We start from the raw sequence: 101,414 nt of genomic DNA on the forward strand, positions 1-101,414 counted from the left end.
GCCTCCACCTCTGCCCCTCACCTGGCGCGCAGGTGAGAGGGAACACCGGCAGCGGGGCGGGCTGCCCGCCCCTCCCCGCGCCCAGGCCTCGCCCTGGGAAGGTTGACACGTCCGCAGCCCCCTCCCGTTCGGAGCCTTAAATCCCGGTGGGTACGTGGGTGTCAGGCCCGGGCGCACCCGGGACGGGCCCCCTCCCCGCCTCCTCCCCGCCTGTCCTGACAGCGGCGGACACGAAACCGACGGGGAAAATAAACCTCGGGCCGAGGACACACGGATCCCGGGGGGGAGGGGAGGCTGGGCCGATGCCCCGGTGCCCCCGGGTCCCGCCACCCCCGGTCCCGCCACCCCCGGGAGGCCCCGCCCCCTCGTCCCGGTCGCCCCGCCCCCCCAGGAGGCCCCGCCCCCCCTGCCCGCGCGGTGACTCGCCCGAGCTGCCACGTCTGCCCGCTGACGTCACCGCGAGCCGGCGCCGCCCCGGCCAATCGGCAGCGCCGAGCGCCGCGCCGAGCCCACGGGGCCCGGGGAAGAAAGGCCGGCCCGGGCGCATGCGCCGGCGCCGCCGCGAGGGCCGCCGGGAAAGCGAGTCCCCAAGCGGCGGGCGCGGCCGCCCAGCCGCGCGTGCCGGCGGCGGCGGCGCGGACTCGCTTTCCCGGCATGCCCCGCCGCCGCCCCCCGGCCATGTAAGCGCTGCTCGGCGAGAGGCCGCCCTGTTTCCTGGTTGGGCTCCGGCAGCCATTTTGGGCTGAGGAGCGAGCGCGGAGGCCGCGGAGCGGGCAGGGCGCCGGCGGAGGGGCAGACCGAGCCGAGCGCCGGGCGGAGGCGGGAGCCGTTGGACGCCTGCACCCGCGGAGTGCCTGCCTCGGCGGCGGAAGGTGCCAGGCCGCCACCGCCCCCCCCCCCCCCAGAGCGCGCTCGCCGTCCCTCGGGCCGCGGGCCCCACGGACATGTCCAGCATGAATCCCGAATAGTGAGTGCGGGCCGGGGGAGGGCCCCGCCGCCTCTCCGGGTCCCGCTGCCCCGCGCCGGCGGGCCCGCGGTCGGCGGGGAGCCGGGGCGGAGGGAGGGCGGATGAGGAGGCCTCATCCCGGGCCTGGCGCGGGGGGGTGGGAGGGGAGGGAGGGCCGGGCCTTCGGGCCTCCGCGGCTCCGGCAGCCGGCCGCCCGCTCCCGGGCACCGAGAGAGCCGTGCCCCGGGGCCGTGCGGCGGCGGCGGGGGGCGGGCGTTGGGCCTGCTGGTGCCGTCCCGGGGGTTGGGTTACGGGGTTACGGGCGCCGACCCGGCGGGGCGGAGGAAGCGGCTGCCGCACGGCGGGCCACGAGAAGTTAATGATGCCCCGGCTATAAACCGGCGCCACGGGCCCGCTGATCCGGGCGGCTTCGACATCCCGCTGCCCTCCCCGGGAGCGCTGTCGGCGACGAAGTCTGGGCGCAGCGGGCGGCGGTATTTCCGGACCTCGAAAATGCGCATCGGAGCCCAGGCTCCAACAAGTGAGGGGGGGAACCAGCTCTTTGTGAAAGCCGATCTTCCCGGCCGGTGGCTGCTGCCAGCTTAGTAGTCAGAGGTCCACCCTTCACTTTAGCTGCAAGTCATGTGTGTGTCACATGGCTCTTGCAAAACACTTCTTGCCTATGTAGATTTTGCAACGCCTGTGACTTGATAATGAAGTGCTCTTGGGGCTATCTTGAGCTGAAATAGCACTTGCCTACAAAATCTGGTGATGGCACAGTTGTTGGTTTGTTTTGGATTTTTGTTATTTCCTGTTTGTTTTGTCTTTCTTCCCCTCTCCTAGAGCGTTGTTGTACCTTGTCTGGTGAATATGGCATTTTTGTCTAACGGGCCTGCTCGGGAGTAAGAATGTCTGAGCTCTCTTGTCAATGGTTGACTGTATCTTGGCAACTGTAAGAGCAGTGGCTTGACCACCAGGATGTCGAGGACAATAAACCTCGTTTTGCTCATGGCTTTCTTGAGTGAAAAAGAGGAGAGACTTGGGATTAATTAAAAAGCATTTTAAAAACCATCTGCTGCACTCCCAATACTTCAGTGTGGGTTTAGGATTCTTTTCACTGAAGCTGGCTTTGTTGACACTCCGGTTTGGGATGATGAAGCCACTGTGTCTTCTAATGTAACTGAAGTGGTTATGGTCTTGAAATGCACTTGTGGTATGATGCTCTAGATATCCACTGTCTGTTTGGGGATGACACTTCTAAGAACTTTATTCCTCAAAGCATGCTTTTACACACAGCTGGGGCTACTGACTTGCATGGTCATGGCTTTTGTGTTCTCTGCATATGGCAACATGGTTGCAAGCACGCTGAGCCCTTTAAAATCACCTGAAGAACAAATAGGAATGGAAGGCAAAGTAGTCACCAGCTAGTGTGAGGGAGTTGGTGAAAACTAAGAGATACAGGCAGGAACTCAAGTTACATCTTGGCTTCGTTTCATAACGAGCTCGCTCCTGTGGCTTGAGAAAACACCAAAACAGTAGCTGGAGTTAGTCTGTGGGTGAAAGACCAACAGATTGTGCTTCTGTGGTTGTAATGACTCTCAAGAGTTAAACTAAAATTTACCTCGAAGACTCGTGGGGTTTGTAGTGAAAAAGTGCCTGCAAAGTGTTAGGCCACTAACAGTGTGTGTGAAGAAACAGGTTAACAGGTTGAAGGGGGCTTTTTCTGTAGATTTTTTTGCTTTTCCTGAAGCTTCTCAGCCTCTGGACTCTGATGCAGAGAGCAGTTCCCAGCAGTGAGATACTGAATGCTGCTCTGAAGACAGGAAGAACATTTTGAGGGAGTGCTCATTCGTGGTGGAGAGGACAGCTGAGTTCTTGAAAGCGAAACAAAGAGGAAAACTGTAGCTAAAGATTAACTTGTAGTATTCAATTGCCACTGCCCGATGAAGTTGTGTCTGCAGGGAGAGGATGGGTGATAGGAAGGGTGTGGTGAGATGGACAGCAAATATCTGTTGCTGTAATATGCATAGTTGGATCAGTGTTAAAGCAGGGATAAGACGTACGGGATTATGACATTATTCTTTCTAGTTACCTGTAACAGATTCAGGTACAGATGTCCTTTTAGAAGTGCCTTGCCTATAATGTAACACATTCTCACTTCTTTATCACAGCTTCAGATCAGGCTGTAGCCTCCCTGTAGGTGGGAGGGGGGGCAGTGTGTGTGCTGTCAGCTTCCATGAAATGTCTGGGCTGTGGAACAGCCTAGTGGGCTACTTGATATGCTTTTTCATTTCAGCAAAAGAGCTGAAGAGGGATGATTGAGATATTAGTGCTGGCATTTGGAAGCTAAGTTCTCAAAACACCTGCCTGCCTAGCACTGGGATGTGTTCCTTCAGTGTTCCTCTCCCCCTTATGGTGTTTAAATGAGCAAAATGTCAATATTGACTCTGTTATGACTAGATCACATCAGGTACAGTGTTTTCTGCCCCTTTTGCAGCTTGCATGTAGTAGGCTGACTAGCATAAACACACTGGTGGGTGAACTATCTTAGCAGCCAAATGATACTGGGAATTGATCAGTGCACTGTAGTGTCAGTATCTTGTTCTAGATACCTTCTTCAAGGGGAGATAAGGAAACAAAGTTTTTTGGAGTAATTCTGGGTTTGTTTTTTTTTTTTTAGTGCTTCAGAGAATAGCTATGTAGGGGTTTACAGTCTTGTGTGAGGGTGTTCAGTAGATAACAATTGAGTGACAGCTTCTGAGTTGCTGGAATCACCTGAAATTGTTGTGTTCTACCCTTTCTAAACAGGGACCTGCAATGCGAAGTGACGTTATGTCTTCTGGATTCTTTTTACTTGCACAAGCAATGTGCAGTCAGAGTGACAGTCATGCTCTTCTTCACAATTTCTTGGGTGGTAGAACAAAAACTAGGGATTTGAGGCTGCTGTGAGTACCTGTTACAATAAACTTGCAGCTGACATCATTGATGAAAGCTGACTCCAGCAGTTCTTTGTTGGAGAGGGATGACTACCCAGTCTTCTCTGTTTTGGTATAAAACCTTCTTGACATTTAAAAAAATGCCCACATGTCTACCTGTATAAACAGCAGTACTTGAGAGGCCTGCAGGTCCCCTGTCCCACATAGGTTTTCCCAGGTCTGTCCTGAATTGACTTCCTGGTCTTCTGCTGAATTTGCTGCCTATTGCATGGAAAACACATGTAATAGGAAGATGCTGCTCTCTGTTCAGAAATGTCAGGGTTGTTTTGGAGGTGCCTTTTTTGCAAGATGCCATTAAACTTAGCATATCTGTTCTTGATCTCTTTGTCAAGAGGAAGTTACCACATCCTCTTCCTGATGGGGGGGGATTTGAAAGCCTCACTCTTAGTGGCAGTACCTACTTACCTTGCTGCACACATTCTTCCAGCATGCTCTCTCCTAGGGGTGCTGAGTATGAGTAGCTTATAGAAATGGTGAGAAATAGATGAATGATAAATTTGAATTCACACCACCTCCAAGCAGCATGGAGAAGGCTATACTGCATAGCTCAGCCTGCTTTATGAAGGCTGCCTAAGCTGGAAGAGCTGATAAGTATTTGTGTTTAAAGAGCAAAACCCCATGCCTTCAGAAATGGTTGTGTGGCTCTTCAGGAGCAAATATTAACCTGCATGGCTTTTTGGACACATTGCTACATTTTAACTCAACACAAATTACTGCATGTTTTTTTAAGCTTGATTTATTTTTTTTATTTGAACTGTTGGTGTACCCTGAGAGCTGTCTCTAGCATCACACCATGTGTAACAGACAACTCATTTGGTTCTCAAGGCCCAGATGTAGGCACCTAATGTATTTTAAAATGTCCTAAAGCAGTTATATATAGAAAGGAAGGTAGTATATCATTGGAATATGGAATTGTTTTAATATTTTAAAACCTAAATAGCAAGGTTCTACCTAAATAACCTCCAAATTGATTCAGGGTCTAAGGTCAGTCTTGCTTAGTTGGCAGGACTAGGTTTTTGTGATGCAGTACTCATTTCTAGGGTCAGAGACAGAGCTAACCCAGTCAAGGCCATTTCCAGCCATGCTGCAGCCTGACTGGCACTGGCCCAGGTGTTGGTGGGGGTGAGGCAGGTGGCTTAAGTCACTTTATGAGCCTGTGGTTGCCACTTGCTTCTGGAAATACTGAAGCCCAAAGTGAGGGAAAGTCTTAATAGCAAAGGTGTCAGACCCTCTGCTTAAGGCTTCTGGGTTAATTTTGCATTAACGGTAGTGCTGTATATAAACCCTTATCATTCTTCTTTGCTTCTGAAAGGTGAAAAATTTAGTAGCAGAGTAGATCTGGTTGGAAGCTGTTCTTAGCAGGGGGACCTGAATTTCCCTTGGAAGTAAGGGGAGGCTCCTAAGTGAATCTTTCAGACTCATAACTGAAGCTTTACCTGCACCAGAGTGGAATTAATTTTTTTCCCCCCACTAATTTTAGTGAGGACAAATAGTGGTAATATTCATGTGTTACCATTCTTAAGGGGATTATAACGCGCTGCAAGCTCTAATTCTTTCAAGTGTATTAGTGCCTACTGTAAGTAATTTAACTTCAGGATTGCTGAAAATTCCAGTTTTGCAGAGAGCTGAACAACTGGGACTTCCTACTGAAGTAGGAAGGAGCTGTTTGAAGGCTGAGGCAATTGTGGCTTCAGTTTATGTGTAATCCTGGGGAAGAAGGCATAGGTTTAACAGCAGACCTGATCTCAGAGCTGGTGTACCTTCCCTTGGTCTCCATGTTAGATAGAGTTTCTCTGCCGCTCTTGGGCAACTAAATTATTAGTGGGGCAAGAAGTTTAAATGTCTCTTGGTACAGTTATTGGGTAACCCCTTGCCTGGTGTTCTGGATGATGGTGGTGGAGAGGCAGCAAGAGCTGGGTAGCTGAGGGTAACAGTAGCACTGGTCAATGCAGTCCCACTTCAGTGAGCCTTAGTTTTTAAACATGTTTTTTGTGATGAAGTACCTCTGTTTATCCTCAACCGCTGCTGGCTCATGGGGGTGGCTATGGTGGTGCATCTGCAAGTGGAGCCACAGGAAACAAACCTGTTCTTGTGAAGCACGGGAGCTGGGGGGGGCAGTGCTCGGGACTCCAGGTTGGGAGGTGGGATTTTGGTATCACCTTGTGGGCAGGCCCAGGCTTCAGGAAATGGGTATTTTGTCCATGATCACCAGTGTAAGAGTATGAACAGTAATAATGCTTCAGCTATCTTGAAGCTGTTAAGATCTGTGGGTTATGTTGTAATGTAACTCATCTTCCCTAAACATTTTGGGTTAATAACTGTCATTCTATGAAAACCGTCTTGCCCTGGGTTAGTTCATGACTTGATAGGTGGAGTAGTCAGTTCTGTGACCATAAGATGCTAGATATCCCTTTGACTTTGGTGTTGTTTTTTGGGGGGGTTATTTGTTTGGTTTTTTTTAAATACCTTGAGTGCTTTTAGCTTTACACTGATGGGGAAGGCTGCATTTCTAAGGGTCAGTTCTGACTTCTCTCTAGCCTTGACATGTGCTGCAGAACCTGATGAAGGGGTCAGTTGAGCGTGTTATTGCAGCCAAGGACCAGCCAAGAGGATGGTCATTTGGGCACTGGGGCAGAGGATTAGTGAAAAGCTGAGCAGTTGACCATCTGCTTGGCAGTTAGTGGCTGGGGAGGGATGCAGTTTCCTGGCTGGATTCCTGCCAGCTGCAGTCATTGCAAATGTTGGGGAAGAATAGGTGGGGACAGTTGACTTCGGGCATTTACATACACTTTATCTTCTCACTTGGGCTACGTGGGCATAGAAGTATGTCTGTTGTAAACTCTTGTGGTTAAATGAGAACAGAACTTAATCCTTAACACTAGTGTTGTAAGCCTAGAATGGGTTAGTCTAGCACTTGAAAAGCAAAATAACTTGTGCAAGTGGTAGTTTGTTGCTTTTTCTCTGCTGCTTGATGTCTATTCATCTTACAACTAACACAAAATCTAATGTTTTGCCAAGACTAAAATCTTAACTACTCCTTGAAGTATGATGATATTGTGCTTGTTCCCTCAGTGTTGGGAGGACTTGACATTAAATAAAAATATAGTTGTCACTTCTTCATGTGACTTGAAAATTACTAATATCACCTGACATCCTCTAGAGAATGAATGTATCCTCATCTGGCAATGGCTTTAACTTTATTATAATTCATGAAAGGCAAGTAGAGTATGTGATTGCTGTCAGCTGTAATAGTTTATCATGGAAGGTTCATTTTGCTTTAGCAGGCCACTGAAGTTAGTGTTCATAGTTTGTATATTTAAATTGCATATTGTGCAATTTGATTCTGCTGGAACTTAAATTTGGGTAACTTTAACTAAGGAATTGGTTGCCTTTGGCCAGCTATGTGGTATTTGTGAAGCTGGGCAGTGGAATCAAGCTTTTGACTTCAAAGAAATTGCAAAGATAATGGGTCTAGTGGACAGCAGGCTATTGGGGTCTGGTGGACAGCAGGCTATTGCTACCATTTGCATCTTGAGTCATTCAACCAAACAGTGAGTCTCCCACTTAATTGCAAAGCATTATTTTAATCTTAGCAAGATCACAAAGGGCTGAAGTAGGACTGTGTTAGTCTTGGTGATACTAATATCCCCATAGTAACTGTCTAGAAAAGCACAGTTCTACACAGAAATGCTCTGTTCAAAGCGTCTGCACTTCCCTTACTAAGTAAATTAAGTAAATTGTGTGTCTAAACTGGATAGCGAAGCTTGGAGTTGTAGGTGACTTCCCTAGTAGTGAATTAACTTATTCTTCTCAAACATCATAATATACCAGATACTGTGTTCTCCATTTAGTGACTTTTTTTTTTTCCTTCTGCAGTGACTATTTATTCAAGCTACTTCTGATTGGAGACTCCGGAGTTGGGAAATCTTGCCTTCTTCTTAGGTTTGCAGTAAGTGATCATGCTTGAAAACTTCATGTAAAAAAGCTACCAGGTACTTGGCGAAGAAATTCTTTGCTACAGGAAGTACTTGACAGGACAGGTGACTGTCAGGTCTGGTATACTGAGAAATAATTGAAGCATTGCAAAACCCTCCTCTCTTTTGCATTTATATGTAGCTGGTGCATATGAGTAATACAGAAAGAAACAATATTAAGAATATGTTCAGTTAAGTTTAATTCTTGTTTTCCTGTTACTTGAAAACAATTGAATTTCCATCATTACACTAGTGACAGAGCACTGAAGACTGAAGAACATACTTGAATTCTAGGGTGTGTGCCTTCAGGTGTGAAGAGTACAAATGTGTCAGGGCAAGACCTTAGTTACTCCTGAATCTGAATATTTTCAGCGAGATTTAAGTTTGAAGTCTTCATTGAAAAGGCCTACCAATTGATTAGCCAGAGGGAGAAGTAATTAAAAATTCTAGGAATAATAAGGCCCTATGCTTCCTTTAGTGAATGAGTGTTGAAGTGTTGAAATTGCTTGTGGGCTGGCTGCTATGGCAGCAATTTGATGCAAGAAGCTCTAGTTTTCCTGTCAACAGGAAAAGTTTAAATGGGTTTGATAGCTGTGAGTAGAAAAAGCTGGAGTCCCGTGTACTCCTTATCTGTGCCTATGTCAAAGTGCAGCTTTATGTTGCCATTGGAAGAGAGGAAGGAAGGGAGAATACAGGGCATTAGTTTAGAAATTAGGGTTTGATACTACTGCAAGGAGAGGGCAGTGGTTTCACAGCCTAAACAGTTGCTCTAGGTACCTCTGGAAAGAGCCTGTTTAGTAAGAAGTGGTGGCTTGGTGTGTACGAACAGCAGCAGTGAAGTTAAAGCCATTGCAACTGCTGCTTGCACAGTATTAGGGCATTATTAGACATTAAAACCAGTATGAGCATTAGGAAAATGTAACCTGCTGTGCTGATCTGGAGGCAGTGGGTTGGAGGTGACACCAAAGCTAGAGGACTACTCCCAGATCAGTCTAGACTCCTTCTCTTGAAGACACTTCTGAATTAATTTTGGCCTTATGTGAGTAATCCAACTGTTTTTTTGATAGCCAGCCTAAGTTCATGCTCAGTTATCTGATGTTTCTTCATCTCAGTAGCTTTTTCCTTTAGGAGGCTGACTTTCTAACTTAGCTATTTTATTTCAACAATGCTGCAATTACTGCAGCATTCACTTGCCTGCGTTCTTCCCACTGTGGGTTAAACAGCATCAGGCTTTTCAAACATACCCTTTTGAGTATTGAAATGTTAAGGAAATTAATGTCATGTCTTTCTAAAAGGCTCAGTGCTTTATTCTTACTAGCAGATGTATTACCTAAGGTGTCTTCATAACCCAAAGAAAACCCTTGCTTTTGTGATAGCTGTTGTGGTTATATAAAAACATATATATAAAAATAAAACTTTTTGTTGCGTATTTTACATGAAGTTCTCTCTTATTGATACTTTGGGAATAGAAACTTCCTTCATGCTGGAAAGCTAATGATTACTAGGAGGCAGCAGACTGATCTATGGTTCCATGTGTGCCTTAAGGCCTGCTGGAGACTCCACAGTCAGGTCCCTGCAAGCTGCGAAACCGGTGCAGTGTTTTCCTTCCTGTGTTTACACAGACTGCAGAGCAGAGGACATAACACAAGTACCTGTAACTCTAAACTGCCTTAGCAACCAAATGTGGCAGCAAAGGATCTGAAACTCAGATGTGGAGTGCCACTGAGGCACAACCTCTGACTTGTAGGTAGCTGCTGTGTAATACGGATGAAAAATCATCGAAGGAAAATAAAAATCTGGAGCATTTTAATAACTGTCATGGTTATTCTAAGTAGCTCCTCAGTCTGCCAACATGAGCAAAGTCTTGTTTTTTAAACTACAGTTTAGAAGGACTTAGTGCTACAGGATTTCCAGAAAAGAGGCTTTCTGACTAGCTTTTGAATCATAAATCTAGTTGTGTGAGGTAGTTTTAAAAAACTGCAGAATTTTTGAAGAGTAAATACTCAGTGAAAATACCTAGTGACGTACTGGACTTTGCCATGAATGATCAGACACTTTTTGCTAGGGAATTAAAAACCTTGTCTGGTGCCTGCCTGTGGCATAACGAGGTAGGTGACTGCAGGAGAGGTGCAGTTGTTTTGACTTCTGTTTGCTCTTTTTTCTAGGATGATACCTACACAGAAAGTTACATCAGCACGATTGGTGTGGACTTCAAAATCAGAACTATAGAACTAGATGGGAAAACAATCAAGCTTCAGATAGTAAGTAGTATTTCTCAACTATAATCTGTTGGAGTACACAGTTGCATTCATAACTACGGGTAGTTACTGTTGTACTTTAATCATTAAAATATAAACAATATCTTCCCTGACACAAGAGGCTAGGCAGTTATTACAAGACTTCCCATGATGTATTCGTAAAGAGGGGTGGTTATCAAGGCTGGCTGCCTGACAGGAAACGGCCTGTTACAAATTTATTTTCTTCAGAAGAAAAGAGAGCCTAAGTAAAAAGCACTATGGGCTGTGAGCTGATGAAGTGTAGAATCCTGTGCTGGACTGCTCTCACCTCAGAACTGTTGTAGTTCTGCAGTATTTGGCAAGGAATTGTGTAAGTGGGAGAATTTCACAGTTTTCTAAGATGCCTTAGTTTTGCAGCAGCTGTTAATATCAGGCTGCACTGGCTGTTGCTGGAAACTGCTTTTGTTGACCAGAATGGAAAAACTGACACACGCTTGTAACTGGCCTGCCTTAGCACTGGGTGGTGTTTTCTCATTATGCTTTTGGCCTTTTGCTTGGAATAAGCAGGGGAAGAGACTTGGCAGTTCTTGCCTCTAATCTTGAAGCACTCTAAAAGGGTGACTGGTGTAATGAAATCTAATATCTATGCAAGGTCACACAATCCTTGTCAGCCACTGCTTCCAGCTGGAGCAGAGGCTCCCAGGACTTGAAGGCAATGACTCAGGGATTCCAGGCTGTGTTGTGGAGCTGGAATCCAGTTTATGGCCAGAAGCCTAAGCCTTAGTCTCTAGACTCCAATGTAGTTGTTCTGAGTCCAGAGCAGCCCACTAGGAATGCTGCTACTACTGAAGTTTGTCTACGGCTCCTAACTGTTCTTAATGTGCAGCTAGCTCTGTTCTTGACATGGTTTCAGGGAGAGAAATGTTTGGGTGAGTGCTGGTACTGGCCTGATGGGTGAAGGGGTCAGGCACCTCAGGTCCCTGCTTAATACTTTCAGCAGGAGAAGAAACCCAGGTTTGGTTTGAGTTGTTGCGCTTCATCCCTTTATATATGTTTGCTGCAGCTCCTGTACCAAGGAAGCTGAAGGGAGCAGTCATGTTAGACCAACATCTCTTTGACCTTGTTCTTAACAGGTTTTCAAGCCCTGGTTCACATTTGTTCTTCTGACCATTGAACCACAGCTTCTTCACGGGTCAAACTGCTTATTGTTTTGCCCAGTGAGATCTCTTGACTACACTTGTCTGAAACCAAATAAATGAGCACTTCTAGAATAGTACCTACTGAAGTGTAATTCTCAGTTACCACGTTTGATCCTCTCAGATCCTATTTGATGCACACAGTTTCAGAGCCACGTCTGTAGCTGTGACTTGGGTATGCTGATAGTTGGATGGCTGATCAGCTGAGCTGTATGTCTGCAGGCTGGTGTGTAACCTGGTACAGCTACATGGCAGTAACTGATGGTGTTGTTTGCCTTGTAGTGGGACACAGCGGGACAGGAGAGGTTTCGAACTATCACTTCCAGTTACTATAGAGGCGCTCATGGCATCATAGTTGTGTATGATGTTACAGATCAGGTAAGTGTTAAACCTGTGCCTGGAGAGTTTCACCAAGTGGAATGCACTAGGCTGATAAGTAAATAAAGCTAGGAATTTAACAACTTGGCAGTTGTTACGGAAACAGTGGTGATGTTCTTCAGGCTGCGTTAAGGTTTATCAAGCCAAATGTGTGTGTTGGTCTCCAGTGCTAAACACAGAAATAAAAGGAGCAGTGGGATCTGTGGCTCTGAAGCAGTTCTATGTTAGGCTTAACCTAAAACTGGGTGGGTTGGTAACTGTTCTGTGGGAATACTTCTCACCTTGCATTTGGTAGAAGGAAGTCTGTGTTACTGATGGAAGTTGTTACTGATGGAAGTTGTTGAAAGATTTCTGAATGTACCTGAACTTTGGTCTAAATGAAAACTGGCATTTGAGACTGAAAATTATCAGCCTGTGTGCAGGACACAATGGAGCCAGTGCTTTCTCTGAAAGAATCTTGGAAGATTACTGGTGCAGTTGTCCAGTTTGCAGGGCTCTTAGGAAGTGTAGAGTTTGCTGAATTAATAGAAAACGAACTGTTGGGTTCAATGCTAACTTGAGTATCGGCTCAGCATGGCAGCTTTACATTTCTGGAGTCAAAGTTTGTTCCAGTATCTCTACAACAATGTGATTTGTACCCAATACCTGGTGCTTTGTAAATGCCTGGTATTCTTCTGGTTTCATCTGTGTGCCATGTCTTTTATCTCTGCTACAGGAGGAGGAAGAGTTCCAGATGGTAGAAGTTATTGACTATTCAAGATACAGAGCAGAGAAAAATAATGGGGGGGAGCACAGCAAGGGAGAAGGAAGGGCAGATTGTGTAGGGCTTGGAGCATGGTCTGAGGAGCTGTACAGACCCTGTGTTCACTCTCCTGTCCTGAGGCAGTCAGAGGAGTACTGTAGCATTAGAGTTCCCGCTTGTGTAGTTCTGAATCACACTGATAAGCTAAGTACACTGCTTCATATTCTTTCTCAGCCATTACTGAACAGTGCTGAGCTTTCCTTTTGGTTAAGGGTCTTGCTTACAGTTCTCTTATCTCCTAGGAGTCTTTCAATAATGTAAAACAGTGGCTGCAGGAGATAGACCGTTATGCCAGTGAAAACGTCAACAAGTTGTTGGTGGGGAACAAATGTGATCTGACCACAAAGAAAGTAGTAGACTATACAACAGCAAAGGTATGTTGGTATTGCTGTGTGTTTCCTTTGGTTGAGCACCTAGTCTGGGTTCTAATGCACTTGAGGAAGTTCTGGTGCAGGGCAGTGTCTTGGTACAGGGGTGTTGAGCTGCCATAAATGCTTTTTATGGCACCTTTATGGTTTAATGACCTGCTGCAGCATAAGTCATCATCAGACTGGAGGCTGGGAGTGGGGTGGTGGTCTAGGAGCTAGTGGCTTACCCAGTGGTACACCAGTAAATGAAGTGAGGTATGAACTGGTGTATGAGCTTACTATTAATTGCTTCTCCATTTGCAGGAATTTGCAGATTCTCTTGGAATTCCATTTTTGGAAACCAGTGCAAAGAATGCCACAAATGTAGAACAGTCTTTCATGACCATGGCTGCCGAGATTAAAAAACGAATGGGTCCGGGAGCGACAGCTGGTGGTGTGGAGAAGTCCAATGTTAAAATTCAGAGCACTCCAGTCAAGCAGTCTAGTGGAGGTTGCTGCTAAAACTTGCCTCCCCCCTTTTGTCTCACAACAATGAATTTGCAATCTGAACCCAAGTGAAAAAAAAAAATAAAAAATAAAAATTGCCTGAATTGTACTGTATGTAGCTGCACTACAACAGATTCTTACCGTCTCCACAAAGGTCAGAGATTGTAAATGGTCAATACTGACTTTTTTTATTCCCTTGACTCAAGACAGCTAACTTCATTTTCAGAACTGTTTTAAACCTTTGTGTGCTGGTTTATAAACGTGTAATCCTTGTTGCTTTTCCTGATACCAGACTGTTTCCTGTGGTTGGTTAGGATGTATTTTTGTTTTGATGTTTCTATTGGCATGTGTAGATGTCAGGTTTAGTCTTCTGAAGATGAAGTTTAGCCATTTTGTATCAAACAGCACAACAGTGTCTGTCACTTTCCATGCATAAAATTTAGTAAGATATATGTAAGATCTGATTTGCTAGTTCCTTCTTGTAGAATTATAAATGGAAAGATCACACTATCTGATTAATAGTTTCTTCATACTCTGCATATAATTTGTGGCTGCAGAATATTGTAATTTGTTGCACAATATGTAACAAAACTGAAGAAATGTTTAATAAATATTGTACTTATTGGAAGTAATATCAAACTGTATGGTGATAAATATTGTCTTAATTTGTATGGCTAAGGGGGAAATCAGGCTTGCATTGTGCACAAGACATCTGTGTGCAGCCATGGCTCTCAGACCTTCTGGTAGACCAGAGACCTTCCCTGCAACTAAAACTAGTGACTATGGCCCAAAAACCTGAGTTGTCATGGTGCTTAAGGCACGTACGCTGTACCAGAAATGCCCAGCCACTACTGACGGAGGCAAAATGTGCTCTGAATGTACAACAGTTCCCTAACTTAGTCTTGCAACTTAATTTATTTCTCAAGGACTTGATGTAGGGAATTCCTGTCTGCTTGGTGTAGTAGGGGAGAGAACAGTATTTCCCTAACATCAGTGGCTTCAGTGTAACTTCAAGGTGGTATAACTTTCTACCAGTATATTATGTCTTTTTCTATATACTGTTTATTCCATCCTCTTTTAATCAGTACTCTTCTGACTTAGTGCAACAGCTTAGCTTCTATTCTGTTATGCACAGAGGCATCAGAAGGATGAAATGGGGACAAGGAGGCCCCACCACAGACTGTTTCTCAAAGTAGGCGCTATCTCAAACAATTTGGAACTAACCAGCAGCCAAGAGGTTTTGGACAGTGTGTGATTCTTTGTACAGAGCTAATCAAATCATTAGTGCCTGATGTCTAGCTAAAAGCCACAGGAAAGCTAGCCTATAACACTTCCTATACATGTAAAATTGTTCAGCTTTATCTAAACTCAAATGTTCAGCCTATTCTGTAAATAGTCTCATGTTTGAAAGACCATGTAACATTCCCCTAGTAGTAAATACACCCTGTGGTAGTAAAAAATATAGCCTAGGTATGTTGTGAGGTATAAACTAAAACTGGTGCAAATATCCTCTGATTATTTTTTTTTGGGGGTGGGGGGATGACTTTGGCTAACAGCTTTCTTCAACATAGTTGCATCAATCAACAGGCAATTGTAATACATAAAGTATTGTCATGGTTAAGTTGAACTCTTTCACTTGAGACCTTCACAATAAAGTGATGTGCTTTCTATTAGAGATGTGCTTGTTGGTATAATTCATTATATAATGTGACTTGCTCCTCCTGGGGAGCAGGAGCAGTAGGAGTAGTGAGCGCTGCTAAGATCAGCAAGTGAACCCAAAGGACATGTATTGAGGGTAAAACATCTTCCCTTCAGAGAAGTGCACAAATGAACTTAAATGTTGAGATGCCTGCTACATACTATCCAAAACAATGTTAATATATACAGTAATAAAAGCATTGCAAAACCAACTTGGGCTACACCAGTTGTTTGGTGGTTTGTTGTTTTTTTTGTTTTTTTTTTTTTTTTCCCCCCCAAGTCTTAACTGTGTTCCTGCACTCCTGCTGTCAAATGCTAGAGCCTGGGGAAGAGGGCAGAGCAGGCCTAAAAATCCTGGACAAGGGCACTGTAGTGTCTCAAGTGTGAGCTGAAACATTAAATACCTTTGACATAATGGCTCAGGCTTAGGACTTACAAGTGGTAGCAGACAGGCAGCTATAGCCTTGCTGTGAATGTAACTCATCCTGCCTGCTATAGGCTTTGATTAAGCATTGCCCTAAAGGCCCACAGGTGCAAGACCTGGTGTCAGTAAACCTGGTGAGACCAGTCTGGCTGTAACGATTTGCTTGAGCTTTTTTTTGTTGAAATATCACCTGCAGCTTGGCAAGAAAAAAAACAAACACACCAACAAAAAAAGCCCTTTAAGGTGAGGAGGTAGAAGATGGGAGACTATCCAAAGCCCCCACAAAACCCAGTGAATTATTTGTATTTGTCACTGGTAACTGCTGCAGTTTAACTGTGCTTTCACCTTCTACTTGTGCAGTACAGAAACACCACTTCGTTCTGCTCACAAGAATGGGAGGAAATGATGCATTCTGCGCAGGACACCACGATCGCCATCTAGTTTAAAGGTCAATTACAGCCACGTACCAACGTTGTGTTGCTGGTTGTAACTCCATGGTACTTACCTTGTGACACTGCTTTAGTGACACCCTTTTATGTTGCAGAAAGGGTTTGGAAACCCTTTGCGGATGTTTTGTGAGCAGTGACGAACTGCACCAGCTGTAGGAGGGGAGAGGCACAGCTTCTCACCCAGGGAAACCAGCACAGCACTAAGACAACCACTGCAAATAACAGGTAGCAGCAGTTCATACAAAACTTGTTTCTTCCCCTGAGTATTCTCACCTGTTTATTATTTTCTTTAGCGTCATATAGCATATTGGCTCTTTGTGCTTATGCATAAGAAAACCACAAGTTAAACAGGCTCTGCTTTAGCTGGGAATGGAGATCATGAACAAAGAGTTCAGTTTGCTCACAAGAACCAGGAGGAGTTGCTATTTCTTGGCTTCTAGCACCTATTTTTGAAGAACATAAACAAAATGAGAACATGATTTAAAATCACACAGCTTTACTTAGAAGTGAGTTGCACGGCATACTAAAGATTACTTAGTTAAAAAAAACCCACTGTGTTCCTGACATTTTGCTAACACATGGAATGGGCCACTTCTAGGGGTCAGGAAAAAAGGAACGCTACATTAAAAACAACCCCCCCCAAAAAAGCCAGCTGTACATTCCTTACTCAAAACTCCCCAATGTAGCCAGCACTATTAACCAGCCATCTCAGGAGGCAGGTGACTGCTGTACAGCTTGCCTTTCTGAAGCCAGGGTAAAACCAAACCAAACGAAACCAAAATAAACTTAAATCGGCCCAGGCTGGCTAACTGTGCAGACAGTGGTCATACATATTTGGCATCTCTGCAACAAGTCAAAGAGGTGGTTTCTTGCTCGCTGCATTTCTTTTCAGCCATCCCGAGACTGGCTAACAAAGCCCAGGTCTCATAGAGGCAGCATCTGAAATAAAATAGACTGCGTTAGCTACTGTGCTTCGGCTGCAGGCCAACAAACCAACCAAGCCTATTCTATAACCATGCTGTACTTAAATCACCTCAAAATATGCTTGGTAGTATATAGGATATTTATGTATATTTAGTGATTAAAAAAAAGAACACACAAACCAAAAAAAAAAACCCTACTTAACTGTTACTTGCCTCTAAAGTGCTGGAAAAATTCTTTCCCTTTTGCAACTCCAAATGTTAAGGCGTACCATGGAATGGGCTGTGGGGACATCAACAATCTGAGCTAATGGGAGTGGGAGGGTGCTGAGGGAGTGCCCTGAGGTTATCCTGCAGTTCCTAAATTCCTATGTCTTGGTGCTCAGAAGCCCTTAAAAGCCTTCTCATACCTCTGGACCCAGTGCCTTGCAAACATCCATTATTGTTTCGTACAGACACAGTTTTGTAGTGACTCCCATCACAGAGTGAGGGGCTGAGGGCCATGGCAGAACACAGCTGACCCCATTTAGGCTGCTGTGCCCCTGCCCTCAAACACTGCACACCCCACCACCCCTTACACCAGCATTCCTGCCATGCCCACCTGAAACACATTTGTCTTTACAGCTTCATTTGCAGGAAGGTGGTCAAGAAATGGGCAAACAAGTTTTCTAGTCCGTTTTACACCTGAACTCGCTTTCCTTCCCCACCATTACATGGCAAGCAGGATGTTTCTGAGATAATAAAAAGCCAAAAAAAATACCCCTTTCTTGTCTCCCCTCTGCTGCCTGAGTGATTTTGGCAGCAGGTGTCTGTGCCAGGCTGCTGACATTCCGTCCACCCTGACTGACAGTGACCTGCCTGCTGGCTCCCCGGTCCCTCCAAGGAGCTGCCACCGCCCTCATCTGCTCTTGGGTTTCATCAGCTGGCTCACCGAGGCACTGCTCTTCCCTGACACATGCTTAAGGATGATCCATTTTGAGACCACCCTTGCTTTCTTCTTTTCAGCTTTTCAAACAGCACATTGAAAGACATAATAATAAAACCTGATGTATGCCGTTTACTAATTTAAGTGTTCATCTTCCTACGCTTTCCTTCCTCTCCCCACTCCACAGAAAGGCTGGTTTGCCCCCTGCTTACCCATCGAGCAGCTGGCTGCTACAGCCCCTCGTCCTCCATCCTGTCCTCACCCTGCACAGGACCCACAGAAGCTAGAACAGATTCGTACAAGTGCTCTGCATGGGTTTCCAGCTCTTCTGACTGTTTTGCAATCAAACCCAGAGTATCTTTCAGAGCTGGAAAAGAAAACATAAGATGGAGGTGTAGTAACGTGACAATCGTCTTCACGAGCAGAAAGAGAGAGGTCCGCACACCCGGACAGGCTTTTTAAGGAAATCAAGTGCTAGAAATCAATAAGCTGATCTTTATTCCATCCAAGTTGTGATGCAGAGTTTGGAGAGGGTGGGAAGCGACCTTGGAGGCTCCATGCTGAGAGTGAAGACACACAAGTAGGGGTTCCCAAGGGAAACCTTTGGGACTGTGTAGAAGAGCCCATGCATAATGCAGTACTCCACCACTAAAGCCCCTCTGGTGACAGCCCTTTAGAAATCCCTTGTGCAGGGCACAACCAAATCACTGGAGTGGCTGCCCCAGCCGTTCCACACCACCAGCCAGGCTGGGCTGTCTCTCCAAAGTGGCTGCTGACACCCGCTCCGGGATGCACCGAATGCAAGCAAAATTGCCTCCTCCTGCACTAGAGAAAAGCATCTCCTCCCAGCTGCATTCTGACAGCATCCCAGTGGGAGCTGGCCATGCTGCCATTAAGATAAAAACCTAAGGAAGGACCCAGAAGAGGCAGAAACACATCCATCACCCACCAGGGATGGCACAGAACAAGGGAAGAGCCAAGGCACAGTGCAGCTTGAAGTGCTTGGGTGTAATCGTTTCAAACCACCTCACCGTCAAGTCTCCTGGCAGCAAGGGAGATGTAAAACCCTTTAGGCTCCCATATGGCTGCCAAATGGCAAACTGTTCACTGCTTCCACAGGTGGGGCCAGAGATTTTGGGGGGCAGACACTACAGCGAGCATCACCAGCTGTGTCCAGGACCAGCCCTGCTCAGATGCTCCTCACCTGGAGAATTTGATGCCATGCAGTCAAGGAGAGCTTCTCCCCTCTCCAGCACACTCTCTGTCAGGCTCCGGTGGTCAGCCACATCTTTCCTGAACTCCTGGGAAGGCAAGGAGAGGCAGAGAGCTGCTTAGACGGGTTTTTTTTTTTGGACAAGATACGCCTGCAACAGTTTGCCTGGGGACCAGTTTACCTAAGCAGGTTCCTGATGCTCCCAAACTGGGCTTTGCACACCTGATGCACCCTGCACCACCCACCTGGTCTGTGCCAGCAGTGTCCTCCTTTGTGCTGCTGAGAACCAGCAGAGGGGTGTGAAAAGCCGGTGGTGATACCTACCAAGCAGCGGTGCAGTGATGCCTTCACGCCCTCAGCATCCAGCAAGACTGGGACCCAGCTGTCAGTGATCTCTGCCACATTGTACAGCCAACGAATTAGCTCTTCCAGCTGGCAGCAAAACATCTACTTAACGAAGCATAACAAAAGGGGTTACTGATCTATTCCTGCAACAAAGACACGGCAGGGACAAGAAGAGGTGAGCCAGCGATGTTTCTGAAAGTATCTGATCCCTGCTCCTCTCCTGCCCCACTGCCACACACAAATATCCCTAAGTTCGGGAAACCAAGAGTCAACTGAAAAAAAGGCAAAAAACAACTTAAACCCCTAAACACACCCCAAAACCACTATGCGGCTCCAATTGAGGGTCACCATGAAATGGCTGCCACGGAGAGGTGTCGGAAGCCAGCAGCACCCAGGCTGAAGGGAGGCATTTGCCTCCACCACCTCCCAGCCAAAGGGACACCCTCCTCCTCACCACAGCCAGGCAGTTAATTTGCAGTTGCTTTTCCCCAAGGGTTTGTCTCGTTCAATTAAGTGTTTCATTACTTTTTAAAGTGTCTTGGTAAGGGATTATTTTCGTAAGACACTGCACAAAACCCAGTGGCCTCTGCTCTCACAGAAACCAGACTCCAGTCCTGCTCCTCAGGAGCTGGGACGTTACTATAAAGCTGAGCTGTTTCTTCCTGGCACTGTGATTTGGGGCAACCAGATACACCCACATGCTGACCCTTTTAAATTAGCAGAGTTATTCCCATGCAAGAAGGAGAATGAGTTCCACTGTTTTCAGCTTTGTGCATGATACTTCAGTTTGCAAACAGCCCAGCATTGCTTCCAAATTCAGCCCAGGGCTGAGGTGGGGGGGGGAGGAAGATGAAGGGGAAGGCAGGGAGCAATCTGTGCTGGCTGGGGAGCACAGCTCTGGTGGCAGGATGGCCACAAAGCATCACTTGCCTGAAAAATAAAAAGTTGCAAAATGATCAGGAAACCCCTCAGAGAAAGCTCACGAGTTCTGCCTTGCCTTATTATATCCTGAAGTAGGATCCAGTGTGGGGAAGATGAGCAAGCCCAGGCTGAAAGACAAGGCCAGCCACGCCACATTACACAGCCAGAGGGATGGGGCAGGCAGCAAATGCTGGATTTCATGCTGGTCCAGCCCCAACCATAGCTCTTCTCTGGTGCCGTGGTGCTGCAGGACAGGCTGGTGGAGGAAGCCAAGTGCCACATCTCCACCCAGCCTAGCACCATAATGCTGAGTCCCAGGAAAAGAGAGCTGGGCTCTTGCTCCATGAGAAGAAATTATCTGCTCCGGTGAACCCCCCTGCACTAATTGCTACCAGCTGCCAGGCACCAAACATCATGCAGAAGGGGAAGCCTTAATTGTGTCATAAATACAGGCACATTTTATGTGAAATCCTCCCATAATAAACTTTATTTCTGGTCTCAGCCTACCTTAACACACTGGGCAAGGGACTCGCCATGCTGGCGCTTCTTTGGCTGCCCCCTGACCCGTGGTTCATCGAGGTAAGTCCCATCCAGCATGTCCCTGAGCCCAGTTGGCAGATGAAGTCCCTGCAGAGGATCCCTGTGGATCTGCCCATATGATTCAGTGTTTTCCCTGCTGAGCTCTCGAGAGTTGCTGGGGTGCCACAGCCCAGCATAATCCTCAATATTCCCTCTTTTGTCCCCATCACCCACTTCTCCAAAAGGAGCCAACTCGAATGAAAGGGGCTGCCTGCTGTCGCTGTGACGTGGAAGGTTACAGTGGTCATGCTTGGGTGTCCTTATAGTTAATGAAAGATTGGACAAAAACTGAGCCAGCCTCTCCAGCTCCTGCAGTCTAGGAGGCAGGGACAGAAACTCCTCATCCCCCTCCCACTCTCTCCTCAGGGGGAGCACTCGTGTTGTAGGTAAAAACCTATTTGTGCTTTTCACCTGCCCTTTGTAGTTTGGGAAGGGGCTCCCTCTGGTGCACCAGCTTCCCCCATCTGCAGCAGGGCAGCCAGATGAACCCAGCCCCACTGACTCTGTTGTTACATCTTTAGCTGAACCTCCAGAAGGATGAGAGGAAGGACTCTTTGCAAAGGATGCTGTTGCAATAGGCAAAGGTTCATAGTACAAGCCAGCTCCTGAGCTGCCTCTTTTTCCAGGCCCTGATGTGGAGACCCTCTCTGCAGAGGCCACGAACTTCCGATGTCTGTTTCCTCCACTTTCCCAAGCCTGTCCACCTCGGCCATAGATGCTGGTGGACCTCAAAGTGCCCTCAGGGGAAACAGAAAAGCTGTCCAAACCTATTCCTGAGTCGTGGAAGAAAGGTTCTGGTACCTTTCCCAGCTTGTATCTTGGCTTCAGCGGATAAGCATAATCCAGCAAGTCCTCATACTCTTTATGGGGGTTCCAGTGGGGCGACTGACGGTCTGGAGAGGGGGGTAAGGAATCTGGTATGGCACACGCCCAGTAATCAGCTTGGTAGGACGACATCTTTCTGGTGTGCTCCACGGTGGGCCGGTCATCACGCAGAGGACTGAAGTTCTTGTGTGGCCGCAGCATCCTGCCCTCTGCTGCACCCCACCAGGCCTTGCTGGCCACAGGGGAAGGCATGTCTGTGCTGGCCAGCAAGCATCGGGACAGCTTTTTGGAGAGGCCATTTTCTTCTGAAGACAGGGTGGAGAAGCTTGATACAGAGCGGCTCTGCAGGGCGTTCTCAGGGCTGAAGGGGGTTTGGGGCCGCAGGAGCTCCGAGGTGGAAGAAAATGAGGATTGAGCTCCCAGACTTCGGCTCTGCCGGCCAGCACGGGCATGGTGGCAGCTGCCAGCAAGGAGGGTCTCCTCTGCAGAGCTGAGCTGGCTGGGAGGGCTGGATGTCAGCTCCCAATGGCCTGATGCCTTTACCTGCTCAAGAACAGGGGGAAAAATGAAAGAGAGAGAGAGAGGGAGAAAGATAAAATGGAGCTCCAACAGCCAAACAAAAGGCTCCTTTATGCCAGGACACTGAGATAAAAGCCTAGCCCTGGACATACTGTGAGGAGAGCCTGGAAGGGGAGCTCTGTTTTGTCCATGGGATGGCATGCAGCTGCCCAGAGGCTGCAGTGGGGCTTCTTTTTAAGGAAAGACATCCCGAGGGCTTAGGAAGTTGCAGGAGTCATTTGGGAGCAAGAGGCACTTATTTAAGGAGCCTCATCCCAAGTGACTTCCAAGCTCCCTGGTGGCAATGGCTCAAGTATTGGAATGCAAACCCGTCCCCACTACACACTTTACCCGAGGGCTGTGGTGGGCATGCTCTAGCTGGCTTAAGGAGATGAAAAGCCAGCCCCCTAAGACAACCCAGACAAACAAGTCCCCACCTCCTGGTGATGCAACGACACCCGTACATACAACCCTCTCACCTGCTGCTCTTCTGAGGAGAGGAACTGGTGGCTAACATGATGAGGCACGTCACCACTGTCGTTGGTGCTGTAAATTAACGCCTCTGTCTCTGAGAGGCTGGCTCTTGCTCTGGGAAATCTGGATGCAGATGCTGAAGACACTTCTTGGTGGTAGCTTGAGCCTCCCTGGGTAACATCAGTGGCCAAGTGACTGTGTCCACTCATTGCCACGCTCTCTGTCCCCTGCGGGCAAGGCTTTGCTTCCTCTGCCCCTAGAAGCCGGTGCAGGCTGTCTGCTAGCTCTGGGTAGTCTCCTTCCACCTCTGTGCAGTCCCACCTGCCATTGCCCTCGGACTTCCCACTCAGTGAGGCTTCAGAAAGTGATTTTCCCACATCCACAGCCATTGGGACAGAACTTCTTCCACCAGATGATGTCAAGCCTCAGGCTCTCTGAAATACACAACACAAGGTAGCAACAACTCACCATCCCACCTCGTCTCCACCCCAAGTAAAGAAACTGGGTATGTCTAATAACAAAGAGCTTAAGCATGTTCTGAGTCAGACCCCCAAAATCACAGAATCATGGAATGGTTTGGACCATAAAGATCACCTAGTTCCAACCTCCTGCATGGGCAGGGACACCTCCCAACAGACGAGCTTGCTCCAAGCCCTATCCAATGTGGCCTTGAACACTTCCAGGCATGGGACATCCACAACTTCCCTGAACAACCTGAGCCAGTGTCTCAACACACTCACAGTAAATAATTTATTCCTAATGCCTAACATAAATCTGCTCTCTTTCAGTTTTAAACTGTCCCCCCTTGTCCTATCCGTACATGCCCTTGTAAAAAGTCCTTCTCCAGCTTTCCTGTAGGACCCCTTCAGGTACTGGAAAAAAATAAATAAATCACAAAGTTGCATCTTGGCACATCAAGCAGGACAGAGGAAAGAACAAACCATCACGTCTCAGCAGCTTTTTCTGATTTTGAGGACATGACATACAGGGAAAATCTAATTAAAGCTCTAGCTGCACTGAGAACAAACCTCTGCTTTATACCTTGCTGGCACAGTGCAACTATCTCCTGAATTAATGGCCAATCTCACAAACAGTTTGTGCACCATGAGGTTACTGGGCCCAAAGGAGACATGATTAACTAGGATGTAAAGTACCTATTAGTGTGGCTGAGCCTTGAGGGCCACTGGGGTGGAAAGCTGAGGATTTTTAAGAGAAAAACTCAAAACCTTTAAATGGAAGCCACCCAAAAGTGAGAAATATATATATAAAATAAAAGGGGGAGGTAGGAGTCTGTAAAACTCAAGCTTGGTGCTTAGCTCTGCAGCTTCTACCTCAGTTAATAGAATTAAGTCTCTGTGAAATTAATTAATGGAAGTACTTGCTCAATTGATGACACATTTTCAAGCATGCTGTACTGCCAAGCCAAATGCATCCTGCTCAAATCCTTCTAACATGAGATACTCTTCTCAAGGCCTGAGCCCCAGGTGCCCACACATGGAGATGCTCCACCACCACCCTCTTGCTGCATGTGCTGGACACTGCAGCAGGACAATCGATGGGCCAGGTCAAAGAGACCCAATGCAGCACACAGGAAATCTTGTTTTGCAAACACCAGCCAGGATTGAGCACCTCTGCCTGTGTCTGCCAATCTAGCAGGACTCAAAAAGTACTCTCCACTCAAATGACACCTCCTCGCACAGCATGGCAACCGGCACTGCTGAAATCCCCGCACACAGGCTGTGTGCTGCTCGGGCACTGGTGGGCATCTCTGGAGCCCCAGCAATACCAAACGAAGCCTCCTCCAGCAATTCCAGCCTGAACCAAGGTGCCAGCCTTAGGAAAATGCCAGCAGAGTGAGTTTGCCACTGGGCACCCAGCGAGCGCCGGGCTAGCGATGGAGAGGCCAGCCCGGGGAGCAGGGACAGCAAGCTCAACTTAAAAAGAAATACAAAAATAAAGGAGGAGAGAAAGTAGTCCCAAATGATATCTGGAAGTGGGAAACAAGTTGATACTCACACCCTCCATCAGCTCCTTTGTCACCGTCTCGTTTTATGGTTTTCCCACGGGCAGAGCCCATGCAGGGAACAAAGAGCGGCCGCGGCACAAGGCGCTGGGTCTCCAGGGGAGACGGAATCCCCAGCACAAGCCGTGGCAGGCACTGCAGCTGCCTTCCCCTCCCCAAGAGCTGGCAGCCCCTGCAACTGCCAGGCAGCTAAATTCAGCACGGCAGCAGCTGCCCAGAGGGCAAGGAAAGGCTGGGCTCTCCCAGCCTTCCACGCAGGCTGTCCCCCCTGCCCGACACCTGCACTCACCCACTCAATATAACCCTGTTATCCTAAAATAGATGGTATCACTCTCTTTCTCCATCCTCCTCCCCCCCAAATAAAACCCAAAAAGGCTGCATTTCCAAAAAGGCACCGTAATTGCAAAAAACTTAATTTATAAACCTACCCCTGCTAAATTCTCTACATAGAATGGTTTGGGTCAGAAGGGACCTTAAAGATCACGTAGTTCCAACCCCTCTGCCATGTGCACCTCCCAGTAGACCAGGTTGCTCAAAGCCCTTGAACACTTCCAGGGAGGGGACATCCACAGTTTCCCTGGGCAACCTGTCTCACCATTCTCACAGTAAATAATCATCTTGTTTAACAGAAGGTAGATGTCTGATACCAACAGAGTGTCCCAAACCACTCAGAAACCCGTGTGTGCTTCACACACATCATTTGTGTGATATCTTTACATCTCCATCACACAGACTTTGGAGACCAGTGGTATTTGACCCCAGAAGGCAGGTCCCCAGTACCTGCCAGCCTGCACCGACTCCCATTCGGTCCCTCTCAATTAGTTTTTAGACAGTCACGCAAGCATTATTAAACCAAATGCCAAAAGGTCAAATCCAACTTAGAGGTGATTAAAAAAACCCAGAAAAATCCCCTGAGATACATCTGTTCACCAGCTTTGAAAGGGAGGGCCTTGGCCACAAGGACAAACGATGCTCACCAGCTGGATTCCTCCTCTTCCAAGCAAAACCTAATGAGTAAAAAGCTGCTGGGGTGACAAACTGTAAAGTACCATGTATTAAATCCCAGGATCTGTTTCTGAGCCACACAAGCTGCTACAAGCTCACCATGTTGTGTGAAGGTGATTCAGCAGAGAACATCATTAGCTATCACGACACGAATGCGTTGTCTCACCAGCTCTAACACCTCCTTGCACGTCCCAGCAGTGCTGCACATCCCAAAATGATTCAATAAATACAAACCTTAAGAGAGAGGAGGGTGCTGGACACCCACAGCCTAGGACAAAAATGCCTTGACAGTCAGTTCTGTTGTCAGGTAGAGATTTAAAAAATATATAAAAGAAAGGAAAACTCAACAAGGCATCAAAATAGACTTTAAAGTGCTAAATTGAATGTGCAGCGATTAGTGATCAGCCTTGATGCCTCTTCATTATTAAGATGCCACGTTAAATTCAAACATTAAAAAAAAATTACAGATCACAACTATTGCTTCACGTGTGCAGGAGCACAAAGGTCAACTATTCTGTGAACTAGTGAACTGTACTGAACTTTCAAGACTATCTGTTGGCTTTACGGATGCAGCATGCAGTGATACACATTTCTATGACGCCATCAATCTTTAAAAAAGATCCACAAGTTCATTAAATCTCCAGAAGCTAACTGGAAGCTAAAGAGAAACCAGGAAACCTGCCAATACACGTGAGTGAGAGTCAATCCGCTTATCTCAGAATGTGTCAGGTCATTTAAAGGGACACCAGAGGTTTTGCTGCACTTTCAGAAGTCCCTAATTCAGGCATCTAATTTCAATTAATTCTGAGGGCAGCTGGACATCCAGCACAACTGAATGCCAGCTAGATGGGGAAGTTGCACACATCCCATACGCAGAATGATCAGGCAAAAAGTCGTATTTCAAAACAGACTGAAAATGCTAAGCCACTAAGAGCAAGTCCCAACTACAAGAGAACCTAGAAAATAAAAGTTTCTCACTATTTTCCAACAAAAAATGCAAAAAACCGTAAGTCAGGTTGCTTGTGGTGGGGATGCAGCAAGACGAGACCTCCGAACAGGAGGAAACCATCCCAAATCCTCGGGCAGGTCTGGCACGGCTCTGGAAGGGGGGACGTACAACCACAGCTTTAGGCACAGCGGAGACTTTCCACCGGCCTTGAAAAGGCAGGAAAGCAGCCAGAAAAGCCGGCTACACCCCGGCCCTCCTCTGTCTCCCCGGCGATAGGGCGGCACAGGACCGGGAGGCGGGTACCGGCTGCTGGGAGAGCAGAGAGGCAGAGAGTGGCCGCGCCGTTCATTCCAACAGGGGCAGGCCCACCGGGACCTCTTGGGGAAGCGAGCTCCCCGAGCTGCTCCGCATGGTCGGAAGGCCACGGAGCTGCACAGACCCCAGGGACACGCGTCCCACCGCCCCAGGCATCCCTCGGCTGCTGCTCCCACCGCCCCAGCTGACGCTGATGGAGTTTTTCCACTTCCTACCAGCTCTGGTTTTGCTGGGAAGTGGTGTTTCTTGTTGTTTTGGGGGAAAAAAAACCAAACAAGCAAACACACAGCTCCTGCCTCTTGGGCCTGCGGGACCAGAGTTTCGGTATCTTTTTCCGCCCCCCCCCCCCTTATCTTTCGTCTTCGCTGCCCGGAAAGTCTTTCCACAGCTGAAAACCCGGCAGATTAACAACACCAAAAAAGAAACCAGAGGCAAGAGAGCCGAGGAGGCCCCGCGCCCCGGGGATGCCCCGCACGGCTGCAGACACGGCTGCAACGCGCCACGGGTAGCGGGGACGGGCTTCCCGCGACAAAGCCGCCTGCGTTCCCCCCACACCAGCCCCCGGGGCCCCCTGGACGGCTCCGGCAGCGGCCCTGGCAGCATTCCCGCCTGCTCCCGCCTCCCTCCCCCGGCCCGGCCCGGCCCGCACCGGCCCGGCCCGCACCTACCGAGCGGCGGCCGCCACGGCCCCGCCGTCCCGCCCCGCCCCGCCCCGCCGAGCAGCCAATGGCAGCGCGGTTGCTACGTCGACACGGGCGCCCGAGCGGCCCGACAGCCAATGGGAGCGGAGCGTGGCCCTGGGCCCCGCGGCGTGGCCGTCACCGACCCGGCGCCGGGCGGGGGAGTGGCCGCCTCGCCCCGGCCCCGCTCCCGGCCCCGCTCCCGGCCCCGCTCCCGGCCCCGCTCCCGGCCCCGCTCCCGCCGCCTTCTGATCCCGCTCGTGACCCCGTTCCCGGCCCCTCCCTCGGCCCCCGTCCTGGCTCCACGGAGCGGGGCGGCTTAGGCACCTGCCCGCCCCCTGGGGGGTGGCTGGAGAAGCCGCCCGGGTGCGGCGGGCGCTGCCGGCGCCGGAGCGCGGTCACCTCCGGTGCCCCTGGGGGATGGGGGGGGTGGCTGGAACTTGAGGGTATCTTCTTCTGTCCCGTGCGTTGAGCTCCCGGAGCTCAGCGGGTGCGCCCGCAGCCTCCTCTCCTCTCCAGGCGCTGTGTCTGGGGTGGAAAACCAGCTAAAACACGGTGCTGTGTAATGGCAGGTGGGTTGTAGCAGCCCGGCAGGGCAACACGGTTCCATGTCCAAATGGAGCCCAGTGACGAGGGGTGTTCCTCAGGGATCAGTACTGCGACCAGTGCTGTTTGACGTCTTGGTGGGTGGCGCGGGCAGGGGCACTGGGAGCAGCCCCAGCGTGTCTGCCAGTGACACCGAGGTGTGCGGTGCGGTCAGCACGGCCGAGAGCAGGGATCTGCCCTCCAGAGGCACCTTGGCAGGCTGGAGAGCTGGCCCCGTGCCAGCCTCATCGAGTTCAACAAGGCCAAGTTGTTGGGGCAACCCCAGGCACAAAGACAGGGTGGGCAGAGAATGGACTGAGAGCTGCCCTGAGCAGAAAGACCTGGGGGTGTTGGTTGATAAGAAGCCCAATAGGAGCTGACGGCGTGTACTTGCAGCCCAGCAAGCCAACGATATCCTGGGCTACATCAAAAGCAGCATGACCAGCAGTTGGAGGAAGGTGATTCTAACCCTCTACTCCGCTCTGGTGAGACCCCACCTGGAGTGCTGTGTCCAGCTCTGGAGTCGCCAGCCTAAGAAGGACATGGAGATACTGGAGTGAGTCCCGAGGAGAGCCACAAAGAGGATCAGAGAGCTGGAGCACCTCTCCTGTGAAGACAGGCTGAGAGAGTTGGGGCTGTTCAGCCTGATGAAGAGGTCTCTGGGGAGACCTTATAGTGGCCTTCCAGTACCTGAAGGGGCCTTCAGGAAAGCTGGGGAGGGGCTTTTTGCAACAGTTTGTAGTGAGAGGACAAGGGTTAATGGATTAAAACTACAGGAGGGGAGATTCAGGTTAGACATTAAGAAGAAATTACTTAGTGAGAGGGTGGTGAGACATAAACAGGTTGCCCGAAGAAGTTGTGGAAGCCCCCTCCCTGGCAGCGTTCAAGGCCAGGTTGGATGGGGCTCAGAGCAACCTGGTGTAGTGGGAGGTGTTCCAGCCCATGCAGGAGGTTGGAACTAGATGATCTTAAGTTCCCTTCCAACCCAAACCATTCTGTGATATCCCAGCACACGTCCATATCCTGTAGAAAACACCAGCTTTTCCCCTTTTTTCTGTCCATAGGCTGATTCTGGTTAGTGTCTGCATCATCTGCTCCTGGAGCTTGTTTATTAGGTAATGCTGAGATTTCCTAGAGGTGAGTTATCTGATAAAGCACTTAATGAATGGCATTGCTGCCAGCTTTAGGCCATGAAGGACCAAAGAGACATCTCTGGTTTGCTCAGAAGGTTGGTAACAGGGTGAGGGGCACAACCCAGGTGTCCAGAGTTCCCAGCTAGTGCTTTGATCTGCTGGCCCCACTCCTCAGCCTTGCAGCACACTCCAGCCCTGCCACCCTGTGTATTATGGTCCAGATTCCCAGCTGATGTGAGCCAGGTTTATTCTACTCAATGGAATGGGAGCCATTAGCTGTCCCAGAGAATCTTGCTTTTTCTCTCCAGAGAAACGGAGTGGGAGTATCTTTTTCAGGCCTGCTTCAAAAAGCAGAGCTGTAATGCTGCAGTTTAAGATGGTACAGAGCTCTCAGAAGAACTCACAGCCAAGAAAAGGCCCACATCATCTCTGCTCCTGCGTAGTATTTCTATATTTAGGTTTTCTTTGATGAATGTTAAAGCAGTTCTTCCGGAGGGGTGCACATTCCCCTGCCTCGGATGCATGCTTTTGAGAGTCAGCTTTTTGTTGGAATTCACACAGGCAAAGCCCTTGTGAAAGAAAAAAATCTTTTAAAAATGTTTATTGCTGATTCTCCAGGGAGCCAGTTGCCTGCCAGTAGAGGCCGTGCTGATTTCAGGCGAGTCAGAAGGCTGAAGCAAACATGGATGGGTCATGATTCATACCCAGGTTTGGCTGTTTTTAGATGGTTTAAATTACTTGCAAGCTGCCAGACATTGTTCTCAGAGCTGAATAGCACTCAGCTGCCGTCTCAGTCCCAGCAGGAAAAGTTCGTGTCCTGTTCTGCCTCCCATCAAACGAGTGCCAGGATGTCTACAAGAACAGCCAGAGCACCACAAAATCTTTCCCCTCTCATGCTTAGCTCATGCTGAGAGGGTGTCAGTAAACAAGGAGGGGATAAACTGGTGATCTAAAGGAGAGATTAATTCAGAATTGCAGGAAAATTATACCGGTTTTCATCCACTGACATCTGGCCCTCTTTGTTAGGAACCTGCTGAAGAGCAAGTAGTTTATTTTGATCAATCATATAGGATCAAGCCCAGCCAAATTCCCACCCAGGGTCACTCAAGGCTGGCAAAGAATAAGGTGGATGTTTTCTTGCTGATTTGAGATCTCAGGATTCTTTCAGAATTGTGTTTTTCAGCAAGAAGGTTCTCCAGCAAACACAAATTATTGCACCCCATCTGGGGATGAAAACACTTCTGCAGTAATCCCTGTATCTAGGATGTAAAGTAGAGCTTAATTATGATTATTGGATTTGAAAGTGGTGCGTTTCTAGTACATGAGAAGCTGGGATAGGAAGACTTCCTTTTCTTCAAAAATTTCCACCTTTCTACAAATATTCCCACCTTCTTGGTGAAAATATCTGTATTTTTGTATAGAACTGGATCCGTCAGGAGCACCATCTGTATGGAACCTGAGTTTTAGTATGCCCATAACCAATGATGTGCAGTTATCCGAAGTTTTTGGCACATCAGTTTGTGATTTCTTTCTGCCTTGAACAGTCTCACACTACAAGCCAGACAGATAACACTCTGCGATGAAACCTGGAGCCTGGATGTGCACCATATGCTCTTGCATAGCATCTGCACCCTCTTCGGCATCAAATTTCAGTCTCACAATGCAAATGTTTGGGATGGAGATGTCAGCAAATGCAGGGCTTGGGCCTGGTCTATTTGTTCCCAGGGCGTTGCTAGAAATATTAATATAGTGCTGCATGGAAAAGAAAAACTGGTTGTAATCACTTTGCTGTCTTTTGGCAGCAGTAGGGCATTATCTGTGGGGAGGATTTGCTGGCGTTTGGAAAATTATTCCATTTCTTACACTGTGCCCCAGACAGCCAGAGAGTTAATATTACACGTAACCCACTAGTACACCTGCCTATCTTCCAGTGTTGTCACCGAGGTGGGAAGGGGCTGCCACAAGCTGCCTTTGCTTCTGTTGGTTACATCAAAGTGATTGATTGACATTATTCCTCTCCTGTGTTGAAATTGCTCAGGCACTGATTTATAAAAATCCCTCTGTTGCCACCTGACAGCATCGCATCCCTCGCTCCTGTAGGACATCCTGGCTGGCAAACTCTCACCTGTGATTCCAGGCAGGAGCTGTCTTTGTACAAACTGCTCAGGACTCTGCTCGCTGTGCACTCGCTCTGCCTAACCCCTCTCTGAAAGGTGTTTGCGGGGAGAGGTCTGTCTCTTCTTGAGGCTAACAACCTTGGTCTTCTTGCCAGAGGTCAGGATTTTCACATCTTAGACCATTCCTTATGTTTTCTTCTTGATTCTCACTCTTTGGGCCATGTTTCTTTGAAGGTCAACACCTAAACCTGGTCCAAAAGTCCAGAGTGGGCTTGGCTCTGATTAGGGAAAACTGGTATGGTTGTCCAGGCTGCCTTATTCACAGCACAGGGCATTTGATCCATGCTTTGCCTGTAACATCCTGATCCTGCTCCTTAATCTACCATTTCCCACCAGTATTAGTGCAGTTAATTACTCTCACGTAGATTAATTCTTTGCAGCCTGTGTTGCCCAGACCTCTCTCAGTTTTTCTGATGTTACTATCAATTTTAGCCCTGCACTTTTCTGTGTTCCCAGACTTTCTCCTCCAGGTGGGACCTGCAGATTTTTTTTCTGTTCCAACATCTGTGTCACTAATCAACTAGTCATGCTCCTGGACCTATGGCAGACCCCTGAGGAATCCAGTCATTCAGCTGGACATTTGCTCTAGTGATGTCTAAATAAGCAGGTTCAAACTCATTTTATAAAATCATTAAAAGAGTCATAGAAAGCTTACAAATTTTCCCTCATTCTTCTAGATCATCACAGCTATTTCTGCACTAAGTAGTTTCTATAAATGTAGATGCTTCTTTTTCCTTCTGATTTTGGAGAAGTACCTGAAAAATGCGTTAAGCACACTCCAGGCAGCTGACAAATGAAGCATGTAAGGCAGGATTAATGAAGAACACAGGAAAAACTAGTGTGACATCTATTTAGTGTCAATATTGCAGTGCAGAGCAATGAGCCCCAGTGCTAGCAGCTGGGGAATTTCAGTTCTTTACCACTTGGCTGCTCAGCGGGACAGAGTGGCAGGATTTAGCCCAAGGAGAAGGTCAAATAGAAACTGCACTTCTCCTTCCTGGCCACATGATGTACCCATCACACCACAAACAGCCTGGCCAGACGGCCAGCAAGAGGAGGCGCAGCTGAAAAGGGAGGTGTTTCAAGTTTCCGCATTCCCTCAGAGGATCTCCTTACCTCTCTCCAGGCCTTCCAAAATACCCACAAAGCTGCAGATCAGGGCTGGGTCCCGTGGTGCTGATCGGAATAAATGGGGTGGTGTTGATCTGGTCCAGACACCTTGCCTTTCCCCTTGCTGGATGAAGGTGGCATGTTGCTGTGAAATAAAAATAGGAGCCAGCTGGTCAAGAGGTGGTGGCAGCTTTTGATCAATGTGAATTAAAATGGACAGTGAATAATTTGGATTAATTTTACTTTTTAAATGTGAGATTTTACTTCTGCTTTCAGTGGAGAATGTGAGGAATTTCTTTTTCACTCCAATTGCTGGGATGTCTTAGCCCTTTGCCACTCCTGTATTGTCCTGAACAGAACCTTGAGGCTCTTCAAAACCAGAGCTGGGATCTGCAGGAACCAGTTTTCAGCTCAGAGATTTGTAAAAGAAGTATTTGGACTGTTGTGAATGAAAATCTGTTTATGTAAGCATCAGAAGAAATAGCAGAGTAGGGGGTTTGAGAACACTCTTAATCATAAAGAATTACACCATTCCCAGCAAAAAGTTTCAGACCATGGTGTTTTGGTCAAGCCCAGAAGGTCTGCATGCTGATCTGACCATAGCACACATAAGTTATTCATGAAAGACCCTCCTCTCAGATAATAGAATGATGGCAATATATCTCCCATTCCTTCTCCTTGCAGCCTAGCAGAGAGAGAGAGACTGTGGCAATGAACCACCACAAAAAGCCTGTCAGTTCCTAAAGATTATGAAATAACTGTCCTAAAACTGGAAGGCTGAGTGGTAATTTGACAGCTGACATTCCTTGTTGCATAGGTTGCACACAAGTGATCAGGGCCAGATCACTTGACCAACCATGTCTCATTACTTGTGAGCATGAGTGCAATAAATCTATAAGAGAACAAGTGTGGCCATATAAAATCAACTTAAAATGTGAAGAAACACCATAGTCCCCTTCTGTAAGACCTATACTGATTTTGGCCACGCTGGTTTCCCACATCAGCAAGAATGGTACTGCTATAAGGACAACGCTCGGCGCCTTAGTGAGACAAATTACTCGAGCCAATTAGTGACGCAGTACCAGGGAAGTTTAGTCTTAACAGTTTGGTGGCTGTTGGTTGAAACCTATTTGGTTTGTGAGGTTTGAGTTGCAAATGTTTGTAGGCCTCCCTCAAACTGCAGTAGCTGTGGGCATTGCCATCCCGTTACACTCTAGCGTGCTACGATGAAGAGAATCAAGGTCTACCTGACTATGTACATGGTTTGGTGACACAGTAATTACCGTAATTTACATCACATTGCTGATCACTGTCCTGCAGAGAGGGTGAAGTGGTGTTAATCAAGCCTGTGGAGTGGCTTTGTGTTGCATCTCTGGTCCTAGATTTCAGAGCCCATTTGTAATTTGCCTGATCCCTGGCATATATTTTGACAAATCCAACCCTCACGGCCATGAGGATAACATTAAAAATGTGGAAATAAATTCCTGCTGCTACCTCCCTGGTCTAAAACCACAGGTATCTTCTGTAGCACAATGGCTCAACTCTGACATCCAAGATGCAAGAACTTCGAAGAACAGCAACTTAGCTGTAAGCTGGCCAAGCTATTTTCATGCACATCACAGCTCATGAGACTCTCAAGAGGTACAACAGACTTGTACGTCCACTTGAATGCTCGTAATGAGAAGATTGCAGCAGAGAGGTGATTTTCAACAAGCTAACATCAATCTACATATTTGGAAGATGACCTGTTAGCACAGCTGTGTGACACAACCTGCTCAACCCAAACCATTCATTTCACAGCAGAACAAAGTGGTGTTGTGCAATCATCCGTTTAACTAACTCACAAAGCACTTCTCTATAATTGTATCTATCAGACAAACTGCAGATTGAAGGGAAAAAAAAAAAAAAAAAGGACTAATCTTGTCCTTGGCAATAATTTGACTTCCTCTGAAAATACCAACTTACAATAATAGCAGATGCTTTTGTTAGAAATTTATTTTTTAATGCTCTTTTTCATGTGAGCTAGGCAAATGTGTTACCTGCTTAGAGCTTTTTAGAAGGAATAAGTGGGGAGCCTTTTCCCAAAAGCTGGCTTCCTCTTAAAAAATGATGAAACTATTAAGAAACTGGAAAGCACGTGGCCAGATTGTTAGGTGGTGGTAGAAAACCAGAAGAAAGTAATTGAACTTTAATCAGAACTTCTTCCAACTTTTTTATCTCTGTTGAAATATAATAAGAAACCTTATATATTTATTTATCATTATGTCTAACAAATTCTAATAATGCCTGGCTTGAGTCAGCTGGGCCTCAGTCTAAGGCTTGACTCAGTTTTCACTAAAGACAATAATTCCATTTTTTTCTATGGGTCTCACAAAGCTTCATGTGTTTCAAATGGTGAGGCACTACAGCTCTGACAACCACCACTCACCTTGGAAGATTTCAGAAAATCTGCTTCTCTTAGGAAGCATCTGTCCCTGTGTCCAAAGCTGACATTTGAATGGTTAGGTGCTGAAGTGCCAAGAGGACTCCTCTATTAGCCTGCTGGTCTAGCATTCCTCCAAGTATGTCCTTGGGGTTTCAGCTAAGGAAGCAAAAAGACAAAAGACACAACCACGGGGTCGGAGAGGTGGTTTTTTTTTTTTTTGAAACCACCACATGGATGGATTTGTAAAATTTGCATACCAAGACACACCACCAGTGACAATCTGTAGGTCATACATAGGCAGGTCCTTCTAATTATATTTCTGTCTTCCGGTGCTTCCAATTCTTGCAAATTTTACACCTTTGACCAGAATTTAATGCTTGAAACTAACCAAACTACACTTACGTAGCAGACCTTTTTCAGGATTTGTGATATTCTCCATTGTGCATCTCAGGATAAAAACTACCCTGTGGAGATGTATGAGCTTTCAATGGAAATGCTGTATCAACACCCAGGCCCTCAGTCTGGAATCCACACACTCACACTGTGTGTGTCAAATGCAAAATTATCCTGAACTTCTCCGTTTAGCTGCCCACTGCAAAGGATTCACTGGATGATTTCTCTCACTCCTCAATCCTGCTCCAGGGAACAAAGTCTGCTTGCTTGGCAGAATAGGCAGCAGGTTTTGCTTGTCTGTTTGTCTACACTCCACCTTGGCACACAACAACAAAAAAACCCTACTGACCTGGGCTCTCCCAAAGCCCCTTTAGAGCTGAGTACCTGTGCTGAGGGCTTGGAGAAGTGCTGCCCTGCCTGAGGCTTTCCCTGGGCTCCAGGGGAAGGGGCTAAATGGAGTGATATACTGACCATCAGTGACACCAGCATGCTATGCCGGCAAAGGGTCTGGGAAAGTGGACCTGAATATCAAGTCACACAGTTCTCATTCAGGGGCATTTCCAAAGCAGCCACAGAGAGCTTGCCAGCTGCTTAGGCAAGGTTGAGCCAGCTAAAAGGCTAGGTCTTCTCCAAACAATGATAGAAATGTGAATTCTATTTGGGGTGATTTTTATTTCAGATTGAGAAGTTACACAAAGAGAGAACAAATATACATTGCCATGACAGAAGGGAAAGAGAGAGAGCATCCTGTTGTGTCACCCTCCTAGCAAAACAAACCATCTCAACCTGAACCACAGGACTCTTTTCTCCCTGGGCAGGCAGGGAGAGTTTTTAAGCCAAAGGGTGCACTTTACACAGTAAACATCCGTAGTATCTACCCCAGGGTCACACACCCTCAAGCACAGCAATATGGTCTTTTTCTTTGCACATGTGCACATACATCTGTTCTTGGTAGATAATAAAAAGGCTGATACAGAGTCACACAGATCAAACCCAAAGCTTTAAAACAGGAACAGTTACAGACATTCACAAGGATCAACACACCCATATGGCACACGTACTCACTCAGTGGAGTGGTTACTCTGCCTTAGAGTAACCACTGGACTCTAAGGTTATCTGAAGGCAGATACCTTTGTATCAGTGATACTGGATTGTACTGGAGCAGATGGCAGTGAATTTCAGAGTTCATCTGTCATTTTATTAAAGTAATTAATCAAATGCCTAGGCATATAAAAATACAAGAATCCTCCCTCCTAATTAGAGCAATTTGTGTCCATGTAGAAATAAAAGCACACGCACGCACGCATCTGAGGCTGGATTGCTGGCAGAGAGCTTACAGGATAAAGAGAAGAAACTCACTGTCCCTGTCCCACACCAGGACATCCTGTTCTCCCTCTGGTCTCCAGGGAAAATGGAGTCTCTCACCTTTGGTGCATAGTTATATTTGAAAGCCAAACAGCAACTTGGAATTTGTCCTGAAGGGAACCAGGACAAGGCACCTGTAAGGACAATAAGGCAGATTGTGTGCCTCTGCTGCAGAGACTCCTCGTGCCTTAGGAGTGTTCTCACTGTCCCCGAATCTAGAGGGATTAATCAAAATCTAACAAAAATCTTCACCCTCACAAAGCAGTGAGTGAGTCAGTCTCAGTTTGCCATAAACAAGTCAGAAAGAGAGGCTCATCTCCTGTTAGCAGAGGTATGCTCAGCTATTTAGTGCTACATATGGTCTCCATCCTATACAGCACGTGCTTCGTGGATGGCCTTACAGAAGTGTAGCCAGGGTAGTGACACAGAGTCTAAATAAGACAAAATTCCTAAAAGACTGCAATATTCATGGATGGCAAACACATTACTGCCACACTGGTCCCCAGGGAAGTTATGTCAACAGAGAATCTATTGTGGGGCAAAGTAGGGAGGCAGCCAGGGCTGGGGTAGCTTGGTCACAATTATTTGACTTAGTAAGAGCAAAATGTCACTGAGGTACTGCTTTAATGAAGCAGGGTTTTCTTCAGCTCAGCCCCTCCTGCAAAGTTGAAGCTATGTCTTCATCCCTCAAAACAGGATGCAAGACAGCCCATGTCCTCAGATGGGACTAGAGCATCTTTAAGTCAAACCTATTTACTATAGGAGCCTGGTCCTGCTGGGGCCTTGGCAGACTCCAAGGGCCGCAGCAGACTCTGCAAGAGGGATACAGAGAAAGAAAACTGATCAAAAAAAATGAGGAAGCTTTGCTGCTGCATCAACACTGGCCATTTAGAAAACATGTTTTTCTTGAGGCAGACACCATGTCATAAGGATGCTGTGAGCACGTAAAATGCCTCTAGTTATAGCTAATAAGTTTAAAAAATGTTCCTTAATTGCTGTCTTACTAAACACAATCATCTTGGGAGGACCAGACCAAAAGCCTATGCTGCTAAGAAGGTATCATCTCCATCAGAAATCCACAGGCCACTGAAAGCTCAGGAAATTACATTGACACACACCAGCGAAGGCCCTGACTCATCCACTCCTTCTAGCTATCAAGAAAACTACAACCCAAACCAGTTAATATTTGGAGTATTTTTTATGGTTAAGCACAATTCTTTCAGCGGGAATGTAATCCAAGGGGATTCAGGCATGTGTAAACAGTTTCCTTGAGAGATGATTGCCCTCAGTACTTTCTTTCTGCAACGTGTAACTGCAATTAACTTAAGTTGCACTGACATGCCATACGCAGAGCAGCTTAGCTTCAGTTACTAACTACATGCTTGCAAAAGAAGCATATTATTTTCTCAGCGCTGCTATCAGAAGGACCAAGCAAAAGCTCTCCTAAGGAACATCCAACACCAAATTCCTTGGTCTCTGTGGTTTAAAACCACATTGTTAACTTTGCATTACAACAGGGCTGGCTCAAAGTTAACTTCCTCATGCTGGTTCCTGCTGGTGGGCCTGCTTGCCTTTTAAACAGCATCTGTGGCCTCAGGAAGTATAAATGTTTCTTGATCAAAACTTCAAGAGCAGCGGGCCTGCTGAAATGTCCACAGTCTTCACCTCCTGCTGGCACTGATATCAGTGGTCAAATACAAATGAGATTTCATAGCTGCTGATGCCGAGACAGAATTTGATTAGTAACCATACTGTGAACTCTTCCATGAAGAAGAATGTTTTTCTTTGTGGTGGTTTTGTTTTGTATTTTTGTTTGTTTGGGTTTTGGTTTTGTGTGGTGTTTTGGTTTTTTTTTGTTGTTTGTTTGTTTGAAATCCATCCCATAGGGAAGTTAACTCTCCTACTTCTACACTTCTCCCCTTCCATTCCTCCAAAAAGAGAAGTGATCATCCTGCACTGACATGCTATTAATACTCTGGTATTAATACTCAAGCATATTTATAAACCCCTCAGGTGCTATTTTTTTAGGTAGGTGATATTTATTAGCTCACAATGAATTTGGCTTCAGGATTCAAGGTCTGCTCCTAGCCTGTTTGATGGTTCTTCATATGACTCAAGAAAGCCTTCTTTCACCTTTTTCTGCATGCATTCATAGCTGTGAAATGGTGCCAGCTGGTCACAAATGTATGTAAAGACCCCGTGTGGAGAATGAATACCCTGTTAACATTAACTTCCCAAGCCGGTGTTCAGATGTGAAGACAGAGCTACAGAAGCCAAATAAGACTCTTGAACACTTGTCATCAGACTTAATATTTTAAATGGCAACTGTCTCAACATGTTGCCCAATGTCTGGAGAAAGTTTCAGATCATTTGATGTACCCTTTTTCCTCCTCCCTGAAATTGAAGCAGCAAGTGAACATAGCTTTCATCAACATGTTTGCATAGATAACAAGGTCTTCTTTGTCCTGGGAGTATAATGGCCACCGTGCATTTATCTGAGGAGCGTTTGTCCTAGCTCTCCTGCGAGGAGGAATGTGGGTCAATCCCTGATCCAGAACTGTACCGTTATTTCTCTGTGGCCATGGCTAGCAGCCAGGAGCAGCTTATCAGAGCTCCAGGCTGGCACACTGCATGCTTCGTGGTTGCTCAGTGACAGCGTGCTTCGGAAACACCAGCACTCAGCGTCTGCCTCTCCCTGCAAATCCTGGCCAGTCAGTGGGCAGGGATTGCTACATGTCGGACAAGTGCCTGTGGTCTTTTGGATGCCACCTGTATCAAAAAGCCCAGGAAAAGATAAAGATGTTTCCTTCTTTACCCACCTGCTTACCCCGTCCTCTGCAATGCTAACCCTGCAGCCCTCCCTTCTTCCACCTTTTTGCTCATACTGCCAAGACAGCTTGGCTTTTTAGGTGAAAAGCTCTTTCTTCCATTGAAACTAGACAGAAACGAAGCTGTCAAAGCTAATTTAGATGCTGAATCCATAGTGAGGTCTGTTATTTTACCCAAACCTAAGCTTTCATGCCATCCCAGGTGGAGGTGGAAAGAGGCAGATACAACAGGGCACTGTGCCCCCCTTGACTAAATCAAGACTTCAATCTTTTTGAAATGCAGCTCACACTGACACCAGCTCCCCCCCCTTCCCGTGAGTTATCCCAGCAAATGCATACACTGGATCTCCTTTCTGTCACGCAGTCATTCTTACTCTAGCACAGTACAACTCTGACTTCATGATGCACACTTGGATTATTTAATTCCTTTCAGATTTCTGAAAAGTTCATTATTATCTAAGATTTAGTGGCCTGTGCCTTTGGAGTGCTTTCCAAACACTGAGACTCACTATCCTCCACACTATTGCCTGTGAGAGACAGGTAAGTATCTGTGAACTTCATTTACAGAAAAGGAGGCACAGGGAGAGGATTTATGTGACCTAATTCTGTGCTGTTCATCAGTCACAGGATCAGACTTTACAGGCAGGTCTGCGAGTGATTATGAACTGCCAAAGCCCAGTTAAAAGCAATGAAGATGTAACATTTTTCCTTTGGTAAGAGTTTGTCTTTTGGTCCTTTGACTTCCTGCCTGAGGCCCACAGCTCACAGCTGTGGAAGAGTCAGGAAAAATTATGATTTCCAACAGGAGGATGCCTTCCAGTGGGTGCCAAAATGCACTGTGCTAGCAGATGAGCAGAGTGAAGATTCAGCCTGGACTGTTGACCAACACCACAAATGTTTGCAAAAAGAGGTGGTGGCTTTGTACCTTTTGCAAGCTCTTGAGGATATAACCTACAACATATAGCAGGGTGGTCAGTTACAAACATACCAGGACCTTTGATTTGACTGAAAGAGGAACTGCCCAAACACTGCAGTTTTCATTATTCTTGCTGTAAAATATGGAGGAACCAAAGGAGAATGAGTCTAAAAATGTTGACACTGGGTCTCGTCTGGCACGGGCCACAGCAACTATCCATGGAAGAGTATAGAAACAAAGCAAGCACATATGAAACCTTCCTTCTCCTCATCCTGTCCCCTCACCTCCAGCTCAGGGCATTGCCTCCTCAGGCAGTGACAGGGCAGCCAAGGAAAAACAAAGCAGAGCCATCACCAGAAAGGTGCAATTACCAACACACCAGCCTCAGCTAAATCTCAGCTCCTGGGAATAATGGGTCTTTACTGAAAATATCCTAATAGCAGCCAAGTGCTGGCACCCTCCATCCCTTTTCTGGTATCCATAGCCACATGTCACGGCACAGAGTTTTTTAGTGTTTTTTAGATGGAGTTTATTTCCTCCTGAAAGAAAAAGCAACAGACTAAAGGTTTCCAAGTTAGTCATGTTGGAAGAACATAAACACGTCTGGTCAAGAGACATTGGAGTGAAATATCACACCAGCAACAGATGGGTGGAGTGCCTGGATGAGAGCAGAGCAGGTACTGCCACCTGCATGGCTGCTGAGCACCTTCTCAGTCTTAGCCTCTTGGAGCAAGGCTGCCTGGGGACCTGAAACAGGGAGCTCCCAGTGTAACATGTTGCACTGCAGGTCAAGGACATCATCTAAAAGGCTCAGCCTTCAGCAGGCCTTTCATTTTACTCCCAGTGGCCCTACCTAGAGACTTGACAACTTGAAATAAATGGCAAGTCCTCTATCTCATCGGACTTTTGATCAAGATTCACGTTCTCACAAGGGCAGGCGTTGGAATGTGCCAAATGTTTTACAGTCTGAGAGAGTGTGATACTGGATCTTTTACATTTGTACCGTATGGAAAAAAAAACCAAAACCAAAAACAAAAAACCTGAAGCCAGATGGAGAGCCCTAGAAGATGTGACATGGCCGTTGTGAGGAATGGGAACATCACAGAAAAACGAGAAACTTCATTTCTGACACAGATGATACAGAAAAGACCAAGAAGGTGTTCGGAAAAGCAGTAGTTACTCAGCATTTCTGCTTCCATGGAAAAGTCTGGGATCCCTCTTGCTGTGCACAAACAACAAAAGAGCTGGCACCTTTGCAAGTCTAAAGTAGGCCTCTGTAAGATCACAGATTTCTGGGAAGGCTGAGACTTGAATACTCATGGTTCATATAAACATTATGGCACCTGTTCCCAGGAGAAGGAGTGTTAGATTTCCTTGGTTAAATCCCTGCTACAAGAATGATTTGACCTCCTTAAATCTGACTGCACTAACGAGTTTTACATGGGACTAGTCATTCACTTTGATGCAAATCATGGCAGTAAGCTGCTGGGGACTGGGAGAGGCATTTTTCAGCAAATATTTCAGCTTCTCCATTGCTATTGAAAAATACTAGGAAGGCTGAGGTATTGGCTTTAATTTACTGTTTCCTGGGATCTATTGTCAGAGAGAATGTGCCATAGCTTATGGCACACTGCTGCAAGGATGAGGAGCAATGGCAAGGTGCTGCCTGTGAAGAAGCCCAGTCTTGGACATGCCAAGGGGAGTACTTTTACCTGTGGGCAACAACAGCTTTGGGGTGAGGAAAAAAATGAGAACATGAGAAATGTTCTAGTCCAAAATAGTGCTGTGATGATGCTTGTTGTCATTTGAGTGCCACTTGCTCTCATGTCCTGATCCCAGCTGCATGTATCATGGTGAGGGAGAGGATCACAGGAGCTAAATGTCTAATGAAAGATAAAATGCAACTTACAGAACCCAGCCCATAGAGAACAGTCATGATTTTCAGCTTCCTTGAGACATCTATATACAGCTTTGAAATCAAAGTGTTTGGGGTTTTAGTGCACTCAGATTTTTCAAAAAAATACTTAGACTTGTTAATTAAAAAAGAAAAAAAAAAAAAGAAAAAAAGTTTTGTTGAGAACCATTTTTTTCAAGGCTCCAAATTTTTTCAAAACACCTTTTATTTGTTGACTTTCATTGTCAGTTACAAAGTGCGCTTTTGGTTTCCTGAGTTAAAAGGAGCTGGGATGATTCTAATGGGAGGAAATGCAAAGATTCAGTGGGTCTTGATCTGCTAAAAATGAAATAATAAATACTGGGGAAAGGATGTCCCTAGAGAATTTGGTTTGTCTCCTTCCATTTTGAAGATGAGCCAAGGAATGACCACATGTTGTGGACGCAGTTATAAATAAAATGGTTAAAAAGAAACTCCACCTGCAGTTTCTCAGTGGGCTGACTAATCCTTTCCTACTTGGATTGTTTGCATAGCCCTGCTGCACACAATTAAACAGGCAGTAATGACGCACTCACTGTGTTTTCCCTCAGAGGTCGCCACATCTCATTTTGAGTGCCTTTTTGCAAAATTCACTGTGTCCCTTTACCAGGAAGGATGCTTTGCAAATGAAGCTGCTGCTGCTGCTATGACACTGGAGCTGCCTCTTCCTAGTGCCGTGAACATAATCATCAGCAACTGGGTATCTTTCCAAGATAGCTTCCTCTGAAGCAAGAGAGGAGAAAGAAAAAGGGAGACTTGGCATTACTTTATATCAAAGCTAAGTGTAAATATATATTGCTGAATTAACAGTGTGGAGACTGACCATATGCAACCGTCTTGCTAAAGCAGCCAAGGGAAAGTGTCACAAGTCCAGACAAATCTTGGCCTGTGCACAGCTGTAATTTTGTAACTATTTGCTGTCTGAAAAGCCAAGATAAATCAATGGGATCTTTGCAATGAGTTTGCTGGACTTTGTTCAGGTTTGGGCTGAAAATTCAGGAAGTGCATTGTAAAGGAAAAAAAGGTGGAGTCAGAATCCAGAAGTATTTGGCTCAGCCCCAAGCAAAGTTACCATCTGCCACTAAGCATTACCCTGGCCCAGCACCACCTACAGTCACTAAATGTAAGCTGCTGCCACAAGGACATTTACAGCAGGACCAAACTCCTTGCAGGAACAGGTATGAAGAGATCACTGACCTACAGGAGGTTACAAACTCACCTCCCCTCTCCCCCTTGAAAGCCAACACGCCGACCTGCCTGTTTGTCAGTTCCCACATGATGTGTGTTCACATTTTTTCCTCCCCTGTTCAGTTTTGCTGGAAGAGGGATATGACAACTTGTTTGGACTGACCCATTAAATAAACAGGAGCAGGACATGCCATACTAGCAAAGGAGCATGCGTGTTTTCATGAAGGGAACTGACATCTTGATTTCTTCACGATGTCACAGGCAAGCCTCTTTCAGCATATTTATGCTGGAACTGACTCGACATTTTTTTCAGCTCTAGAGGGATTACTATAACAAAATTTGTTTCCTCTGGATTTTTTCCTTAATAGCTTGGTTAGTGGAAAGGAGAAAACCAGTCCTTGATCTGCACAAAGAACTCTTAGGTTTGGTCCCAAAGTTTGGGAGTTATTCACCAAAAGGCAGGAAAGCTGCTATGAGCTGCAATGCAGTGGGGGAACAGAACAAGTGTCAACCCCTAGAAGCCATTAATCCAGATCCAAAACAATGTTGTTTGTTTTTTTTTAAGAAAAAGCTAGTTTTCAGGATATGTTTGATGTTTTTAAGGGACTGGAGAACAGGAGAGGAAGAGGAGTGGAAGAAAAATGTTGCTTCATATCATGTCTGTAATGGTCAGTAAGTGTCTTCAGGGCAGAAGCTAAATTTAAGCAACATTTTCACCCACTCTGGAGTTTCTAGACTGCATCTCCATTTGAACAGCAGCACAATAAGCTTACTAATTTTTCCGTACAATAAGCACATACTGGGTTTATCTACTCCATCTTCAACCCATATGAGCCTTTACTAACAAAGTCTTGTTAATTGAGAAGTCTCAATGGCATTGTTTTCACATACATGTATACGTGTGTGTACGTGCAACACACATACATGTATACATACGAGTTATCAAAATACTATTATAAAGCGAATGTTCTTTTTCAACACCTCTTCTCCGCCCTCCCCACCTCCCTCCCTTTCCCCCGTGTATTATTTCAAAAGAGACTGGAATTTAAAACTTCCAAGAGCCATCCAGCTCTTGTTAGCACTGCAAATGTCTGGGTGCGTTAACAAGTCCCTGGTCCACTTCTAGGACACATGTTGACGAACGGCCTCTAGTTCACAATACTGATTCCTTGGATTCGGGGTCTGCTGTACTGGTAGTGTTGGAGACTGGGTTTTTGTGGGTTACCAAAGGTGAGGTTTCCCCTTCAGCCTTGCTGTTAGCAACTGCTTCCACGTTGACTTCCTTCAGCTCCTGCTCTTTTTCTTTCTTTTCTTTTTCATTCAGGTAATTAAGGATGCCTGCTCCTAGGGCATCCCCTTCCACATTCACAACTGTGGTGGTTCGGTCCCTGGTTAAAATCAGAAACAAAAAAACAAAATAGCAGGCTTTTAGCTTAAGAGAGTTACTACGCAGTAAGGGCAGCTGATCCACCCCTGCTGATCCACTAACATCAGTGGAGCTAGACAAGGGAGATGATGTTAACGTAGGTATTTTCCACGTGCACTGGAGCTGGTTTAAGGTCGGTCCAACCGGTTCTGGTTTCTCACTGGGTTGCACTAATGGTACTACTCTTTCTCAGGCATTCATTTTTACTCAGCCCACGTTCCTCTTCCCCTTCCCCAGGCCAGCATTTCTCAAATGCTAGTTCAGAGCAGGAACTTAATTTGGGCTTATCCAATGGGTGATTCAGAGCACCCAGCTCTTTTTTAACTATAGAGACTCGTACCTTAACTCAAGCACCTACTTACGAGGTCCTTCCAAAACCAAGCAGAATGTCTGTGTTCTCTGGATTTCTTGCTAGTAGCACTTGTCCTAATCTTTGGTCGTGCAACACAAAACTACTGTCCCAGGGTCTAACAGAGGACATTTATGGGCAATAAAGAAAAGCAATTTCTTCATGTGCCTTTTGAGATTTCTGTTAGTCATTCTGCAGCCTAACTTCAGCATGTGCTCAACTTGCAACTGTGGTCCTCTCTGGTAATTAAATGGCTGGCATTAAAACAAGAGACAGGACTCTTCCCTCCCTCCTTCTCCTTTTTGTTACCACAAAGCTGAGTTCCTTCACCAGAACAGCAGTGTTGACCACAGAGGGATGCTACATATTCTGAAGCTAAGGTAGCCAGTGTGACACAGGCAGCCCAGAGTGAAAGGAAGGGCAAGCTTTTCCCTCTTGCCTCAAAGCACTTGCAAGTACAGCTTGTACAGCAAGTACAGCTACTACTGTCATCCCTTAGGAAGATGGGATACAAAGAGCTAGCCACTGCTTTGCCTGTCCTTTGGAGGTGGCTAATCCCCAAGAGGTGGCAGCAAAAAAGAGTTGAATGGCCCTAATGAAAACACAGGAATGTATGTTCCACAGACGTGTGGTGTGGGAAGGAGGCAATAGAGCTACCCCTTCCTCAGCCTCCAGAGTTCAAGACTGTCCTTGGGCATCCTAATTTCCACATCTGTTGTGGAAAACATCACCTACAGAGAGAGAATGGTGTGTTCAGAAAGCAATGCAGAAGGACTGTGTACAGCCTTACCCAGGAACTGTCCTGAACCTGTCAACTGGAAAAAACCTCAATGGGATTCAGATTGCTTGACCCATCCTGACCAATCATTTCACCCCTCTACCCAATTTCAACCAGATGGCTTGAAAGCAGATTATGTTTTCAAATGATCAAATCATGCTTACTTCACTAGCATTTAAACTCTAAGCATGCTTTAACTCAAGACTACTCAGATGTTTGTTTGAGGAGAAGCAGAAGCACCTTTTTCCATGGGGCCCATCTAAGCTATAAGAATTCATCTGCATGTGACACTTACACTTATCATGTGGTGGGGTCCCCAATACTGAGAGCAAAACAAATTTTCTAGGCTTTTCTTAATCTAATTTAGGTAGTACAGAAGTTAAATGTAAGCCTTAACAAGGACGTAACTATGCTAAGTGGAAAGATAAGCTCTTTCAAACAGAGCTGGGCAAGTAGATAATCTCTCATGGTTCAAGCAGGGGAATGGCTCTTGGAAAGAAGAGCAGAAGCTGAGTGAAGGTCTGCTCTTTTAGCTCCTTTTCCTGTTGGAAACATGGTAATACTGTGTACCACATTTGTGACTTCCAGCAGCATGTTCCAGCTGTGACACTGCCCCACAGCTGTGATGAGTGCCACGAGCCCTCTGTGTCCCTGCCCTGCCAATGGATGGCACCTCTCTGTGACACTTGTGTTGGTGCTTGGACCAGTCTTGAACTACAAAAATATTCCAAACAAGAGCTGACAACAGCTTCTGATGGAGACTGGTTCACACATGTGACCAAGAAAGCTTTCCACCCCTGTTCAGACTCCACTTTCTTCCCTGCCTGTGTCCAACTGATTTCCAGCAATATCAACACTTTCTTCAAGAAACTTTCAACAATCCTTCTAAAGGGAACCGAAACCGGGAAGATGTCTGTTCCAATAAAGGCTGAGTAAGAAAGCTGAAGAGGGATTTTATCACACTAACTGCTTTAATTGAGGAGGGACCACCTTTTTCATCATTTGTCAATAGTTACCTGTCCCGCAGGCAGCCATGTCTTGTAGGGTTTCATTTTATACTGTGCTACACTGACCACCCTGCCCCGTCTTCCCAGCTGAACATCCTACACGTCACACAGCAGCAGCTATGTGTGGCCTAAAGAACTTACACAATCCAGTCCACGGCTAATATCAAGGACAGATCGTTGGTGGGAAGTCCAATGGCCTCCAAGATGATGGCGATGGTGAGGACTCCTCCGGCGGGGATCCCGGCTGCGCCCACGCTGGATGCTGTGGCTGTCACACTGCAAGCACACGTGCACACCCGGTTAGCAGGGGCCCTGCAGCACTCCCCTCCTCTGCAGCACTCCTCTCCTGCACTTGGGTCATTGTGAACAAACTCTCCAGCATGGGACACAGAGATCATTTGCTTCCCAGGCAAACCCCTTTCCTGCCTGCTGATGTGAAGTCACGGGCACAAAGCACAATTGCTCAGCAGGCATCCACAGCAGCTTCCAAGGCAGTGGCTCTGGGTTTAATACCATAATTGCCTTTTCAGGAAAAAAAAAAACCCACAATGTAACCAACACAGCTAGATCCTGCTGCTTTACTAATATAACCATTTCCAAGTCATGTATCAGCTCCAATATGCTGAGTACATTACATCTCCTGGCCACAAATGTAAAAAGGTAAACCCTGCCAGGCAGGGTATCATCACTTTTCTGTGTCTTTTTTTGCATTTAAATACAGACCCTGAATCAGGAGCTGGAAACCTGCAGTGCATGTGCTATAGATGTGGACAACACACCTTTTCATGGACAGATGTCTACAACTGAGTTTTCCTCGGGCTATCACTGCATTATCCTCAGGCCTGTATTAATTCCTGATTCACTAAGAGTACCTGAAAGGTTAATCCAAAAAGAAAATAATGCCCCAGCCCTGCCTTAACTAGACAAACAATATTCTGGGAAAATGCAATAAGGAAGGAAGTAAAACCTGGTCAGGGAGGGTAAAAAAAATGCCAGGAACTGGCCTTAGGAGGCATCTGATGGTTATAGCTACAGCTTCTCAGCACAGTGGGAGCTAGAACTCCTTGTGGGATCCTCACCTAAAGGCTTTTGAGGAGGGAAATGAAGAGAATGACACTTCATGGAATATGGGATGTATGAGGATATTCCAGGCATGGAGGGGAGAGAGTCTTAGAGAAAGAGGCAGGACTGAGGTGGTGGAGGGGACAATAAAACAAAGCAGTCAGGAAGGGAATGATAATGGATCTGTCCCGGGAAGCCAGTGATGTTATGGTAGGAAGGGGAGAGGTAAGCAGAAACAGTCTTTAGTATGAAATTGATATATAAGGAACTGAGGAGCTTGCAGGAGGATCTTCTAAGACATCCAGAAGGGAATCAGGGGCAGCTTTTTGGGTATAGCAGCATGCCTCAACTACCCAGCTTAATGGTGAATGGAGGGTGGGGGGGTGAGATGCTTAAGGAAGCAGAGGAATTTCATGTGCAAAACAGTTTTAAACAGCTCAAAGTCTGTTTCAGAATTAAATTGTCGCTCCCAGGTTCCACCTTTTATTAAATCGAGATTCTGGCAAATCTTATAAAGCTTGAAAGACTCCATCCTTTAATCACCCTATAATTATGTTTCATAGCAGTTTGTGAGCTTTAGGTCAGAGATGTGGAATGCAAACTGCCAGCTATTAACAGAGAGACCACAGGCTTGAACGTGTCTGGGGGACAGAGGATGTGGTTGCAATAGCAAGCAACTTACAGAATTGTGAAGATTTGCCCAGGATTGAGGTCGACGTTGTTCAGCTGAGCAATAAACACAGCTGCCATGCACTGAAAAATAGCAGCTCCATCCATGTTTACAGTGGCCCCGATAGGAAGGATAAACCTGCTGATTCTCTTGTCGACTCCATTGTTCTCCTCAATACACTTGATCATCGATGGGAGAGTGGCTGAGCTAGAAACAGGAAAAATCAAACACAAAGCATTAGGGTGGATGGAGTGGAAAGTCACTGCCTCATGGCTTTCATGTTTCCAACATGCTGAAGACAGGATGAGACAACAATGCCATTTTGTAGTCCCACTCTGTCATGACAGCAAAGAGAGACCCTCCTTGTTGGTCTTGAGCAGCAGTATTTAATAATCTGCTTCCATCCAGAAATAGCTGATAAGGACTTTAATCTCCCAGAAGCAAGAACTCATGACTTAACACAGCCTAACAGGGCTGTGGAATGATCAAGTCTCAAACCACAAAAACACACCAATAGATGCCAATATAAATACAACAGATGCAACTACCTTCTCAAATTAAATAATAATAATAATAATAATAATAATAATAATAATAATAATAATAATAATAATAATAATAATAATAATAATAATAGCAACAAAAATAAAATCACTGTTGGATTTATTCCTTGCATTAGAAATTACATGACTTTATTCAGAAACCTTCTCCTACTTCATGTACTTCAGCTCCTGTGACAGACATGAGTCTGCTTGAGGGCATGACCTGAAACTATTTTATATAGTTATGATCTTTGATCAGGTGTTTGCCCCTTGAGAAAAGTGTAAATGACATGCTTGATAGTTTGGTTATGACAAATAAAAGCTGATCAGGTCAGATCTTTGAAATCAGTAACATTAAGTCCCTTTGCAGTAGATAATGTCTGCTATGTTCCTGCAAAATTAGTCTAAACTTGTCTGAGATGCTTCTGAACTTGAAGAACTAAACTTCTCAGGACAAAGTCCCTCATTACTGACCATCAATTTACTTAAAATTGAAGGAACAGCTGGCAGATCATTTTAAGGCAAATACTTTTTACCTTTTCCCCCAAAATTTCCAACTCCGCATCATGCTACAGTCTCAATACTCTGATGAATTGTTTTCAACATCAGTATGTGCTGTGTGGGAGGCTGCTGACAACAGTTAGACTCTCTATGCTCAGAATTTATTTATTTTTTGCAATCTCAGGAACAATACACCTCAAACTCAACACAGTTTGGTGTTGGGATATAACCAGTTTACGCTGACAAATATAAATAGGGTATAATCCCAAAGGAAGCACAGAAACCCACCTGGAGCAAGTGGCAAAAGCAGTGGCAAACGGTGTGATAAGTCCTAAGAGAAAACGATACGGATTTTGACGTGTGGATGCAAAATAAATAAGTGGCAGAATGATTCCTCCATGGATGAAGTGGCCCAAAATAGAGGCAAAGATGTATTTTCCCAGACTGGTCACCAGAAGCACAATATCTTCCATTTCCACAATCTTGCTCCCAACAAGGAACATAATGCCAATAGGTACATACCTGTGTAAAGAAATATTGCCTGTCATTAAGTACAAGCAAAAAGCCTTGAAAAACATGCCATTTTCCATCCTGGAGACAATATTCTTCTAAAGAAAATGCTGCTCCTATGGAAGGGTAGCACTTTATTCACCACACACCCAGGTTAAACAAATTTGGAAGGCCTCTCTAACACCCTTGCTTGGTGGAAGGCAAGCAGTCAAACTGCAAATCTGTCCACCTAGGCCCTCAGAGACAGAGTGAGGAGAGTGCTGAAGGGAAGCCAAGCAGGATGCGGAAATGCTGGCAGGAGCAATCAGGAAAAGATACTGGTGTGGAGTTTTAGTCCATCAGGGAGGAAGGCAGGCAAAGATCAAAAGCTAAAGTCTCTGCTGAAGGGATGGCAGACGGCAGGACAGAAAAAGGGGCAGTGCCATGTCCCTGGAGCAAGGAAAGGGGTGGAAAAGTCAGATCTTACACACGCAGTGACTACCAGCAAAAGTATGACGTTAGGTCATTAAAATGGTAGACATACTGGGTGCCAATATACTCCCCTGTAGGAAAGGAAAAGCTATGCCCATACCAGACAGCTCAGCTAAAGGCTGCTGACGCATGTGCCAAAGACAGCAATTAAATCTGCTATTTGCCTACAAAAGACTATGTTAAATAATCAGGTTTCTGGAGCTTTTCTCAAGCCAACAGCCACGTCTACATTCCCTTGCCTCCTATCTAGGAACATGCCACGTCTTAGTACGTCAGCATTTGTTTGAAGTTTCCTTCATCAGGAACACCTGGAGCTACTCCAGGGGAAGGGCCACCTGTGGGCCAGAGCCACACCTCTGGTCTCAGTAGTGCAGCTGGGAACAGCCCTGAAAAGACAGAACTGCCCTTGCATCTATAGCACAACAGCTTCTCAATGAATGGTAGGAATCCCTTCAGGCCCCAGGATCAGTTCCTCTGAAGCTCTACTTTGGATGTCTGTGTTTGAGTACCTCTGCTGATGCTGTCCCTGCTTCATTCATTTCTTCTTCTAAAATTAAGAAATACTGAAAGATCACCCTGACGCAGGCATGCATGTAACTATAAAAGATCTGCCTGCACATCTCAGGAGTAAAGAATGTTTTTTCTTCCACTCTTCCCTCCAATCCAATGCCCATGTTGAGAGAAGCTGATCTGTGGAGTCAGGACCAACTTCAGTTTTGGTTAAGCGTGCAAAGGTTTGGAAAAATGGGCAAGCCTTAAGGTTGCCCAGATCACTCACTTCTTCCTAGCCTGACTCTCCCCTCAGGGGTTCTGCAGCTCCCCTGTTCTGTGCAGAGAGCACCTCCTAATACCCCAGATCGATCAATGTGAGCATCCTCTCTCTGTCCTCCCTTGGCCAAATCTCCAGAGGGGTCTGTTGAACCTCCTCCAGTTAGCCTCTTGCCAATTCTGTGACATCTTGCCTTTGAACTACCTTTCTGAGCACCCTGACTAGCCAGATCTAGCTGAGCCCTGGTCCTGCACAAGCTCTGCAAGCAGGAACACTGGATTCAGAGCTGAGACTGGATCCCTGGCCTTGAAGAGGGAGGCTGCAGAGGAAGGAACTGAAAGTTGAGACCAAAGTGCTGCTAAACACGAGTGGATGTTGAATGGGACTAGGTATGAGCTCAACTGCCTTTTCTCTTGTTGGTACAGTTTCACGCATTCCAAAGTATCCTTTGGGAAGTACATGTGGCTTGACAGATCTTGAATAAATACCAGGACAACACGAGAGCTTTAAGGAAGGAAAGAGAACAAGTAAGGGCTATGGTGCCCTGCAGTGTTAAAGAGTCAGCTGTGGTTCTGATAATCCACAAAGGATTATATACCAACTGATTGGCTTGAAGTGTTAGCACTGTAATCAGCTGAATACAAGAACTGCCTCTTATCAGTATTCAGTGTCCAAGGAATTACACTCAAGAGTAAAAGAGTTAAGCTGCTTTGAGACTTTGAAATTTTCAATCCCTTATGACAGCAACTAACACAGAAATCTGCCTGTATAAAATCAGGTGTTTTGTTAAAACCCTTCTGCTTCTTAGAGGGAGGAAAATAGTAGGAATGAAAAAATGCAGAATGAAGGGAGAAAAAATACCTTTCTTAAGGTAAGCTTATAGCTTTTTCTGCAGCTTTGGAAAGGGAGTGAGAAATGTTCCACTGTTAATTTGTTAGCTAGCTGTCCTCATGAATATTTTTATTTTTGTGTGTGAGATACTGCTGGTTTCACAAGAGCAGCCTGGACCCATCCAGCTGCACAAGAACAGTCATGACACTGCTCCAAGGCCCAGATCCATCCTACCTGAGAGAAAGCAGTCAGGAGGCTGGTCCTACCCCAGTTTAGGTGGCTTAAACTGCTCTCTAGAGGTGCCTGCCTCCTTCAATGCTGGTTTCTTGTCTAGTGAGAAAATTCAGTGCACTTCGGCTCCTAGCATACAGATTTTTTTGGTGCCAAAAGCTTTGTGAGATCAGTCAGAGCAACTTTCACCCCACAAATATGTCTTGACTCTACAGAAGAAAGTGAAATAATGGATGTGCTCATTAATAGGTAGGAGACCAAATAATAGAAAGAAAAAAATCAACCTTAGGAAATTCCTACTCTTAGGGATATGAAATGGAAAAGAGATGCATCTCTGGAGAAGCAAGCACAAACAAGAAACAGCTGATCGCTCTGCTAGTAACAGTTCCTACTTCACCCTAGAAAATTAAAGAGGTCTTAGAAGAGGAACAGAGATTTAAAGATCCATGGCATAACTCGGGATCTGCTGATAACAATGACAAAATACTCCATAGCCAGCACTACTGTTTCAGTAAGATGGAAGGCATAGCTCTGGAGACTTTTCCCTTCTATACCAAGGGATGTTGGTTCTCCATCACCCTTTGATGCAAGTGAACTCTGTATTCATAGAGCTATATATTCATGTGCTCAACAGGTTTTCTCTCAAACCAATACCAGTGAGTGGGCTATTGTCTGATCTCCTGGGATATCTTTCAGGTCAGTACAAGTAACAGAAAAATCAAGAAAAATAATCTTAGTTACACACTGCATTTCCAAGTGCACTGCAAGCACAAGCATCCCTGGCTACACATGACCACATCCCTCACATCTCCTTTATTCATTCAAGTCCAGCACCTTTAGGCACAGGACAGCAGCTAGCCATGGGCTTATGCTGCCTTGAAATAGAAAGCCTTCTTTCTGCTAATTAATCAAAAAGGAGTCCTGGAGAGGATTTTTATGGATCCCTTTGAAGTGTTTCAGACTGATACCCTAAGCTACGTGTGATTGTCTAATTACAGGGCACAAGCAAGGAAAAAAGACTCCACGAGATTCACTTTTGCTGTGATGAGAGATCCGGTAGGAAAAAGCTGGAGAGATGGATAAATGGTGAGATTCCTGAACAGAGCATAAGATCGTACTGCAGATGTACCTGCAGACACACACTTACCACATAATCCAGGAAACCAAGACCATAGTTGCCTCATTGAATGAATTAAAGAAGCGAATCAGATCTTCCCCTTCCTGGCCAAGCTTTTTCAGTGCTACTCCTAAAACGAGAGCGAACAGCACTAGTCCCAGGATATTCATCCCTTCAATCTCAGTACCAACAGGGATCTGTAAAGGCAAAAAGGTAAGACCTGTTAGATGTGAGACCAGCACAAAACCCAACAAAAGGGTCACCTCAATTCGTTGCTGGGAGAAATCAACAAACAGATCCTATTTTACGAAGGACAAACAAAATTGTTGAAAAGAACCGAGAAAAATCTGGACACAGTCCAGATACAAACCTCCCTAATTATGAGCTGGCATGGATTCACTGGAGAAGTGAAAGGGCCTGCCACCACCTCTTCTCATGTCTTTCAATATGATATGTGTGCCTTCAGTGACCCAAACAAGAAACTTCCCCAGTTTACTCAGGACAAGCTCTGCTGCAGATGTGAAACAGCACAGGCACCAATCACACATGTGCTGTTAAAAGACTGACACTCCTCCCTGTTTCCCTGTAAGGGAAGATGAGTGTGAGAGAGATGGCAGGTGTAAATGGCAGAGACTGGTGATACTGACTTCCTAGCTCTGCTTACTCTACCAAGCATCATTCACTTGGCACTATGATAATCTACAGTCTAAACAAATCATACCTGCAAGAGGCTTGCAGCAGTCTGGCCCCAAACATGCTTTTATTTCCTCACACTTTTGATGGGAATATGCTCTCAGAAACTGCCAGTTCCATCACTTCAGGGCAATGTTTATACCAACAGGAAAACCATGACAAAAATACCAGTGCTATGAAGTAGAAAGGGGAGAGAGGGGCAGAGAAAGATACCAAAGTGTAGACACCTACTCATTCATCTGTCCAAGTTGGCTGCGGGAGACAGAAAGAACAGAAGAAATACCTGTTCCCCTTCTCAGAAATCGTGTGGCTGCGTGGTAACAGTAAGAGGATAAAAGCAGGATCCACCTATTGACAAAAACTAGTCTACTCACAAGTCTGCTCTGCTAGTCCTTCGTGTTTTTTTTTCTCAAAGAGAGCTGGAGCTCGTTTGGCAGTGTAGTATCATATGAACTGAATGAGTGTTCTTGTGGCTGCGTAAAAATATAATTGTTTTGACAAACTGCTTTTCCCTCCCTGAACTTGGCAGTACAGGCTCAATATGTCAAATTGCTGTTTTATTTGGAAGGGCTTCTAAAAACAGATTAGGTTTGTGTACAAGTTTTGGCCTTCTGGCTAGTTTAAGTAGACACTAGCTCAACACTAGGAAAGAAAAATATATCCTGAGCTAAAAGCTTGAAACGAGTATTGACGGAACAACTCTGGATACTGATCTGCTCAATCTGATAAAATCAGCCTGCTCAAGATTATATTTGTGCTGGAAGTTTACTGTAGAACTGGACTGTTCCTTAGTGGAAACAAAGTAACACAGTGGAGGGGATGAAATATAAATTACACACAAAAGCAAAAAGGCTAAACTGGTATTAACAAGTGTTTACAAACAATGAAAGTTCTGGCTTTTTTTATTTGCTAGGTACAAAATCAGATCTAGGAGCTGCCATTTTTTATGACAGTTGCTTGTTCAAGGCTAAGCTGCCAGTATTTATTTGATTTCCAGTTGAAAGAACTGAAAACATGGACAGGATTTTATGAATGGGGTGCAGTGTATCTCCAGAGATGTCTGAAAAAATGTGCTGTTTTCTCCACACACTAACACTTTCCTGTCTACACTGTTTTGTCTATATTCTGTTTTGTATGCCTGAAAGCTCTAAACTCTTCTGTGGTTCGAAAAGTTAAGATTAAAAAAAAATTACACCCTCCTATTAATTGAATAAAACATGGCATGCTCACATTTTCCTATTTTTCACTTCTGTTGGTAAAACAGAAGAGAAAACAGAGTAGAAGATAAGATTTATCATAAGGCTGAAGAGAATCTAACAACATGGAGTTTAGTCTTCTTCCACCTTCAGAGATGTCTCTCTCCACCTTGCTCCCAGCATTGTGATCAGTGCTGCTGTTCTCCGAGTTCTCACACTTCAAGTATCCTTCACTTCAAGTCCTTCCTCACTTCAAGTCCTCCAAGCCTAGATCTTGTGACCTAGATCTGCAGACCCCTGAATTATTTGTGACCATTGGGAGCACATTCACCAAAAACTTCTGAACTGTCTCCCTCTGTTCACTGTCATCCTGCCACCCTTCAGGTCTTACTCTCTTTCTCCCTCATGAGCCAATTTCTTTACAACATGAAACAATCACCATCATCTCCTGTCACCACAGATGTAGGCAGAAGGTGCATCATTCGCACAGGGTAGTAACTTACTGCAAGAAATTGCTCCCTGAAAGTCAAGGGGACAATCTGCAGCATTCAGGGAATTCCACCCCCTTGCAGCACAATATGGAAAGAGTCCAGCAGTAAATCCTCAGTGGAAGATCCTCTCAATCCCAGCCTCTAAAACTGGCAGATGCTGAACAGCTTTTTTTGTACTCTAACAGAAGAGTGCATCACCCCAAAGGAGCTGCCAAACAAGCAGCATTGTGGACACCAAACAAAAACAGTTTTAATGAGAGCTTTGTTCCTGGATAAGCCATGGGATGCATTATTGTTTGCTTGAAATTCTGTGTTCTGGTAGGAAGATTCATGGAGCTCTTCTGGTGCTTGAATCTCTCTGAAGATTCCTATTGTTTTGTAGCTCTTGAAAAAAATGCTTATCAAGGAAACAACTGCTGACATTGAGCTGTCCCACTAGTAAGTGGCTGAAAAGAAAATGCAGCCATGTGATGGGAGGAAGAAGAGCAATTACTGGTTTGTGTATTTTCACTGCTGTTACAAGAGGAACTCAGAGTCCCCCACAGCCTCCCTGTGATGCAGATGGGGAACTGAGATAGCCAGTGCCCCAGGAAGCCTTGCTGCTGAAGACAGAGAGGATGTAGCTATAAGAGCTAGGTAAACATGAGGGAGCGTGTGAAACAGCAGAAAGGACATGGCTGAGCAAATATCTACGTGCCCCACTATTCATATCATCATCAAGAGAAGATGGGGCCTATGAGCCAGTGGTGGGGAAAAAACACAATCAGTGGAAAATTCTGCTCTACACTACTCGTACGGAAAGTAGAAGGAAAACATTTCTCCTCTTCAATCAAATATTCTGCTGATAAAATAAAACATTAGACAGGAATATAATCTTGATTCCCTAGAACCCAACTTCTATCACTGTGATATTTATACTATATATTATCCAAAAATCATATGCTTCCTTTCCAAACTTAATCCCCATCTATCCATAAATAATATGGTCAGACCAATACTGAAACTGAGCTAACAAAACTGAGATGATGCTTTCTTTTCATTCTGTCTGCTCTTCCCTAGAGACAGTAGGGCGTCTTCCAGAATTAAAGAAGTTCAGCTCTGGTTTTGCTCCAACAACTGGAAAAAAGTTTTGGAAAAGTAATAGCAGAAATAACCTTTACATCATAACCACTGGCAAAAACAGGCACCGGTGATGAAGTCAGAATATATTTTCTGATATTGAATCAAACAGGAGTCTGATAAGTGGGAAAAGGAAAGAAGAAAACTGAAAAAGAATCTCCCATTGTAACTTGCCAAAAGATGTGTTCTTATCTGTTGAGGAAGAGTGATGGCCTTGAACAAACACTAAAAAAGTACTTGACAGCCAAGCCTATGTCCAATGGATATGGCTGGTCCTGATTTGTGCTTGTTTGCCAAGGAGCCCCTATTAAACTTGACACTGAAGATGAATAAGAAGACTTATTCACCTTTAATTTACCACCACTTAAATGAAGAATAACCCTACACTCTGTAAGCAAACATCCATGTCTAAGTGCACATTGTTACAGCCTTTCACATGGAACTTGGTTTTGGCAGAGTGAGGCTGTGCAGGCATGTACTGCCTGAGGATATAGTAGCACGAGAAGATAAATGTTCTTTTTGGGATCACATGGCCCTTCTGCAGGCCTTGCTGCACAACCCTGCCAGAAGAGGTGGGTGCAGACCTGGGCTAAAGCAACCTTACAGGCAGGGGCAGAGCCCAGGCAGACGGGGCCGCGTCTTTCCCAGTGAAACCGCGCACCCTGTGACATTGGGCTTCGGGGCAAGGGCTAGCTTTTCCCCTGCTCAGTTCTTGTGCCATCCAAGTGACACGTCACCCTGCCTCTGGGGCTGGTGAAAGTTCAGCCAAACTCAGCCAAAAGCAGAGTTCAGAAACACACTGTTCTGCATCGCCTGCTCACGCACCACGCACGGCAAGGAGAAGGTTAATGAGGCCGGTACTTCCTGTGCTCAGGGTTACACTTTGGAGTCCCTCTGGATGAGCATGAACTGCTTTTTCCTCAATGGTTTTACAGACTCATGGGCAAGCCCCAGCTGAGCCTTTCCATGACAAATACAAACCTCACAAGTCTCCTGCCCTAGAGGCATTCAAATCACATGATGCAACCCAGCTTTTTATATTGATCTCAGATAGTCAAAAGGAGCCTGATAAATCAAAAATAACCCTGAAAGTAATTTCCAGTCTCAGACCTGTCTCCCCAAAATCCCATCAAAGCACATGAGGTACTTAATTTGGAGTGAGGTGATACATCACAGCTAGGATACTGAGTCTGTTTCATAGCATGCTGCCCATAAGACAACAGTAATTATTACTGGACCTGCAATACATTGGCTTGGGCCAATAATAAAGATGTTTGATAGCTCTGTGCTACAGGAGAGATACCACTCAATGGGATACACAGCATTCTGGAAGTCCTATGAGCTACATATGGAAAATAACACTCTGGGGAAGACCTGTTCACAAGAGCATGTAGCAAAAGGACAAGGGGTAACAGATTTAAGTTGGACATTAGGAAAAAGTTCATTAATATGAGGATGGTGGATCACTGGAACAGGTGCCAAGAGAGGTGGTGAGGGCCTCATCACTGGAGACATTCAAGGTCAGGCTTGATGGGGCTCTGAGCAGTCTGTTCTAGGTGGAGATGTCCCTTTTATTGTAGGGAGTTTGGACTAGAGAAACTTTAGAGGTCCCTTCCAAATCAAAGACATTCAATGATTCTACTTCAGCTACACCCACAAATTAGTTTCCTTTTTGACACCATTGCATTAGCTGCCTATTTGTAATGTTTTATAACTTTCAGGCCTTCAGATCACTTATTACTGCTTCAAACAAAATTTCAGCAGCACAAGAAGAAGAAAAAATCCTCAACTAGCCTTTTTTTTTTTTTTTTTTTTTTTTAAGGAGCCTTGGGTAGTGGAAAAAAGCTCTTTCTCTCCAAATTGTTAATGAAGAGTAAGGTTTAAGGAATATATTCAGCCAGCCTGATTTAAACCAAAGTCTACAGAAAGTTACTTGGAAACATTAGGCAGAGTGACTTCTCAAAATTCAGATCAAGTGAGACCAGGTCTAAGAAAGCATGGCCTAAAAATAAGATACCAAGGGTCAGGCAGTTGAGCTCAACTCTCCCACTCCTTGTAGCTTTCCTGTATGGCTATGGGTTACTAACATGGCTTGTTTGTGTCTTGGTTCCAAGCAAAGAAAAGTACTTGTTTCTTTTCAATGACTGCTGGAAAGGATTAAAGACTGTGAAGCAGCCAAACATTACAGTTGACAAGGGCTTGTATGAAACCTAAGTGGTGACCTTACCTTTTCTTGCGTGACGTTTCCAGAGGTAGTGTTTCTGAGCACCAACTTATACTCTGTCGCATACTGCAGGTAAGAACAAACAAACAAACAAACATACAAAATTGCAATGTTTGCTGATCGGATCAAGTATAGGATCATATCATCTAGCATTTCACAAGGAGATTACTGTTAGGAAGACTTTTGCTGGAGACCTAACTGCAGAGGCTAACAAGCCTGTCCTGTGCAAGAAAAGGCAGTGACAGCAGACACAGCCCCTTCCCCATGTGGTAATAGAGGAGTGCTCTGTGACCCCCTGAGCTGCCAGGTTTAGGCAGCAGCTGGGGAATTACCTTTTCCTCCACCCTGCTGCTGCTCACAAACCACCCTGTCACACGGGCTCCTACAGAAGGCAAGTGGTGCTTGTGCTGTTTCACTGCTAGAGATGGTAAGGCACGCATTAAAATAGTCAGTAAAACATCTAAAATCTAGGGCAACAGTTTACTTTGATAAATAAGCTAGACACCTTGCAAAAGCAGGAATTCCTTGGGCTTGTTTTCTTTAGATATAAAACAGGGGAAATAAAAGCTTATGTATTTGTCAATTACCTGTGACAACAGCAGGACAGAGAAAAGGACTTCTTTATTTCATCCCTGAACATACAGAACCCTGACAACTCGAGGCATCACAGAATATCCTTTTCTTAGTGATATTTTTGTACTGTTCCTATTTTTATTTATGGCATATTGACTTCTACTGTATTATATATACGCTCAAAATGACACTTGATTTTAAGACCTTGTTTTTGATTCAAAAGCAAGCCAACAGAATACCATGAAGGCAAAAATCTATTATTGTGCACCTGTATCATAGAGATTGACTCTGCCCAATAGCAATATTCTCAGCTGTGTCTATCACAACATCTAAAATTAGCAATAAGAACTACATAAAAATCTTCTTGGAGCTCCACAGCTTCTGTCCATCAGTTTAAATTACACTGTGTTCTGGTGCCAGTTACTTCCCTACCACACTTATTCCTCTGTTGGAAGAGAAGCCAGGCTGACCAATTAATCCATCATGGGATACAATGGAAAACACTGAATAAAAGCATCAGGCAACAGGTAGTGCTTACACACATGGGAGCCTAAAAGTTCTTGTCTCTTCTGAGCCCAGCTCCAAACTCCATACCCAAAGGTTTCCTAGGTAGCTCCTGCAAAGTGATAAGCAGTCTGGCACAAAGCACAGCTGCCATTGCTGCCTGACACAGCACCCAAAGCATAAAATTTTAAAGAACATTTCTGGGGGAGGTACAAAGCATGGGCTACAAATATGCTTTAGTTTGAGGAGCAATTTTCAAAATCAAACCATTTGCCATGAAAGCTGTATGTCTGATTATGTCAAGTGCTTTCAAAATCTCACATACTATAAATAAATTAACCCTCGGTATTTTTTACACCATCTTTCTAGTCTGTTTTCAAAAAAAAAAGCATCACTTTGTCTGTCTGTAGCTCATGTCCCAAGTCCAAATAGTATCTTACCGTTCGGAAAGCTGCAGCAACAAGATTGGCAGGAAACAGGTTTCTGTAAAATACAAACAGAAAATGAAATATTTCTCACAGAACTTCTACAACAAACACACCAGGTTGTTTCACTCTCAGAAACTGAATTCATTTTGCAAAGGCAAGCATGCTGGCAGCAGTGAGGTATGTACTACAGAAGATACGTGGGCAGCATGGGACAGATACCTTGCATCTCCAGAGGTGTGAATGCCATCTTCTTCTGCTCACATAACAAGGCCCCTGCTTGTCTGCCACACCTTAGCATTTGAGCAGGGACACCAAAGGCAATCAAACACTGTGCTAGTTATACACACCCATTAGCCAGTGGCTACAGAAACTGGCTGGGCCACACCAGCTGCAGCAACAGCTTATGGCCTCCAGGGTCAGCCAGATTTTTAACATTATTCATGCAATTACACTTTGCTCACACCAATTACACTTTGTCACGAAGGACAATCCAATCAGCAAGATGAACTTAAGAGAATGGCTCAACCTTTCAACACAACAAGGTCAGCTTCCCTAAACACCAAGGTAGAGCATAAGAATGTGGTGGGCCAGAGTGGTATGCATGAGCTTAAGGGGTTAACCAGCACAGATGAAAGTAGGGGCAACTCAAGTGGAAAGCTGCAACATCTGAATTCAGTAGTTCCTTCATACAGAAATGCAAATCAGGTTTGTGCAGGGAGGACAGCATGCAAAGTGACCTACGCTTCTACTGAGCATCCAGTGAGTAGGTGCATCTATGAAGCAACAAGGACAGGAAAAATGGTTAACTGGACCACGTAAGGAAAAAGTTGCTTCTTGCTGGATTTTATTGTTGTTTTTAATGCTACACTTCCTTTCTACGCTTATGGTGAGAAAAGAGGACATGCTCCCCTAGACAAATGGCAGCTTATTTGCTGTGTCAGAAAGCAAGAGAGGAATAAAACTTGATCTCTGGGGTCACAACATGACCCTAGCTGACAACGGCAGGGAGGCCAAATGCATCGAGAAGACACGACAATTCTTACAGTAAGGAAACAAAAGACCGTACCCAGAGCCAGTCGAGTCTGGCACAAAAACACCTGGGGAGCTGCTTCCCATCTTTTGCTCCTTGCACTCCCTCGAGGAAGCTGCAGCTACCTCCAGGCTGTGCCCTCCTAACCTGCCCCCAGTTTTTGCCATAGTTACCCTGGCAAACACCATTTAAAACCAGGCTTTCAGTTATGATCAATTCCACGAATGATACGGAAAGCACAAATCGAAACCACTGCAAGAAACAGAGCAGCTGAGTCAAATCTTTGAAAGCAAGAGGCAGATTAAGATAGAGCAAAGATAAGGACTTTGGTCTTTTCCGAGCGAGGGTTTTCCCACAGCCTTGACAGCAATGTAAAGTACAGAGACCTTCATCAAACAAGTGGTTGCTGTGAACTACCTCAACCTCTCTCTGTTGTCTTGCTGGTGTATCAGGAGGCAGCTGCAAAAGCCAAATTGCTGTAAGAACAATTTGGCTTCTGGAGTCTACATTCCACCGAGCATGAAAGAAACAGCAACTTTTTCTCCTTAAAACTTGACAATAGGGCTGTCTGGCTGAAAGTAGGAGAGGCAAGCTCCAACTCTGTAAAGATCCTGAAGAATTGGTCAAATAAGGTCAATGGAGCAGCTAACATGCATCAATGCTTGCACAGCTGGAAGTCTCTGAGGGACAAAAACCTCATGTAAAGTAAAAGCAAACTTCATTTTATCAGGAGTAAAACATCACATATACAAACAGGCCCAGCTCAGTGCATAGTTTAAACAAAAAGAGAAAACATGCTGTTGGGAAAACAAGGGTATTTCATTTCAGCTCTTCATAGCAGGATGACTACTTTTTAAAAAAAAAAAAAATTGAGTGGATTTTGAAGAAGCAAAGAGATGAAAAAAAAGACTGAAAACCAACCAGAAATCAAATTACTTTTTTTTTTTTTTAATCAGCTTTTCCATCCTGACAAAACAAAACCAAAGGAAGCAATCCTAAAGCCTAAACAATATGTTTCTTCAACGTTTAAATGTGGCTGAGAAACCAAGCCCTCCATCATTTACACAGCATGTCAGGCATGGGCCTCAGTAATTAAACACGAACTTAACCCCAAGCATATACTTAAAGCACATACTTGAGTGATGCCAGCAACCCTGCTACAGCAAAGCAAGGGACTGGTTCTTGCTTCAAGTGTGAATAGCACTAACGCCATTCAAATGCAAGCATACAGCGGTCATTCTTCTTTCTCCCTGGAGCACCGGTCGCAGGACTCAACCCTGAGGAGAGGGAAGAGCCCTTCTGACAATCTAACAAGTAAAAAATTTGGACGTCAATTCAGCAGCTCAGAAGGAACTGTGTGTTTTATACAAGCCAACTTTGAAGTACACCTGGCTGTGAAGTCGTAACATGTAAAAAAACCCCAAAAGTTTTGCCCCTCTTTGTTTCAAATCCTGAAGTCTAAGAACATGTTGGGTCATAAAAAGCAATCAAGAAATAAATGGCTTATTTTAAAGGCACGAGTTCTGCACAGACTCATCGTTAACTAAGATCAGTCAGCAGGCAAATTAAATTAGGCTTTAATTATGGGTGGGTCAGACTGCAGGTTTATACCTTAAGATGGATTTGTGCAACAACACCATCCCAGTGTTGTAAAAAAAAAAAAAAAAAAAGCAGGGATGCTGTGTGCTCCATGGAGAGCCAAAAAGCAGCTGGTGACCTGCCTAGGCTCATCATGTGCTTCTGCCTGCAGGCTTTCCTCACCAAGTACAGCGAGGCAAAGTTCACCCACCACAAAAAATCCAGACCCACCTCTCTCCGTGCAAGCCAACATTTGCCATGTCCCCAAGCCCAAGTGTAGGAGTTGTACAGGGAAGCAGAAGCATCCCTCCTGTCCAGGTGAACCAGTGAACAGGAAAGCTGATGAGCTGGGTAACCGGGCATTCAACTTAAAGTGGGAGTCTGCCAGTCAGTTTTTCCATGTGGCCCGTATATTTAGAGGGTTTGTTTTACTTTCAAAGTCCATACGAGATGTAAACATGGAGTTTAAAGAAATCACCACAGTTTTATCACTGGATTGGTGATTATTCCTGCTGTTTCTAGTGGCCCCATCCCTGCCACTTCTATGACCCCTGCCAGACAACACGGTTGTCTTTTCAAAGCAGATGTGGGCTATTGCAAGAACATGCTGAGGAGAACCTGAGGCTGGGTGATAAGGAACCTGCCCCAGGGGTCTGGCATCAGGCAGTCTTGGCTCTCTGATGCAAAGAGATGGAACTGCTGTATGTGGGAAGAATGAGACAAGCCAGCAACGTGTGACGTTACAGCAGAGGGACAGACATGCTGCAGACACCCCTGGTTCTCCACTGCTGCTGGGACCTCGCTCCACAGAGAGGGCTGGAGCACCCATGCACAGCCACAACCACCTTTGGGGCGCAAAGGCAAACTAGGTGGGGTACAGGGAGACTTTACTGCCCTCACCAAGCATTGGGCAGAAAAGTCTCTCTCTGCCTGTTACAAGTTGTGCAGACAACCTCCCCCCTGCCCTGAAAAAAAATAATAAAAAAATCAGAAAACCACCAGACAGCTGTCAAGGGTGACAGTTGTGCCCTGGGGCTGGAGTGGCAGCTGGGCTGAGCCATGAAACCTCCACATATCTGCACACCACACAGTGTGAGAAAGCATCCATCTCAGGTCCTCTTAAAATAGGAACCAGAAACGGCAGCATCGAGGGTGGGAGTTTCAAGGTCTGAATACTTTTTGCTTGAATACTGTGCTCATCACACCATCTCCCCATGAACTGCTGGGTAAATGCAGCTTTTTCCTTTTCTCCGGTGAAAAGCTGCTCTGACCAGTAAAGAAGGGACCATTACTCCCCTAACCAAATTTAGCAGGAAGGTCTCACTGGAATCAGTTCAGCTCCAGCATCTGCTACTGGAAATCATAGATATCTAACTAAGGGAATCTGAAGCTGTAAAGGGAGGAAAAGGGGCTGTAGCTCCCATCCTTCTCAATTTTGATATTATGAGCCAATTCCTCTCTGCCTTACTCTGTATCTTTGCACCAGAGGGATAAGGAAGGTACAAGAACTCCTTCATTACATGTGTTAAGGGATTACTATTAATAACTGTTTCTAAATGATTATTTTGCTAGAGATCTGCAAATAACTTTGCTTTGCCAGTAAAAGCATGAAGGGAAATTCAGGCAAGCAGAACGAAACCCTAAAATACTACTTATTCCTCTTGCATTGCTTCTTACAAAAAGGTTCCACTACTGAGGCCAAAAACTTGGATGTTGGAAAACATATTTTTGTGAGGAAGCCTAGAAAAAATATTCTGTGTTACGTTATCTCCTGTTTGTTTTTTTTCAATGAAGTGTTTTCAATGGCAGGAGTCCCCTGACAGCAACTTTACTGCCATCTGTGGCAACCTGCCACAGCCCAGTTTGGATTGTTCCAGTACCTTTATTTTTCTTTCTGTCCCAAGATTTTCATTCAGGATCACACAACCATTTTTCTCATTTGCTTTCTGACATGTATGTAGATGCACTATGTGTGCCCTGGACAGATAAATATTTATGAGTTTGCTTTAACACAGGCAAATTCGAAAATGCATTTACTTATAGCAGATATTTGGTACTTTCCTGCCTTAATGGTCCAAACTGCTTTTTTGTTCTTTGGAAAATAAAACATAACTGGGGGAGTCTGTAGTAAAAGTTAATGAATATAAAGAACAGAAGAAAGGAGCAGAAATGTTCAGAGGCTTCCTAAAAAAAAAAAAATAAAAAGCCCACCAGACAGTGTAGGCACATGAATGAAAATGTTGAGTTCTTCCTACAAAAATCCATCTGCAATCCCTATAGTTCAAGAGAGGATCCAGGCTCAGAGAATGACACTTCTTGTTCCACTTATCACTAAGAAGGTGGCATCTCCCCCTCCTCTCCTAACGAGTACTCAAGTTTTGCTCTCTTTCCACATTGGGATTTCAGAGACAGCCCTCATGGTTGCTGCTGACTTACCAGGAAGACCAAAGCTGTAGGAAACAAGTGCCCAAGCAAAGGTCACTGCATGAGTGCCCTGGACCCCACGGTCCTCCCTGGCCATCTGCTCTGCAGCCCAGCCAGCAAAATGTGACCAATGCTTCTCCCTGCACTCAAGTTCATGCCTGCCTTCCCTCCAGAGGTGCTCAGAGCCAACACACGGGCTTGCTGACAGTGCTGTGGGTACTCCCTTTGGCAGCACAGCTGGTAACCTCTGGCAGAGAGACAGAAAGGGCAGTGAGGAGCAATAAAATTTAAATTGTTTTTGCAGACTTGCCTGGCAGAGTGAGAAACCCTGACCTTACAGCCCAGGGCAGACACCTGGACCTCTGAGAAACCTTCCTATAAAAAGTTGATGATGCTATTACCTCCTTCTCTTCCCAGACTGTTACAGCTAGAGCAGGATTAAAAACAGAATTCCTTTCCCAAAGCCAATTCCACAGTTTGAAAACATGTTTTCATCCCACAATCAGGCAAAGAAAGCCTGTTCCAGACCACTTTTTCCAATTAAAAAAATATTGTATAATATTTTGTTGAAATGTTCCTTTTTGATGAGTGAGATTTTCTACTTAAGTCTTTTGTGTAAAATTTCACCAAAACATTGACCTCACTGAAATGAAATGCCAGGATCACCCATTGTTGGAAATTGTGACAGGATCAATAGGTTCCTGTGAAACTGTTTTATTTTGTTGAATAAGCAAATATAAATCAGAGCTAAAACAAATCTCTGACCTTATTGAAACATGCAGTCCTGACAATTGCCCATCAAAAGTGTTAACAAATCAATAGCCTCTTGCAAAACACTACATCCTGCTGTTTCAACCTCTTTCCCACAAGCTCTAGGTGGGCTGTGTTAGCTGGTGGCTGGAGTCACCTCCTCTCTCCTCCTCACCTGTTTCTCCCTGGTGAGATGCCTGGTGCAACCAGAGCCAAGGTGGCTCTCTGCTGTGTCACCTACCCACAGGTGGGTGCTGAGCCCCAGAGCCCACTGTATCACAGCCAGCCTCTTGCTCCATCTACTACCCACTTCGTAGCCAAGCTGACAAGTGCCCTTTATTGTCCATTGCTTTGCCTCCTCCGCCAAACAAACAGATGAGTAAAGGACAAAACCAGAATTTCTAACATTTCCCTTTACTCTCCTCATCTTCTGCTGGCACTCACTGCTTGCCTATTTGGTACAGATGAGCTGCTCTACATGTCAGATACTCTGGAGATGTTCACAAGGTCCACCTTTAACCTAAAATCACCTGGATTAAGAGTGGTCCAGAACCCAGCTTAATGTAAGAGCCTGAACTGGGTGCTCTGCAAAAGCCTGTGTTTCTTCATTGACATGGGACAGAGTTAAGGAAATCCAAGGTCCCCCCTTGGGTTCAGAGCACAGACCACATTTTTCTTTTTTATAAAGCCATCAGACTTGTGGAAGCACCTCTCAACTCTTGCTTGATGCCTTCCACATTCACTGAGCTGCAACTTCTCCCTGCCTTTGGCCATGCTCATCTTTCAGGGTGCTCCAAAGTGCTACCTGCATGACAGACCTGAGATGAGATGAGCCATCAGCATCCCTGCTGCGGGGCTGTTGTCCCCAGCCCATATCCTGGGGCAGAGGACATCGTGCCAGGCACAGGTGAGGCTTACCTCTTGCATTTGCCAGAAGGGAAATTAGGAGGGTGCTCTGGCATCTCCAGCCAGAGGAAAGCAGGCCAGTTAGACCTGGAGTTTACGGTCAATGGACAAAACAAAACAGAGACAGCCTTTCAGCTCACCAGTGAGTCACTTGCTACCAAAGCCTAAGACAAATCTCTTTTGCAGTGGTCATGTCTGCATGCATAAGTGCATATTTGTGCGGAAGCTTAGGCTTCGACAATGGAAAGCAACATCTTTGGTCATTAACTAATACACTTCCCAAAAGCAGAAGGGATTTGCATCGTGGGAAAGGACACCCTGTGTCACCCCTGCAAAAGCCATGGCCAATACTGACAGCTGTTATGTCCTATTAGCTGCTTCTTCCATGGGCCATGTTTATACCTGCTTTCCATGCTGTAGGGTGACTCAGTTCACCCATTTGTGTCTAATTTTTAACTATTACCTGAAACTGAGCAATGCAGCTTTGAAGGACACTGCCAGTCTTGTGTCACAAATGGAAACAAAGTTTTCTTGCATCTAACAGAAAGTTTAAGGACCAAACCAAAGAAAAGGAAAAGCAAAGAGCAGGATGCTGCAAGACCCACCCACACTGAAGGCAACAGTTTCAGCCCTCCAGGCCCTGAAGGCCTCATTAACTGAAGACCTGCCTTCCACCACAGCCCAGACCAAGTTCAATACTCAAACCAGAACACCCACATTTTCAAGAACAATGTACAATAAATAAAAAATAAATAAAAGGCAGAGAGAGAGAGACTTTATTTCCAGAAAATCACATAACTTACTCCATCCCTGGGTCTGTGGGGGATTTGTGCTAAGACTGGGAGTTTTAGTGATGGCTGCATCCAAATACATCTTTTCTGGACTGGTTTCTCTGTCACAGCTGTGACAACTGGACTGCCCAACAATGTGGCTGTAACAGTTCTTCCAAGAAAAAGCTGAATTAATAGCCTTCTGTAGAGGTACTGGGGGAAAGCCCCTGCTTCCTCATTTCCCAGAAGGAAACACCTCTGCAGTCTGCATGCTTTACCCAAATCTCATCATTACAAGCATTACTTTTGAGTTAAGGTTTCAAGCCCACCACCATCATCACCCCTTCACAGATGAACTCTCCACCTGCATTTACAGACCAGAGCAAGAAGCAACTTCCTGCTCTCAACTTCACAGATGTCACTCACAGCCTGAAGCTCGCTAGAGCATCCCTGCCCTGTTTCTCAAGCTATGTCCTTGTCCATGCTGTGTGACAACACAGAGTCACAGATTTTTTGGGGGTTGGAATGGACATCTGAAGATCATCTAGTCCAGCCCCCCATCTAGTCCAACAGGAATGAAACACCAGCTACAGCGGCCATGCCAGGAGGCAACCAGGGGAGCCACTGCTACAGCTGTCTTCCCAGCTCTCCTGGTCATACTGACTCCTTTTCAAATAATTTTCCTTCACCTGCCTACATACCATTCAACTCCATGTCACCTTCACAGTCAGTCCATCTATTCCCAACTGTCTTTTATCACTTCCTAACATGCTCTGTCAGGAACTGTTGGTCCTTAAGAGAGGTGAACTAAGGACACAAACCACACGATCGCCAATGGGACAAACCAGACTTGCTTTCTGTCCACACTTCTCTCTGGGGGAGAAGAGGACATTAACATGGATTTGTAAATACAGTTTTGAGTTTGTTCTTTGTTTTACAAACTCTTTATCTTTGTTGACATATCTGTTTACCCAGTTGGAGTGAAAACCTCTCTCTGTTGAAAAACTGAACTAATAAAAGGAAAGAAAGTGATCTACATAAAACCCCCCCACTCAGATTTGTCATTACCAAGATACCTGCTTAGCACAACTCCCCAGCCACTCCACCGGTACACAGGTCACCTCCCTTACTCTTTTGTTTGCATCTCAGAAACAACATCTACCACCTCCAAAAGCCATTCATCTTCCAGTGTTTCAGCAAACCCCCATGCTCCCTATTGATGTGCTATCACTTCCCATCACTCCCTCACCTATGCTCACTGGGAGAGAACCAGATGCTGCTCCCCAGCTTTTCTTTATTCCACCACTTTTCTCAGATGCCTGTAATACAATTATCCATGACTGCCCAACACCATTGATGGGTGAAAAAGTGGCCGAGCCAAACCTGGGATGACAAAACACACCAGCTGTTCGCAGCAGGGGTTCTGCACCAAGATTCATCAAGGCAAGAGGGACTGCAGCTGGAAGTCTGATACTCAAAAAGCTGGCTGGATGTTTGCCTCATTTGTGTAAGTGTTCCTCTCATATTTATAGAGCTGGACAGATCTCCACTAGACATGGGCTCCAACAAAAAAAAAAAGTGCAGTCTGCAAATTGCAAGGAGGAACAAGGATAAAAGAAAAAAAAGACTGTGATCTGGTTAGAAGTAGAAGCCTTGCTTCCAGGTAGTTTTAGGGGAATGTGAACTTTTTGTTTGTTTGTTTGTTTGTTTTGTAAGGTGCAGAATGGGAGGCTCATGAGGATAACAGGGTGTCCTCGTGCCTGGCTATGTTTAGGGTATGTCCTCAATGGAAGTACAGGGAGCACTATACAGAGGCAAGTTGGTATTCGTGTGAGGAGACCGAGCAAAGAGTGGGAGAATAAAAGGAAAAGGTGTGTGTGAGGGATGGGGAGAGAGCTGCCCTTCCTGCAGGAGATGGGACACGACAGGCAGCAGGGCAGGGGAGGGTGCCTGACAAGGCTATGCCTGCCCCGCAGCCAGCACCCAGGAGCCACCCTCCCTCCCTCCCAGGCAGGACCAAAAGCGGGACCAGGCACCCAGAGCTCTGAGCAAGCCTCAACTCATCCTCGCAGCCACCCAGCCAAAATTAAAAGTGAAGGGGGGAGAGGTAGAGCACCACGCAACCATATGCCTGCCCGGGGCTGTGGGTACCCGGGCAGAAAGCAGTGGTGGCTCTGGAGAAACCAGAAGGACAATGATGATGAGGGTGATGAGGAAGATAAGAAGAAGGATGAGGATGATCATGAGGAAGAGAAGGAGGAGAACGAGAGCGAGGAGGGAGAAGGGGGGGGGGGGGGTGTTCCACGGCCGCAGCATGCAACACCGCCGGGTCTGTCATCATCCTCCGGCGGCGGCGGGAGGCAGGAGGGGGCGGGGGGGAGCGGGGCGGCCTCACCTGATGAGGTCGAGGAAAGAGTCCACCGTCTCCTTGCTGGTGGGCACGGCCCCCGGCAGCCCCAGCCCGGGGGCGTTCAGGCCGGAGGCGCCGGCGCCGGGGCGGACGATGAAGCCGAGAGCGACGGCGAGCCCGGAGGCCAGCAGCGTGGTGCCGAGGAAATAGGCGAGGGCGATGCCGCCCAGGCGGCCGAGCGAGCGGGTGTCCAGGCTGGCGGCTCCCGACACCAGGCTGCAGACCACCAGCGGCAGGATCACCATCCGCAGCATCCGCAGCAGCAGCTCCCCCGGGAAGGCCAGGTAGGCCACCCGCGCCGGGGCCAGCCCTGCCCCGCGCACCGCGGCGCCCAGCGCCACGCCGGCCACCACCCCCGACACGGTCAGCAGCACCAGCGCGTTGCGCCGCAGGAAGCCCCGGCAGCCCCGCAGCCGCGCCCCGCCGACCCGCCCCGCCGCCGCCGCCGGCACCTCGGCGTGCCCGTTCCGCCCGCCGCTCGCCTTCCCCGCCGCCGCCTCCATGCTGCCCGGCGCGGCGGCACCGCGCCCTGCCCGCTCCCTGCCGAACCGCGTGTCCCGCTGCCGCCCGCCCGCGCCGCTGACTGACGGGCCGGCCCCGCCGCCGGCACCGCCCCCTCCGCCGCGCACGGGGGGCGGCACCACCGGCCCGGCCCGCCCCGCCTGCCCGCCCGCGGGGAGGTGCCACCGGCCCGGCCCGCCCGCCCAGGGTCTGCCAAGCGCCGTGGGGGCCAGCGGGCCCCGCACGTCCCCGCGGACCCTGGGCGCCCCCACTGGCCCCGCACGGCCCCTCCGCGGCCTCGTGGCTCGCACGGTGTCCCCGGGCTCACGCGTGTCCCCGCAGAGGTGTTCCCCTCAGCGTCGCCGGGGTTCACGCGGTGTACCCCTCAGTGACATCCCCAGCCTTCTCATGGCTCGCACGCATCCTCTCCGCCTGCCGGTAGCTCATACATGTCCCGGCAGGATCCCACACAGTGTCCCCACGGCTTCCACGTGTCCTGCTGTATCCCATGGTTCCTGTGTGTCCTCTCCGTGTCACTCCCCCCTTCTCTCCAGGAACCTCTCAGGGAGGCAGGAGTCACCCTCTGCACCAGAACAGGTTGTGGCTGTGCCCCCCATCCCCGCCGTCCAGGCCGCCCCGTGGGTCTGCAGGCTCACCCCGGTGGTGTGAAGTGGGCTGCAAGGGTGCTTCCTGGAGGAACCAGGCTCAAACCCAGGACCGATCACACGAGCAGGTTGTATGAGGAGCAGGCAATGTCCCTGAGGGTACAAGGGGCTGATAAAGGACACCTGGGGCTTGCAAATCCGCAGGGACCTTGGAGATACAACAGTACTGTGGTGTTTTCTCACGGAGCCAGCTGCATGAGCTTTGGCTAATGTGTAAGTTATAGAAGGGGCTTCATTTCAGATTATTTCCTTGACATCAGCAAAGCACAGCCTAGCAGAAAACGTCCTGTGAAAACAACCAGCCACACGTTTGCATTTTGACTAGACCAGACTAACTAAAGAGATCGACAGGGCGTGATGGGGCAATAATCCCAAGGTAATAAGGCTCTTTTCTGCTTTACAGTCTCTTGGATAGACCCCAAGATCCCCTCACCATGGCTGGAGCTCTTGGGAACTGTCTCTGTCTAAACAGGTAACAACACCTCCCATGAGCAACTGCATCCACTACCACCCACCTCAGATCTTTATGCAAAGTCTTGGCTCCATCATTTTATGCAATATACCAGGCATATTCTTATCGATTTTAATAATATTCCCTTTGAAGAACAGTTGCTTTGTGGAACTCTGGGCCAGAATGTTTCTACCAAATTAGGACAAGCAGAGAGGGGGAACAGAGACTAAACAGGAAAGTGAGTATCTGCAAACACTTTCAAAGACATTGAATCCCACTGACCTCAAAAGGAACAAAAAAACCTATTTGGGTCTTTTAAAATCTTTGTTCAATGTTTTGTTTTTTTTTTTTGCAAAAGGGTTTGTGAATAATAAATAATTAGCCCCTCCTTTTCTTTCCCCATCTGGGACTTTTGGTTAGTATTTTGAGAGTATTTCTCATGAAAGCACCATGCTTCATTTTTCCCTTGCATTTTTCCCTGCCACTTTCTCTCACTCTCACCTTTTTTCTTTCCGTTTACTCACAGGAAGGGGAAGAGGAGAAAATAAAGGACGATCGAATTTTATAAAATAAATACAAAAATCTCTAAGTCTTTACTGTTTTTTTCAGTTGGGAAAAGACTCTAAAACCAAACAATAAGCATAAATGCTGTTCCCATATGTAAAGTGAAAAGCAAGTGGAGAAATTCAGGGAAGTGTGCACAAGAAGAACATACTACCTTCGAACATTCATCTGTAGAAACACATGAATGAGACCAGCACAAGAGTCAAAATAGAGCCTTTTCCACCATAGGAACCAACAGTAGGGTCCTTCTCTCCTGGAGGATCTCCCCATGCCCTTGCAGGGTTGACTTTGCTCAGAGCAGTGTCACGAGAGTAGCCAGGTGACATGCAGAAACAGACACACATCCAAAACCGTAGATAATACTGCATGTTTTTTAAGCCTTGCTAAGTCTGATTGATGGTAGCCAACCCTTTGTGGAGAACACCTTGACACAGGGATGTTGGCCTTGAGCCTCCTGGTCAATGACACCATGAGAATTTGGATTCCCGGTTTCCCCTCCCTTTTTTCCTCTCTAGATTTTCTGACTTAAATACTGATCCAAACATTTATCCTTCTCCTCTTAACATATCTTCAGATCAAGGCTTTTGCCAAGAAGAAGACAATAGAGTATATGGACCTCCCACTATATGATTGGACATCATCCCAAAGACGTTCTAGGCAAAGCTAAACTGTTTTTCCACACCCTGTGAGAGTTCATGGATGGCTGCAGTGATTAACTCTGAAACCTGCTGATTTATTCAGTAGTAATCATTGACTGATCCATTGTGTCATGTTTTTATTTCAGAGCTTGTAGATCTTGGGAGCTTTCCAGTGAGTAAGTCTGCATGTTTACAATGTTCACCCTGCTGGTGCTTCTAAATTAGAGGGGTTTTTGACTTTCCCTATTGCAACTTGAAGAATTTTTTTGTCTTACATGGCTTCCACCTGCACAGGGTTAGAGTGCTTCCTCCAGATATCAGCAGCGTGATCATAAACAGGCAACAACAAATAAATGAAGAAAAACCCAGGAAAAAAAATAAATCCAGTTAATTATAAACCAAATTCAAAATTCCTTTTGTTTGTCATGAGGAGACAGCCAACATAGTTTTCACCACTGGCCCAGGAAGGAAGAGTTCCTGCTGATTTCCAGTCAAGTTCTGCTTGATATAATTTTTTTTATGGTGCATATTTGAAATTCCATCCTCAGTGAAGTGAATGAATAAAAGTCAAAGGCTGTGAGGGAATCAGGTCCTTGCCCTCTATCTTTCAGCACCAAGCAAGCTGAGGAAAGGACTTATTTTGAGCTGTTTCCCTCAGAAAAGGTCCTGCTTTGTGAGGGAGGGAAGTTGATATCAACACCTCTCTGAGGAAAGGCTTTGTTATTCCTTTTTCCTACTGCTCAGCCATTCCCACTGTTAACCTTTAACACAATCTTGCTGCAAATCAGCAGGATGGACACTTAGGATGGGATCCATGTCATCTAGCTGTTTCCACCTAGAAATTTAATGTCAAATTTTTGCTTTTCCCATAGTCAATAGAGATATAGGGAAGGTCAGCCACTTTTAAAAGACGTGTCTGAGGCAGATGAGATGAAATTCCCATGGGGTATCTACCGTGCTCCACTGAGTATGAAGAAGACCTAGCCAATTGGTTCAGGATATCTCACTTTCAGGTAATTGCTGTTGTGTAACCCTCTCTGCTCCTGACTCACAATGCAGGTCTCACCAAAACCAGACTGTACAATATCATAGAATATAATTATTTTCCTCCCTCTGTGACTTTCTGCATGTATTATATTCACTCAACATTACAAACCCAAGATGATTTTTTTTTGTTCCTTAGAGGAGATTTTACCTGGCCTCTGACCTGCATCCTCCTTGTCTTCTTCCCTGACCTCCAAAATATGAATGTACCCTGGCCCCAAGGACATCCACATCTGGAACTACCTCTGAATTTCATGGTGAACTCCATAATAAAATCAAACCTCTGGACAGCAAGAACAGTGATTGCTGGGGAAAGCCAGAGCTGGCCATAGACTGCACAGCACTGCCCACCTCAGCCAGAAATGAAGGTAGTAAAGACAGCATCCTGCTCATGATTTTTGTTTTAGAGGAAGGAAAAAAGTGGAATGCACTCTGAATTACTACATAGTATCTCTCTGTCCTGCTGCAAGTGTCAGGTATGATTATGTACTCCCCGGAAGCACAGGCACAATATGTAACAAATATTCTGAAAGAGCAAAGGCCATGAAACAAAATAGCAATTTCTTCACCCTTAGCATTTGATAACCTATGAGGACAACTGGTGGGTGTTTTCTCCACTACTCATAGGGTCACATCAACACACACTAAGTTGCTGATGCAAAAGTGCCCCAATGGCATTGTTTTCAGAAGGTGAAAGAGCCCATAAGGAGCAGAGGAGAAGGTTTTCCACAGCAGAGGAAGGTCATCACAGAGTCTGGAAGAAATGAGACTTCAGTTTCTTTGCTAGGAGAGGAGAGGAAGACTTCCAAAGAGCTGCTTGCTGCTGCTCAAGTCTCACACCTGATGCAGTCCCCCTTGGCACAGGCCAGACTATCCCTCAGGCCACGTTTCCTACACCACCAGGTACCAGCTGTGTGCAGCAAGGAGCGTGCAGTGAGTACTCATCATGTCACCTCTGCTTTCCTTCTCTTCTGCTGCTATCTCACTCTTCCCAAGACCGGCAGGGTTGTCTGTGGCTTTCCATGGGTCTGGCAACTGCTTACTCTCTGTTCCAGGGTGACCTAACAAAAACCCCTGTAGGCTTAGAAAGGCATCATCAACCAGACCATCTCCTGTGGCATCTGTGATTTGAAGTAGTTTGAAGACTGATGCCTAAAAGTCATGGTGGGGAGAGGAGGAAGCAAGATGAAAGGCAAGAGGACAGGAAGGGGTTTGGGGTTATATTTGTGTTTTTCAAGAGCGGCTTGAAGAAAAGGTGCTTCTAAGCACCCCAATGGAGATGTTCTGGGCAGCCTGCAGTGTCCCAAGGGGCTGTACTACATAGTGGCCTTTCTCTGAGGAGAATATATGAAAGCATGTGAGGGAGAGCTTGCTTTCCACCAGGCAAAATGAAATCCTCAGAAGAGCCACAGCATGCTGACTGAGGCAGGAAGGCCTAGAGCACTTCCTTGGTATGCAGACTTTAGCTTGGCAAGGAGACTTTGTTGGGCCTGGGATGCCAAGCAAGTTGGACAGACTCCAGCCCATCCCACAAATGTGCTCTGCCTGCCTCTGGGAGAAACATAGAGTGTGCTCCTTGGCTGTTCCCTGTGCCACCAACCTGATCACCCCATTGCAAGCTGGATGCAGGATCAGCCACACACAAGCAGCCACCTGGACTTATCAGAATAGGCCTGATTTCCAGACATGCAAAACCATGGAAAGAAACCCTCCTGGTCCTCAATGAAGTCAGATTCCAAGAATATTCCTCAGGTCCTGCTGCACATAGGTTCCTGGCTAGCAACCAGGAATAACCCAGTCCCAAACACAATCTTTCCACAGTGTCATACGTGGATTCACTCTCTCTAGGCTAACTAGATTCTCATGCCTGATCAAAAATATTCTGAGAAGGAATAAATAAAAAGCTTTTGTGAGAGCATTTTCTAACAGCAGAGGTAGGCAAGGAATTTTTGCAAATACCACTTGCTTGCCCAAACTCCAACAAAATATAAACCCTGCAGACATGGATGGTTGACCTAGGGTAAATATTTAACTTTATCTTCTAAAGGCACATGCAGTTCTGTCGGCAAGAAAATCAAAAAATATATAAAAATACCCCCCCAAACACCTTGTTTTCTCTTAAGGGTCCTGTGAATGGCTCTGGAAACAAAGTTGAGTTGAGACAGGAGTAAATTCAAAACTTAGTGTGTTGTCCCCATTTTCAAAACCATAATAGTGTACAAACATGAAGAAAAACATGCTGGAAAAGCTGGTATGGGCAAAAAAGAAGGGCCCCGACCTGCCCCCCAAGAGTAATGGCGTTTTCTCCTTTGAAGGGTCTCCCTGAGATTCTTCTTTGAGAGTGAAGGGGGTAAAAGCAGGAAAAAAAGGACAAGAACAAGTACAGACGTTCAAGATCTTGGATGTGTGACATCCTGTCCTAGCAGGGGACATCGCCTCTAGCAGGCAGGGTAAATGCAGGGTCAAGCTTTTCAAAACAAGCCAGGCTGATCTGAAAACAAGCTGTGTGATCTCCTCTCACAGGGAAGCTTTGCTGCTGAAGAAGCAGGGGCAACGATGGGAGGGTTTCAGCTATGGGAAACATGCTTGAAGGAAGAACTTAAAAGTGCTCCCAGTAGAAGTGCCTACTGATTTCTGCCGTGGTTGTGAGTTGATAAAGTGCCTGGCTGGTGGCAGGGGGAGGGTAAGTTGGACAGCTGAGGATTTGCCTGGCATTCAAGGATTAGTACACAAACACAGTGTGCCTTGATTTATACTAGCTGTATGGAATATGCTATAAAAAACTATGTTAGGGAGAGAATGAGCAATTTCTGAATGTTGATTGTGACTCAGTGGCTAGAAGTAACAAGGGGAATCACTGTCCTTACGCATTTTATCCCTGATTATGGTATGACAATGAATACTGTATCGCTGATTAAGGGTGACAGTAAACTCGGATGACAGAGAACAGGAGTGGTAAAGCTTCTGCCAGGAACCATTGGGAACTCTGCAGCTGCCCTTTGCCCACTGGCCTGTGAGGATGTCTTCCCGTGCCCCCAGCTTGCTGCAGGAGGGTGGCAGTGGCCACACCAAGGGGCTATGGGAGCAAATGTGTGGACTGAACTGTTCTCTGAGAAGTAACTGCAGGTTTAGACATCCTTGAGGCCACACAAAAAGTGCAGAAAAATACCGTAGAAACAGTCATTCTGGACAGGAAGAGCATAGGAATAAGCAAAACAAGGACATGTGATATTTTCTGAGAATACTTCCCAACTACCCAACAACCTGCAACTCAGATGTTTCCAGGAGCAGTCCTTTGGATTTTAAAGCCTCCCACGTGTTTTCCTCTTTTGGGGCTTTTTGAAGCCCCTCATCTCTTTTCCAGAGCTATTCTGAATCCTATACAGAGCTCACTGTATGCTTTTGCTGCCCTCTGCACCTTTCCTGGATCTTCTGCACCCAGTGAGACCAGAGCACAAGAGTATGCCACAGGGTGATGACAGGTGTAAACTTCTCTCTCCTCTGCCAGCTGCAGCCAAGGCCCCAGAATCAGCAGGCAGGAGATAAGGCAGGCAGCCCAGTACAACCAGAGGAGTTGTTTCCCCACTTGACGTTGCGCTTCAGCAGTAGCACTGCTCCATGCACTGCTGCCAAGGTCTGTGGCTGTAGATTCCAGCAGAGCCAGTAGTGACAGGGCCCCTGAGGCTGTGCATGCATTAGGCAGAAAAGTAACCAGCCTGGAGCAAAGAGCAAATTGCTCCGTGTGTGTGTGTTTATGTGTGTTGCTGTAATGCTGGAACAGGAGTAAAAGTGCTGAGGAGAAAGCGGGTGCTTCCATTTTTCAGACTGCTACTTTAGCACCTCACCACTTTCCTGAGATTGTCAGATGTGGTGTTAACTGTGACAGCTATACCTCATCCTCGGGGGTATCCTAAATAATGCTTGTGTCAGTGGGCAGCATAGAGCCTTCCCCTCCTCCCTGGAACATTAAGTTTATATCTGACTGGTATAAGAAGTGGAGACTGTTGAAGAAACGAAGTGTTTAGTCATTCATGCCAAGACCCCAGGACTGTATAAATCTCATTTAGGGCAGTGAGAGGCAGGTAGCTACCAGGACTGCACCTGAACTTCTGAAGAAGATGCTATCTAGGTAGCAATGTGTTCTGACTTGGTTGGTTCACCAAGTGGGTGTATTAACCACCTGTGTAAAGCAGTAAACCATTATAAACTTGTGCTGTTTGCTACATGGGTTAAATATAGACAAAGGAAAGTCCTCCAATCATGTTTGCATCATGAAAAATGAGCTTTTTGCTACTGAAGTCCATAGCTTCAGACGCATTTCTTAGCCAGTCCTAGAAAAGTACATAGGTACCTAATGTTTTTCTGGGGGTTGTGGTTCTCATTGATGTCAATGGCTTTGAAAATCTGAGCTTCCAGTGTCTATTGTACAATTTTCAAGGCTGTCTAAGGTACCTGCTAATGTAGATATCTGAAATAACTGCTGGGAGCTTCAAAGGCATTTTTATTAGCCTGAACTAAAGCAATTTTGGCTCCCTAATTAAATAGCACCATTATCAAAACCAGGAGAAAAACCAAACCAAGCAGCAACATACCCTATCGCACTACTATGTCTGCATAAGAGACCTGTCACTACAGGTTTTGGAGTACCAGCCCTGCTGGGAATTAAGGGGAGGAAAAACAAATCAGGAGGAGCATGCACTTTCCACCTGCCTTAGATCAGAGCCAAGACCTCCTGCATCGGGCAGTGCAAGCCCAGTCTCTGGCACAGTGCAGCCCCAGGGCAGGGCAGCAGCCCTCGTTGAAGCTCCCTGACTCTGCATGGGGGATGCTGACCTGCAGGGCATGTCTGCTTCTTGCCAGGGTGTGGGGGTGTGTGTGTGTGTGTGAGGAGGTAACTCCCAGCTTGCAAAGGAGCTGTGAGAAAATAAATAGAGACAAAGCCATCCTTCATGCCTTGCCACCTCTCTGCAGTGGTGACAGAGCGGGTCTCTTAGTGGCAGAGGATATGCTGAGCAGAGCCACCCCATCTTTCTAGTGGATCAGGAGAGGCAGCAGAGGCGGCAGCTGGAGCAGGCTGAAAGCTTTTTCTGAGTGCCACAGGAAGAGAAACCATAATGAGAATGCTCTAAAAGCCTATTCATTGCTAAGGAAAGGACTACTGAAGAATGTGGGAATCATGCCGAATGCTGCCAGCCAGAGCAACAGGAAGATTATTAAAGCCCTGTGCAAAGACCCCTGTCTCCTTCCTTTGGCAGTGGTGATTCTGGACATGGAGTCATTTCAGACCTACCCATTGAAATCCTGTTAATAGCTGTCTGCAGGGAGGGAGAAGCTGGGTTACAGCTAAGGGGGTTTCTTCGTGTGGGAACTGTAGGTAAAGCACCCAAATCGTAGCCAAATGTGGTTGGGAAGGAAGGCAAATGCACACTCCGGAGAAGCTCTACTTGAATTATCAGACCTTATGGGGAGTGACTTGAACTCCTAAAGGAAGCAAATGTGGTTGTTCTCAGCTCTGCTCCTCAGCAGGGAGCAACCCCGACCTACTCTGTGCCAGCCACTCGTGCAAGGTCTATGCACACTGGAGGCTGGAGTTAGGGAAGATTTTCAGTCTTCAAATGGGAACATTTTGCCCTGAGTCAGCAACTACCTGTTCTGACAGACAAGAGAGCTGTCTCCTGCTTTCTGTCTCCCAATTTCTCTGTCTGCTCTTCCCTTCTCAGCTTTTCATCTCCTTAGAGCTGCTTGGAATGAGTGCCTGTGAGACCAGTCCTAGCCAAGGGGCACCCATCCAAGGAACAAAGCTCCTTGAGAAATGTCTCCTTGCACACCATGTTATCCCCCTTTGCTCCCTACCATGGTGCTGATCCCATGGCTCTTAAATGAGATTGCTGTGCCCATATTTTTACTTTTTAGAACCCATGCAGTTCCTCCCTGCAGGACACAACCTGGTGGTGGTAGGTGCTGTACAGACATGACAGAGGAAAGTCCCACCATCAAGTGTTTCTGCAGGGTGAGAAGAGACGTGGAGGCACAGGGAGGTACAGCAACTTGCCCAGAGTTACCCAGTACATCCAGCTCTTTGATCTGCTTGGTCCCATGCTGTTCCCTCCCTAGATCCGTACCACATATCGGAGGCAACAGCAAAGCTCCAGGCTGGGAGCACTGCTTTCCTCTCCCTGGGAATGGCTTGGCAGGGAACCAGCACAAAGGTGGAGGTGAGGTGGTACCCTCATGGGGTTGTGATGGTCTATTGACTACTCTTGGCTGTAAAGAGACTCCAACATCACTGTTTTCATACCCAGGGGTTTAAGTTGTGGATCCAGTCCTTTCAAAACCATGAGACCTTATCATTCAAAAACCTCAGAGTTTAAAAGTAAAATAAGGACATTTTCATCATTTGCCTTTGGATCTGGAGCCCACGGGTCATAGTTCTGAGCTTTTCCCCAAAAAATCACAGTATATATTCTGCCCCTTGGTTAGAGAACACCAAGCATCTTCCTTGCCTGCTCCCTCCCACATACCCAGGAGACTTTTCAGGACCTGAAGTTTTTGAGCCCCTTAACTCTCTCTCCGCTTTCATTAAGTTTGGCCAGTGGGTTCAAGTTATGAGGGAATCAACAGGTAGACATATATATACTCATGCATAGCACCATTAAATACACCTTGTGTACTTAGAAAATGGGTCAGAAATAGAGATGTAAAAGGTTACTGCTACTTTTTTAAAGGATAAAACTGAATCTTCTTGGAGTGGAGGGAAGAGCTGGAAACACTTCATGTTTAGGAAAAACAGCCCAGGGGCTGGACTAGGAGTCACTGTGGAAAGAAGAAAGTACATTCAATAACCAAGCTCAGCTTAAGAAAAACCATAGAAAACAAACTGTGGGTGCCAGGAATTTGGGGAAAGGGCCAATAGCAGGAAAAGGGGAGAAAACAGCACTGAGAAACATTAAATTCAAGTTAAAACAGAGCAGTACATCTGAAGAACATAACAGGGAGGTGCATGTTACAACTGGCCAGGATGAAAAGAATAAAAAAAGAAGCAGAAGCATTCACAGCGTTAGAAGTAATGACAGGGAAATCAGATTTTCAAGCAGAGCTCAGACATGTCGGCTAAGCGGAGCCTTGTGAGCACTGCATGATGCTTAATCCAAAAGGAATCCCAAAAGCCAGTAACAATACCCACTTCAAGTCAGCAGATGCACTGTCTCACCTACACCCTTGGGGCACAGAAAAATACTGGTGTTTGGAGTTTGCCCTTTCCTGCATCCATCTAGTTCCTAACAGCTCCTCATGAGGCAGGAAAGACATTCAGCTGGGCCCAGCTAACAAAGGGGCTGAAGATCTGCTCACAAAAGCCTTGTGGCCAAATGTGGCTGAGACAGGAGTGCAGGTCGTTTTGATGTCCCTGATTTCCCTCCCCAAAATTAAATGTTTGGGTTCTCATCAATTCTCCTCCTGTGTTGCAGCACAATTATGCAAGTGGTGGCTGGGTGCTACTCTGTCCCCTCATGATCTGGTGCAGAGCAGAAAGACAGGGGAGCAACCAGGGTAACACCAGGACCAGGGGTTACCAGTCCTTGTCCCCAAGGACAAGCTATGGCCATGAGCCCAGACACACTGTCCACTCTTTGCCCGCAGCTGGAAACAGCCAGAGAAAGGGTTCAGGGCAAATTGTGAGAACCAGCCTCAGCTGGAAACATGAAGCTGATGAGGACAGGAGGTCAGTACCCTGTGTCTTGCAAGGTAGGATATTCCTCCACAGTAAAACCTCACTGCCTCCTGCTTCTGCTCAGTCCACAGTGCTGGGCAAACAGCCGGGCACAGCCATGTCCCACCCTTGGTGGCATGTTCACCCATCTTGTTGGTTCAGTTCATTCCCAGTGGGGCAGGATGGGGCAAGATTTGGCCCTTTGTTTCTCAATGTCGTCACAATCTGTGAGCTTGAAAGCAGTGAACTGTAAAAAATGAAGAGTTGACAATTAAATGCTCAAAATCTGCTAGGACTTTGTCCGGAGTGGGCTAAGCAAACAAGTACAGATGGAGTGACCTATGATCTGCACAGTTAAGGGTGTACTCTACAGTGCTTCATTTGTTTTAATCATATTAATTTACTACCCAGGTTTCTTGCTTAATTAGTCAGATGAAGAAGGAAAAGTGAATGCATAAAAGTAAGTCTCAACTTGTTCAGCTGGCTTATAACCTCCATTACTGAGAGGGGGGAGGTGTGTGGGTTTGATGTCTGAAGGTTTAATGAGCCTGTTCACATGGGGCAGAAAATGGTGAAGAACCTAACAAAAGGGAAAGCAGTTTTTCAATAGCTCTTGACCTCAGGGCCTCTTAGCCGTGACCACGGGGTGCTCTTGGAAGGATTATTTTGGATAAAGAAGGATGCAAGCCTTTGAGATGCTGCTGTGCATAGCACAGCATTTGCCTGCAGACCAGGAGCAAGGTTTCATTTAATTCCCAAACTGTTCCTCCAGGAACACAAGGAGATCACCAGGACCTGGCGTCTTTCACAGGAGAGCATCACCAGCCAGCTCCAGCAGGTTCCAGATTAATTTTTCTTCACGGGACATTGATCACTGTTGATCCTGAACACCATCTCTCATCTGCCTCCAGGCAACTAAAGAGGACCACAGGGAAGACAGAAAAAAAATCTTCCCTGGGTCAGCATTTTCAGACAGAAAACTGTTTTCAAGGATTTAATTCTGATGATAAGGCAGAGTTATATTTTCCACTTTGAAACCAAGCTTTTTCTAGCTTCTTGTTGTTGATCCCTCCATACTGTCAAATAGGAAAAGTAATTAAAAAAATGTGCTGCAAATGCCTCGATTTTCCTTTTTCCCTCCCCTCTGTTTCTTTCTACTGCTTTTAATTTTTGGACCAGCTCTATTATTGGATAATTGCATTGGCTAATCACATTTAAACAGTATTAGCAAGACCGAGTAATTACATTCAGAGCAATCAAGCTGAAAATATACAGAATCTGGTAGAAGTATTTCACAAGAGGCTGAACTGGGTAAATAAGAAGAGCTCTGTTAGTTTGTGTGCGGGTACATGCACATACCTAGGGCACACAGCTCTGACACAAACAGGGAAATACTGTATCCAGGACTCTGAGCCCTTTCCTTGGACCTAGGTTCTATGGAAAGCAAGTCTGACTGGCAGCAGGAGTTCTCCTAAATATACGCCCAGAGTTTCACAGCTTGTATTTCTGTATATATTTGGTGAAATTCAAGGTTCTGATAATTGAACTGTTGCAGCCAGTATGCAGCTGTCCTCTTGGCTCTCTTGTAGCCAGCAGGATCACAGCAATTCCCCTTTAGCCTTGTGTATATTCAGAAATAACTTCCTGGGAGCGTATCATCCTCCATAGGTGAAGCAGGTATCCAGCATGAAGGGGACAAGGGACAGTTTTGCCCAACCTCATGCTGCTGGCTCCTTCCTTTGCCCTCCCTGCAGCTGGTTACTCTACACAGTTTCCTCAAGATCTCAGGAAGGCTGGTGGGAAAAGTTACAGATTTTGGTGAAGGGTTTCGGGACAAACCTGGAGGTCCCCCAGCTGCATAGAGAGCCATGATGGAGCCCCTTACACATAGCATAGTTGTGCTCCTTGTCAGATCCCTACAGCACACATGCAGGAAGGGTCAATTCACCTTCCTAGCACTGTACTTTGGTCCTGGCAAGGAAATTAAATCCCTTCCTTTTCTGCTTTCAGGGAAGGGTTAACTGAGGAGCAGGCAGGAATTGTGTTTCAAAAACCCACTAGCAACTCCTCTGATTTAGCTAAAGCAATTTGCAGAGCCTGGGATGAAACCTGCACCAGTCTGCCTATTTACCCACCTGTCCTCTATCTCTCTCTCTCATCTGAAAGCAAGACACAAGTTTGTGAGTCACAAGCAGCTTAACTTGAGAAAAGCCAAAGCCACTTCTGAGAGGCTCTGGGTCATTAGTGAGACACTAGTCCTGCTGAAGCAAACCTCCCACCTGTCCCACTGAGGCATCCAACCAAGATAAAACGTGGCAAAATGCTTCTCATTAAATGACCCTCACAGAAATTGTTTCATAAAGATCGTCTTGTTGACGGTAAGTCCTTCAGGCCAGGGCTGTGAATCCTCCACAGTAACCATAATGTCCACCCTCTGTATGAAGAGGAGTGATGGAGAGCAAAGCTGGGTGGACAGGTCTGAGCCAAGGGCTTTAGCCTTGGAGCTTTTTGAGGGTTGAAGCCTGCGTGGGCACAGGACAGGCACAAGTCTGGGCGAAGCTGGACGTTTCCCAGCTGTGTAGGCAGAATTTGATTTTGCCACACAAAGGATGGTCATATGCTTTATGGGAAGAGAATGGCAGGGACAGCCTTGGGCAACAACCCTACTGGCCCCATCGGGAAGATGGGAGACTGGTGGGCTTGAGCTTTCTCCCCCTCTACTCCACTTTACTCTCCACCTCTACTCTGCTCTCGTGAGACCCTGCCTGGAGTACTGTGTCAAGTTCTGGAACCCCCAACAAAAGAAGGACATGGAGCTGTTGGAGCAAGTCCAGAGGAGGGCCACGAAGATGATCAGAGGGCTGGAGCACCTCTCCTATGAAGACAGGCTGAGAGGCCTGAGATTGTTCAGCCTGGAGAAGACGAGGCTTTGGGACACCTTATAGCAGCTTTCCAGTACCTGAAGGGGGCTACAGGGAAGCTTGAGAGGGGCTTTTTACAAGGGCTTGTAGTGATAGGATGAGGAGTAATGGCTTTAAATTGGAAATGGGTTATTTTAGGTTAGACATGAGGAAGAAATTCTTTAGCATGAGGGTGGTGAGACACAGGAACAGGTTGCCCAGGGAAATTGTGGATGGTCCCTCCCTCAAAGTGTTCAAGGACAAGTTGGATGGATCTTTGAGCAACCTGGCATAGTGGGAGGTGTCCCTGCCCATGCAGGGGGTTGGAACTAGATGATCTTTAAGGTCCCTTCCAACCTAAACCATTCTGTGATTCTATGATCTAAGAGAAACCAGCCCCTGCAGGCTCTAGCATAAGTGGAGGACCATGGTCGTCTTGTCTGATTTTCCACAAAATCTCACAGATTTCACTGCAAGGGAAGAGTTTGGCTTTTCTGCCAGCGAACAGAAAGGCCACATCACACCAACAACTCCCACAGCTGCGGACGCTGTCACTGGGTTCTCCCCTGCTGCTGAGCACTGTCCATCTGAGCAGAGCAGATGCTGTGAAGGAGAGTCTGGCCCATGTGGTTGATACCCCTGAGATCCAGGGCCCCTGCAAAAGGGAGACTGATGTTGTGTTGAGGTCTTGGCCAGTTCAGATGCTGCGGTGCACAAAAGGAGGATGCCTTGGGGAAACTGGTGTTTTCTCACAGTCAGACATCTCTCCTGGGACAAGAGTCCCTTGGTTTTCCCATCCGGTCCCAATAAGATGAACCTTGCTGGAGCTACACTAAAACATATGGCATTGCCATCATTTCAGCTGACTGAGCCAGCCCCTATTGTATTGTAAAGCCACTGGTTGCTGAAGCTAGGCTGATGTGTGGACACTAGAGAACCTATGGGCATAAAGCCCACAGAGTAATTTTCTTTAAAATACTGAAGAGCAGGATGTGACCATGACACAGCTGTGAAAGGAGGCACACACAGACACACCCATTTAGCTCAAGGCGACTGGGATTGATTGTGGACTGGTGTAGTAGGAGCCATCATCTCTTGAGCTGGACGTAGCGGTGCCTGGACACACCAGTCACACACTCTGGCCTGCAAAAGCAGAGTGGGCTTTTTAACTGCCAAGGAAGTCTTCTCTGGAATCAGGAAAAGCAGTACTCCCCCTAGCACAGTCATGTCCTTTGCTGATGTAGCTTTTGGGGTCTGCAGTAAGAGGCCAGCATGTTGCACAAACCCTGTGTATACTTGCCCAGCCTCTCATTGCACTTCAGGGGGATGTGATGTCCATTGCTGCTCATGCTACATGGGAGACCAGGTTTCTGAGTGCTGTGAAAGTCTCCTTTTCTCTAGTCTGGGCCTGCAAAAGAATCACAGAATCTTAGGAGTTGGAAGGGAGCTCAAAAGACCATCTAGTCCAACCCCCCCTGCTGGGCAGGATCACCCAGAGCACATCACACAGGAACTTGCTCAGGCAGGTTTTGAATGTCTCCAGCAAAGGAGACTCCACAACCTCTCTGGGCAGCCTGTTCCAGTGCTCTGTCACTCTCACAGTAAAAAAATTTTTTCTGATGTTTACTTGGAACCTCCTATGATAACAGTTTGCACCCATTGGCCCTTGTCCTATCACTGGACATCACTGAAAAAAGCCTGGCTCCATCCTCCTGACACTCGCCCTTAACATATTTGTAAACATTGATGAGGTCACCCCTCAGTCTCCTCTTCTCCAAGCTAGAGACCCAGCTCCCTCAGCCTTTCCTCATCAGGGAGATGTTCCACTCCCTTCATCATCTTTGTGGCTCTGCACTGGACTCTTTCAAGCAGTTCCCTGCCCTTCCTGAACTGAGGGGCCCAGAACTGGACACAATATTCCAGATGCAGCCTCACCAAGGCAGAATAGAGGGGGAGGAGAACCTCCCTTGACCTACTAACCACACCCTTTCTAATGCACCCCAGGATGCCATTGGCCTTCTTGGCTACAAGGGCACATTGTTGGCTCATGGTCATCCTCCTGTCTACCAGGACCCCCAGATCCCTTTCTCCTACACTGCTCTCCAGCAGGTCAGCCCCCAGCCTGTACTGGTACATGGGGTTGTTCTTGCCCAGATGCAAGACTCTACACTTGCCCTTGCTGAATTTCATCAAGTTTCTCCCTGCCCAACTCTCCAGCCTGTCTAGGTTTTGCAAGAACTATGAGTGTAGAAGTATGATTATTCTCCCAAAAACTTCCTCCAAGCATCTAAGAGAATAAAGGATTAGCTCCTGCACAATTCCAAGGTAAATTATAGCTTTCTGAGATCCTGGGAATGCTCTCTTTGAGGAGGCAATCTTGGTCTCATGTCACCACTATAAACAGGGTCCCCCCAAGCCCAGTGTCAGTGCCAGCACAGACCCCATCGCACGACATTGAGCATTTCCAGTTTGCACACTTGCTTTTTTTGCATTTTATTTCTCAGGCGTGACTTATGTCCTTGCTGATGGATGGATGTGTCCATGCAGCATGCCAGGCTGGGCACAGCCTGTCTTCTAAACTGAGCCTGAGGTGTTGCGGGCACAACCAGTGGCTCCCAGGGTCACAAATTTTTGGCCCTCAAGAAGTTTGTGTTCCAGTTTCTTCACTTGGGTCTTCATCTGCCTCAGGGAGGTTGAACCAACTAAGATGTGACAGGGAGTGGAGAACCCTTGGATAAAGTACCCTGCAGGAAGATGATGTATTGTTGTTTTACAAACCCTTCATCTCAGCAGGGTACCACATTATTGGTGCTGCCTGGGCAAAGTGTGAGCCCAGTGTTTTGCTCCTAGCATCCCATTTAGGGGTTGTTTTCATTTAGGGTGAAACCAAGATTTGTACAAAAGTGGATATAAGCCTGTCCTGTTTGAAGAGCCGAACAGAAGTCATAATTCCCCTTCTGACTCTTTCAACACTAGACCACGCTGCTGTTGAAGGCCAGTCCCACTCCTCTGCTTAAAGCAGGGGCAAATTTCCATCGAATAGCTCCTAGCACCAGCACGAGTCCCAGCTGCAAACTCTGAGCAGCTCTACCTTAAACCCCTCCCAGGCACACAGAGCAGAGGCAGGAGACACTGACACCTCCTGGCATAATGTGTCACTTGTTCACCAGCTATCACCTGAGGAACTCTGGTTTGGGGTACACTCAACACAGCACACTGGATTTTGTTCTAATTCCTGGGCCACCTTGAACCTGGGTCTTTCTTTGAGGTGTCAGGAGATTCCGCCTTTTTATCATGAACATGTGGTTGTTTTCACATTCTTTCTTTAGCATCCCACTATTTCCCTGTCAAGCGTGTGGTTTAGGTTAAAAATACCATTCAGCTTTTAAATACAGTTTGCCATACAGCTCAATGTTTTCTAATATCACAGGAACTGTACCAATTTCTTTGAGAACATTGTTTTCATACAGGTTTGAGCTCTCAGTGCTCCTGCCAAGCCTAGCAATCTGGGCAAACGTTTCTCTGTCCTTAACCTCAGTGAGGATCCTGATTCCTCATGGAAACACACCATCTCTGTGTCATTCATTTACAATATCAGTTCAATTTAGCAGAAGTTTTGCAATGGGAGCTAACTGGAGAGACCCAGCAGATTAGAAAGTCCCCGGGTAGATGAAAAGCAGGCCTGAGCATCTCCTTTGCAACTCTAACAGAAGAGAAACGTGGAGCAAAATCATTGCAACAGATTAAAATCAAGTTCTCTTGTTATCAAGACCGAGACACACCACCAATTCCCAATATTTTAAAGTTATCTGTAGGAGAGAGAGTGTCACAAATTAACACCATCCTGAAAAAGTGTTTTACAAGAAAAAGGGGTGACAAAGTAGCAGCCATACTCAGGTTTTTTCTAATAAGCACTTCTTGTTCCTTAAATAAAAAATAAAACCTGAAAAGTTGATCAAGAGCACAACTCAAACCAGGCTCAGGAGTAACTTTGCCATTTCTGCTTTTCCTAGGGAAACATTCTCCAGGCAGCCCACAGTTTGTGGTACGAGCTGCCCTCTGATGAACTTCACCTTCGAGATGCTGTGAGCATCTGAAACTGCCGGGCTCAACACCTCCATCCCCCACCCCCCCTCCAGAAAAAAAAGAAAAAAAAAAAAGAAAAAAGAAAATTTAAAACGGGGATAGTGGAATAAAGGGGAAGCAAAGCTATTTTGATTGCATAGTGCCACCCACTGTCGGAGGGACAGACAGCACCGCGGCCGCTGCTCGGGCGTGGGCTGCGCTCACTACTCGGACAAATAGCTCAGATAAACCATTCAGACGTCTAAGACAGCTGGGATATCCATAAGGCAGCTCTATACATACACTGGGGTGTATGCACGCTGCTGCGGTCAGGCAGATGTGAATATTTACGCACACGACTATCCTGAGCCAGGGTGGGGCAGAGAAAGCCAGTGTGAAGTGAGATGTCCTGCACAGGGAGGGAGATTTAAGGGGGAAAGGAGGCCACGCTGGAAAAACTTGGGTCATCTGGAGGTCTCAAGCACCTGGGAAAATATGTCACTTGGGCACCTGGCCCTCTTGATGGCCTTCAGGTGTAGGAGAGAAGGGCAAGGAGATTGGGAGTGAATTGAGATAGCAAGGTATGGGGAAACCTGGGCCCATGTGCACATTTCTTTGGTGATGATACCTAATTTGTTGTTCGGATTTGAAGCATATTTTGATTATCAGCTACTTATGAGTGCCAGGATGGAGGGGAATTATGTAATGAATTTCCTCTGTCAGGATATCAGGTGGAAAAAATTTACCCCAATCATCATGCCACGCTCTGGTCTATGCCATTTTACATCTACAGCAGGGAAGATATGTTTATCATTCATAAGAGGAGCTCGAACCAGAGCATCTGAACACATCTCCAGGTGTATGAAACAGAGTACCTTGGGAAGAGACCACATTGTATTTCTCTGTACATCCACCACCTGTCGCCAAAGGCAAGTCAAGCTGTACTCTGATGAACTGGGAGCCCTTGCAGGTTGGTGTACTCTTCTGCAGAGATGCCCTTGGAGAACAGATCTTTCATTAAGATTGTCATTTGCTACCATTTCCATCCCCGCAGAGGCTGCCTCCTCCTCAGCAGGCACTGTCCCCAGGGAGGGAGCACTTGTGAAATATTCATGCATCAGAAGAAATTACATTTGTAAGCGTGGACTGCAGAGTGACAACTGGCTGGAAGGGCAAGTGAGGAAAAGCAATAGGAGCAAGGGAGAGAGGGGAAAAAAGGCAGAACCTGGGAAATGAAAGGTGAGCTGTGATTTTTCCCCTGATGAAATGCATGTTGAGTCTCACCACAGCAAGGAGCTGCCCAGGCTCTGCTGGGAATGCTTTCTGGTGACCACCAAGGTGCTCCAGTGCCCTTTGGAATCAGGAGCGTGGCTGGCTGAGTATGTGAAACGAACTGATTTTCTCCTTGCTCAGGGATGGCTAAACAGCATTTGCATTTGTGCGTCTGTAAGACTGGAGAATAACTTCACCAGAGCATGTGGAAGAGGCAAAACTGTCCCCTAACCACAAGCAGATCTGTGTCACTGGCTTCAGTGGTTTGGTCACCTTCGCAGGGCCAACTCCAGTTTTAAAGAACTTAACAAAAAAAAACCACAAACCCATATTTTGGAATCTTTGGTCAAATTAGATTGAACAGTGAGGAAAAATGCAAAATGAAGCCCATTTAGTCTTGTATTATGGAAGGTTTCAGGGCCATGATCAGCAGGACACAGCTAGGTTCTTGGTGCAGCCCTCAGTTATCTCCAGCACGTAGCTGCAAATCCTTTATATCGTGATGAACCACCCTTGCCCCATGAGCATGGTGCAAGACCTCCTCGAAGTATTCCTATTCCCTCCTAAAACACCATGCTTTTCCTCTGCTGTCCATGTCTCTCACACTGAGGACTGGATTCCTTATCAGGGTTGGGGGGCTAAGATCTCTAGCAGTGAGAATGGTAGTAAAGCCAGGAATAATTATGTGATCATTAGGATTCCCTCATTGCTGCTGCTATTTGTTGCCTGCTGCTGCCTATTTTACCCAGATACCTATAGGAAAGGTGTCTGAAAGCATCCTATAGATGCTCTCTCGAGGGGGTTGTTTCCCCCCTGCATAGGAAGGATCCTTCCAGCCTCCCTGCGCCTTCCTCCCTTGGCCCTCACCTCCTCCCTCACAGGAAGCATCCGCACACTCGTGTGATGCAGGAGCAAGGTCTGACTATTTTAGGGCCTGAAATTTCCCTGTCGGCATGGCAACTTTCAACTCCTCACCTCTGACGGAAGCTGCTTAAAATAGAAAATCCAGAAAGTGGGCATCGTGCTCCAAGCTTGGCAAGCCCAGCTCCAGCATGGCAGGCAAGGCAGGATCTGGCTTCTCGGGGCTGGAAAAACACCAGGGCTGAGGAGGACAACCCATGGGCTGTCACCACTCACCCACTGAGAATGCAGTTTTTAAAACACCACCCGAATCCTCATGATCTTTGCAGACTAAAGGTATCCTCTCCCTTCCAGCCTTTCTTTGCTCAGTAAAGCTTTGTCTTGATGTTCTCAGATTCATCCACAGCCATTGAAACTCCATCATTCCATGGATGCAGCTCCATTCTAGATATGTTTTCTCCCAGACCTCCAGGGCGGTTCAGCACCATGGGACTGCCATTTTGAGAGTCTCCCCAACCCTTTGAGCTTCCTTTTTATTACTACTTTTTTTTTTTCACTTTGGAAAACCCATTATTTTTTACATTTTCTACTATTACAATTTTTTACTATTTTTGCCCAAACCATTTTTTTCCCCTCCAGCTCACACATAAACAATTGTGACTGCACACGGCCAAGTGGGCATGTGGTGTGTCTCCTCTAATCCCTGCTTAACCTAATTCATTTTCTGTCTAAGAACAAAACTCTGTGAGATTCATTCAAGGAGCCTGGATTATGTCTCTCTCAGCCTACACCACTCACACAGGATTAGGGAATAAAAAACCTAGAAGTCATTGGCAAGCCACTAAACCTGCAACAACCCAAACACCTAGAAAATCCCTTTCCATGCCCAGATTTGAGCTCAAAGCAAGGATGTGCAGGAAGAGCTTCTTCACTGAACCATCACCAATGCAGAGCCCAGTCCTCAGAGCTATTTTTAGATCTTTGAGGATCTGGATTTTGCTGCCATAATTTTTGTTTCTGAAGTATTTTTCTTCTTTTATCCTCTCTGTTACACAAAGTTTTCTGAAGAGTTGAGGATGTCTGGGGAGTTTTTTGTTTATTGTTTTTTCGGGGTTATTTTTTGTGGGAAAGGTAGGTGATCTGAAACTTGAAAAATAAAACCAATCTTCTACATAGGGAAAAAGAGCTTGTTTTCTACAAACACAAACATTGCTGCTTGTTGTTGCTTCAAGGAAAGCTTGATGACATTCTTCAATCAAAATACTTTGCACTGTCCCTTCAACTGATATATTCTACTTTTCTCTTTTGGTTTTTTCCTTCTCTCAGTTTTGGCAGATAGGTACTATTTAAAGCATGTTGTTTTTTAAAACACTTTATGCACTTTCACTTCCATGTATTTTTGAAATTGAAACACATCCAAGCTTTTTTTTTTTCTTTTTTCTGCAACTGGGAAGTGAATATTAATATAAGGAAGTTCTCTCTCCCCGGCTTTCTTTTAGTAATGCCCATCCTTTCCTCTTCCCTCCCTCCTGAACTTGTCAAAGCTGCTCCAACCAAGGAAAGGGAGAGCCTGAAGTACCCCACCAAGCCAGGCTGGGCCAGTAACTTCTGCTCTCCAGGATAAAAATGGATTAACTTCTTCAAGTTATTCCATTTCTTCCTTTTATTTCTTCATTTGGAATCCACAGATGCTCGACTGAGCCACCTTTAGCAACACATCTTTCACCAGAGCTTGCTGCAGGCTCTTGTTTCCAGGGGAAAGCAGGAAATAGCTGGGAGGAAAAGTCCTCTATGAGGACAGGGACAAGCTCAGTCCTGGAGCAAGCTGGGGACTCTCTTCCCCACAGCAGTTTCCAGCCTTTTTAGGGCATACAGGCTCCCTTAAAAGCTGCCAGTGGAAATGGGGACCCCTATACTTTACCCAGTTTGTGTTTGTCAAGCTGTTCCCACATTCCCTTAGAGGAAAACCAGGGATGTCCATTCCCCCTATCAGACAGAGAACCAGGAGTTTGCATCTCTTCCACATAACACCAGAGGAGATTTAACACTTGACTACCACGAGTGTGTGCTCTTGTTCGGCTTAAGAGGCAGCAAACCCCCATTTCCCAGGAAAGGCTCCTCCCGAGTTCTGCTAAGGGCAGGGAAGCTGCCACAGCCTCCAGGGAAATCTGGGAAGAGGCTAGGATATCACAAAAAAAGCAGCCAAGCTGGGCAACCAAGTACCAGATGTTCACCCGAAGTACTGGCAGATAAGAGAAAACAGCAAAAGGAATTTCAAAAGCAAAATATGGGGGGGAACAAATACACCTACAGGTGCATTTCCAGGCTGCCATGGTGTGAGCCCTGCTGGGCCAGTGAACTAGATGTTTGGGAGTGATTTACCAGGGTGTGTTCACTCCAAACATGAGCTTTCCTGAACAGCAAAGAAAAATTAATATATTAGTGTAGTTGCATTTATGTATGGCTCCATCACATCTTTATTAACACAGCTGATCCCAGGAAGTTTTTTTCCTTGATTCTCCTCTGAGGGACTGAGTCCCAAGGTGCCCTGGGCACAAAGCTTGTCAGCCTGGAGCTGTGGGTGGGTTCCTGTGGGGGCAGGAGGACAACAAAGAGTGTCTGTGCTCAGGTTGCCTGAGCAGACAGACAAAACACCCTCAGCCCCAACTATTACAGGAAAGGGTGAGCCCACAAATCCTGACTCATTCCCTGAGGGACACCCAGCAGAGGAGCTCGTGGTCACCCGCACATCCCTCCTGCCCTACCACTTGCCTTTGCTGTGGCTGCAACTGGCCTACTCTGAACAGCTGAACTTCTCCAAACTCTGCTCCCAAGAGAGTTCCCCTCCTTTCCCAAATTCACCCCATTTGCCTTCTGCTTCTCCTCCCATGCAACCCTGGTTCCTCCGTTGGATGCCTCCTCCTCCTTGGCCAAGAACGGAGATGATGAAGATCTCTCCAGGCCAGCCCTGGGTTAAGTTTAGCCCATTGCTCCTGTTGTTAATCTTGCCATGTGAGCAGAACTAGAAAAAAATAAAATAATTTAAAATAAATCAAAGGGAGATGTCTAAGCCCCGTCCTCCCTGGTTTCAAGCTTTGCCACTAGCCTCACAGCCTCACCAGCTAATTCAGTGATTGCCATGCAAAAACATTGCTACCAGCTTTGGCACAATGGTTGGGTTAAAAACTTTTTTATGTGTGTGTACAGAGGAAAGGGGATGGGCAGGGCTCAGAGAAAAGGGGCAATGTAGCAGATTTGTCCCAATGAAAAAAGCTTTTCCTCTGTGCCACCTTTGTTCCTGCTTCCCTCCTCCCAGCCCCTCACTGGCCACCAACTGGACCCCAAACCAGCTTTGAGTGCTCAAGCTCTGTCAGAGGGAACAGAAACTTGCTGTGAGAAGCACTAATGCTGGGGTAAAGGGAGATGGGATCTCTTAAAATTATCAAAAGAAAGTCAGCTATTACTTAATTTAGAAAATATTTCTGATGAGAATTGCTGGGTAGGTTTTATGGACTACTAGAAAGTCCCTCTCATACCTCAGGGTTGGCCCAGCTCTTTAAAATCCTCTCTCTCCCGTCCCCAAATACCCCTCTGACTGCCTCTGCTTGCAGGACATCTGGCAGGGGAGGATGATAAGACAAAGAAGCAAACATAAATCACAGCCGCTAATTGCAAAGCCGTGTGTGTCTGTCCTTGCCCTTTTGTGCCTTCGCCTTCAATCCACGGCTTGCCCATCTGATCCATCTCCCTGTCATTACTGCTCTTTCGCATCTCCCTGCGCTGCTTCCCTTTATGTTCTGAAGCACAAGCCTCTTCTTCTCCATAATCAGCTTGACTTCTTGTGTCTCCGTCCTTGAGCACCTCTGGCCTTCTCCTCTTTGCTAGCTTGTTCGCTCCTTTTATATTTCTCCTCTTCTTCTTCTAGCATCATCACCCTCCTTACCTCCCTGCTGCCTCTCTGAGCAGATACATACGAAGCATTTTGCTCCTTCCACGCTTTTCAGACATACACTAATTACGGTCTATGAGCCAGCAGGTCAGGGGTGTGATCCGTATTTTTGCAGTCCTTGATCCCACTATGTCAATGCGCACACAGTTGTGCCTGGAGAAAGGATGAAGGTCTTTCAGAAAATGGTCAGACACAGCCACCAAAAACCTGTAAAACCAGTAAAAAAGCTTGGTTCACGCCACAGAAGCACTCCCTTGTCAGCACAGGTGCCTCTTGGTGCTTGAGAAAAGGCACATCAGCTGCACTTCAGAGTAAGAAAATATTCTGGAGGCACAGCTGACAACCTTGGGGTCAATTCCTCATCCCTAAAACATTAGCTGGCCTCCAGATTTCCAGGAATGGATTTTTTTTGCTGGCCAGAAGAGTGTTGGGAGACTAGAAGAGGCCACAGGTTTTTAAAAAAAAATAAATCAAGAATAGATCCCAGGGAAAGAAAGAAACCTCTTAGGGATGCTAGGAGTTAGCTTAGTGCCTCCCTGGGGGAAAAATAAATTGCTGGGCAAACCAAGAGCTGACTATCTCCGTGGCAGTGTCTGATTACCTGCAGAAAACAATGCATGATGTTTGCTGTCAGTGCCTCATTGAAACCAAAACTGCCTCCACCTGAGCAACATTGCTCCACAGTTTTCAAATGCTGAAAATTCAGAGGAAACACAGGGTTAAAATAATAAGGAAAACAAAGTAAACCAGGAAAGTTCTTCTGTAAGCCAAATACCATTATGTTTTGCAGCATGGGTGGGAATCCTTTGGGTTGTGGGACCTCAGCGTTAGCAAATCTTGTTAACAAGCTGCTCAAGTGCTGGTGTGAGGCAAGCAGAAGAATGGGTTACGTGTCTTATTGATTTAATGACAACTATCGCTGCTAGGAATTGATGCTTTCATTAGAGAAAGCAGATTAGCAATAGGTTTGTGGATGTTTGGCCAGCTCAGGAGATGGCAGCATATGAATAATTTCCCCTGGTGAAATATAACTTACAGGCAAGATGTAACAGAGAAACACTCTGCTTATATCACAGTGCTATAACACAGCCCTGGTTTATTGAATTAAACAAATCCCATAGTTGCTGATACCCACTGAAGGGTATATGATTATGATACTGTCCCTTGGAGAAAAGCGGTGAAATACCTGATGAAAGGTAGTGCTTGTTGCTGAACTGGATTCAGTTTCCCCATCCTGGAAATCTTGATGCCAAATATCATGGCTGATGATGCCTAGGAAAAGATAGGGAAGGTAAGGTAGAGAAGGCTTCCTCAGTTGGAGAAAAAAAAACAGAAAGGGAATCAGAAAGTCAACGAATTGTTGAAGTGGGAAGGGACCTCTGGAGGTCACCTACTCCAGTCTCCCTGCTCAAGCAGGGCCACCTAGAGCCAGCTGCCATGACCGTGTTGGGACAGTTTTTCAATATCCCCAAGGATGGAGACTCTACATCCTTCCTGGGCAACCTGTGCCAATGTTCAGTCACCCTCACAGTGAAAATACGCACAGTTTGTGTGCATTGCCTCTGGTCCTGCCACAGGGCACCCCTGAGAAAAGCCTGTCTCTGACTGCTCCACACCCTCCCTTTGGGTATTTATATATATTGACGAGATCCCCCTGAGCCTTCTCTTCTCCAGGCTGCACAGTCCCAGCTCTCTCAGCCCTTCCTCATGTGAAAGGTGTTCCAGTCCCTTCCTCATCTTATTGTCCCTTTGCTGGACTCTGTCTTGTATGTCCATGTTTCTCTCATCCTGAGAAGCCCAGAACTGGACCCAATACTCCAAGCAGGGCCTCACCAGTGTTGACCAGAGGGGAAGGACCACATGCCTCCCCTGGCTGGCAGCACCCCTCCTCCAGCCCAATTTGTTGGTCTTCTTCAGCTCTAAGATGCAACGCTGGCTCGTGTGCAACTTGGTGTCCACCAAGACTCCCAGGCTCTTTCCTGAGGAGGTCCTTTCAAGCCAGTCACCCCCCAGTGTGTACTAGTGTCTGGGGTTATCCCTCCCCAGCAGAACTTTGCCTTTCCCATGTTGAACATCATGACAGCTCAGTTCTCCAGACAGTTGAGGACCCTCCAGATAGAAGCACAACAATCTGGTGTATCAGCCATTCCTCCTAGTTTCAAATTCTCTGTGAATTCACTCTGGATACACCATGTTCCATCATGGAGGTCATTAATAAAGATGTGGAACAGCACTGTCCACAATGTCAACCCCTGGGGTGCACCACTGGCCCCTGAGTGGACTTTGTGGCACTAACCACTACCCTCTGGACCCAGCCTCTCAGCTGTTTTTCAACCCACCATCCATTCATCTAGCCTATATTTTGACACCTGGCTTATGTGGATGTTATGGGAGACAGTGTCAAAAGCCTTTACTGAAGTCGAGATAAATGACATCCACTGCTCCCCCTGCCCCACTCAGTCACCTCATTGCAGAAGGCAACCAAGCAGGTTGAGCACCATCTCCCCTTCACATTTCCCTTTCTCTGCTGAAATAACAGCAGAGCCCAAGGACACGATATTTTAAGAAAACAATGAGATTAAGAGACAGACGCTAAGTGTTCACAGCACTTCTGACAGAGATAAACAGCACTATCAGTTTCTATCAGATAGAGAGCGCACGGCCTGCACTTCAGGGGGAGGCTTAATGATCTCACAGGGCTTTCCCATCTCTGGGTGGTTAGCTTCAACAGTACACATGGATTTGTGAGCACTAAGCTCAGACAATCACAGATGCAATAAATAATTAGCAGCCCTTATTCAGGGACCAAGTGCTGAAGATGTTGCTTGGGGCATATTTCAGTCAAGGAATAAAGCAGGTTTCCCTGTGCAGGGTGACATCCCACATATCCTGGACAAGCGATCTGGTTTCGATCTCTTCATTCTTTCTATCACCTCTGGGCTACAGCCTGTGTTTTGTTTGGTGTTTCAGGCTTTTTCACCAGTACTTTGTGTTCATGTGAATGCACAGTGATTGTACATGTGGTGGGAGGGGGATCAAAAAGGAATTTTTCGGCTTCTGCTTCTCCTCTTCTTTACTTTTCTTTGCCTCTCTTCCTACCTTGTGCCCCAGTGTCTGTTTCCCTGCAGAGCTACCCTACTTTGTCAAACAAGGACATCTCACAATACAGCTCTGCAGGTTGTCATCTGTCTGTAGCCTCCAATCTAACCTTTGATTAGGTGGAAACCTTGAACCTTCAATTAGATGAAAAAGGAAGAAAGAAGAGAAACCTCCATGTGGTTGCTTGTGGCACAGTCTGTAACATGTTTGCTGAGGAACAGGGACTTAAATCTCTGAATCTCTGGGATCTTCACTGACTTCGTTACTGAGGAGGGATGTCCTCTGCAGGCTCCATCTCAGCTGTATAATACTGAGGCTTTGGCCATTGAGGGCCAATGTTTAACTATTTAAACATGTGTGGACTCAACAAGACCTACCAAGTTTTATCTACAAGGAGAAGAGAAGCTTGCAATGGTACCAACTGCTCTATTTCCTCTTAACTCAGTATCACTGACATTGCACCATGACATTTACTATGGCAGCTAATAATCGTATGATTTTGCATGATAAAATTAAGGAAGAGAAAGGGAGAAGGACATAACAAAGAATCAAAATAATGTATACAGATTGCCAGAGAGGAAAAGCCTTGAAAATGCCACAAAACCTGCAGACTCCCTTATTGCTGCCACTGAGAGGAAGGTTTTTTAAGTACAATGGCAGCAAATTGACTAAAGTAGGAAAAAAAAAAAGATGTGCTTTCACTGACCCCTAAGAAATCCTCCTCCTCCCAAGGAGTCTCTGTGAAGATTTGCTTTTCTGCTTATTTTTTTAACACCCTGCTTAGACCACTGTACTGATTATGCACGGGATTAAGTTGCCTCCCCTGAACTCTCCTCTCACTTCTTGGTGGGATGCCCTACACAGGGACAGGAGTTGGACTTGATGATCCTGATGGGTCCCTTTCAACTCAGCATATTCTATGATTTTATGATTCCAAAATCAGGAGGTCTACAGTAATTTACACCCCAGGAAGCTCTAGTCCCGAATCCCACATAAAAGACTCTGTCACCCACAAGTTTCACAGGATTTTTGGGTGCTCACCACCTCCCAGGCAGGGAAAATGACAGAATGAGCAGGGGGTGGGGGGAAATGAAAAAAATCCCCTCAAAGTTCAAGTAAAATGTGCTTCTGATGCAAAATTAGCATTTGGCAGAGAAGTGACTCACTATGACTGAGGGCTTCGTGCATCCCTCCTCTGAAGCAGCCAGGATTTTTTTTCTGGCTTGTGAATCACTAGAAAATGGTGGATGAGCATGTCTTGACCTAAGCAAAAACTGAGGGTGTTAAAGAAGAAGATGAACAGCTCATCTCTGCTCTCTGAATTGCACTGCTGGCAACTTTTTGATGCCAGGAAGAGGGGAAACAGCATTTCCAAGGGTGGGTTAAAAGGTGGAAAGCCTCATTAAAAGTGAATTCTTGAGATCAGGAAAGCCTGACTGTGAACTAAAGGTGGATTCAGCTGTACATGGAGCAGAGTCCTGCATGAGAGGAGGACAGGTCAGCTCCTTTGAAGGCATTACACCTTCTTTTGTTGTTTTTTTTTTTTTTAGGATCCCATGTTTTAGAGGGCCTGGCATATTTTCCAGATGTATTTGTGACCCATAATGTCTCTCACAGTCCAAAAATCCCATCCTCAGGCTCCTTACAAAAACTCCTCAGACTTCTTTGAGTAGTGGTGGGAGTGGGGATCAGGAAAGCACCTGAGCATCACCCTAAACCCCATCTCCACCCTCTCCCTCCAAACACAACCCTGCATGAGCAGCACTGGACGCAGCAGAGCCAGATGACATGACTCCACAACAGGCTGCATGAATTGCAGCTTTACCAGCTAAATCACTACAGGACAAAAGGAAGGAGACATCTATATGTTTATTAAGTGCAGCACATATATAATTAATTTGTGTTAGAGTCCAGCTGCATCAAAAGGGGCAAGCACTGCACCTCCAGCTCCACAACATCTTGGCAAACTCTTTCTGACCAAGGCAGGACACAGACACATCTGGCTATCCAAACGTTACCTCTATATCACAGAGGTGCTGCTTTCTTGTTTTTTGCCCTCATGGTTGTGATTTGCCCAGGGGAGATGGGAGCTCCAGCTGTCCAGGCAAGGAGAGGCACTGAAGTACTGTCCTGGCTGGGTTTCCTGATTGCTAAGCTGAAAACATCAGCCCTTCTTCTGCTCCACGTTTCAGAACTATTCTCCTTGTCATACCTTGTTTCTACATCTCCTTTATTATTTTTTTTTTAATGCAGTTGACTTCCCCCAGCAAGGTCCCTGAATCAAGCAGTCTCTCATTCTGAAGCACAGATAAATGCTGATGATGATCTTTTCTTTCTTCCCATCATGTTGAATGAAGAGCCAACATTTGTTGTGGCTACAAAATATTGTCCTCTCTCAGCAGAGGATACCCTTTGGATAAAGACTCATCACAAAACATTAGCTTCCCAAGCATCCCGCATTAATTATCCCTCTAGGCAAGATTCCCAGGACCTTCCTACTGCAAAAACACCATGACACTGATGTTATGGTTTAACTTGAGCTCATCTTATACAATCTACCTCAGGTTTTGGGGGAAGCGTAGCCACGACTACAGAGCA

General features: G+C 46.2%; 3 protein-coding genes and 1 long non-coding RNA gene across 12 annotated transcripts; 2 read left to right on the forward strand and 2 right to left on the reverse strand.

Moving 5' to 3' along the window:
• The first annotated feature begins 711 nt into the window (after positions 1-711).
• On the forward strand, positions 712-15,058 carry RAB1A (RAB1A, member RAS oncogene family). Its single transcript, XM_051615760.1, has 6 exons — positions 712-967; positions 7,819-7,891; positions 10,082-10,177; positions 11,632-11,727; positions 12,772-12,903; positions 13,201-15,058. The coding sequence occupies exons 1-6, from the start codon at positions 945-947 to the stop codon at positions 13,396-13,398; spliced, it is 618 nt and encodes a 205-aa protein (XP_051471720.1). The 5' UTR covers positions 712-944; the 3' UTR covers positions 13,399-15,058.
• A 1,375-nt stretch (positions 15,059-16,433) lies between these two features.
• On the reverse strand, positions 16,434-27,706 carry CEP68 (centrosomal protein 68). 7 transcript variants are annotated; one of them, XM_051615764.1, is made up of 8 exons: positions 27,675-27,706; positions 26,721-26,841; positions 22,720-23,148; positions 20,786-22,225; positions 19,337-19,459; positions 19,004-19,100; positions 18,012-18,166; positions 16,434-16,893 (listed from the first exon to the last, which is right to left on the reverse strand). In XM_051615764.1, exons 3-7 carry the CDS (start codon positions 23,101-23,103, stop codon positions 18,030-18,032), a joined length of 2,181 nt encoding a protein of 726 aa, XP_051471724.1. In that variant the 5' UTR covers positions 23,104-23,148; positions 26,721-26,841; positions 27,675-27,706; the 3' UTR covers positions 16,434-16,893; positions 18,012-18,029. The 7 variants fall into 7 exon arrangements, with proteins under 7 accessions (XP_051471724.1, XP_051471725.1, XP_051471728.1 ...); XM_051615765.1 differs by lacking the exon at positions 26,721-26,841 and having other exon boundaries at positions 27,675-27,701; XM_051615768.1 differs by lacking the exon at positions 27,675-27,706 and having other exon boundaries at positions 21,659-22,225; positions 26,721-27,332.
• Positions 27,707-29,917: 2,211 nt separating this feature from the next.
• SLC1A4 (solute carrier family 1 member 4) lies at positions 29,918-71,602 on the reverse strand. Of its 3 annotated transcripts, XR_007889129.1 has the most exons (12): positions 71,085-71,430; positions 61,244-61,286; positions 59,730-59,792; positions 54,034-54,200; positions 50,363-50,596; positions 49,044-49,238; positions 47,441-47,575; positions 44,965-45,127; positions 43,088-43,274; positions 35,120-35,272; positions 32,698-32,836; positions 29,918-31,156 (listed from the first exon to the last, which is right to left on the reverse strand). XR_007889129.1 is itself a non-coding variant. In XM_051615771.1 (9 exons), exons 1-9 carry the CDS (start codon positions 71,351-71,353, stop codon positions 43,155-43,157), a joined length of 1,389 nt encoding a protein of 462 aa, XP_051471731.1. In that variant the 5' UTR covers positions 71,354-71,430; the 3' UTR covers positions 36,172-43,154. The 3 variants fall into 3 exon arrangements, 2 of the variants coding, with proteins under 2 accessions (XP_051471731.1, XP_051471730.1); XM_051615771.1 differs by lacking the exons at positions 29,918-31,156; positions 32,698-32,836; positions 35,120-35,272 and having other exon boundaries at positions 36,172-43,274; XM_051615770.1 differs by lacking the exons at positions 29,918-31,156; positions 32,698-32,836; positions 35,120-35,272; positions 43,088-43,274 and having other exon boundaries at positions 43,299-45,127; positions 71,085-71,602.
• Positions 71,603-83,067: 11,465 nt separating this feature from the next.
• Positions 83,068-83,786, forward strand: LOC127382834 (uncharacterized). Its single transcript, XR_007889060.1, has 2 exons — positions 83,068-83,130; positions 83,443-83,786. It is a non-coding gene; the product is annotated as an uncharacterized LOC127382834 (long non-coding RNA).
• Positions 83,787-101,414: the final 17,628 nt, after the last annotated feature.

The sequence above is a fragment of the Apus apus genome, chromosome 3 (assembly GCF_020740795.1).
Source record: "Apus apus isolate bApuApu2 chromosome 3, bApuApu2.pri.cur, whole genome shotgun sequence".
Lineage (NCBI taxonomy): Eukaryota > Metazoa > Chordata > Aves > Apodiformes > Apodidae > Apus > Apus apus.

Bases quoted from the DNA above. Each gene is read 5' to 3' on its own strand.
- SLC1A4 (XM_051615770.1), bottom strand. From the start codon at position 71,602: ATGGAGGCGGCGGCGGGGAAGGCGAGCGGCGGGCGGAACGGGCACGCC. The intron at 49,239-50,362 runs GTGGGTTTCTGT...TCCTGTTTCTAG, and splicing joins GCTTTTGCCACTTGCTCCAG to CTCAGCCACTCTCCCATCGA. The intron at 47,576-49,043 runs GTAAGTTGCTTG...GTGTGCTTGCAG, and splicing joins GGGCAAATCTTCACAATTCT to TGTGACAGCCACAGCATCCA.
- RAB1A (XM_051615760.1), top strand. From the start codon at position 945: ATGTCCAGCATGAATCCCGAATA. The intron at 968-7,818 runs GTGAGTGCGGGC...TTCCTTCTGCAG, and splicing joins TCCAGCATGAATCCCGAATA to TGACTATTTATTCAAGCTAC. The intron at 12,904-13,200 runs GTATGTTGGTAT...CTCCATTTGCAG, and splicing joins TAGACTATACAACAGCAAAG to GAATTTGCAGATTCTCTTGG.
- CEP68 (XM_051615764.1), bottom strand. From the start codon at position 23,103: ATGGCTGTGGATGTGGGAAAATCACTTTCTGAAGCCTCACTGAGTGGG. The intron at 22,226-22,719 runs GTGAGAGGGTTG...GTTCTTGAGCAG, and splicing joins TCTCCTCAGAAGAGCAGCAG to GTAAAGGCATCAGGCCATTG. The intron at 18,167-19,003 runs GTGAGGAGCATC...TTTCTTTTCCAG, and splicing joins CATGGCATCAAATTCTCCAG to CTCTGAAAGATACTCTGGGT.